Below are 144,179 nucleotides of genomic sequence, written 5' to 3'. Positions count from 1 at the left end.
CTGCACATCTTGTAGGCAGGGCAAATTTTGGGTCAAAGTTTTTGTAGGTGAGTTGGTGTTCCCCTCCCTCCACTGGAAGTCCTGTTCAGTCTCCATGACCCCTACTACTAAAAGTCTTAGCTAGAGTAACCCCCATAACTTCCCAGGAGCCTACCTTGTCATAGATCTACAGTTTGTTCAGAGATGCCCCTGCCCATGGTTTGTCTTCTTTCTCTAAGCTCTCTGGCCTGCTCCCCACATCTGATCCCCACATTCATTTTCTTCTCCACGCCCCTCTCTTACTCTGTTTCCTCTCTTCATCCACTTCAGCTGTCTATTCTATTTCCCCTTCAGAGTGAGATTCAAACATCTTCCCTAGGGACCTCCTTGTTACTTAGCCTCTTTGGGTCTGTGAATTATAGTATGGTTATCCTAGACTATATGGCTAATATCCACTTATAAGTGAGTACATACCATGTGTGTCTTTCTGGGTCTGAGTTACCTCACTCAGGATGATCTTTTCTAGTTCCATCCATTTACCTGCAGATTTCATGATTTCCTCGTTTTTAATAGCTGAGTAGTATCCCATTGTATAAATGTAGCACAGTTTCTTTATCCATTCTTCAGTTGAGGGACATCAAGTTGTTTCCATATTCTGGCTATTAAAAATAAAGCTGCTACGGACATAGTTGAGCAAATGTTTTTGTTGTATGGTGGACCATTTTTTGAGTATATTCTCAAGAGTGGTATAGTTGAGTCTTGACGTAGATCTATTCCCAGTTTTCTGAGAAAGCACCAGATTGATTTCCAAAGTGGTTGTACAAGTTTGCACTCCCACCAGCAATAAAGGAGTGTTCCCTTTCTCCACATCCTCACCAACACGTGCTGTCACTTGAGTTTTTGATCTTTGCCATTCTGATGGGTGTAAATGGAATCTCAAGGTCATTTTGATTTGCATTTCCCTGATTACTAAGGACGTTGAACATTTCTTTCAGTGCTTCTTCGCCATCAGAGAGTCCTATGTTGAGAATTCTGTTTAGCTCTGAATCCCATTTATAATTGGATTATTTGGTTTGTTGTTTAATTTTTAAAAATTAATTAATATATTTATTCATTTTACATCCTGATCTTAGCCCCCTCCACCCTCTCCTCCTGATCCCACTGTCTCTCCCTCTTCCCCCATCCCCACCCCTACTCCTCAGAAAAGGTGACCCCTTCCCACCAACTCACCCCAGCACATCAAGTATCATCAGGAGTGAACAATTTCTTCCCCTTTGGCCTGGTGAGGCAGCTCCGCTAGAGGGAAGTGATCAAAAAGCAGACAACAGAGTGCATGTCAGAGACAGCCCCTGTTTTCCTTACTAGGGGTCTCACATGAAGTGCATTGATGTTGAGAGATACTAATGACCAATGATTGTTAATTTCTCTTATATTGTTGTTGGTGGTGATAGTACATGTGTGTGCTTCCCTTATCTTGATTTTGGTGATGTGGGGTTGTTAATTTCCTGTGTTTTTCTGGGTGTAGTTAGCCCCCTTGGGTTGGAATTTTCCATCTAATATATTCTGTAGGGCTGGATTTATGAATCGATATTGTTTGAATTTGTTTTTGTTGTGGAATATCTTGTTTTCTCCATCTATGGTGATTAAAATTTCTGTGGGATATAGTAGTCTGGGCTGACATCTGTGGTCTTTTAGTGCCTGCATGACATCTGCCCAGGACCTTCTGACTTTCATAGTCTCTGTTCAGAAGTCATGTATAATTCTGATAGATCTGCATTCATATATTACTTGGCCTTTTTATCTTGCAGCCTTTAATATTTTTCTTTTTCAGTACTATGATTTTTTAAAAAGTATTTTCTGGCCTTTGGAGCCAGGAATCTTCTCTTTCTTCTATTTATATTATTCATAGTTTTCATCATGTCCTTGATTTCTTGGAAATCTCATGTCGGGAATTTTTAGATTTAATATTTTCTTTGACAAATCTATTGATTTCTTCAATTGTATCATATATGCTTGAAATTTTCTCCTCCATCTCTTGTATTATGTTGATGATACTTACCTCTGTAGTTCCTGTTCTCTTCCCTAAATTTTCAGTCTTCAAGATTTCCTCAATTTGTATTTTATTTATTATTTCTATTTCCATTTTCAGATTTTGAACTGTCTTACTTGTTTCCTTCATCTGTCTGATCGTATTTCTTCTATTTCTTTAAGTGATTTATTCCCTTCCTCTTTAAAGGTCTCTATCTTTTTAATTCTGTTTTCTTGTATTTCTTTAAGGGTTCCCCCCCCCCATTTCTTCCTTAAAGGCCCCTATTATCTTCATAAGCATGGTTTTTAGGTCATTTTCTTGTGTTTCATCTGTGTTAGGATATCCAGGGCTTGCTGTAGTAGGGTAGCCAGGTTCTGGTGGTGCCATATTGCCTTGGATTTTGTTGGTTGTGTTCTTTTGCTGGCCTTCAGCCATCTGGCTGGAGGCTGGATCTCAGAGCATAGCCCACAGCTCCCCTCTGCTGTGTCCCAGTTGACTATACAGGCAGGGGTTTGGGTTGGGGTGTCTAACCTATATGATCCTGAGGTCCAGCAGGGCTTTCCAAGAAGGCTAGTAGGGCAGTGTGCCCTACACTGGATCAATGCATCCCTGGAATCAGGAGCCATCCTCTGGAAGGTGGGAATAGCTGGGAGGCCAGAGGCTGGAACCGTGCATACCTGGCAGCTGGGACTCCTCCTCTCACCAGGGAAACACAGATGCTGGCAATGCTGAGTCAGCAGCGTGGCCACTCACTAGCTCTGTAGTCACTGAGCTCTTTCTACCCAGACACCGTGCACGCTGGGTGCCTCTATCTTGGAGCTAGACCTAGTATGATCTTGTTGTTGAGCAAGGACATCCGTCAGGGAGATGGGTAGTACTGTGGATCGGAGGCTGAGACCATGTTTCTGGGGCCCAGGAGCTGCCCTTGGGGAGGTGAGAAGTGTTGGGGGGCTAAAGGCTCTGTGTGTTCTTAACACCCAGGATCCTCATCTATCCTACTACTCCATTCTTAATGAATAGGTGATACTATCTCCAAGCAATGACTCTATAAAAAACACAAGTATCAGAATCCATATACCTGTCCAGCCGTTTGTATGAACATGGATTGTTGGGCTTCCTAATGTCTGATTTCTTTGCTGGCATGAAAAATGCATATTTTAGATCACAGGGACTCTATTTTCTTTCCAAAGAGTTCATTCATTCTAAGCAACTGTTTAGAACTGATTTCCTTGGATGGAGGTGTTGTATCCAAGTTCCTTTTTTCTAAGACATGTGTTTTTAGTAAATATTTAAACATGTCAAAAATTTCCAAGTTATTTCATACTCAAAACAGGGTATTTGTTTTATGTGGGCCACACAATTATCATATATACACATATCTATGCACACACATACATATATGCATACACATATCTGTGTGTGCATGTAAATGGCAAAAGTTAGTGATCAATCCACATTATTGAATAGACATGGTACAAATCCTCATAGACACAAGAGCAAACATTGTTTACGGGCATGCAAAGAAATAAACAAAGCAATGTATCTGTATAAATGGAATTTGATTGTTTCTCCTACTTTGAGTCAGATATGATATACATGTCAAGGAACTTTGTCATTATTATTTTTAAAAATACACAGACCAGTAAAGCAAAAAAAAAAAGGCAATACTTGCCTATTTATGGTCTTCTGTGGCAGGGGGTGGGGGGTGGGGTGAGCAGCAGGGAAGTAGGCATGTGGGAAATAGTCCCTAGGTAGTGTGGTCGCTGTGATAATGGTTATTGCAGACATTAAGAGTGGGTCTGCCATGCTGGCAAAGTGTGTTAAATGCTTCAGGCGTGTTCTCTAATTAATTCTCAGAGTCACACGACCATTCTAGTCTTATAATTGTGAAACAGTAACTTAAACACAGACCTCTCTTTTCCTGGTTGGAGGCTTGCAGCACAGCCCAAGTTCTTCCTGTCAGTGGTTTAGAGGGAAGTGATGAGAAGCCCTGCTGGTCTGGCTGCTGAGATGTGTGACAGAAATCGACAGCTTAGTGAAGCCAACACTGGAGGAGCATCCTAACGCGGAGTCAAAGAAGCACCACCTGTACATGATGCAGCCGCTACCCCGATCCACACTGGGTCACCTCGACCACCTGGCTGCAGGCATGTGGCATGTGCAGACAAGCACACCAGTGCTCACCAGTCTCTTGTCTTACACACATAGATCATAAGAGCACACATTCTTCTTCCTTCTATTGGTCACATCACTCTGTTCTTTCCCAGTGTATAAGCTCTCACTTTTCCTGCCTTGCTTAGAACACTGCCGGTCCAGACCTCTGTGAACCCAGACCCCCTGACTTGAAAGTCTTAAGGCTCTCGATTCTTTTTTCACTTTAGTAATCAGTGGGTTTGACTGACAGATATAAAACTTATTTGAAGCTTTAGAAGTCCTTTTTCTCAAACACTTTGGTTTTCAAGACTATTCTCATTCTGTGGGATCCAAAATTCCTACTCTAGAAACCAAAAACCTTCTTTCCCTTGGCTTTTCTACAGCAATTCTAATCTCCCCAAGGCCAACCTGGTTGCTAGGCGAGGTGCTCCACGCAGGAAAGAGAGGAAGGTAGGGAAAGGATCGAGAGCATTTTCCACCCTATCACCTTTCTTTGACAGAATAAGTTGGGCGCACAGACATTTAAGTACTCACTGCCTTCCGGGAATCAAAGCACGCACTCACCCAAAGGCACCATGCTTTAACTTTTGATGACCTCACTTGGTGTTGTGTCATTTCAAGGGTTTCCAGCATTTGTTCCTGTTCATCTAGGAAGGAAGAAAACCCACCAATGATGGTTGAGTGTAGTGAACACTTCCAAAGAACATGAAACAATGTTTCCCTATTGATCCTTTACACCCTCTCTCTAAGCTTAGGCGAGGAAAGCATCCAAGACTTCACTGGCTCCCATGGCAAGCACCACTTCAGGTCATGGACTTACTTAGATACCAAATAAAGATTACTTCTGATTGGGGAGTTTTAGACTTTTAAGGAAGTTTTTCTCCCCTCTCTCTTCTAAGTTTTCTCCTTTCAGAGACCATTAATCTAGCAATGTCTTATATATAAAATCTTCCTTTCAGTTAATTAGTTGGTTGTCCATATTGATCACAGTTCCCACAAGAGATCCCTTGCTGTCTACATTTCTGCATTCATGAAATCTACAGCGTATGTATATATGCACATTGTCTTTTGAATCAGTAGCTACACTGATGACAGTGATCTAGAATGCCTATGAGGGATGTCTATGGTTACATTTACGATAGGAATATGGTGGGTGAAATAATGTTTTTTATAAACATGAGAGTGGTCATCCCATACTGGGAATTGTGCTTACTAAATTTAATGACACTTTGAATGGCGAAAAACAAAACAAAACAAAACAAAAAGATGTGTGTAGGATTAATTTGTATATGCTGTTGCCTAGATGGAACAGAAATTCACCACTAGAGGGGAAAACGCTTCTTCATTACCTTAATTGTGTTATACCCTCGTCACTTACTCAGGGTCTTAAGTAAACAGCATCGTACTAATTTTAAAAAATGAATTTAGCTTTTGAAATTCATTGTGAATGCAAGTTTAACCCTAGAGCCTGCTACTTAGCAAGAGGGCTTACTGGTGTGACACTTTGAACTGGATGTCCTCCCTCACCTTCCACAATGACCTTTAGTGGCACTTGCTTTGCTGGCAGTTGACATCTCTCCCCCTCCTCATTTGGGCAGAGTTTATTAGGAGGAAGAAGACAAAAATTCATTCTTTCACGTCCTTTTTAAAGCACTTGTTGAGATCTCTTCATCTTTGGGGGACCCACCCCCAATTCTTGAAGAAGACTAAATTTCAGAACCATTTAAAATGACAAGATGTAGAGTCCTTGGCAGGTGCCTGTTTCTGGGCAAAGTGACTTCGGATGTCAGAGACCGTGGCTAAGTATTACCTTCTCTATGAAATCCAGAGTGTTTACTTGTATGAACATATTTCTCTCTGCTTCTCTGCCTCCCGTCTTGTTGCATGATGTTTTATTCTTCCTGCTTATTCTTTCTGTCTTTCTATTCTTAACACTCAATAACTCCAATGTTCCCATTATAGGAGGATAGAGATGTGTGTTTGCACTCAGTGTAGAAGGGGAAACAGCAGATATGCTGCAGAGTGGAAGAGGAGAGTCACAGCACACATTGCTTTGCACTGTGTCCATTTCTTACCTTTGTTATTATTATAATAAGAGAAACCAGAGGATATGAATAGCTCATTCTCCATGGCTGTGTGTGTGGGGAGAACAGGGACTGCCTCTGACAGGAACTCTGGTGCCCCCAATTTGATCACTTCCCCTAGGTGGGGAGGCCCAGCAGGCACACAGAAGAAGGGGAAGCAGGCTATTCAGATGAGACCTGATAGGCTGCGGTCATATGGTGGGAGAGAAGGTCCCCTTCTGTCAGAGAGCTAGGGGAGGGGTGTAGGCCAGAAGAGGGAGGGAGGGTGACAATGGGACAATACAAGTGAGGGGGTAATAATGGGGATGTAACTGAATACATTATAATAAATTTTAAAAAATTTAAAATATACCCTAACAACACTCACTGCTTCATGATTGACCCAGTGGCTGAGTTTCTGTTGGATTGGCAGGAAATATTTGTCCCAAAATATCATTCACTTAACAACACTACTTAAAGATTTTATTCACTTGTCTGGGGAAAGGATCAAAACCCCAAATCCATCGATTTGCCTTCTGCATGCTCCTCATTTCCCTCTCTTTTCCTTGGGGATGGTGGTGCTGCTGTGCACAATGAGATCTGCCTAACTCTGAGGGTGTGTCTAAATCTTCTAGGTAGTCACTGAGACCCTGGAAACCCAGAAATCTGTGGTCTTTATATTAATCATACTAGGAAAAGAGGGGAGATGGGAGAGATAAAGATTATCTATTGTCTATATTCTCTCTCTCTCTCTCTCTCTCTCTCTCTCTCTCTCTATATATATATATATATATATAATTTTATCATCTATCCATCTATCATCTATCTCTACCTATCGCCTACCTGTCATCTATCTGTCAATGTGCTATATAATCTATTATTTATGTACTTACCTATATCTATCTGTGATCTACCCATCTTTTATCTATGTATCTATGCATCTATCTATGTATCTATGTATCTATCTATCTATCTATCTATTTATCTATCTTTTATCTATCTATCTACTATTATCTATCTATCTATAGATCATCTACCTGTCATCTAGCTGTCTGCTTATGTGTCTATATAATCTATTACTTATTTACTTACCTATATCTATCTGTGACTTATCCATCTATTATCTATCTATCTATCTATCTATCTATCTATCTATCTATCTATCATCTTTGGTCTATCAGTCTATCATCTACCTAACTATAAAGCCTCTACCTGTTATCTAATATATGTATGTATCAACAGCTATTGAGCCAAAAGCAGTGTGGGAAGCTGGGAAGGGAAGCAACAAAGGGATTGAAATCACCACTGTCTGGAATCAGACGGTTCAGTTTTCACCGTCCTCAATATAATTTCATTTCGGCCAGGTAATCACCATCAGGACACAGGGCTACAATTTCTTTTCTAAAGCATAAAAAAAAAAAAGCGAAGCTTTAGCAATACCTCAAGGCTGCGAGTTAGATAATAGGAAGTGAGACAGTTCTGCTGCCGTTGGAGCCTGAGTTATTCCTGAAATGTAATTGGGGCGTCCCTGGAGAACATGCTGTGCTGCAGAAAAGCCTGGTCTGGGTGCCTGTATTTCAGCTGGCAAAGCTCCCATCTCTGCCTCAGACTCTTTGTTCTGCCAGCCAGGCTCCAGACAGTGGCAACAAAACATTGCTGTGCATCGTCATTTTTTCTGAAAAGCAACTTCAGAATGGTACCAGCTCTATGGTTCAAGCAACTGAACATTTAAGCCAAATTCTAACTTAACTTTTAAAAATTATTTATTTTTATTTTTACTTTTACATATACATCTATATTCTTACACATATATACAATGAACTACATACAGCAAGGAGTACCACGAGACAATTAGGAATTATATAAATGTTACATTCATAGTGTTTTGCCTGTTTGCATTTGTCAACCTTGGAGAAAACATTTTTTCTATCTTGTTGAGTCTACAATTCTGAATGCAAATCAATATCTATCATCTCTCTCTTTTTTTATTAACCCAAGCACATTTATCTAGACTTAAAAAACATCTTAACCCCTAAACAACTAAGCTTACTTGTAAAACTAAACTATCTGGTCTGGGTAAGCAAGTCCTCAATGGTTCCTGCCTCACAAAGATGTCTGTCAGATATATTGGGCCAGAGGCTGAAGAAGATGCTCCAATGTTATAGAGTTTTGGGTGACTATTTAGGCAGTGAACTGTTTCTACCATTTTCTCATTTTGGAAGCTTCTAACTTGTACTTCCTGTTTACTCAGATAATTAGTTTTATTCCTTCTCAAACTTAAATTTTGAGGAATCTGCTAGTGGGGAAAAAAAATCCAACTTTACTAAAATAAAAAAAAATTCAAACTAGCCTCACTCACCACATGGAAAACAATACATTCGGCAACAGCTCAGGCAAAACTGCTGCTACATATTTTATTCTCTCATTCATTAGAAGCTTAAGTTTCCTCTTATTTGGTTAAATATGAAGTGAAGGGATCAGTCTTGGTTTCTTAGAGGCTTGTTCCTTGTGCTAAGTTGTTATACATAGTGATAAGTTCCTAGATTCAGTGCTCTCCAGAGCTGGACTCAGAAATCACTGTTTCTTTACACACCAGAGGGAAATTGGCTTCTAGTGGGGCAGAGGAAGGAACCATTGTTTACTGAGGGCAGGAGAGGAAGAAATGATGAGAAAGGTGTGGCCTGGATTCCAGCTATTCAGATTGGCTAACTCCCAAGGCAGGGCAAGAAAGGCAGAAGGGGCCAGGTTGAGATCTCTCAGTGACTTTCCCCAGCAATTTTATTTTGCCCCAAGAAGGTGCAAACTCCTCAGAAAAAATATTTATTGAGTACTTCTTATGTGTAACACAGAAAAGGGGTACAAAAGGAAAGAAATAAAGAAAGAAGAAAGATAGAAAGACAGATTGACGGGCAGATGGATGGACGGACAGACAGACAGAAAGAAATGTTTATAAATGGCAATGATTACTTCCATGTCAAAGTTGCAGGAACAGTACCAACTACAGAACTTCTAATACTCTTGAGCATGAGTCACTATTTATTATCTTATTGAGCCTATAGGGATGAGCTTTATTAAACTGATAACAATGGCAATTGCTTTTAATTAAGAAAGTTAAGCTACTTAAATAAATACACATACGCATTTGAGAGGTCATTAATTAGAGCATGGTTCTCACATGACATAGTTTTATATATCACCAAGTACAATTAATATGAAGAATGGCTCTTGAGTTAGAGCCCAATTATAACTTGCTAAAGCGATAGCCTGGTTCTACAAATAAAACCATGTCTGCGTTGGCTCTGCTTGTACCCACAATTCCTTTAGTCTAGCAGTATCATGATAGTTGCTGATAGGATCCACATCTGTAATAGTTAATTTTTTTTTTACAGAGGAGATATATGCTTATATACTGCCATTGTGAACTCAAGAAACCCTTTCATTTTTTAAAAAAGATTCATTTATTTACTTTATATATACAGGTGCTCTATCTGCATGTACACTTGCAGGCTAGAAAAGGGCATCAGATCACATTATAGATGGTTGCATGTGGTTTCTGGGAATTGAACCCAGTACCTCTGGAAGAGCAGACAGTGCTCTTAACCACTGAGCCATCTCTCCAGACCAAGAAACCCTTTCTTAATCATAATATATATTTGAAATTAGTAAAATAAAAAGGTGGGTATGAATAGCAGCTATAGTTAGACATAGAGCATCCACCAGTTAGTCATGTGTTAAAGACTTAGTCTATGATTTATGGTGATAAAGACAGGAGGTCATTGACCTGTAAGAGGTAGGACCTAGTATAAGAAAGTCAGGTTATTGGGAGCATGCCCATGAATAGGGAAACTATGACCCCTTAACTCTCCCTTATCTTTGCATGCTGGTGGCTATGAGGTGACCAACCCTTTCTCCTCATGCTTCTGTTATGATGTTCTGCCTCACCACAGTCTCCAAAGCAATGGAGCCTCTACTAGTCAAGGAATGAAACCTCCGAAACCAGGAGCCAAAATATACCTTTGCTTCTTATCAGTTGATGCTTTTCTTTTTTAGCAATAGAAAGCTAATACAGTATCATTTGGTCCAATAAGATTGATTGCAGACTATAGAGATTTGAATACCACCTTGTCGTATTTTGGGCCTTAGAGAACAAATGGTCCTGCAGCGTTTAGGGGAAGGATTTAATTGTGGCTCTTGGGGGAAGACTTAATTGGTGACACTGCACTGTACTTTGTGCTTGTCTGAAACTCTGTACCTTAAGAATGTATGGAAGATGCCAGGTGCGGTGGTGCATGCCTTTAAGCCTAGCACTTGGGAGGCAGAGGCAGGCAGATCTCTCTGAGTTCAAGGCCAGCTTCATCTACAAAGTGAGTTCAGCTAGGGCTGTTACACAGAGAAACACCCATCTCAAAAAAAAAATTACTGGAAGAAATCTCAGTGCTAGACTGGTGCACAGTCACCAGGCACTGTCTGTGATCTGAATATTGTGGCTGCTCGGAAGCAGATGACTACTTCACTGCTCAGCCATGACTCAAGATGGAATTTAAATGGGAAAAAACTGCCCCACCCCAGAGCTCTGAAGTGCTTAAGCTCTTCCTTACCAGCGTGTGTACCAGAAACAGGCTTTCTGTTCTTTAAAACAGGACCGCCCCCCTCCATCCCAACCCACCATATTTATATTTACTGCAGAAAACAGTTTAGTAAAAAGAGATCTCTATAAAATGTGTAGCTCAAGGTGCAGCTGTTTCCTAAGGCTGGATAGTAGATGATGCCTTGGGGGAAGGTGAATCACTGCCTAGCTTTCACCCAGGAGCATCTGGCATCCAGGGCTGATCCATGTAAAATGGCCCTTGTCCAAATTGGTTAGTATAATACACATGACCTAACTTAAGTGTCTCAGTTTTTCATTGTGGAGTTTGACCTACGGACATGAAAGACACAGCATATGGCAGTCTGTGAGGCTGAGTTATTTTCATCGTTTGAATAGGTATGGCCCCTATAGACTGATGTGTTTGAGTGCTTGGCCCATATGGAATGGTGTTATTAGGAGGTGTGGCCTTGTTGGAGGAAGTGTGTCACCTGCAAGCAGGCTTTGAGGAATCAGATACTCAAGTTAGGCCTAGTGTGGCATTCTCTCCTGTGGACTGAGGAACAAGATGTAGAACGCCGTGTCTGCCTGCATGTCGCCATGCTTCCACTGTAGTGACAATGGACGGAACCTCTGAATTGTCAGCCAGCCCCAATGAAATGTTTTCCTTTGTAAGTGTTGCTGTGGTCATGATGTCCCTTACAGCAATAGGAACTCTAACTGAGACAGTGCTATGAGTGGAACTTTCTAAAGAGGGGACATGAACTGTAGTTACTCATTCTTGAGCTGCATAGCTTACATCAATACAGTTTCTGAACTCTTCCTTCTCTTCACCGTCTCCCCAACAACTAGCCATCAGGGAGGTCTTTTATTTGCAGCCCCACTACTACCACCACCGCCAAAACCAACAACCCGTTAGTTATGCAAGCCTTTGAAGTGATGGAGTACTGCTTTGGACTCAAATGAGTAGTCACTGAAACTGTTGAAAAGTTCTTGGAACTGAGAATTGCAGTTCATACCTACCCTTAAGAAGACACAAGACCTGGGGTACCTCAGACGGAATCTGAAGAAATATTCCGACAGCCTGTGGCCAGCCTTGTGCTCTCTTCGAGGTAGATGTACTTTCTTTTGAGTCGGCCCAGCTTCCATAAGGCTTTCTTATGTGCAGAAAATCTCTTTTCTGTCTCCACAGAAAGCCTCTGTAATGGCTTGGCATCAATAAACTGGACCGAGATTTCCAGACCAAATGCTGCTTTTTAAAGGGAAACAGTGCCTCTTGGTTCCTTACCCGACAGGGGTGACTTACGAAGGAATCGGGGGAGAGTGCTCGCTATTCAAGTCTGTGCTGGCAAATGTAAAATGGGACTATTTTCCTTCAAGACAAGGTCTCTCTGTGTAGCCCTGGCTGTCCTGGAACTCACTCTGTAGACCAGGCTGGCCTCGAATTCACTCTGTAGACCAGGCTGGCATCAAACTCAGAGATCTGCCTGCCTCTGTCTCCTGAGTGCTGGGATTAAAGGCCTGCACCACTGCCTGGGGGAAACGTGATTTTTAAGAAAAAAATAAACAGTGCATGGTTGTACACCTATTGTAAGGTGACCTATACAATAAAACTAAAAACAGGTAGTTGTATAATAATATTTAAAAGGGAGTGGATATCAATACCGATAGTGGTTGTGGAAGTGTAGTAGCACTGCAAGAATTTCCTCCTCAGCATTTCTCCTCGCTTTCATACTTTCTAACCCGTGGTTATGTATGTGAATGCCTGGTCTGCTTTGAGATTTGGAAAAGAAAGAAGAAAGAAAAAGGAGAAGGGAAAGAGAGAGAAAGATGGAGAAATAAGACAGGGAAAGATAGAGAAGGGGAGAGGAGGCGGTGGGAGAGGAAGTGAGAGCGAGGAAGAGAAGGAGTGAGAAAGAAAACAAAGATCAGCAAGACGAAAGGAGAAATAGGTAGTCTCAAGTAACGTGAGAAAAAAATGCAACGTGATAGAAATGTTTTGAAAATTGTTAAAATTTGATATATATCAAATATACATTTATAATATAATTATATATCAAATATACATTTATAATATAAATATATATCAAATATACATTTATAATATAATTATATATCAAATATACATTTATAATATAAATATATATCAAATATACATTTATAATATAATTATATATCAAATATACATTTATAATATAAATATATATTATATAACATGTAAATATATAGCACAAATAAAAGAACATATGCAAACACGTGTGTATGCGTGTGTGCTCGAGAGTATGTATGTGTGCGTGTGTGTTCGTCTTGCCATGCCTAGAGGCTCTTGTGCTTCCTGTCAGTTTACAGCTGACTGATTTGTCAACATTTAAAGAAAATGGACTAGGAACTAATGGAGTCAGGTTTTCTTCACTAGAATGTTTGAGACGCTGGACACCCTCAGGGAGGAAGCAGCTGCTTCTTGGAGAGCTGTCACAGGTTTTCTATTGCAAGGTCATTTGGAGTTGTTGACTTCATCGCTTCTTTCAAATCAACAAGGCTGGGTGCGATGGTACTTGCCCAGTGTGCAAAATGCTCCAGATTCAATCCCTGGTCACCTCTCACCGCCCACATAGGCTGTGTGGGAGAAACCTTCAAAGTTCCCAAGGAAGTGAGAAAAAATGGTATAAATGATGATTTTGTTTTGTTTTGTTTTTGCTCTTCGAGAAAAGGTTTCCCTGTGTAGCCTTGGCTGTCATGGACTTGCTCTGTAGACCAGGCTGACCTTGAACTCACAGAGATCCACCTGCCTCTGCCTCCTTAGTGCTGGGATTAAAGACAGGCGCCATCACAGCTGGCCAAATGATGAATCTGTTTAAACTCGTGCTAAAGCCCCACCCTTTTCAGAATTTTAATGTAAATGCAATGTCTTGGGAAGTGTTTTAATTAGAAATGTATAAATGCAACATGTGTAATGTATATTTTGTTGACTAAACCAATACTTCCGTATATCCAGGGACTAGAGGACTTAACACAGGTAGGAAACAATGAGTGACACTGAACCTTAGTGCTGACTGAGGCGAGGAATGATCCTGCCCAGCACTCTCTTACAGCCAGTGCCTTCCGTCACCATCAGCCTCCACTCAAAGGAAGGTGGAACGAGTGAGAACTGTGCTTTGTATTGACTTTCCTTTCAGTTAAATAGTGCAAAGAGTTGATGTTGTGTGTCCAGTTCAGCGTTAGCCTGCCATGCTTGTTTAATATATAAAGAAATTAAGAAAAGCGCTGTGAAGTACAAGACTGCAGCCAAGCATAGCACCAAGGTCTTCATTTAGAAGAGATCAGGGAGAAGAAGGAAGGTGGTCAAGTTGGGTATGCTGGCAACTCTAACATGGCTTCCTGATTCAGTGTTTCGTCTAACCCTGCACTATCTAAAAGCCACCAACTCAACAGGCATGAGGTGTAGCCCACCCCAATAGGGCACACCCCTCTCACACCCACTGATTCTTACACTAATACATTTAACAGGGCTTTCGTAGTTTTCATAACTTGTTCACATGTGCAGGATGCCTTCGGTGGTTTTTCCTCCTCTGTTCCACAACCGTGTCAGATTGAAAGAGAAAAATTTATCCTCACTTTGTACCTGCAGTTCCCAAAGGGGGCGTGGGCAGCAGGATTATACGGCAAGTTGAAACTGCTGGCAAAGAAGGTTTTGACTCTTGGTCCAACCTCTTTTTGTTAACCCTAGATGCCTTTTATTGATGCCCCCCAGGCAGGTGAAGGCCTGAGAACTCACCTTCATATTCAGGGCAACTAGAACGGCTTCTAGCAGAAGCATCCCTCTGGGAGGAGATGCAAGATGGATAACGGTTGTCAAACTTGGTGGAGGTGTGTCTTGTGCAGTTATTCATCCTATCTAAGCATCATTTTCCTCATTAGAAAAATTAGTATGATTATGATGGTACCTAATAGATACCTCTAATATATTAAATGGAATAACTCATTTGAAGCATTAGTAACTAACTGTCCAGAGCATGGCAGCTAAAAATTCGAATATCAGTAGACAGAAGTTAATCTTGTTTTGATTACATCAAGGACCCACAGATTCAGAAATAGGAGATAGTGGCCTTGGCTTTGACCTGCATTATAATGCTATTGAATATGTTAGCATTTCTCCAAGTATTTCTTTTCTTGCATAATAATAGAACTGGGATGGGCAACAAGGTCGCTGACTGAGAGCAAAGATTTACATTTATATGTGTGTGTGTGTGTGTGTGTGTGTGTGTGTGTGTGTGTGTAGGTGTGTTTGTGCTATAATGCAAAATTATATAGCTTGTATAATTGTATACAATGGCAGATACAATTGTATAGCGCAGAAGTATACAGATTAATACTCTATTCTCTTTCCTACGGCCCAGTAGAGAGAAAGAATTGAGTTTCTGCCCCTGATGTCTCTGCCTTGTTCTATAAGGTTTGCAGCATTCAAGGCTTGTGAGATCTTTGAAGCAATGCCTAGCCTTTGGATACCTTCCAGCATCCCAGGAGCAGCACTGTATACTGCATGCCCAGCTCAAAGGAACACATTCTGACAGTGCTTTCTGAGACCAGAGACTCTCTCCATGGTAACGAGCAGCACCGCTCCTCCTATCCTTACCAGTATAAAAACTGCGTTATTAACGAAACATTCGGGAAGAACCAGCCTATGTATGGAGCCAGAGGTGGATTCCAGTCACTGATCTTCCTTCTGCCTCACTAGGTGTCACATGACCTGCAGCTGCAAGCTTTGGAATGATCAAGGTGAATCTGAGGGATCCTATTTTCAAGGGTATTACTTGACTCCATCCGTCTCTTCTTCCCTCATGGTCATCTTTAGTAGAAGAGATGACAAAGGCAAATCATATATGCTCTACAGGAGAAAAACAAACATCAGTAGTATAAGCCAAAATAGCATACAGGGTTTCGAGAGATGGCTCAGTCTGTAAAGTGCCTGCCATGGAAGAGTGGAGACCAGAGTGTGGGTCCCCACTACCCACGGCAGTACAGGTCTGTGACCCCAGCACTGGATAGAAGACAGAGAGGCACAGACAGGCTGATCCTAAACACTAGCCCAATGAATGAGCTCCAGGTTCAATGAGAAAGTCTGCCTAAAAAAATCTACGTAAAGGAAAATATTAATTGACCTCTCACCTCCTCCATCCACATGTGTGCACATGTGGGAGCATATGAACAAACACACCTACACACACACACACATCTATACACACCTACATACACACAACCACACACACACAACGACACTCACCTACACACACTACACACACACCTCACACACACACACACACACACACACACACACACACACACACACACAAATCTTTGTTCTCAGTCAGTGACATTGGTGCCCACTCCAATTCCATTTAGTACCATCCTCTTAAGAACACTTCAAGTCAATGGGTCTTGCCCTTGTAGATTATCCAAATGGATATAAAGGCTGTAAAATACTTCTTTGGTTGATATGGATGCTGACAAAAGGAGAGTATAATTTAGGGCCCCTGTCACAAGAGTATACAACCAATGTTGAGCTATTGCTGTTATAACTGAGATACCAGCCTTCTCAATCTGCTCAGAACTTAGAGTTTTGTTTTTCCTCAAATATTTGTAAAGTACTTGGCTAGCAGGTATAAGGCCCTAGGCTCTTCTCCAAGTTCCGCCTACCCATTCCACCCACAGACACAAACGAAACTTTTCATCAAAGCCGGAACACAGATAAACACTTAGAAAGCTATTTTACCAATCTGGACAGAAAATTCTGGTGGAGCATGGTACTAATGCCCCCCAAGATCACAGCTTTGATCTCCACATACGCCAATTAAATAGAAAGTCTAGTTCACATTTGTAGAGTGAACCACCAACCAGGACTGGCCTCTTAAAAAATGTGCGTCACAGACTCTGAGATGCTCAGGGTATGCTTACAGCTCATCACGGTTCTCGGAAACAATAGCACAAAGACCTTGGCATTATATTTGAAGGAAGGCATGCTGTTAACACAGTGAGAACACTCCAAAACCAGGTTCACGCTTTTGCCACCCATCAGCTAGCTGTATGACCTTGGGCCTTTCAACCTTCCTTATACCATGCAGAAGATAAATAATTATGGCTTTTCTTTTCCTGCCCCAAGCCAGAGTGGAGAATAAATGAAAAAAAAAAAAACCACCTCTTTGTAACGGTAAAGCATTTTTTACAAGTGGGGCGTGTTGTTAATATTTATAAACACCATTTTCAAATAGTTGATCTTGTGTGTTTGCTTGTTATTCCTCTGAGGTAGCTAAAAACAAATATTGTGGCTGCATTTCTAGAATGAGGTTGCTTAGCCCTATACTCCATCAAGGCCAGGAGTACACTGTCTGCATCTCTTTTCCATACTGAACCGGAAGTCCCAGATGGTTCCCTCCGGTGGCCCATTATCATCAGCCCGTAGTCCGTTATGATGAGTGGCTGTGAAGCAGAGCTGGGGCCTCTGCATAATGACCCCTTCCACATACATTACGTTGACAGCAACACTGTGGAACGCCTGGTAGGCAAGGCTGCCTTTTAAAGAAGTTATTTTCTGCTGAGAGGATAGGAAGGATGGCTACAGCACATGCCTCTTGGGGAACTGCAAAGCACACTTGGTTTTCGTTTGTTTGTTTGTTTGTTTGTTTGTTTAAGATTTATAGATTTTTACGTGCATCAGGGTTCTGCCTGCATGTCTGTGACAGGCTGCCAAATCCTCCAGAACTGGAGTTACAGACAGTTGCGAGCTGCCATGTGGGTCCTGGGAATTGAACTTGGCTCCTCCAGAAGAGCAGCCAGTGCTCTTCTTAACCACCAGGCAATCTCCACAGCCATCTAAGACCAAAGCACACTTATCTTATAACCAACCCTATTACTTGTGAGACTAAGACAAAAGAATTACAAATTCGAGGCTAGCCTGGCCTACACGGGGATCTTGAGGTAAGCCCTGACTATGTGGTAAGACTCTGTCTCAAATCCATAACTCAAGAACAAATACGTTGAGCATTTCTTTGATTTTTTTTTGTTTTATGATTGTTCTGTTTACTCCTGACTGTCAACTTGAGAAGATTACAATCATCCTGGGTGTGTCTATGAGGGCATTTGAAGACCTGTACCCTGAACGTTATTAACATTATTTCAAGGGCTAGATTTTCACACTGAATAAAAAGAAGAGCATGAGCTGAGCACCAGAATTCATGCCTTTTGGCTTCTTGGTTAGGGATGCAATGTGAGGAATGGCCTCCTGCTAACACTGCCACCGCAGGAGCCCCTCTTTGGTCATACTTTCCCTTTCATGGTGGGCTATGTCCTTTCAAACTGCCATCAAAATAGGTGCTTCCTTCCTTAAGCTGTTTCTGTCAGGTGTTCTGTTATGTGACCAGATCCAATACATTGATGATTCCTTTTTTGCTGTGCAGTTGAGTTGTAAACTAAAAAAAAAAAAAAAAAAATTGTTTGGATGTGGTGCAGGAGAGACTGTAAAACAGCTCCAGAACTCACGAGATGAGGCTCACCACTTAGCATACCCACGACTGGTGTCTCAGAGAGGCAGAACCCCGAGGACTATGTGTCGTGAGGACTTCGTGCTGCTTTGGAGCACCACTCTGCTTGTTGCCCTTGTGGTCACCACATCCCTCATAAGGTATGAGCTGTGTGAGATCTCTAAGGGAGCTTCCGGTCCCTCACTGGGCAGTATCCCTGGCACTCACAGTAGCGATGCTTGATCTCTTTCAGGCATTGCTGCTGGAGCAGCTTAATGATTCAACCGTCACCCTTGAAAAGAACCGACAGATGTAGATTGTTAGCAGTGATCACCACCCTTAGAAAGAATTTGGAAAAAAAGCTTGTGTAGCAAGGTTGGGTAAAGGTGTTTTTGCTATTGGCTCTGATGCAGTCTTAGGGAACCATTTGAAGTTAAGAAAAGTACACGTTCCAGACTCCACAGGCCCTTCTGGGCCCTGGCATCCGAAGCACCAACCAAGGACCACGGATGGACTGGACCTAGGTCTTCTACATAGTTGTAGCAGATGGGCATCTCAGGCTTCATGTGGGTCCACTAGTAAGGGTAGCAGGGGCCATGTCTGACCCGGACCCTCTGCCTGCTTTTTCATCACTTCTTCCTGGCGGGATGCCTTGCCAGGTCAGAGGGGGAAGAGGACAAACTCGGCCCTGAAGTGCCTTGACGAGCTGGTGTGGGTGGGTAGGGGCCTCCCCTTTTCTGAAAAATAAAAGAGGGGGAGGGGGAACGGAGGGTGGGTGACGTGGAAGTTTCCGGTTTCTCTGAAGAAGTGTTTTGCTGGAGCTCTCTTGTGAGAGTGCATGTGATGTTTTTCTGGAAGATGGCTTGTGATCACTTGCTGGTTTTGGATTGTACCGCCTGGACGGATTCATGTTGCTGTTTGGTGTTGGCTATTGGCCTGGACTCCTGGTATCCTGACAAGGCAGAGTGGGACTGGGCCAGGGAACTATGTCTAAACAGGTCCCCACCCCCTTTTCCCTATTAACGTTCTTTCTCCCCTTGCTTTGGTTGGTAGGTTAGAAGTGAGGTTGAACCCTAAATAAAGTAGGTATAGAAAATCTAAGACTACAGGTGGGACTGGGAGGAGAGGAGGGAGGATGTTATGACCAGAATGTAAAGTGAATAAACAAATTAATAGAAAAAGAAAGGTACATGCTTGGTAGTAAAGCTGGAGACTTTTTTGAGATTGGTGAGCTAAAACAATAGCCCAGAACGGCGCTGCTTGATGTGACTTTTTCAAGCTGGGCTGGGGACTGAGACGATGATTGGTTTCCTTCTATCTATCTTTTGCCCCCAGCTTCCTGATATTACTTAATAAAAATTATTAGTGAGTAGATGTGCGCCTTAAAGAGTTAAAGTAGACACGGCTGACTGTCTCGAAAAAAATTTACATTTTGATTCTTTTAAGATTTTTATAAGATTACCTTTTAAGAGAATAGATTCTCTCTTTGTAACTTCAAGCTGTAGCCTGCCAGTAAAGAGAAACTGGCCGCCGAGACATTACCTTGCTTGCTAATTCTTTGTTAATATATAACAAATTACTTAGTTCTTGAGAATAACTTGTTTTTCATGTTTGCCTCTCACTCATAACATGTAAAATATTTGATCATGTGAAGGTATTAAACAACATGGTTTTTTTTTTTAACGTATCCTCATTGTAGTCATTCACTTAAAGAAAAGTAGAATGTAGCCACATTGTGATTTTTATACTGCTTGAAAGATATCATTGGAATATATAAGCTGTGGGAAAAAGAACAAAGTCATTGGAACTCGCTCCTTAGAGTTTGTTCCATCCATCACATGTATATATGTATGTGTGTGTGTGTATATGTGCAATAGCTGGTTGGGTTGGAATCTTTTCCCATCCATAAAGATGTGTGTATGTGTATGTATATATTTGTGTAAGGTTGAGTTGGAACTCAGCCTTTGGAGTTTTCTTCATCTTCCACCCAATAAGTGTGTGTGTGTGTGTGTGTGTGTGTGTGTGTATGAATGTGTAAGGTAAGAGAAGCTTGAAAGAAGGAGCTTGTTGGAACCTACCCTGTATTACTTTATCAAGTAAGTGTGTGTGTGTGTGTGTGTGTGTGTGTGTATGTGTGTGTATGAATGTGTGTGTATGAATGTGTAAGGTAAGAGAAGCTTGAAAGAAGAAGCTTGTTGGAACCTACCTGCTGGAGTCTGTCTTATTTTATCAAGTAAGTGTGTGTGTGTGTGTGTGTGTGTGTGTGTGTGTGTGTGGTCTTTTTCTTCTCAATCTTTCCCTTTTTTTAGCCACTTTGCCACCACCAGTGGAAAGCCCATGCTGGAGTCAATAACTCTAGCCCAGGCTTTACCATATAAGTGTAAGTCCACGCCAGAAAGGTATCAGTACTGGCTAATGACAGTGATTTAATCCTGGCCCATCAATGGAAGCTGCTGCCAGTAACACTCAATTCTGGCCTGGAGAGTTGCCCTCAGAGAAAGTCTGTTGGGTTGCCAACCCTATGCCTGCCTCAGTTTACCCTGTGATGTCAAAGCTGATTTTCGATCAATCACAAATATGGAAAAGACTTAGTCTCTCTCCTTCTTCCCTCTGTTGAATTAGGCTTTAATTTGAAAGTTACACAAGATCTCAGTCATTGGCTCTGAGAAATTTACGTGGATATGTCGAGAACTACTTCAAAGAGAAGGCTTCATGAAAAGGGCGATCTTCTTGAATTAACCCCGTAGAACTTGGACACAGCTGAGTGAGTTCCTGAGTCTGATATTGTGCTTGAGAGCAATACAGGATATACTACCAAACATTTAAATTAGTAACTGGTAAGGGAGAAACCTCAGACCCACTGCAAAAGTTCATTCAAATTTAGTCTAGGTTGATATGTCCAGCCTTGTAAAGCCTTTAAATCTTTATTCTGAACCTTTGGTGTCAAGTCGGAGCATCAGCCTCCAGCCATAAAGAGATCCCTGCTTGTGCACAGGCCAGGTAGATAAGCTGGCCCGAGCAGAAAGGCAGTGTCCTGTAACTCTAGAATTCATGCCAGACTTATTTTGCTCAGAACTTCTAACAGAAAACCTTTGGTCCCTTCTGCTACAGGCCATGACGGAGCGAGGAAACAACAATCATCAGGAAGCACCCTCTCACCAAGGGAGGCCATCGGGCATCTGGGGCAACTTTATTTTTTTTATTTTTTTATTTTTTTTAATCAAAGATTTTATTTTATTTTTGGAATATACATTTTTACTAGCAATTTTTAAAATTATTATTAATTTATTCTTGTTACATCTCAATGGTTATCCCATCCATTGTATCCTCCCATTCTTCCCTCCCTCCCATTTTCCCCTTATTCCCCTCCCCTATGACTTTAATTCTAATTTGTTTCTCATGGACTGAAGAGTCTTCCCTCCCTTTCCCCCTTTCACAGATAACTATGCTTATTAAATCAATGGTAGCGTTGATTCCAACCTAGCCTTAGCTCTTAAGTCTTGGTTAATATAGTGAGAAGTAAATACAATTTATCTTAAATGAGATTATTTTACTTAGAGTAGCTACAGAAAATGTTGGGGGTAAAAAAAGGTGTGTGTGTTTATATGTAAATGTTAGAATCCTTGTAAGGGTTGCACGGCAATGCCCTCCTCATAACCTTCAATTATAAAAATCTTACCGTGGCCTTCCGGCAGCTCATTTCTTGGTCCGGTATATTAAGTGTGTTAATGAGTGAATGGTTGATGTGTTTACAAGGGGTTTAATGGATCTAAAGATGACAGCTATGCTTTTTTAAAAATCGCTTTTGCAACGTGAATAAGCTCTTAGGGCTTTTAAAATGCATGAAATGATCATAAAGTGATTTTCCAAATGGTTCCACTATAGGCACAGTTTAGGGATTCCTTCGTTTTCTTTTTAAAGAAGATTTATTGTTTGTTTTAATTATTTGTGTGTGTCTGTTTATCTGCCTGAAAGATTATGCACCAGCAACTGGTGTCAAATGCCCTGGACTAGAAGTTAATTACAGGTGGTTGTGAGCTTCTTGACACGGGTCCTGGGACTCTAGCGTCCTCTGCAAGAGCAGTAGGAATTCTTAACTGCTCAGTTCTCTCTCTAGCCCCCTTCTTTTACTTCCTGGTGGCTGTTCCCTTCAGTGTATGTTAATGAAAACATTGCAATATTATATGAAAGTAATATCTTTATCATAAAATGAAACTAGGAACTAAGTATTATTAGATAGCTTTTAGATAATTTTAGGTAATATTAAAAGAAGATGCGTCTTCCAATGAGGTTCTCGAGGTAGCTATTTATACAAAGGAAAACATTCAATAAAGTACTAAATCAATCACCGTTTGACAGGTTCTTTCTCACATGTGCATAATGAAGGTTATTTGTTTTTGCTCCCTTTTACCCTCTCTCTCACCCATTGAGACCCTTCTGCCCAACAAACTCTCCCTTCTCCTTTCATGCTGTTCTTGTGTGTGGGAGTCACTGGGTTTAATTAACATTTGTTGCCTTGAGCAGGAATGGGAGGTTATTTAAAAGAGCATGGGCTACTGATCAGAGCTACACCCCTGAAGAAAGTTACACTTCTTCCCCTGCCCCCTCCCCTGTCAACTTTAACATGCAGCCCCTCGCGGGGGCGGGGCTCACCAGCCCCCTCACCTTCCAAGATGAAACGTTGAATGGCCTAATCCCAGGCAGGTCTTGTGCAAGTGTTGTGAGCCTCGCCATGGCCAGCAGACATTGCAGCGTTATCTCTCCCATTCCTTTTTTTTTTTTTTTTTTTTTTTTCCTGCTCCATCTTCTGCTGTCTTCCCTAAGCCAGCCTTTTTGACTCTGGTCTAAGCATGGTACCTGTGCCCTTCTGCCTCCCACCATGGACAGTATCACTCTATGAAAACAGTTTTAATAGTACAGGATGAAAGATTAAGATCACTTTGGAGTTTGTAACCTAAAAATTGAGCTCATTACTGGAAGCTCCCAAGGCCACGAGCTTAAGGCATGGGAAATACTGAAACAATCCTCAAGAGACAGTTAGCTGTTTGACCAGCGTGCTTCTTGGCTTCCTCTTATGGTGTGTAAATGTACAAAAATAGAACAAATATATCATGCACTAACACAGCTATGATAGATATATAAAAAAAAAAATCTGGCCTCCAGCTAGGGAGATGGCTCACCAAGGACTGTACATGAGAACCTAAGTTCAAGTACTCAGAATGCACACCAGGGAATGGAGACACCAGTTTAGCTTTTGGTTCAGCAAGAGACCCTGTATCAAGAGAGTTAAAGTAGAGCGATAGCACAGATCACCAGGCAACCTCTCCAAGCCTCTGGACCTACACATATACATGTGTACACACAACAGAAACAGAGTAAAAAAAAAAAAAAAAATTTACATAATAAAAACTTGGGCCTTAGAATCATATTCTTTCTTTAAAAATTTATTTATTTATTTTACATTCTGATTGCAGCATCCCTCCTCTCCCACAGTGCCCCCCTTCTCACACACCTCTCCCCTCCATTCTTCGCTTTCCTTCTCCTCAGAGAAGGAGGAGGTCTCCCATGGCTACCAACCCACCCTGGCACGTTATGTCGCAACAGGACTAGGTGCATCGTTTCCCACTGAGGCCAGATAAGGCAGCCTAGATAGGGGACTGGGATCAGAGTCACAGAGGGCCCTGTTCTAGCTAGAAGATCTACATAAAGACCAAGCTGCACATCTGCTGTGTACATACAGAGCAAATGTCCTTCTGGAGCGGTGGGGGCACCTTTCGGGTATATACACAGGAGTATAGGTGGGTCTTGAGGTAGAACAATTCCCAATTTTCTGAGAAACCTACAGATTAATTTCCAAAGTGGTTGTACAAGTTTGCACTCCCATCAGCAATGGAGGAGTGTTTCCCTCTCTCCACGTTCTCGCCTGCATGTGCTGTTGCTTGAGTTTTTGATCATAACCATCCTGATGGGTGTAAATGAAATCTCAAGGTCATTTTGATTTGCATTTCCCTGATGACTAAGGACACTGAGCATGTCGTTAAGTGCTTCTTAGTTGAGAATTCTATGTTTAGCTCTGTACTGCATTTTGTTTTTTGATTTTGTTTTGTTTTTGAGACAGAGTTTCTCTGTGTAGCCCTGGCTGTCCTGGAAATCTCTGTGTAGACCAGGCTGGACTCAAATGCACAGAGATCCTCCTGCCTCTGCCTCCCAAGTGCTGGGATTAAAGATGTGCACTACCACACCCAGCTTGTACTCCATTTTTAATTGGGTTATTTGGTTTGTTGGTGTCTAATTTCTTGAGTCCCTTGTATAGTTTGGATATTAGCCCTCTGTCAGATGTAGGGTTGGTGAAGATCTTTTATTATTCTAGTGGCTGCCATTTTGTGCTACTGACAGTGTCTTTTGACTCATAGAAGCTTTTCAGTTTCATGAAGTCCCGTTTATTAACTGTTGATCTCAGTGCCTGAGCTTTTGGTGTTCTGTTCAGGAAGTTGCCACCTGTGCCAATGAGTTCACGACTCTTCCCCACTCTTTCTCTTCTGTTTCCAGTGTATCTGGTGTAATGTTTAATGTTGAGCCACTTGGACTTGAGTTTTGCGCTATGTTAATCCCACTGATCCATGAGCATGGCAGATCTTTCCATCTTCTCATACCTTCTTCACTTTTTTTTCTTTAGAGACTTGAAGTTCTTGTTATAGAGGTCTTTACCTTGCTTGGATAGAGTTACACCAAGATATTTTATATTATTTGTGGCTATTGTCAAGGGTGTTGTTTCTCTAATTTCTTTCTCAGCCCATTTGTTGCTTGTATACAAGAGGGCTACTTTGCTGAATGTGTCTATCAGCTGTAGGAATTCTCTGGTAAAATTTTTGGGGTCATGTATATATACTATCATATCATCTGAGAATAGGAATACTTTGACTTTTTCCTTTCCAGTGTGGATCCCCTTGATCTCCTTTAATTGTCTTATTGCTCTAGTTATTACTTCAAGTACTATACTGAAGAGATACTGAGAGAGTGGGCAGCCTTGTCTTGTCTCTGATTTTAGTGGAATTGCTTTAAATTTCTTTCCATTTTATTTGATTTTGGGTATAGGCTTGTTGTATATTGCCTTTATTGTTTTTGTGCATGTGCCTTGTATCTCTGGTCTCTCCAAGACTTTTAACACGAAGGAGTGTTGGATTTTGTTAAAGGCTTTTTCAGCATCTGATGAGATGATCTTCGTGTTTTTTTCATTTTAGTTTGTTTATGTGGTAGATTAAATTGATGGATTTTTGTATATTGAACCACTCCTGCATAGTGCTATATTATTTACACACTATTACAGCCTGTCTTTGATACAGGGTGGAGTTGATGTTATTTAAGACAGAGTGTGGGACTTTGACTTTGTCGTTGCCTTTGAGAATTGAAATCCTATGGTCTTTATCCCAGATAGCTATATGGTAAAGCAACTTGAGAAACAATGATCAGCCAGCTTACATAGTCCTGCAGGAGAAAGAAAATGACCCTTGTTTCAAAGACTGACAGAAATAATCTCAGTCTGCTGCTATACTTGTCAGCCTCTTTTAAAAGGATATCCCATGTTTACTTACTGCTGTATCTACAGGGCCCAATACACGACAGTGTTAGCTTTGTTTAATAGTTTCTCAGTTAACAGCAATGGGAAGAGGAGTGGGTTGGCTTTCTTTTTCTCTTATAGTTCTGGCTGGCCTGGACTCACTTTGTAGACCTGGCTGGCCTCGAACTCACAGAGATCCACCTGCTTCTGCCTCCCAAGTGCTGGGATTACAGGTGTGGGCCACCACACCTGGCTTGGGTTGGCTTTTTTCAATAAACTTTTAGTTGGTTCTTTGTGAGTTTCCTATCATGTACCCCAGTCCCACGCATCTCCACATCCCCTCATAGCTGCCCTTTGCCCTTCCAAACTCCTCCCTCCAATAAAAACACACACAAAGCAAAAAATAAAATGAAACAAAGCATAGAAAATATCTCCTCATAGTAGCTGTAGTGTGTCAGTGTGCCCCACAGTGTACCCCTGTGTCCACCCATCTTCAGTTGCAAAGGTCGGTTGCAGTGAGGCATTGGTCTGGTTCGGGGTCTCTGGCTTCTGTCCCAGCATCAATATTGGATCTTCATTGGGGCTCCACCTTATTATCCTGTTGTTGTCGTGTGTTATGGAGATGCTGCAGCTTTGGATCAACAGGATGAGCCCTTTTACGTGGCCCTCAGCAGTTCACAGATGATGTAGAGTTTGGGGTAGGCCAACTCAGAGGCCTGGATCTGGGTCTGGGTGGCGGCTGAGCTGGTCAGTCTTCTGGCTTTCCTGCATCTACACCTCCAGGAGGAACTCACCAGCTCTGCTCTGGCTAGGCCACCCAATGCCACCATCAGCAGTGTCGGCTCTCCCACTCTCAGTTTGGTTTTTGTTGTAGTTCCTTTTGTTTTGTTTTGTTTTCTGAAGTGATACTTTAAAATAATAATAATAGTGATAGTAATAATAATAATATTGTTATTATTATTAGCCCAGACTGACTTTGTTTATTTGTTTATTCTCCTGCCTCAGCCTCCAAAAATAATAGGACTATAGTGTGCCATGAATTAGTATTGTTTAACTTCCTCAACGTAAGTACAGCACATTAGATGCCCTGCAATAGGATTAATTAACTAGTTGTCTCTGGTTTGGAGACGTGTGCGTGGATAGAGATGTGTACGTGGGTGAGCAATTGCTTTAGACAAAGCAGCTAATCTAGAAGTCTCGGGGCTTCTGTGTGTATCATAAGGTGTGTGTTAGGTGCTGTTACGACAGTTTAATAAGTCACTGAGTTCTCAGAATGTTTTGCCTGGCGGGAGCAATTAGTCACACCTGCGAGTTAACAAGAGGCGAGATGCCTGGCCATAAATAAATGCAGTACAAATTTAGTGAAGGAGATGACCAGCATGCAATGCTGTCAAGCTCTGAGGTAACATCCATGGAAGAGCTATGGTCATCTGGGACACATGGAATCAGAGACTCTGCAGAGGCCGAGGACAGCCTCCTGTGCAGAACGGGCAGGGACCGAGGAAGAGAAATGAGACGAGTGTTTGTTTTGAATAGATTTTTTTTTGCGCTTAGGCAGCCAGTAAGTGACTGGATTAGATTCTGCCCATGTCGTACACATTTAGAATTCTCCAATGGTTAGAGGCCCAAAGCGTTCAGAAAGGAACAGCAGAAATAAGTGGGACCGAAGGCGACCTGTGCTGCTATTCCTTTCTGTTTAAGGATCTGATAATTTTTTAGGAGGGAGGGGAAATGGGTCCCACTTATGGACGATAAACCTTTATAATTAATTTCTTAAAATGGCATCTAAAACTGCTATGTAACACTTTTGTGCACTTTCTTCTTGTTAATTTTGTTTTCGCCACAGAAATGCTACAATGAACTAGTAGAAGTTAAAAAGAGTTTATTTCCCCTAAGTCCAGTCACTGCCTTTTGAACCGCACTGTGTGCAGGTAGAAGATGCGGGCCTGGTGCTTTCACTCACCTGGCGGTTACTGCTCCTACTCTATTGTCCTTTGTCCTCTTCCTGCTTCCCTTCCTGAGACCATCATGGAAATTATGAAGCAAAGAGAGAAACCAAGGGGAGAGGCTAATTTAGTCTTTTTGTACCATCATCCCTCAGTATCTGGGGAGAACCCTTCAGTACCTGGGGAGCATCCCTTAGTACCCGGGGAGCACCTGTCAGTATCTGGGAAGCATCCCTCAGTGCCTGGGGAGTATCCCTCAGTACCTGGGAGACATTCCTCTGTGTCCAGAGAGCATCCCTCAGTACCTGGGAGACATTCCTCTGTGTCCAGAGAGCATCCCTCAGTACCTGGGGAACATCTCTCTGTATCCGTTGAGCATCCCCAGGAACTAAAATCCTCAGAGGCACAAACGCTTTAAGTGATATGTCTCCCATGGGCTCATGTACTTGAACAGTTGGTCCCCAGTTGGCAGGACTATTTAGTGAAGTTATAGAACTTTTAAGGTGAGGAATTTTCTCGGGGGAGGTGGGAGGTGGGGGAGGAGTACCTGGCCAGGAGTGAGATTTGAGGGTTTATAGCCTCATTTCACCTTTCACTTGCTATTTCTGCTCCCTATGTGTGGTTGGGATATGGTTTCTCATCTTCCTCTTCTGGCCACCTGCTGCCACACCTTCCCTGCTACTTATTATGGAGGGTCTCTCTGTCTGGAACCATAAGCTCAAATGAACTCTTTTTTTGAAAACATCTATCTATCTATCTATCTATCTATTTTATTACACATGAATAAAACAAACTACATACAGCAGGGAGAACCATGAGACAATTGTGAGTTATATAAATGTTACATTCATAGTGTATTTGTCAAACTTGAAATAAACATCTTTCCTGTCTGTTGGCTCTAAATTTCTGAATGAAATTCAATATCCATCATATCTCATCTCTATTAACCTAAATCTTTTATCCTGATCTTAAAAGATCTTATCCCCTAACCAACTAAACTTGATTGTAAAACAAAACTATCCAATCTTCAAGCCCCCTCAGAGACTTGAGAAGGAATAAAACTTAAATGCCTGAGTGAACCAGTAATGTAGGTTAGCAGCTCCCAAAATGAAAAAAATGACTGAGACAGTTTGCTGCCTGAACAGTCACCCAACACTCTCTATCACAGCAACCAAAAAGCAACTAATATAATTTTCCATATGATGTTGTTTTAATGCAGCAATTCAGAACCTGAAGATACTAAAAGGCAACTACCCTAATATTTTACTATTTAAGAATTTTCAAGTTAATTTGTTTAAGGCAATGGTTCTCAACCCAGGGCTTCCCAACCCCTTCTGAGGTCAGACGGTGCTTTCACAAGAGTCACTTATCAGATACCCTGCATGTCAGATGTTTACACCACGCCTCATAACAGTGGCAAAATTACAATTATGTAGTAGCAACAAAATAATTTTATGGTGGGGGCGGGGGTCACCACAACATGAGGGACTGACTGTATTAAGGGGCTGCAGTGTTAAGATAGTTGAGAGCCACGGGACTCTAAGGACACTTCTGCTTCAAATACTTGCAGATAAACATCCTTTAAGTTATTCAAGATGAAGTGAAGTCTTCCAGGGAAAGTGGGACAATTGCCCTCATGTGGAGACACAGGTCAGCTGTTCCTTCTTGCTGAGTATTGTCTTTGATCTTTCTGCTTGGCTTGATGAGGAATAAATTGGCCAAGAGAGCTCTGAACTTAGAATTGCAAACAAGAAGCTTTTCTCTTTGCCCAATAAGCGGACAGGACGGGCAACTTGACCTTCACTTTGCACCCAGAGCCAAAACAAATCCCAGCCAATTCAAGCACTAAGTGAAAAAGAAAACTTGTAAACAACAAGGCAAGAACCCTAGAAAAACAGTCCATAGATGGTTAGCAAGTATCTGCATGGACGAAGACCACGAAGTAGTAGAAGTCACGATCAAAGTCATGGGCAGATCTGAGTGAATGAGATTAATCTTTAAACGAATTAGCTGTATTCTAATTAGATGTAGTGGGGGGTGTGCACGGATGGGTCTTAGGTAGATTGGCTTTTAAGTGAGTTTGTTTGGGAGGAATTGGCCAGCTCCTTCTCAGGGGAATTGTGATGGGAACAAAGCCAAGAAAGGGAACGAGAGAAGACAAGATAGCACTGCTGGAGGCAAAGAAAGAATTGGCCTCTGGTCAGGTCCAGAAGACAGGTAGGAGGGCAGAGTTCCCAGTGAGTGGGAGGTGGTGGTAGTGGGGGAGAATAACAGAACTAATTAGAGGGGGAAAAACTAAGGAGAGAGGGAACTAAGCAGAGAGGAAAGAGAGCAGTTGACAGTTGGAGTTCCTGTCACTCACTGTAGGGAATTGTTTCTCACATTTCAGCAGGCAGAAGAAGGGGCTGTAAGAGGAAAATGGGAGGGAGGAATGGGAGGATACAAGGGATGGAATAATAATTGAGTTGTAATATGAATAAGTTAAAAAAAAATATATATATGGCTGTAGGTTTCATTAAGATGCACATTGCTGAGCCTGGGACCCAGAGCTGCTGGGTCAGTAGGTCTGGGTTTGGGCTGGAAAGTTATATTTCTAGAGGGTTCTGGAATGTTGCTGATGCTGTGAAAATGATGGGCTTCCTTTGAGAACCATGTAGTTTGGGGATGGAGGTGATGAGAAGTGTTAGGCAGAATAGTGAGGCCAGGAACCCTGGGAAAGGATTAGAAGGGATTCGAGCCAGATAAAGAGATGATTGAGATCTCTCTCTGTCTCTGTCTCTCTGTGTCTCTGTCTGTCTCTGTCTCTGTCTCTCTTTGTGTGTGTGTGTGTGTGTGTGTGTGTGTGTGTGTGTAAAGCTTCCCAAAGGCATACTTTTAAGGGATAGTACACTTGAAAATTGAATATTGATTGCCCCCTTGGGTGGTGACTTGGCAGAACCCGGAGCGGCCAGAGCACTCAGCACAACTGTTCCTTGGCCCAAGTGACTTGTTTCAGAGGGTGCGCATACATTATTATCACATTTCATATGTATGTAGTTTCTCGAAAAGCAAAAACGCTGAAGCCAAGTGCTTATTTTGTGGCAGGTGCAAGTGACACCTCTATGAAAAAAGATGATATTTTTGTTATCCAGATTTATAAGGGGTGGAACTGGAGGCTTTTAGAGGTCAATCCACTTTCTCAGTGTCCACGTGGCTGGAAACTGACAGATCCAGGATTAAAACCCTTGTCTGGCCTGTGTCCAGTCCTTGAACTTATAATCACAATGTCTGGCTTTTAAAGGATTTTCCCCATTATCTATATAGAGGTGAGCTTTAAAACCCTGACCCTGAAAGAGATTGCTTAGGAAGAGCGTGTGGAGACAAATACTGAAGGAACCGATATACCCAGCGCTTGCCGCAGAAATGGAAGAAGCAAGAAAGGAATTCACTGGTGTCATGTGCCTTGGAGATGTCAAGAAAGAAAAATACAAAGGGAAAACCCGAAGAGGTTATGGTATTTTTAGAGAAAGTCAGTAAGGAAATATCTCCTGTGTTAAAAGACAAAATTGAAACCAGCTTAGTATGAAGGCCTTTGCTGGCTTTTCTTTGTGGCTGTAGAATTTGCCAACACCTCACTATCAGAATCACCGTGTGCTTCAGGAGTTGAACAGACGAGGCTGGAGTTAAAGATCAATAGGAGCTAAAGAGAACAGATGCAGAAAGGAGATGGGTCATTTTAAAGTTATTTTTCTTTCACAGGTTAAAGAAGGGGGGGGGCGGTCCTAACGATGCCAGCTAAGACACATTTATTTGGGGACTTGGCTGTTATCGCTTATCCTTCTAATTTCCCATAGGTCAGATGAACAACTTAGCTTTGATCAACGTAAAACCTTCTTCTAGCATGACTAACTCCATTTTGGTTTGGTTTGCTGAACGGATAGCAGAAACCCAGTCAAAACCAATTGCCTCCTATAAATTCTATTCAGTATAAATGAAGTAAAGATGAAAATTCTTGTTGAGTGTTCTAGACATCAGTTTCTGCTTAACAAATAACCCTAGACTTAGTATCTTATAGCAATAGCATCTTTCACCAGGGAGATAGCTCAGTGGGTAAAGTATTTGCTATGTACAGGAGGACCTAAGTTCTTGCCCCAAGAACCCATGTGAAAGAGTTGGGCATGGTCATGCATGCTTTCATTTAAATACTGGGGAGGCTGAGACAGGAAGATCCCTGGCATTTGCTGCCTACCCAGCCTACTCAGTGAGCCTCAGGCTAGGGAGAGACCCTGTCTAGAAAACAAACTGAGAGCTCCTGAGAAATGACACTCCAGGTTGACCTCTGACCTCTACATACCCAAACACTCACACACATCTGCACACACATGAGCATATTTGTGAACACCCATATACATGAAATTATAGCATCGTTTGCTTTTTCCTCACACTTGTGGATGTTTGGTGATTCTTCAGTTCCCAAGCCTGTGTATCTTAACCATACATATATAATCAAAGGCACCTTGTCACCTTTGTTTTCTCCTAATTAATAAAAGGGACTCACAGGTCCTGCTTACATTCAAGAGAAAGGAACAAAGAAAATTATAAGTACTAGGAAATAGTTTGTCGGGTTCATCTTTGAAGTAATCTGCTTCAAGACTTAAATTTGATCATAAACTATAAAATAGTGGCCTCACCAGCAAGAAAATCCATCTTAAGAGACAGGTTAGTGACATTTGGTGGAGGAGAGTCAAGGTCATGTGTAAGTGGACTAGATTTGGAAAAGAGGAGGTTTTTTCTTTGTTTTGTTTTGTTTTTTTACTTTTAATATGTAGAAAAACAGAATGGATAAGAGAGTTCCTAAGTGTGTAGGAGGGGTGTCAGTTTCTACCTCCCTGCGAGAGTAGGAGACAAAGTTCTCTGAGTTTACGAGTGGAAGCGGGATTTGTGGCTTGCAGAAAGTGGAAGATGACAGCTAAGACACAGACTATGGGGTGTCTTATGTGGAAAATTGTTAATTGGAAGTGAAAAAAGGGAAACAGCTATGAAGGTGACAGGGAACTGCAGACACAGTCATCTTAGATTGTCAAACATGAATTTCTTTTGAACTGTGGGCCAGTGATCTGGCTACAAGGCAGAAATGCATGACCAAGGTGCTGAAGCCATGTAAAGAGATAATATGAGGGCAGGAGTGCAGTTTTAAGTCCTAAGAGTAGAGGTTCTTCAAGGATAGAGTGCTGTGGGGTGGATAATAGTTCCAGTAATATCAAGGGAATGATAAAGAGAATTATTTTTTTACATTTTATTTGACTTTTTAAAAGATTATTTACTAATTATTATGTATACTGTGTCTTGTTTACATGAACACTTGCAGGACAGAAGATGGCACCAGATGTCATTATAGATAGCTGTAAGCCACCATGTGGTTGCTGGGAATTGAACTCAGGACCTTTGGAAGAGCAGCCAGTGCTCTTAACATCTGAGCCATCTCTCTAGCCCTATTTGCCTTTTTAGCCAATGTTGAAAATTAGATTTCCTTTATCCTTGACTTTCACAACATAGACTCTGGTTTTCTCTTCTTGTCTAAAGCCTTCTTCTTTTCTATTCTCTGCCCATCAGAGTTCCTTCTACAGGAACTTCATGGATTGAATTACTGTCAAAATGCCATGGTTTCTAGTCCTGGTTTTCTCATTAATTTTAACATATGCCCAGCTGCATGTGTGATCCACAGGCTTTAACACACACACTTAAAAGAAGGAGGAGAAGGAGGAGGAAGAGGAAGAGGAGAAGAGGAAGAAGAGGAAGGATGAGGAGAGGAAGAAGAAGAAGAAGAAGAAGAAGAAGAAGAAGAAGAAGAAGAAGAAGAAGAAGAAGAAGAAGAAGAAATCATTTCTTTCTTTCTGGGATCTGTTTCCTGTTTCCTTTCGGCCAGTGTTCTCTATCCCACAATGCACCGCCACTTACTTATTGGCTCAAGTAGTAAGCTCGGTTTCATCCTTTATTCCACTCTTTCTTCCCCTTTACCCTGCACCCACTGCATCTCCCTTTCCCTTGTCTCTGCTGTTACCCTGTTCTAACCACCATTGTTGTTTTACCTGATCACTCCTTTAGGCCACACACTGCCTCTCTGCTTCTAAAACTGGGCCTTGCACTGTTTCCTTCCCCCTTGTAGCCAAAGGAAGTCTGTAAACCGCAGCTCTTGTGAGGTCAAAACCAACCACCTCAGCGCCACCCCGCCCCCAACATCCCTCCCCAGTCCTGCCTTATACAAACCAATGAATTCATGTTACTCACAGAATAAATAATACTTAATGGTAACTTATTTTATCCATGGAGCTAGTCATGCTGCAGTGTTAAGTCACCAATTCTTTAGCAAGTATCCTGTTTCAGGATATTGGTTAACTGGTCCTAGAGCACTCTATAGCCTCAAATTGTGTATCCCGGCATGTTTCAACACACTTTTCCAGATCATGTTTACAGATACAAGGGTTGGGAAGCCTTCTTTCTGCTAGGTTCCCCTTTGTTTAAGAAACGTAGACCTAAAGTTTACAGAATTCTGTTTGCATTGTGCCTCTAGTATTTCTTGATTTTATGACCTTTTGTGCCTGAAGTGTTTTTCACACTATGATACTATATGACAGTTATTCAGTAAGTGTTTCTTGAAAGAATTAATGAATATTGAATGCAAAATTCCCGAAATTAACAGATTTCAAGGAGAGTCAGGTGTGATTACATTATAGTCTGAAGGGCCATGGTTTTTAATGTGGCCTGTTACTTCCTGAAACAATCATGTGGCATGTGATTTTTTTTTCTTTCTCTACTCATTTTTCATCTATCTCTTTGTTTTCTATTCTAGATTTTAATGTACCTTGGCATGGTTGATCTTCACTACCTGAGATCATATCCCATTAAACTGGTATGGTGGTGGTTGGTTCTGAGAAAGGACTTAGATCTTGGTGGAACACAAAGCTAAGTGAGAGGCTGTAGGCCTCGGTGTGAGGTCCTGAGAGAATCAGAGTCTGCAACACCTGAGAAATGTGAATTCTCACATCCAGACTGAGATTAGAGGGCACCATGGTCTGTGTCACAGTCCTTCCAGATGGCCATGACTCAGATGAGAGGTAGAGAACCATATTGGCTTGTGTTGTTGCCCACCAATTTCATAATCACAGTGGACGAATACTTAATCTGTTTTTCTATTCTCTTCTCTAAAAAGGTTTTCTATAAAGATGGCATTAAGAAGGTGGAATTTTAAAATAGTGATAAAAAAGAAACCATGTCTTGAGAGCATTGATTGCTAGTCTGAGAACCTAGTGTTTGCCAACCAGGACTTGTGTTGAAATCAATGTGATGATGAAACTTCAAAGGGTGCTTGAGACAAAGCAGAGTGTGATGGATGGACTGAGGGCCCTTCCTCTCTCCAGGACTACCATCTTGAGTATTCTGTTCTTGAATGGAGGCCATTATTTCTTTAGTGAAAGCTACAAAAATCATCCCACATCGTCTTCTTGCATTTACTAACATCATTTGCATAAATCCTACTTGATAGTTATCAAGGCATTCATAGGATATGTGTGATAACAATCCAGTCATAGGAAATTCCAGTCTCAGAGAATGTGGTTTAGGCTTTGGATGAATTCCACATAGACTTTAATCTCATCCTCTTCACATAGTTGGCTGGTTTGTGTGGCCTCTTAAAAATGTTGTTTTCAAAATCAGACATAAAAGCTGCACTATCATTGTTTTGCATGTGATTGCTGAGTCAGAGATCCACTTCAAATCCAGGAAAAAAAAATGCAGCTAGAATGGAGCCTAGAGAAAATACAGGTCCCCAAACAAAGAGCTTAAACTTTGCCACTTGCATAGTGACACAGTCAGATCCTGGCTCGTGACTTATGGTGCCCTATATAAACAATAAGAGACCACTTCTCATTAACCCCTGGCATCTCACTCCAAATGGAAGGACAAATGATGTTATAAAGCTTACTACCTAACAAAAGATGAGCTACCCATATCTATACTGTATTCAAAGTGTGGGTTCCTTTCTCTGGGAGGCTGGGCTGAGAATCTGGTCACACACAGAGTTTGCTTCAGCCTTCTGGAGGCTAGCTGAAGAAGGCTCAGTCCTGAGAACCTGTCACCGAAGAAAGCCTTCTGTGCAGGGAGCGAGCACAGGGCAGCCACACTCAGCTGGGGTTGAGACAATAAAAATCTGTGTCCCTTCCAGAGGGAGAAGGGAGCCTCTGGCTTGTGAAAGGCCAGACCACACTTGATTAAAATAAAGACAGTCAAAAGCCAAAGAACTAGATTTTAATTCACTAAGCTTACTGATAAAAGAAAGACAAGACAGAGAGCTATGGGGAGAAGTGGGGAATGCTCACCAAACCTTCCAGCCTCTGGGTTTTTAAACTAAGCTTACTTGAATAGCAGGAGACAATCCCAGGACACTTCCTGGGGCTTGTCTCCAGGGCACCTTTGATATGTTTTTCTTCAAAGAGCCAGATTTTGACACCTTTTGTGTGGGTTAGAGGCTGCAAGGGACTAGCTTTTTAACCTGTTTGGGTCTGGTGGGTTGTTATCAGCAGAACGGTCTGCTCACCTATGCAGGAGCACTAAGCTTACTGGGAGGAAGCCTCTCCTCAGCCTGCAGAGGAGGATGGCCCACATACAAACAACTCAGAAGATAAGACCAAGCAACTTTCCTCAGGTGTATAATATTCTCTCTCTCTCTCCCTCCTCTCCTCCCTCTCTCTCTTCCACCCATACCTCTTCCTCTCAGTTAATCTGAAGTGTTCCTATCCACAGTGTATCTTTTTTTTTTTTAGACTTTCAATTTTCTCATCTTTATAAGAATTACAGGTATCATTCTGTCACTAGGCAGTTTGCCGGAGATCATTTTATTTTATTTATTTTAAAATATATTTTATTAATTTATTCTTATTACATCTCAATGGTTATCCCATCCCTTGTAGCCTCCCATTCTTCCTTCCCTCCCATTTCCCCCTTACTCCCCTCCCCTATGACTGTGACTGAGGAGGACTTCCTCCCCCTGTATATGCTCATAGGTATCAAGTCTCTTCTTGGTAGCCTGCTATCCTTCCTCTGAGGGCCATCAGGCCTCCTCATCCAGGGGACGTGGTCAAATATGGGGCACCAGAGTTCATGTGAAAGTCAGACCTGACTCTCCACTCAACTGTGGAGAACGTCCTGTCCATTAGCTAGATCTGGGTAGGGGTTTGAAGTTTACTGCACATATTGTCCTTGGCTGGTGCCATAGTTTGAGCAGGACCCCTGGGCCCAAATCTCCCTATCATAATGTTCTTCTTGTAGGTTTCTAGGACCCTCTGGATCCTTCTAATTTGCCACTTTCCCATGCCTCTCTCACCACAGTGTATATTTATTAAAACCTGTAGTAAAGATTCTGGTCTAGTAAAATCTTTTTTTGTCCATGCAGGGTGTTATTATTCCAAGGAAGACATGGAGCTTCTGCTTGGCATTTAGCAGGGCTGGCTCCCACCATTCCTCAGCATGCACACAGCAGAGCAAATGAACAGAATTCTCTCAAGGATTTATCACCAAGAGTTCTGAGCAGAGACAAGAATCCGTCGGCTAACACAGTGGAGAAGACTTGGTGGGAAACGTATACACATATGTTTCTTCCCATGTGAACATACAGAAGAAATCTATGTATAGTGAGCAAAAGCTGGCAAGGAAAACAAAAGCTCTCCTTTCTTGGCTTACTCCAACTGCATAAAAATAGTGCTTGACAATCACAGGAAAGGTTTGCAAGCTATTGCGAGTTAACAGGCATGTGCACAACCCCTGAAAGGATCTATTCAGCATCTATGGCCTGCCTGCTGTCTTCAGAGGTCAGAGGTCAGCTCTTTGTCTTCTTCCATGATGGTTTAACAAGAATGGTTTCAAGGAACTCTTATGCTCAGGTGCTAGGTAAGTGTCAGGAAGGAAAGCTTTCTTTGAGGTGGTTGAAATTGAGATGGCCTGGCAGGATGATGTGCAGGTCTTGGTGAGGATAGGCGCGAGTATCAGCAGAGGGCTGCAATGGACTGTGTGGACCCTCACAGATACACAACGTCATCTATTACTTCTAGTGTTGAACACTCTTAGAATTTGAGTCGCTGGACAAAAAGTTTCTGGTGATTGGTCTACAGAGATGGCTCAGTGGTTAAGAGGACCCAAGCTCAGTTCCAAGTGCCCGGGACCAGTGGCTCACCATCACCTGTAACTCTAGCTAACACATAGACTGGATGTTGGTTCTAAGCTGCATATAGAAACTGCTATATAATGTATCTGTCAATGATGGCCCACATCTGTGACAGGGTCCCTTAAGAATGTAATGAGGGTCAAAGTTTCCCATTGTTTAGTGATGTCACAGCTTCTGTATCTTACTGCAATATTGCACATTGTTTGAAGCAATGCAAGCCAACCTGCTGTTCCATTAGTCATGTAAAAGCATAGTGATATGGTTATAGCATGTTAAGTTAATATACATAGTATGTTGATAATTAGTGACAGTGTTACTTGGTTAGGATCTTGCACTGTCTGGTTAACACTATTTGTAATACTGGGGATTGAACCTTGAGCCTCACACTTTTAACCAGTATTTTAGAGTATCTTCTTTCCACTCAGACTTTTAAAGTAAACTGTAAAACAGCCTCAGGCAGGTCCTCCAAGAGCTGTTCAGAAGAGGAGGTGTCATAGGGGTTGACAGCTGAAAGAGTGTTACAACCCCCTAAAGCTCTTCTCTTGAGACATGAAGTGGACATGCATAAGCATGACAGGGGTAGGCTGAGGATAATATATGTGTTAGTGTCTTAGTTTTTAACAAAACATTTAAAAAGCCAAACACAAAGCTTTTTAATGGAAAAAAGACCTTAAAGAGTGTTGGCATATAGAAATAAAATATTTTGTACAATTAGACCAACATGGTTGTGTTGTAAGTTAAGTATTACTATAAAATTGTGAAAAAAAGTTTTTAAAGATTTACTGGTGTGTGTGTGTGTGTGTGTGTGTGTGTGTGTGTGTGTGTGTGTGTGCGTGCCCACAATGGCCAGCAGAGGGATGTTGGATCGTGAAATTCACTGGAGCTGAAATCATCTGTAGCTGTGAGCCTGAGCTTAGGAGCTGAACTTGGGTCCTCTGGAAGACATCTTTTCAGTCCCCTGAAGAAGTTCTAGAAAACCATGAAAGTTGAGGAAATGTAAAAGTTTCCGTAAGCTAAGTCCGATGTTTACGACTGACCAAGGTTGTCAGCTTGAGCAGACTGAACGGTACCCAGAAGGCTGGTGAAGCACATTCTGCATGTGTCTGTGACGGTGTCCCCACAGTGCCTAGACCTTGAAAGCTCTGACCTGATGAGTGGGCTAATATCTTTATGGATTTGTAATTTTGGCAATTAAAAACCTCCTCCCATACAGGAAGTTATGCCCACTTGGAGGAAAATAGACCACCGAGGGCATGCCCTAGGTGGTGACAGCTTGTCTTAGCTCTTTATTTGGAGGTGAGAATCTCCAACCCTTCACTTTGACTGCCATGATGCTCTCTAATCAATCTCGTGGGGCAAAGTGACCATAGACTAAACCCTTTGAAAGTGTGAGTCAAAGTCCCGTTCATTCTTTAAATTGTGTTCATTAGGTACTTGGTTACAGCTATGAAAAACTAACTAATATACTGCATTTATTTTTTAAAAGAAATGAGTAACTTTTGTAATTTTAATGTAGCCTATGTGTATATATGTATTGCCAAATCTTCCATTAGTATTCAATACAGTAACACATTAAGTGCAATAGGTTATAGCATAGATATATACTCCATGATGTTTGTGCAATGATGAAATGGCCTAATGATGAATATTTCAGAACATGTTATCATCAAAGCATTATTATCTACTTGAGAAAGCATTGTGAACTAGGCATGTGTGATGTTAGGCTTTGAAGTGAAGGTACCACTCTTTTTTGGGCATATATAATAATCCTTGTCCATCACTAAGTACATGACAATTTCAACTTACTCACCACAGCCCTACAAGGTAGCTGCCTCTCCTCCTCCTCCTCTTCCTTCTCCTCCTCCTCCTCCTTCTTCATTTAGTAGTATAGTATTAGAAACAATCACATTCTATCAGCCTTGATTTTTCTTATCAGTCAAAGATTAATAAATCGAGTCCCAGAGAGATTGAGTAGCTTCTCCAAAGCCACACAGCTGGTTGGTGGCAGATATAGGATTCAACCAGTTGCCGCCGAGCTTCAGTCTGGGCATCACACCAATATAAGCTACTGAAATAATCCGAACAGTGTAGAGATTGAAGTTGAAGGTAACACTAGGAGCTTCAGTTTGTTTTGTGTGCCAAACAAGAGGTACTTAGTACATCATAAATGTCAGTGAGTGTGGTATAAATGGTGTTCACATAGCTGTTGGCTGGGTGAGATGTGAGAACTCATCACTAGGTTTTTAGCATTTTCCACTAACTCTCTTTGCCTATAGAGAGAATTTCTGCTTTTGTCTTCTTTTTGGCTCTGCATCACTTCTGAATCCCTTCTCCTTCATTTCTCTCCCCTTCTCTTTCTTTGTGCCCGTGTACATGTTTGTATATGTGAATATACATGTTTGTATATGTGCACCCATGGAAGTCGTGATTGATGTTGGGTATCTTGCTTAAGTTCTCTCTCGGTTTTGGGAGAAGGATTTCTCACTAAACCTGGTTCTTGCAGTTCAGCCTGACTGGCTGGCTGGCAATTCCCACGGTCTTCCTGTCTCTGCTTCCCTAGTTCTGGGGTCACAGGGGTAGACCTGTACCAAGCTTTTCAGATGGGTGCTAGGGATCCAACCTTAGGTCTTGTGCTTGCTAATCAAGCAGCATCCCAGCTGAACCATATCTTTAGGTCCTTGAATCTCTCATTTAGTAAGAGCTGGAGGTCTGGCTTCTTGAAGAAGCAAACAATGGAGGTACTTCATGTGGTGACGTTTAGGTTTGACCTGCAGAATACTCTGACTGTCCTAAAGCTAGATTTTTAACCCATTCAAAAGCTATGGTGCACACTTCTGCACTGTGACTCTCAAAGATCAAACCCAATATGTCACTGGAGTTTAATTTCTCTATTGTCAGTTCAGGCTGTTTTTTTTTTAAATTGGCATCAACTGTAGCTGGCCTAATGTTTTACTGCATGCTGTGGTGTCATTTAAACATGCACAATTATGGCAAGAAATCAAGAGGCAACTGTAGTAAAAGAAATAGATCTCAATGAAAACAAGACTAAACCATCAAGATGTCACATGGCTATATCAGCAAACCAAAACTTGAGTATACAGAAGCTGAGGGAAAGACTGTTTCCTTTGTAGTAAATTCTGGTCTCAGATCTTTCACTCTCTGTATATTTACTTGTTGTAGAATCTAATATACATTATGGTTAGAATCAGTTGGGGGCCACTGCCATGTCCTGCAAGCCTGGTCCTTGAAACCTGACTAGGTCTATTGGGGAATGAGGAAACGACAGAGACCAAAGACATGACAGATAAACTGGCATTGGGTTGTATGTGCTTTCTTTGGTGGAGTGAACCCTCTATGTAATTCAGAAACTCAGTTAGTTTATTATATAGACTACAAGACGATGGGGCTAGCTGGTGTTAGTGGGAGGTCTTCCTAGGAGAATACTTTCATCTTGTAAACGCTGCAGTGGATGCTTTCTGCACACACTGTCAGCATTTGTGTATGGATGAGGGAAAGGCTTTGTTTACCATTTCCTTGAGGCTGACCTAGAGAAGGCTTTGCCATTTCCATGAAAATGAAGTGTTGGGTCCTTGACATTGATGTGCTCATATCAACAACATAGATTCACTCAGGACTTTATCTTTTCCTTACACATGAACTCAGGGCTTCCTCCACTCCCAGGGGCATAATATAATGACTATGTCAGAAAAATGGAAGGAACAGTTGGCAGCTTAATTTCATCTATTTAGGGTGCATGAACTTTGTGCTAACCATTATTTAACACACACGACTTTCCATTTATACTAAGATACATTAGAAAGTGATGGAAATAATAGAAACAGTGAAAACCATAGAATCAAATATTTGTCTCTCAACTGTCTACTGGATATACTTGATACACTTGTGTGGACTGGAGTGAACTAATTCACTTCTGAAATTAGAGGTGGTTTCAAAGAGCCAGGCAATGCTTCCAGAACTATATAAATAACATTCAAACACATGACACAGAAGTGTGATAATGCTTGGGCTGGATCAAGATCATATGCCCTTAACCTTACAGAATATCTCTAGTGAGTTGAATTGTGTATGCAAGTTTTATAAATATATAAACATATAACACACATATATACAGTATAGTCAAATGCTAGAAGCAGTAGATTGTGACATATAGTACAGGTGTGCCATAGACTATGGCATCTAGATCCATGTAAATCTAATCTGTGGGTTGAAAGATGAAATAAATCAAGTGATCAATTAATCAGAATATATTTCTGTCACCAAGGAAGGAAATCTCTCTCTCTCTCTCTCTCTCTCTCTCTCTCTCTCTCTCTCTCTCAAGTGTGTGTGTGTGTGTGTGTGTGTGTGTGTGTGTGTGTGTGTGTGTGTGCGCTTGCATGCATAAAATTTCTAAAAAGCCTGGACTGGCAAGATAGATCAATGAGGTGAATAAAGGATCTTATGGACCAAACCAATGACCTGAATTTGATTCCTGAGACCTGATGGTAGAAGGAATGAGTGAACTATTGTTTCCTCGCCTCCATATGCACTAATAATAATGATAAATAGAACATAAAAACTATGCTTTTTATATGTACATCCATTTGAATGCATGTATGTACTCCACACACTTCTTGTTCTCTGGAGAGATGAGCTGCTCGCCCCCTTTGACTGCCTATACTCCCTCCGAGCAGGGATGGAAAGTGAGGATGGTCAGCACTGCTTTGTGAATAAACCAGTGGCCAGCACCAGGCTCTCCTTTTCTTCCTTGAGCCCAGTGTGCTTCTGCACATATGTTTGCAGTATAAAATAAGAGAGCCAAGAATCCCCATTTGTATGCCACCAGCATTCTCTCCAGACTGTAGCAACTCTGCAAGAGATATTCTCACACACACTGCACTCCTTTTCTGGCTAAAGTAATGAGGCTGTTCACTGATTTTTAAGCTGTCATCTCAAAGACACAATGGTGGGAAAATTGATCTATAAGTATTAAAGCATTCTTGGTTCTGTGACATTAAGGCGATATGAAAGGCGATTCCCTTCTAGACTAGAATTTATTAAGCATTTATTGGAGCCTATTATCAACACTCATTTCCCTCCAGAAAATCTTTCTGACTGGCAAAGCTAGAGTATCACCATCAGTGGAAAGTGAAAACTCCCTACCCACTGGGCTAGAAGAGTACGTAATGGAATCTTGAGACCTTCCTTTTGATTTGTAAGTTATGTGGATAACTAAAGGGTTCAGAAGGGTGTGTCCCGTGGTCTGGAATTTCAAATCATCATTGCTTTGTGGTGTTTCCCTTCTATGTATAACTGCCTGGCTTTTATTAATCCTGGGTTGCTGGTGTGGTCCTTCCATGTTAAGACCATACATGGAATGTTGAAAAGATGCCTAATAAACCAAGCTTTGGGAAAGACTTTGTTTTCCTTGCAGAGTGGGTTGCCTATAAGGGGAAAAAGAGGCTATTTTGGGATTCTTTTTTATATTCTGCTAATGTCAGCTCTGTTGAAACTCTTTGATTCTTCTACCCTGTTGCTTAGAAACATTTTATTAAATGTTGTCAGTGCTTCAATCTGATCTGATTTAAAATGTTATTTCTGTCACTGTAAAGTGAGCTCTTTGATTTGCCATTTTCCATTTTCCAGTAACTGTGTTCTTAGTTATTTATAGCTATTAAAATGGTCTATTGACAGGACATGATGGATTGAGGAGCCAATGTCTCATGCTTATCTATTTTAGGGGCATTGCATTTGTCGTTGGCGTGGCAGAATTTGGAATAGGCAAAACAGGAACAAGGGAATATTTTTAAGTCTCTGACCTTTGGTATGTAGAACCTAAGCATAGGCAGAATTCAGAATGCTAAGGGTTAAAACGTTTTCCTGAAATTTCCTTCAACATCTCTCAGGGCTCAACTACCTGTCATTATCTACCTGAACTTCCATCTCCAATGGTGCTACTTTGAACTTACTTAATAACTCATCGCAATCCAGCTTTCGTGAAGATTGGTTCCGTTGACTAGCTGGATGAGGGAGGCTCAGGAGAAGTGGGACACAAGACAGGAAGTTGGGGTAAACAATGGGATCAGGATTGATGGAGAAATCACAGAGAAGTCGGGGGAAAAAGCAAAACCAAAAATAGTGTATTTGACATTTTCTCCTCTCTCCCAGTGCCTACAGGCCCGGTCCTTAGGCTGTGGAGACATGCCTCAAGGAGAGAGAGAGAAAAATCAAGATAACATTCTGCTTGAAAAAACAGATTCTCAGCAACAAGGTCAGAAAGTAGAAACAAAGAAAACTGGATTTCTTGTTTTCTTCCCAAACAATAGGTCCTTAATAATACTTGTGACATATTGGAGATTTGACTTAATTGTATCAATTACACACACACACACACACACACACACACAGAGAGAGAGAGAGAGAGAGAGAGAGAGAGAGAGAGAGAGAGAGAGACACACACACACACACACACACACACACACAGAGAGAGAGAGAGAGAGAGAGAGAGAGAGAGACAGACAGACAGACAGACAGACAGACAGACACACACACACACACACACACACACACACACACACACAGAGAGAGAGACAGAGAGAGAGAGAGAGAGAGAGAGAGAGAGAGAGAGAGAGAGAGACAGACAGACACACACACACACACACACACAGAGAGAGAGAGAGAGAGAGAGAGAGAGAGAGAGAGAGAGAGAGGAGCAAACACTCACATACATGCAAACACAGAGTTCAGTGATTCCTAAAGCTCACACTTCCTCTTGGATAGAAGACATCTTCCTGCTACTTCTGTGGACCTCAGTGTTCTTTTTCTAGTACTTCTCAGAGCATGCAATTCTTACTATTTCACAGTCCCTCATCCCGATGGGTAAGACATAAAGTGGTTCAGTGATTATGGTCAACACAATCTTTTATCATAGAAAGTATGTTGCCATAATAGTACATCAGATTACTTAATGCATAAATTGACAGGGATCTGAATTAAATTTCATTTCTGAGAGGATTTCCAGTGAGAAAACCACACAAACTGGAAGGGAATATTTAAATTAAACATAATTTCATTGTGTCAATATCATTTCTAAAAACAAACAGGTTTTACATGATATGCTGATAATACAATGGTGTGGAAAGACTGGTTTTGCCCATATGCATCTGAACCCCTGAAGCAGTCAGATTGTGTGATTAGGCCCAAGTCCAATCTATGACAAACACTATGGCCTGAACAGTTACATGGGAACACACTAGAAATGTGTTTCAGGTTCTAAGCTAACTCAACTGGTGAATCAGTACATTTCAATGTAGCAAATGTTTGTGTTTCATGCACTTCCCTCCAAATTTTTGTTTTTGTTTTAACTTGAGACAGACTTTTTGCTATGCATTCTAGTCTGTTCTCTGATTCCTTATCCTCAGAATGCTGGGATTGCAGGTGTGTAACATCATACCTCATGTGTGGAATCCTAAGAAAGTGGTCCCTAGCTGGAGGATGTGGGTCCCTGGGAATCAAGCTTTATGGGTTATAACCTGGTCCCAGATGGACCCAGAAGTCTCTAGCTGCCTCCTGCTTAGTGCTATGTAATGATTAGTTCAGCCACATCCCTTGTCATGGAGCTACCCACCCCTATGCCTTCCCACAATGCACCGTATCACTTCAAACCACAAGTCAAAATATCTTTCTTCCAAGGATATCGTCGCATGAGTGGTAAGTAATATAGGAACCAAACCCAGTGATGCTCAATAGAAAACAAACACACAGAGAAAGAAAACCTGAGGTCTGTTTCCAAGCAGTTCACTTTAATGGCTACGCTCGTGATTGAAATGTTTTGCACCTCTGAGATTCTGGGGGAACTTAGGATGCTTTAATAGTTGTATTTGCTCACTGATCCTTAAGCTAGCAATTCTTAAAAGGTTCAGTGTAATGGTAAGATGCAATTGCTAGTCAAAGCACAGGCCGCTTAAGTGGAGAACGTGTCATAAATAATAAATCTGTGGATAGGTAAGTTTGAAAGACTTGAGCTTTCCTGTGAAATGTTTCATTTTAGATGGATAACCCTCAAGTTGCAAACTTCATGAATAGTTAAGATGTGTAATAGCTCCGACTCTGGCTGTCATCGTCTTCTTTTGTTATTTCAGTCACTGTTGGTTTCTGCATCCCTTGACCTACTAGTCTGAAAAAACAGTTGTCCTCTGAGAGCGACATTAGTGAAGTGTCCTGCTTATGTAACCTGACCTACTGAAGAGAGATGGAGGTTTCAGATCTGGCTGATACTCTAAGAAATTCTTCCCTCTCTACAGTGGAAGCAGAGAAAATGCTGGCTGAGAGGAGAGGAAAAATATACTTATAGTTTTAATAGACACAAAGATCTAGGACTGCAGGACCAAGAGCTGATTTCAGGGATGAGAATAGAAATATTTTGGGTTAAAAGAATCTCTCTCTCCCCCCCCCTCCTTCTCTCTCCTTTCCTCTCCTCTCTTCTCCCTCTTCCCTTCCTCCTTCCCTTTTCCTGCTCCTCTCCCTCCCTCTTCCTCTCCCTTCCTCTCCTCTTCCTCTCCTTCTCTCTGTGCACATGTTTGTCTTTGGAGGTGGACGTAAATACCATATGCCGTTCTCCATGTTTTCACATAACTGTTATTGCTATTTATTTGAGACAGGATTGAAGATGGAGCTCACCGGCTGGCGAGGCAGGCTGGCCAGTGAGCTTTAGGGGTTGGCCTGTCTCCATCCTTTCCCAGTGCTGCTGTTATAGACACTGCCATGGTACTCAGCTTTAACACAGAGCCAGGGATCTAAGCTTGGGTCTTCAAAGCAAGTACTTTATCAACTGAGCCATCTGTATGTCCCTACAAATTGTTCCAAAAATATAGTGGAGGTCGTTGAGATGTCCTGAATGCTCCATCCATGCCACAGAGGTGTTCGTATGTAAGGAAGGTACCATTATTTACTAAACTAGTCTTTTGCATTATTTATTCAGCTCTATCTCTCCCTAGTTAAAAAGAGCTAAATCCATTGGACTTTGGCGATTTCACATGTTCAGTCTGTCCATTTAGTCGTCTAGGAGTCTGAGATAGCCTGCACAAATTCAATCAGACACGAGATATACTGCCTGCTTATTTCATTTACTGTGCGTTGATAGGAACCCTGACCTGATGATGCACCACCACACATCTGTCTATCTCATGGTCCCAGATCCCTAATGCTGAAGGCATATAAGTTATGAATGGTTACTGTATGCTAGCTGTCGTCTCAAGGGTACATGCAGTGAGAAGGCGACCAGGTCAGACAAGAGGAGGAGGGAAGGATTCTAGAGATGAACCAGAGTAATAGGGGATGCTGGAAAGTAAAGGGAGAATAAAAAAATTCCTTTCTTAAGCCAAGACACAGAGGAGAACGTTTGAGCTAGGTGTTGTTTTTGAGTCAGTAAGCTAGAGATAAAGAATCTCTGAAGGGAGAGGTAGAGCATCCCCAGTGAAGGTGAGATAGGGAGAAGGAGGGAGACTGCAGGTCTCTGACATCACAGGAACAGAGCAGTCTGCTTTGGTTAGTGAAAGCCGTCCATCTTTCTGTGAGCAAGGTGGAGAAGAAATATGAGAGGGACAAACCAGGAGGCAGTAAAGTAAAGGGGTACGCCCGGGGAATACCTCTTTAGGAGAGGCTGGGGTTCGTGCCAGCCAGAAGAGGTAGAACCTAGGAACATAGTCTGGGTGATCCGAGCCTGCGGAGATGCTCCTAGAGGTACTGGCTGTCCTGCAGCATGTGCTTGAATAAAGGTACCCGCATTTTATAGCTTGACTGCCGACTATTTGATGTAATGTACCTCTCTTCGAAAGGTGGAGTCGGTGTCCTCACCTCTGGAATATGTTGAGCTTGTGACCCCTCTGAATAACAGAATATGGGAGAGCTGATGCTCTATGGCTTCCTAGCTGAGGTCTCATGCCCTAGGAGACCAGAATCGCCATGACTTCGGCCCACAGGTGTACCGAGGCATCTAACGAAGAGAGCTGTGACTACAGACTAAAGAGGTTCTGCTATCGCCAAGTTCACAGTTCCAGATGTGAAAGAAGCCCCCACCGGACTATTCTAATGCCCATATCACCCTCACCTGACAGTCTAGAATCCCACCCAAGAGGAAAGATACTATGGAACAATCAAAGCCTGCTATCGTTGTGTCTTGCCTGAATTCCTGACTTGTAGAAACTGTGAGTATGTTAATAGAACTGTGCAGAGAAAGAAAATTGGGGTGCTGCAAATGTTGTTCAGTTGGTAGAATGCTTGATAACATGCATTAAGTCCTGAGCTTGATCTGCAGTACCACATAACCCAGGCATGGAGTTTCATGCCTGTAAGCTCTTCATATGGGGGTGGGGTGGAAGCAGCAGGATCAGAAGTTCAAGGTCATCCTCTACTACACAGCAAGTTCAAGGCTAATCTGGGATACATGAAACATTGTCTTAAAGGAGAGAGAGAGAGAGAGAGAGAGAGAGAGAGAGAGAGAGAGAGAGAGAGAGAGAGAGAGAGAGAGAGCGCCTGGGTATAAGTCCCAGGACACATAAAATGGCTCAGATTAGGGCACGGTCTTTGCCAGCTGCAGACAGTTTAATTCTAGGACCCAGAGAGAGGAAGTACATGCTTCAACAAGATGTTTGGAAAACACTCTGAAAAAGGATGCTCGGGGGCGGGGGGGGGGGAGAGGGAGAGAGAAGTGGGGGGAAGGAACACATTTTTAGGAGGAGACAGTTGAAGGAAGAAGAAAGCTGAACAAAGAAGAAGACTGCTTGTCCATTTGCTGGTCAACTGGACTGCTGTATATTCAGACTGAGATTGTTATTGCCCCAAAGAACCCAAAGACCCTAACTAGCCAGAAATAGCTAAAAAGAACTCTGCTCCCTATCCCCAATAACAATTCTCTCCTTACTATTGTTGGGGGGGGGCGGGTTAGAAAGTATTAGAAGGGATAATGGGAGAGGAAGGAAGAAAGGAAGAGGCATAAGAAAGCAAAACAGGTTAACAATTAATAAACGGGACCTCATAAGGCTGAGAAGTTTCTGTAAGGCAGAAGACACTGTCAACAGAACAATGCGACAGCCTACGGATTGGGAAAAGATCTTCACCAACCCTACATCTGACAAAGGTCTAATATCCAAAATATATAAAGAGCTCAAGAAATTAACACCACCAAACCAAATAACCCAATTGAGAAATGGGGCTCAGAACTAATCAGAAAATTCTCAACAGGGGAATATTGAATGGCTGAGAAACACTTAAAGAAATGCTCTTCATCCTTAGTCATCAGAGAAATGCAAATCAAAATGACTCTGCGATTCTATCTTACACCCATCAGAATGGCTAAGATAAAAAACTCAAGTGACACCACATGCTGGTGAGGATGTGGAGAAAGGGGAACACGCCTTCATTGCTGGTGGAAATGCAAACTTGTACAACCACTTTGTAAATCAATCTGGCGCTTTTTCAGAAAACTGGGAATAGGGCTTCCTTAAGACCCAGCTATTCAACTCCTTGGAATATACCCAAAAGATGCTCCACTACACAGCAAGGACATATGCTCAACCATGTTCATAGCAGCCTTATTCGTATTAGCTAGAATGTGGAAACAACCTAGATGCCCCTCAGTTGAAGAATCTATAAAGAAACTGTGGTACATTTACACTATGGAATACAACTCAGTTATTAAAAACAAGGAAGTCCTGAAAATTTCAGGCAAATGGATGGAACTAGTAACAATCATCCTGAGTGAGTTAACCCAGACCCAGAAAGATACACATGGTATAAACTCACTTATAATTGGACACTAGTCCGACAGAGATGTCCCCTGAAAGTCTTCACTTAGCAGGAGATTGGGATAGATACTGGGACTTCCTATTGGGACTATAGGTGAGAGAAGCAAGGAAGAATGGGGAAATAGAAAGATCCACAGGGTCCTATAAACCTTCAAGAAGCCCATTAAGGCTGGCAGATCTGGACCCAGGCAGGTTAGCTCAAGCTACTGTACCAACCAAGGACAATGCATGCAGTAAACCTAGATCCCCTATCCAGATCTAGCCAATGGACAGCACATTCTCCCCAATTGTGTCAAGAGCAGGGACTGACTTGGACATGAACTCTGGTGCCCCCTATTTGACCACTTTCCCTTGGTGGGGAGGCCTGGTGACACTCAGAGGAAGAGTAAGCAGGCTAACAGGAAGAGACCGGATAGGCTGTGATCTTATAGTGGGAGATGAGGCTCCCTTCTGTCCCAGACCTAGGGGAGGGGAATAGCATGAAAGAGGGAGGGAGGGGGTAACTGGAAGATACAAGTGAGGGGATAACAATTGAGATGTAATCTGAATAAACTACTTAAATAAAAATTAAAAAAGAAACCAAAATAAAATAGATTTTAAAAGGCGCTCACAGTTCCCCACTTTACAGATCTCCTAGATCATGAGTCACAGATGACCAATGCCCTCCAATGGTCTCCCATCTCACATCAGTGTAATAGTTTTTTTTTATCAAGGCCCTATAATATCTGCCTCACCCCCTAGCCCTCCTGCCCTATCACCAGATGTTCTTTCAGCTGGCTCACACTGGATTCTTGGTGTTCCTAGAAAACTCCTTTTATCTTCTCTTCCAGTGTGTTTGTGTATTTCTATTATTGAGGCCCAAAATGAAACAGAAATTGGCCTCTCACCTCCCTTCTTTTTCTCTTTATCCCAGCATCCGCGGCTGCCTTAGCACTTACCACAGCCAATGTAAACATCTATCTTCTTGTCTGTTGTCTGTCAGTCCCTGTAGAACGATATCTGCTTGAGCAAAGGACACTTTATCTTTAGTGCCTGGAATCAAGCTCTTTTGGGACACAGCAGGTGTTCAGTAAACACTTGTTGAGTGCACTGAGGACTTGTTAAATTGGTTCCTTTGTTTTGATGCAACTTGTTATCATTATAAAACAAAGTCCCTGATGTGTTACAGCTCTGAGGGGAAAGGTATCCTAAGAAGTCCAGAGCCAAGGAATACCACAAAGTCACACCATTAAGAACAAACAAACCACCACCACCACCACCACCATTACCACCTCCACCACCACCACCACCACCACCTCACACAAGAGATTTATTAGGAGGTAAGAACCCAGGAAGGTGCTGCCTCTGCTTCAGAGAGAACCAGCAGAGTACTGGGCAGAAGACAGGGTTTATATAGTGTTTTTTGGAGGGGCGGGGGGAGTCGGGCAGAGCTTTCCAGGATGGGGATTGGTGGGCGTTCAAGTTTAGAGCTTCAGGCAAACTCAGGGATTGGTGGGATTTCAAGTCCTGAGCTCAAGCTTTTTTTTTTTTTTTAAATACTTTATTTAATTTTGAATTTATGTGCTTTGGTGTAGGGATGTCAGATCTCGGAGTTACAGACAGTTGTGAGCTGCCACATGGGTGCTGGGAATTGAACCCAGGTCCTTTGGAAGAGCAGGCAGTGCTTTTAACCACTGAGCCACCTCTCCAGCCCTGAGCTCGAGCTTTTTACTCCGTAGGGCAGGGACTGTTTCCAGGCACTAGGGCAGTTACAGTGTTTTGTGCGTAGAAGTTGGCCATTGGAGGTCTTCAGGGGTGGGGCCTGGCCACATGTGTGCCTCGAGGGGCTTACACCTGATCCAGAGAGGGTTTGCTGTGGATGCGTTCTCATTTATACCTTTCCTGAATTCCCCATTGGCCCATCCGGGTCCCACCCTAGAAGAAAACAAAATCCCACCAATCCTTGAGTTTGCCCCAAATATCAGGCCACATAATCCCTCCAATCCCAGGGCATCCTGGAAATCCCCATTCCCCCCGACCCCAATAAACCTTATATAAACAATACGTTCTGCCCAGTTTCTTTGCTGCTTCTTTCCCGAGCAAAGTTAGCCACTCTCCTCAGTTTTTCCCCTCCCAATAGATCTCTTGTGTGAGGTTTGTTGTGCAGTGTGACCTCTCAGAGCAGAGCTGTAACACGTTTGCTGGGGAAATCTGCCCGCCCCCCCCCCCCACTCCACCCGAGAAGAGCTGCTAACATTTGCAGTGGGGAGCGGAGGAGGGGAGTTCAAGGCAGCTGAAGCCGAACTTCTCCTCAGAGCTGCAACACTTACCACACGCCTTAACTTGACGATACCAGGATTTCAGCTGTGTGTGTATCTATTACAGACCGTAGATATGTTATCATAGAGCTTAGCCTGGAAAGATACGTCCTGGAGGCAAGACAAAAGTGAAAACCGGATCCATGAGCCTGTGCGAGTGGCACAGTAAAGAAATGAGTGAAACGCCTGTTCCATGCTTAGTTGGGAGGTTTTTATTATAGATAAGAGGAAAAAAACAACATTCAGAGGAATATCTGGAAGCATCCAGAACAAAGAGAAGAAGACCACACTAGACATGGCCAGGGCTATCTGTGAGAGAAAGGAGAGTAGTGGAGATGGAGGGGAGGAGTAGGCAGGAAAAACCTTGAGGGAGAATCTACAACAGCTGGGGGTTAGCATAGTGCAGGGGGTGGGCGAAAGGAGAAAGGCTAGGAGGGTACTTGTGGGGGCTTTGAAATATATTATAGGTACTTGTGATTAGGCTCTGAGGGATCCTGGGGGACAACGTGAGCTTTGATGTGTAATCATAGGTGCATGTCAGTGGAGAGCCATATGTCTCTTCTGCCAGAAGGGACAGGAACAATGCCTCTTTTTGGTGCATGGGAGCTGGTTCATAAGTTCTTGGGGGATGCTGACTTTTATCTTACTGGAGAGATTCTTCCATAGCGCAGCTTGAGTCAAGGCAAGTCTGTCACTTCTGGGCATATGCACTGCCGGAGACCTGTCAATGGATAAATACTTCATGCTTCTGAGATGGAAAGTTTTGAGCAAGTTGGAGACAGTCACCCTAATGATTATTGGGAGGCAATGACTCATCTTGGGTTGGGCTTTTCGTTTAGCCTAGACATGAGTTATGACAGAAGTCTGCTAGATGTACTTATGAGAAAGATTCCCTTTCCTTAAAACAAGACACATAACAAGAGTAAGAAGAAATGATTCTTTTGTGATTCCAAGTGGCAGTGTGAAGAGATGACATAGACAGTTGTTTCCGCCATCTGGAGGTCGTGAGGAACCTGTTGAACCAGGGTCCTAATGGAACCACTGACTTCTCTGTAGAAAAACTTGGCACTTAGTTACACTGGCAATTTAACCAGTCTGGAAACTTTTACATCTCCCAAACTCTTACACTTGCTTAGGAACATTTAAGTTATATTGAGTCAGATTTTCTCCTATTGACCCCAAAGCTTCTTAATAAGCCATTTCTTTCCTACTCATTTGCTTGATATGACTCCATAATTTACCTCTTTATTGGCTAGGGACGTCTGAACAATTAGACTTTCTGGTAATTATTACATCATGATAAAAGACAGTAAGTGTTTCCAACAGAAGGCCAATTGTTAATTCTGTTTTTGTATTTTAATTTTAATATACAAAATGTTATTGAATCTTTTCATCTCTCAGTGGGCTTTTAATGAAGGCATTTAAAGACGGCATCCTGAGGAAAAGTACTTCATAGTTTCGAATGTATCATGAGGGAAAATGCATTTCTGTCAAAGTACATGCTCATATGCACAAAAATAGCAGTTGCACAGAGCGAGATGGATTTCTCGGGATCACACTAAGAACTTAAATCGACTCCAAATGTCTTCGTTCTAATTTTGCTGACAGAGCTAATATTCTGTTAGCCATGGAGGCTTTAAAAAATCTCCAATTGTATTTTGATTCTTCCCCAGTTTACTCTAGATGCTGTTGGTTGTTGGGCCCCTGATGACGACACCTTCTGAGAAGTATTTCCTACATCCCTCCCTTACGCTCCACTCTCAGGGCCACAGATCTAGGTCAGGACCCTGTCAATAAACTGTCACTCTCATAGGCCTTCCAGCCACCAGAGAAAAACTTTCCCTGGATTGTTCTCTGGGCCTCGACTTTTCATTTACCTTTCTCTAGCAGGTACCTGCCATGTTTGCCCTCCTGTAAGGGAGGCTATGTTGCATGAAGATAAAGGAAAAGTTCCTCACTGATTTCCAGGTCTCCTGAGCTGGTTCCAAAGGCCACTGGGCTTCTGGCCTGGCCAATGACCGTGTGTTACATTTTAGCCTTCCAGAGACCTTTGTCTGGTCTCCTTATCTCTCTTTGTTGAGATCTTTTCAATCCTCTACCTTTATCTTATCCTTTTCTTCCCAAAGTTTTTCAATTTTGTCCCAATTAAAGTTCAGTTTCCCCCTGGAATTTCATGAAGGTTTTTTAACTCTTAATCATGGAGACATTTATTATTACTTATTGATGTCTCTGTTGCCATCATTGCCTACCTTCTTACAAATTCTACCAGAAGGTAGAGTCTCTAAGAACAGCAGCCATTTTTTTGGTTGGTTTTTCTGTTCTCTTTGGTGTCTGCTAGGTCCGTGGCTGTTGCAGACACCCAGTAAATAAAGCTCAGTTACTGAAGAGAAACAGGCTTCCTGCCAAAATTTCCACATATCCAAACCTTATCGTCATCTGATTGCAACTAAATGTACTCAAATATTTCTTTTCTTCCCCTTTCTTTCTTTCTTTCTGTCTGTCTTTCTTTCTGTCTTTCTTTCTTTCTTTCTTTCTTTCTTTCTTTCTTTCTTTCTTTCTTTCTTTCTTTCTAAATTCAAGACCAGGCTTCTCTGTGTAGCCCTGGCTGTCCTGGAACATATTCTCTAAACCAGGCTGGCCTTGAATTCAGACACATGCCTGCCTATGCTTCCTGAGTGCTGGAATTAAAGGCATGTTCCACTGTGCCTGGCTCAAATATTTCTTAAAAGGAAAATACTTTATTTATTGAGGAGGTGATGAACTCAGAGTCACATCAATTTTAACTGTGTATCCATATCTTAGTTTTCTGTTTTAGGGACATTCTGTATGAAAAAGAGCTTGAAAACCAGACAAATGCTTCGGGAATATACTATAAATTGATAGATATTTTCAGACTCTCCATATAAACATTATTACTTGAGCTTTACAAAATAAATGCAGACAGACCACTACTTCCTGATGAGCCAAAGCACATCAGCATACAGGTGATGGATATTTATAAGAATGAATGCTTGTTTCCCACCGGGCAGACATTACTTATCAAGGTTAGTACATGGCTCTTCGTTGTAGGCCTTCTGGTGTGGATACCTAATTACGTCATTACCAGCCAGATCCAGGAGAATCCTATTTAATCTCATGACCCCCAAATCAACCAAAAGCCAGTTGAACAAATACCCATGTGTGAGAGATTCCAAGAAATGCCTACAAATATGCCTCACATTTTATCTTTATGCTTTAGAGCTATTTGTATTACATTTAATTCAGAGTGCAAAACAGAAGCAGACCTACAGGCTATTAGATCAGAAAAGCTAAACAGTAAATACACTCTATTCATTTTCAGGAACATTTTTTTCCTTACTGAATAAGAAGATAAACTCTGTAGCAAAGGAGGATTTGTTCTGATTCAATTAGTCTAAGGGCAGATTACAAGATAAGCGCCTTTATAATTGGCAAAATTAAGTTCCTAAGTGTCTAGCAAGAACAAGTCATATTTTATTTGTATAATATTCACAACAGGGCCCACCTTCTGCCCACAACTTTATTTAACAGTTCCTTTGTCAAGTGGAGATCACAGAGGTCCACAGGTGCTCTGACACATGGCCAGGAGGAATGCATTGACAAAGAGTTTCTGTCATGTAGTTAAATAATACCAAGAATCCAGTTCCTTGTGATTCTGCAGATGCTGGAAAAGAGGTTTTCAGGGAAGTTTGGCAGGCAAGAAGGCAGTTGCTGAGACCCACTCTCAAGTGCCAGGTCACGGAGAACTCTGAGGCTTAAGGCCCTTCTCAGGGTAAGAACACAGTGCCTATAGAGTTCAGCCTTTCAGATCAGTATGACAGAGGCCATAAACTTAAGCAGAAAGTTTAGAGTCTGGCTCAACATCCCATCCTCACCCCTATCTGCAGAATTACTTGTACCTTTAAGATTGTAGCATTAGAGTCAAACTGTGCTGATTTGGGTGCAATAGTGTTTGTGCAATGTCCTGAACAACAGTGAGAGAGAGAGTGGATTTCACTCTTGGCATTCCAAGATCTCTACGTGCCATATGATGGAGTGATTCTGCCAGTATAAACTCATCACTCTTGATTTTTCCACAGCGCCTATTTTTTGAGAGTTATCAGAATGGGTTGCAACCTTAGTGGGATGTGTTTTTTTTTTCTCTCTCTCCAGTTGTCAGTAGTGTGCTGGGATGTGTTTAATATATTTATGTAAGAAGCATAGGATATGTGCTGTGTAGATGTGCACAAAGTTTGCCATATGGGGAGACAGTTCAGGGTCAAATAGCTTGAGGCTTCCTGGATGAGTTCTTTCCACGTTTTGATGGTGTTGATAGGGCAGGGTGCATGCCCGTAGAGGGGAACCTCAGAAAGTGGGGAATAAGATGTACTCTTGAGATCTTTGGAACAGGACAGTAAGGGGTGAGTAGAGATAAATCAGGCCCCACCCTTTTTGAGTTTGTGGAGGAGTTAAAAGGTATCCAGCTTAAAAAATTTTTTCCTGTGTATATATGTTTGGCATTTGGATATATGCATGTTCTTATGTGTGTGGATGTGATAGTGTGTGAGCATGCATATGGAGGCCTGAAGTTGATGGCAGATGTGCTTACCAATTCTTCTGCACTTTGTTTATTAAGTCAGGGTCTCTCTTTGAACCTGGAGCTTGCCAATTCTAGCTAGTCTACCTGGCCAACTTGCTCTTGGGAGGCCAGCCTCTGTAGTGCTGGGAACACTGATAGCCATCAAGCCTGTGGGGTCTGAAGACCCAAAGTCCTTCTGTTTGCATTGCAGACACTTTATCCACTGAGCCATCTTTCCAGCCCATGGAAGATCCAACGTTGTCTTGCAAAGGCTTTTGTAAAATAAGCTGGAGAGAGATAGGTTTTAAACTAACATTTGGACATTTTATGCATGTTAGTGGGTGCGCATGATGACTAAGGAAAGGTATTTACTACGAGGGTCATGGCCAATTTGAGATGTCAACTTGACTTGATTGAGAGACACCTAAAATAAATGTGTAAAGCACAGTTGTAGGCATGTCTGTGGGTGTGTTTCTAGAGACCACACACTCTGAATATAGCCAATCCACTACCAATAGATTTGAACAGACAAAGAGCAACAGCAGTGGCAAACAAAGCTTCTGGCCGTGTGGGCTCCATTTCCTCAAGTGGATGTACTTTTCTTTTTTTTTTTTCTTCTGCTGTCAGCAGGCACAGACATCACACTTCAGATTCTACAGCCTTTGAACTCAGACTTGCACCAGAGTTTGCAGGGGGCTTCGGGGCTTTAGTCTCACACTGTGCTTATATCACTGGTGTCTGTTCTGAGGCATCCAGACCCCTGGGCTGAGCAGCTAGTGGATTACTGCCTTAGCTTGCAGTCAGTTGCCACAGTGAGACTCTCCAGCTTCTGACCACGTAAGTCAGCATTAGAAATCCCATCTTATAACTATATTCATATCTATTAGATCCCTTTCATTAGCTGCGCTGGAGAAACCTGTCTCATAAATGGCAAAAGATGAGGATCAGCCAAGATAACATAGAGAAACCCTGTCTTGAAAATCTACCACTACCACCACCACCACCACCAACAACAAAAAACCTTAACAAAACAATGTGTGCTTTTGGGGCTTAGGGGTACACCTCAGTTGTGGAGGACTAATGTATGAGGCTCTGGGATTGACCCATAGTACTATCTTTCATTGGGGTTACTGATTTAATATGATTTCAATAAATCCTAATTAGTCAGAAGAGATACTATTTTCATTTAATCCACATTTAGTAAATCCAGTAGTCTCTAGGATTTCTTGGGGGGAGGGGGAGGAGGATATATGCAGATGTGGGTATTATTCTGGTCTTTGCAGAGTCCATACACCAGTTGCTATGGTTTTATTTCTTGCGTGTGTGTGTGTGTGTGTGTGTGTGTGTGTGTGTGTGTGTGTGTGCACATTCAATCATGTGCACACATATGCATGTTTGTGTGTGAGAGTATACATGTAACTATGAAGGCCAGAGGTCAAGCTCAGTTATTATTTCTCAGAATGGCTGTTCACCTTGCTTTTATTTTGGATAAAGCTCACTGGGTCCTGAGGTTCTCTGTTTAGGCTAACTGGCCAGAGAGCCTCATGGATCTTTCTGCTCTGCCTCCCATGTCCACCATGGTTGGCCCTTTACATAGTGTTAGAGCTCAAAATTAGGTCCTCTGCAGGCACTTTATGGGTCGAGCTAACTCCCAAGCTCCGCAGTTATTTCTTTCTTACTAGACAGGGCAAAATGAGGATGCATATTGTCATGGACACAAACTAAAGAGAAGACTTACAGGATTGCCTACCTGTAGCGAAATATTGTAATACCAAGAAAGTGATAGGAAATGTCAAATCTTGCTATTGAGAAGTTGAGTATAAACAAAAATTTAAAACTGTGAAATATATCATGTGAAGAAGAGAAAACAGAGTACAACTTCGAATAATTTTGAACCTCATAGTTGGAATGTATATACAGATTTATATTCTTAACTTCTCAGTTGAGCAGAATCCACTGAATAGTGGTGTTACTGACGAGGCAATTAGAAGGCACGTTTTTGAGGCCGATGAACCAAAGCATTCCAATGAATTCATCACACTCTGAATAAATGAACATTTGAAAGATGCCTTAATGTTGCTACTTTAATGAAAGTCTGCCTTCCACTATTGGTGGAGATAATTTCTTGAAAAAGAGCTGACAATTTGATTTTTAAAAACAGTACATCAATTAACTTATTACCAAATGCTTTATGCATGGAGATTATGCCTGTTGAAAAAATAACAATTGAAAAGATTTCTCGACTGAAAATTGGGTAGTGAATGTAATTTTTTATGATTTTACTGACCAATTTACATATGCAAATACAGGTATGATAGGCCTTGTGTTACAGATTGATTGGTATCTAGGTATGACTATCCATGGTTGACTGTATGAAGGAGCTGCTGTTTAACATTCTCAGTCTTCTTAGGCAACTCTGGTCTTCATTTTCCAAGAGGCTGGATTTAGGATGCTCTCCTTTGCCGACCAGCATTATCTCCACCAACCCTCTTGGCGTCTCCCTGGAAGGTCAAAGTTGCTCTTATCTCCTTTAACATGCTTGTCATTTCAGTGGGCCAGGTAGACGAATACCGTCTCCAAACCCCCATCTTCCCCCCCCCTCCCCCGCTCTGCCACCATGAGTACTTGTGAAATGAGAAGGCTGAGGAAGACTGGTGTCATGGTTTCAATGTGAAATATTTGTCACCACCACATGTGTGATGCTGCTTTAGGAGTTTTGAGATCTTTCAGGGCTAGTGGGCAGCCACAAAAGCAGGGCCAAAGGCTTTTAAAGGCCAACCGTGGTTCCACCCCAACCTTTTGCTTTTTAACTGCCAAAATGACATACAATCTTTTTCTCTGCTCCCACTGCCACGGCCATGGGCCACTCCTATTGCTATGCCTTGCCTGCCACGGTGAACTGTGCTTCCAAACCATGAGTCAAGTCAATCCTTCCCGGCTTAGGTTGGCTCATGTAGCACTTTAGTCATAGCAATGAGAAAAGTAACTTAGAGCTGGGTAACTGTACTCAGGCCAATGGATGGGCAGTGGTGCCATCTAACAAGGTATCGCCATGAGAGAAATCAGCAACGGAGGCACTGGACACCACTTTCTTGAGTCAATTTGAGTCTACAGTTATACCAAAATAAAAACATCTTGATGTAATACGTGTTCTGTGTGTCCCAGATTGGGAGTATTCAGAAAGATAGTATTCACCCACACAGCATACAAGCAAACACCCATGCAAACAACTGTAGTCAAAAAAAAATTTTTTTTTTTTGCTACTAAATTCACACTTAGGTAACAGACTGACTCTAAAGTAAGTATCATAAAGCATAGCTATTATGCTCGTGGTTTCTCTTAATGTGGAAAAACTACTGAAATATTGCCATAAGAGTCGTTCAGTCAACAGGAAATGATAGAAATGTTTATCCTGTGATCAAGTCTGAGTTCTTGAGAAACTGAACTCTATAAGGCAGTTGGTCTTCACAGTCCCTCCTAGGACTAGAGTTGCAAGAGATTGTTCAATCATTCCTCTTTACTGCAAGGTTGAAAGATAAGTACAGGCGTAAGGAACTTCTTTGTCGAGCTTCCTAGTGCTCTCAAGTAACAACATCTATGGGGACCTTTTACAGTCTTTATTTTGCTTCGGTGTCCACAGACCCTTGGTGTCTTTGTCAGTGGTCCATCCCAATGTTAAAGTGGCTTGTACTTCCTGTCACCAGTGTTCTTGTCACCCGTGCAGCATACCCCCTGGTCACTGTGCAGAGCTCGAGTCCCTTTTTTTAGCCTTGTAGATATATACCATAGTGTCTTGCTAAAGAACATAATGTCATTACCATCCCATTCCTCACTCCTAGACCCTCTAAAAGCAATCTCTTCTTACTTCATGAGTGGTACTGTTGTCTATCAACCAACTCAGGCTAAAACCAAGAATAGTATTCCTCCCAAGTGCTGGGATTGCAGGTGTGAACCACCAACATCTGGCCTGTATAAGGATGTGAAATGCAGCTCTGTTGGACAGTTCAATAAAACAGAATTAAGTACTCCAGTGTAGACATAGGTTTGCATGCATTCAGCTCTTGTAAAACTACTAACTAGCTGTTTTTGTAGTTTAGTGCCGTCTTCTGCAGTTAGAAAGGAGTGAGAAATTATTTTGTTTTTCTGAACGGGGCTTTGAGGAGCAGCAACATAAATCACAGGATTCCCAAAGCAAAGCAGTTAGAATCACAGAGCCAACTATAACTGGAGAAAAGTGGCAAGTGTGTCATGTTCAATAACAAACAAGAGTCACCAAGTGACGTCATCTGTCCCTTCCCATTAGTCTCTTCCCCAACTCTCCGGCTGCTGCTAAATCTGAATGGTCACACTTAGCTTGGTCGAAAACTGACCTTAGGAAGGAAACATGGGTCAAAGATGCTGGTTATAATTCCAAAAGAGGGACAAAAATTCAGAACATTTTAAATTAAAAGACAGACTAACAAACAAAAGAAGCAAAAACCTAATTTTTGAAAAACTCCAAATAATCACATAACTTCCCTAATGGGAGCCTGATCCTCCCATTCAAACAGATCTCTTCTTTGCAGAAAGATGTTTAAGAGACTATCAGTGGCTCCCCAGTCTGTGATTATAGGTGATGGCCACTTGGGGATTCAGATGAGATTTGTGTCACTTATCTCAGGACTTGCCATTAAAGCAGGTGAGTGATTGAGACATGTGAATGACTCTCACTCCTTTGCCTTTCTTGGGGAAAGGGGGGAGGGTAGTTTGGTTTGTTTTCTTACAGGGATAAGACCACGACACAAAGCAACTTGGGGAGGAAAGGGTTTATTTGGCTTCCATGTCCCAAACACAGGCTATTGCCAAGGGAAGCCAAGGTAGGAACTCAAGGAAAGCAAGAGCCTGGAGACAGGAACTTCAGCAGAGACCATGGAGGAACACTGATTACAGTTGCTCTTCACAGTTTGCTCAGTTGCTTCCCGAGGACCACTTGCCCGGGGATGGCAGCTCTCACATCAGTCATTAACAAGGATGCCCACAGGCAATGTACTGGATGTAACCTCTCTTCTCAGATGACTTTAGCTTCTGCCAGCATAGTGGGGAAGACCTTCTGGACAACGGATTCCGCCTCCGGCTCCTCTAGTACCAGAGAGATCAATTCCCAGAGTGGGAAGGAACCCTGAAGATGGCATCCTAGCTTGTCTGGCACAGCTCAAATATTTATGCTTGGGTGTAGGATGGTCCCTTTCTCCCCAGAGTTGGTTTGGGTTATGGGGGGTTGGGGAAGTAGAGAATACAGACAAGGAAAAGAAAGCCCATTCTGACACTGGAGCTCCCCGCCACCCCCATAGAAGATTTTAAAGTCCAAGAGGGAGGGGCATAAGTCTTTCTCTTGGAGAGGGAGAAGCAACAGGAAGTTGATTATGTTAAATGATAATCTACCTAGAGCCTCTTCCCCTGCCCCCATGTATCTGCCTGACTCCTAGTCTTTTGAGGATTCTATAAAGTCTTTTTAAAATGCAGAAGGCAAAACCTACATCCATCCATAGAGGCTTGGAGGACATGTGGGATATTTCATGGTCTGTGTTTTCCATAGTATCTCCTTTGTGAGGATGTGTTCTTCATGTGCTATCTCAGGGCGCCTTCCCCTATTAGCTGCAGCTGCTCTGTTTTTATAGTTGTACTGTAAATCCCTCATTGATTCAGCGTGTCTGGGTGTGGGATGTTTGATTAACGTGGTTTGGCTATTGAGAGCCTGTGTGCTTGTGTGAAACACAGCAATTAGCAATTTCAAAAGACTCGTAGAAGTAAAACCTACTTAATCCCTTCAAATTCGGTAGGGAACGAGAGAAGGTATCATAAAATACTCAACAGATTACAGAAATACACGTAATTTTCCATTTGCATTCTTTTCAGGAGCTGGCAGCATTCAGAGACATCACTAATGCATCGCAGTCACCGAGAAGACATAAATTGGGATGAGCTGATGACATGGAAAGCTGCACTTTGCACATTATAAAAATCCAACAATCACAAAACCTCCTTTCTTTTTTCCTACAATATAATATAGAACATGAAATTATATTATCTGAGGCCTCAAAACTTTCAAATTTTTGCCTTAGATGACAACATCTTTACCAATACAAGTCCATCTAATGAGGGCAGTGTGTAGAGCATTGACCCACTTCTTCAGACAGACTTTCTCTGGTTCATGTAAGAAGCTCGGTGGTTGGGATTCTGAAGCCTCTTGAGGCTCCAGGACTCTGTTTGTTCACTTGTCTACCTTAGAAGTCAGCAGTAGCACTAGGCAGTCCAGCCAGACTTAAATAGAAAGAGACTGACCACTTTAAATGTCCCCAGGGTGGAAGAGCTTTGGGTGGGTGACAATCCCAAGAGCATGCTTGTTTAGGGGAAGCTGACTCCATTTTTAAATTTTCCTAGTTAAACATAATGTTAACATTTGATTTCTCTCTATATTGGTCCTTAAGGTTTATTTTTTTCCCTCTCTAATCCTGTCTTGGGAAATTATCTCAATTTTGGTGGTTTCACCTAACATTATAAAAGGCAATCAGTGCTGGCCACATACAAAGCATCTTGCTAGAACACATACTGCAAACGTTCTCAAGTAGATTCTAGTAAGTCCTAGAAAACAGTGCTCTAAGTCTGTAGATCTGCCTCCCCCAAGCTGTTAAACAGATTTAAGAATAGCTTGAGACAGAGGTCTGAAGGCAATTTTATTAGAGAAAACCAACCAACCAAACGAACACAACCAACCAACAAACCAACCACCTAAGCCAGCAAGGTGACCAGGCATATGGCAGATAAGCAGCCACGTGGCAGTGTTGGTGAGGGCTTTCATGGAAGATAAGAAAGCCAAAGTACCTGAAAAAAATATTTAAGTTCTGGTCAACATCCAGAAGAAGTGGAAAAAGGAAAAGAAAGAAAAAAAAGGGCGGGAGGAGAGTTGTACTATTCTGACTCAGCCCCCAGAAAGGCAGGTAGACCCAGCTGAACCTCCACCAGGGGTGGAGAGGGAGGTGGGGGGAACTGGGAAGGAACAGTATCTCCTTAAAGGAAAATTACTTTGCCTATCTCTAAAATGGTTTATGGGGAGTCCCCTTTCTTAGTGCTGGTCCCACAGCCAGGTGATTGACTGGACATAACTGGAATCTTAGGTCTCCACCCTGGTCCAAGATCTATACTCTTGACCAGCTGTTTTGATGGGGTTTTTATTGCTACTGACTCTATGGTTTGAATGTAGCTGTCTCCCCCAACATTAAAGGCTTCATCCTCAGTGCAGGGGCAGTAGGACTATAAAGAGATGGGGCACAGTGGGGGGTCCTTGGGTCACCGGGAAGTGTCTTCTCAGAAGAGAAGTGCCTCCTTGTTTTCCTGTCCCGAGATATGATCTTTCTTTCTACAGTCCCTGCCGTTGCTATCCACTGAGGGGGGAACAGCCCAGGTGGGTTCTGCATAAACTGCTGTGCTCTCTCAGCAGCCAAGTTTGTGAGCTGCTAAACCTCTTCTTCATAGTCAGCCTCTATTTTCATAGTAGGAGAAATATTAATAATGTCCCTTTTGGCAAAATTTCTAACCATCCCTTCGGTCATATTCTGCTCATGGTACAGCCAATGTAATAGTATCAGAAGTCCCCAGTCTTGTTTATACTCTTGGGTCATGTGCATTAAATTTGGTTTGTGTTGACAGTTCAGAAGACAGTTTTATCATGGAAGAACCAAGCCATGTTTCCCATTCAAAGGAGCACTGAAGACAAGCATTTAAAATTCTTTACTCAGCACCTAAAACAACAAAATATCTTACTTCCTTGGGTAAAGAGTTCTCCCCTGTAATTCCAAGCAGAGATGAACTACTCCCCTGTAATTCCAAGCAGAGATGAACTACTTGTCAGCGACATCCTTCACACTTGCTTTCTGACCTATCTACCTAAGAATAGCACTCAGAACTGGAAAAAAATAGTTTTGGTAGTGTTTTGGGTCTTTAGGATACAAATCAGTTCAAATGTACCAGGGCAAACTTTTTTATTTCTTTCCTATCATGATGCAGCTGACAATACACACATTAATGCCAGTATCAATCTCTTAAACGTTTTTTGTTGTTCAAGCAAAAGCACATATGGATGCTATATCAGTGATGTCTTGGGTAACACGTTCAGCTCTTTTGTCCTGTCTACCTATAGTAGTATTGGCCTACCTATAGCAGAAGGTATAGTTCTTTCCTACTTTTTTTTTCTTCCCTCCCTTCCACTTCCCCCCTTCTCCCCTCCCCTATGTCTGTGATTGAGGGAGACCTCCTCCCCCTATATATGCTCTTAGAATATCCAGTCTCTTCTTGGTAACTTGCTATTCCTCCTCTGAGTGCTGTCAGGCCTCCCCATCCAGGGAATGTGGTCAGAAAAGGGGCACCAGAGTTCATGTGAGAGTCAGATCTCACTCTCCACTCAACGGTGGAGAATATCATGTTCGTTGGCTAGGTCTGGGTAGGGGTTCGAAGTTTACTGCCTATATTCTCCTTGGCTGGTGCCTTAGTTTGAGGAGGACCCCAGGAGCCAGATCTGCCTGTCATAAAGTTCTTCTTGTAGGTTTCCAGGACCCTGTGGGCCCTACTATTTCCCCATTCTTCCACTTATTTTTTAAGTCTTCTTTCTTGCTCACCCCTCACATGCCATCTGAAAGGACTAGAGCTTTACAGTTTACATGATCATGAAGACCCTGTTCTGTGAGTTTTTGGATTCAGCCTGGGTCTGGTGTTATCCAGGTGACTCAAACAATTTCTGATACAGATGCATTCTTCTTGTGTGATGTTTGAGATATGTGTTTCCTCATCCAAAGTTAACTCCAAGAGGATTTTCTGCTTGGCGTTATGGCTAAAAATCTATATGATGGTGATAAACGTCTCTATAAAGTTTGTCAGGATGCAGCTAAGGGTTATGAACTAGAATAAAAATTAATTTTCTACTTTTTTTTCAAGAAATGCTGCAGATTCAAAAACAAAGGAAAAAAAACCAAAACAAACCTGGTGAAGTGAGTTGGGCGCAGAATTCATTTCACCTGTAAGGAGTGAACGAGGCCATAATTCGGGTGGGGTTTGACACACACTCCACACACCTGTGTAAACCCTTTATTAAAGCAACAATCAGACTACAGGATGAATCACACATCATGTTTTCTCTTTACTACAGTGATATCAACTTACATCTTAGTCATTTGCTTATATCCTTAAATTATTTCTTATTTCTTCTTGATACATTTTCCATCTCATTTTCAGTTCAACAGAGAATGTTCAGAACTAGAAGCACAGTAAAGCAAATGTAGATGTGAACATATTCTCTGAAACTAACTCACTGTTCATGGTTTTTGTAATTGGTTAAATAATAAAATTATTCTTTCCATAATGTTCTTAGAATGATTCACTTTCTAGCTTTATTCTAGCTATCATTAATGATTGTATTCTCAGTGTTAGCCCCTTTACATTTCCATTTCTAAGGAAAAAAATTAACTTAAAGAGCATCCTTCTTACATGAGATTTTTTTTGTGTGTGTAATAGTCAAACACTTAGTCTTCTGGAAAATACAATAAATGATCCTGCTATATTTGATTATTTTGTACCCACAAATGATTTGTTTCATCCAAACCTATTAATCTCTGAAGAAATCATAAAAAGTCATTAAAAATTGAACTTTGTTATTGGTTTGAAGAATTATCAGTGAAATGTAAAATCAATATCTTATAGTTAACAGATGTTCAAAACTATGTGTGTGAATATATAATGGCGTTTCGGTGATATTTAAAGACTACCAGTAAGAGTTTAAGAAGCAACAAAAGAAACAGAGATTAGCTAGGCAGGGTGGCACATGCCTGTGCTCCCAGCACTTGGGGAAACAGAGGCAGGCGGATCTCTGCAAGTTCGAGGCCAGCCTGGTCTACAAAGTGAGTCCAGGGCAGCCAAGGCTACACAGAGAAACCTTGTCTTGGAAAGAACAAACAAACGAATGAATCAAAAAGAAAAAGAAATAGAGATTACTAGGGGGCTGCCAGGAGGATGTGTGAAGACGTGTGGAGGATAGCAGTTGAATGTGCTGAGAAGACAGTGTTTGAAATAGACTCTGATGGGCCATCTCTTATCAAATGAAAACACTGAACGAAATCCTCAGATAAGGTAACCATCAGGACTGCCATTTAAAAGTTCTAACACAGGAATAAACACACTCCTTCAAACCATGTAAGAAAAGGTAATTGATTATTTTTCTAAAACACTTCTTCCAGTGCCTGATGGGTTTCGCCATAGTCACCCATAGCGGCTGCACTAAATGTCCACTGTGCCTGTTCAAAACATGCAAGCATTCATTCTTCATGCCCTACACGTTGTGTGCAATAGAGCTGAGCAGATGCCACATCGCCAGTGAATGACAACCCAAGCATGGGATGTAAAGCGTGTCCTCAGTTCTGTTAATGTGATACATAGCCACAACGAGACTCATTCCTGTTGCTGTCCCATCACCTCCCATTTGCCCTTCAGAAGGACATGTCCAGTTAAACAGGAAACAAACAAGATAAAGAAAGGAAAAAGATTCTGAGATCCATTGTGTGGGATATCGGGCCCTTCGGTCTTCCTTGTGAAAAAATAATGTTCATGAGCACCCCAGACATTCTGGCTGTAATGACACGACACAACAATACTTGGCATGGATGAGAACATTTAGGTATTTCTCGAGCAGTTTATATATATTATGTATCACACGTATCACATTTGGTTCCTAGAGATTTTAGTCAAGTATTAGTATTTCTTTTTGCCAACTGTGATGTACAAAAAGATGAAAACAACAGATGTGCCCTAAAGATATGAAAATATAAATATATAAAACAAACCATTATAAATTACATAGATTTTTTTCCCCATATAAAATTTTGGGTATTTTTCCCATTTAGAATAAATACCATCCAAGTTTATAGATCATCTAAGAAAATTAAATATGCATATGTATGTGATTCATTTTCAGAATTTCAAGGAAGAAATTGCTAGAGGTATGACCAGGATGACTCAGAAACTGGAAATTGTTGATTTTTAAAAAAGAATGACTACAGAAGATCCATAGGTTGGGACTGAGTGTTGAACATTGGGATTGAGTGTTGAGTATTGGGATTGAGTGTTGAACACTGGGATTGAGTGTTAAGTGCTAGGATTGAGCAAGTATTGGGACTGAGTGTTGAACTTTTAAAACTGCCCAAATGAGTCCATCATGCACATGCGTGTGTGCATGTATGTTCAACGGGACTCCATGAATGACTCTAAGAACCTGAATGGGTTGCTGCTTAGGGAAACTATCAGCTGAGTGTTATGAGGTCTTCCACATTTTGCATTCTAGTAAGAGGCTGTTCTCATTCTGGAAGGCTCTGTGAAGGGGCAGCAAGAGCACAGTATTGCTGGATGGAGAAATTCCACAGGAAGCCAAGCTCCCTTTAAGGTGGGAGAGTCTTATACTAAGAACATCTGATGCCTTCAAGGGGGCAGTTTGAAAATCATCCACCCTCTACTGCAGTCAAAAGAAGCAAAGTCAATCTGGAAACATTCTTTGGTCATATATCTCAGCTCTTGTTTCATAGAAAACCTGCCTACTTTAGCTTATTATCCTAAATCAGCATCTACATGGAATGGATGCCTTGCTCTGCAGTTTCTATGAGGAATTCTGCACATGGGTTTGGATGGAACAAGAACTGAATAGAATCCCATCCAGAGAGCCCCCCAAAGCTATCATGGCTTCGTATGGGTGCAGGATGCAGAGTTCTTTAGGTGACCTGTAAGACATTTCAATTAGGTACCAATAGGAAATTCCTCTTAAAGGGAAATATGATCAAACTCCACTTCGTCAGATTGTTTTCCACTTGGACTGTCAGTAAGCATGTCACAGTCAATTCTCACAGACAATTCCACTACCCTCACTTACAGATACCCCCTGCTGTAAAGTGCATATCATACAAGCACCTCTCCTCATGTCCCCGCTTTTGCTCCCATTGACTTACAAGGGTTATTACAGTTTGAAGACTTTCATGCAATTCTAAGAGAGCTCCAAGGGGTCATCTAGATCACTGCATACATATTCCATTCCCACTCCAATGATAAAAGATAAAAAACCCCAGTAAGAAAGAGGTTATCCAAGGTCACTTCCTCTGATGGTGATCGAGTACCTATTAAACACTCTTGTTCTGATAAGTCATGCCACCTCTGACATCACAGCCCCATCACAGTCACCACCCGATGTGGCCCCAACTCTGACACCTTTTTAAAAGTTTTAGTCTCCCTTGTTTGCTGAGTATGAAATAACGACACTTGTCATTCTTACCGAGGTTCAATCTAAACTGTGGTAGAAGCGAGACTTATAATTTTGGAGGGGAAAAATTCTAGATTTTGTTGAAAATGCCCTGATAGTTTTCATTCGAGTGGCACAGCATTAAAGTGAATCTAAATTGTAGTAGAAGTGGGCCTCATAATTTTGGAGGGGAAAAATTCTAGATTTTGTTGAAAATGCTGTGATAGTTTTCATTTGAGTGACACAGCATAAAGTTTCTTGCGAACCCAGATATGAAAGCAAAAATCCTCAAAAAAATCATGAAAAATTAAAAAATTTAAAATGTTGGGTTATTTCTCTGAATGTGATTTCATTGGGGAAAAAAAAAACGGTGCTCAGAGTTCAGTCCCTCTCTTACAGATTGGCCAAAAGCCTGGCAGCTCGGTATTGGCACAGTCAGGCATTAAACCTCTGGGTGACTGGTTTGACTTTCTTCTCTAAAATCAAGCTGCCTTACACATACTATGTGTTAGTGGGACAAATAATTCAATCGTTTCAGGATAAAATCATTGATGTCATTGTCCTCATCTTTTATGCTCCTTTTCAATGACCAATGAGTGAAATATGCAGTCTCAGGGGGAACTGCTTATGCTCACCACAGAGACACTAGTTGCTGCCCTAAATCTACTGCTGAGCTGACCACACCCTATGGGCCCTGCAAGGCCTTCTGGGAAGCTGACATGCGATACCTATAGGAATTCTCCAAACACCTCTGTTTTTTTGGAAGCAATAAATCTCCCAGATAAAGAATCCATCTTCATTTGGAGGGTGATGCCACTTGCATGTAAACCAGTTTCGTGAGTGCTGTAGGGACATCTAAGCATTTACAACCTTGCCCCACACCTCAGCAGAGCTCTCCTGAATGCTCTCAGAACTGGGCAGGTAAACGTTTATATTTGACTCTTAAAGTGCTATTTGGGGGCAAAGTTTTTTTTTTTCTCAGTTTCACAATAGCAGCTTCATTGGAAACAAAGGCATATGAAATAGATGTGAAGTTATTATATTTTTAAAGAGAAAATTAGGAAAAAGAAAAAGTGTAGTAACTACTTTGGAGTGTCACAAATGACAGCTATCAGCCATGTCAGTGACTGATACTCAAGACTCTGAGGTAAACACACTAAGGAAAAAAATAAGGACAAAGGGGACACAGAAGACTCTGGCAGAAAGAGCAATTAATATTAATATAATAACATCTACTCCATTATAAAAGAAGTGTGAAGATAATGAAAATTGAGAAGAAAAGTGCAACGAACCCGTGTATGAGCGTTTGCTACTGTAGCAGACCTGTAATTTTCAAAAGGAAAAGCAATGCAGTATGCATTCGACAGGGCTCCTGAACTCAGAACATCTTACAATAGTAGTGTCCTCCTGGCCAAAAGGGCATCACCAATTACGGGATTTGGCGGAGAATGGCCTCTGCAACTCAAGATCACACGGACAGACCTGGGCCCCATCTTATCCGTTCCGTCCCCCAGCACTTCTCACATCCTTTCCTACTGGGGTGATTCCAGTCACATGAACTCCACGCAGATGTCTTCCCTCTCACGGGGCATCACTCCTACCTAAAGGGATGAGCGTCTCCTGGTAAGGCTTAGCGGCAAGTGCATACTACATTTGTATTATAAGGAGCAGCCCCTGATTTTCTTGATATGCATAGCTTTTCGGAGTTAAGATTAGACATGGCTTTCGTAAATGATGCAGGTGTTTTTGTCACATGTCACTGCTGGCTCTGTTGTTTCTAGGTGTGCTGGTGGCAGTCCTCGCTCTGGAGCCTCTACAGGCGACGCCTCTTCCGACGACGTCAGCTCCGTGGTCGTTATGTCTGTAGAAGGCTCCGCAGTCTCTGGGGAATGTTCCTCTGACGGCTCCGTCTCCTCTTCGTCTTTGACCTCAAACTGTCCGCCGCCCTCTTGGTCATCCACGTGATCCTTTTTGGACTGGGGGTGAACGGAGACCTTGATGGCAATCTGCTGAGGCGGCTGTTCATGCAACGACGAAGCGTCGGAGTCGCCAGTCGGGGAGTCGCTTCGCTTCAGAGAGTTGGGGATTGTGTATACCTCGTCCCTATCTGCGGCTTCTTGCCCTTCTGGGGTATGCCTCACAAAATTCTGCCCCTGCTCCTCCAGCCCGACCACTTCCATGATCTCCTCCATGATCGTCCTGCAGTTCATGATAAGCGGAGGCAGGGGCACGCTCCTGGCAAGCTCTTCTATGTACCGGGCAAACTCCATGGTTTTGAACTGAGTCACTTTGGCGAGCTCTAGAGTTTTGGCTGAGGTAATGATGGGGATGCGCTTAGCAATCTCAAACGCCTTTTGCAGCTTCTCGGCACCCTCTGTCCTAAAGAACTCATTGATGGCTTTCTCAGTCTTCTTCAGGTGGCTGCTCATCATACACAGGCGGGTAATGTTGAGGATCATGACAATGGTGAAGGCCACGAGGCACACGACCATATAGTACACACCCATGTCTCCAGAGGTAAAGATGACTCTCAGGGTCACCGTGTTGTTTACCGTGCCGTAGATATTAGACGCCACGCACGTGTATTTGCCTCGGTCTGAGAAAGACACCTTGGTGATGTTCAGGAGGCCACCGTCCAACATTTGCCACTTTCCTGTCGGGAAGGAAGGGAAGAGAATTCAACCAAGCAAATGTGACTTCCATTGCCACACAATCTTATGTCCCTGTCTAAAACCATCCACAGCAACTGATGATAGCATCGAACGTGTGACAGCTGCGCTTGCTGTGTACTTGTGACAGTCTCTCGCTCATCTCCTTTGGGGCATTGTAAAGAAGCACTAATGTGGGCCCTATGTTATGGGCAAGGAAACTGAGGTGCAGCTGAGCAGTTTCCCCAAGATTACATATCTAGATGTAGTATGTATAACGAGAGTGTGGATTTGGACTTGGGAAGGCTGTGTTCTTCCCCACCCGCCAGCTTCTTTTTGTGGCGATAGGGTTCCAACCCAGGGCCTCACACATGCTAGACAAATGCTCTATCACTGAGTTGCACCTCCAAGTCTCTAGCACCCCGCTTTCCCCATATTCCTCCCTCTGAACTTCATGCCCTCTTTTTTTTTTGTTGTTGCTGTAATTAATTACCCCCTCCCCTCAGTCCAACTAGTGCTATTTGTATACTTGTGGGTATTTGGACATTCCTGGAGTTTGGGCAGCCCACCAGAGGCAATGTTTCCAAAGCAGTGGGACTTCCTTAGTAGACAAGGTTGCATTGTTATAGTGTAGAATTCCAAATCCTTGTAGAAAATGAGATAATCTGGAAAAAGGCAGCATTTTAAAGAAAGAGTTCTTTAAAGCACCACATGCTTTTCTGGCTTGCCTGTGAGCAGACTTCCACTGAGCACCCTTCGCTGGGGAGTCTGAGGCCTCTTGGGATGGAAAGCATTTTAGGTTCAGCATAAAACATGGGGAGAATCAATTAAATTGTAATTGTTTGCTTGGGAGACTCATATTTGGGATTGCTGTTATCCTTCTATGACTCCAGTTAATTAAACCTAATCCATGTCATTAATTTTGAGAATTCACAGTAAACTGTTTACACTGTCTGGAGTTGTAAGCTGACAGTGATGGCTCAGAGGTCACATATGAACTAATATCAATTAGTTTTAACCTTGAACATCGGTAAAGTCCCATCAGGATGATAATAAGCCTGGCAAAGGGGGAAGAAGGCACTCTGATAAATATGACCTTATGCTAGTGTGGGAATGTGTGTGTGTGTGTGTGTGTGTGAGTCTAAATCCCGTGGGATGAGATGAATTAGGAGCCTGTGCTCCTGCACCTCTCAAGATTTCTGTGAAGTTACCTCTTAGGTTTGGTTTCCAGGTACTGGGTCACAGTCAGAAATTTAATACTGATACCCACCTCATATTGTCTCCTACAGAGCAAGGAAGCGTCAAGCTAAGACCCTTGGGAGTTTTGAGGAATGGGCAGCTAGTTCTTCATACAAGGCCTCTTGTCCTCTGAAGCAGCCAGAGGAGGTGGGATAGTTTAACATGGTTTTCAGTGTCTGTTACTGCCATGTGTCTGAATTGCTTCCTGCCATCACAGCAGTGATTTTTTTTACTTGCCACTAAAAGTCTAATGAGACTGGGACTAGCTCAGCTACTTCTAATGGCAGGGCCCTTGTCTCACATTCACAAGTCCAAGGCCCAACCCTGCTAACTTCCAGAATTTGGTGTCTTCTAAGCCAAAGGACATGTTTAAAGAGGCTAGATTCAGCAATGTGATAGTTCCCCTGGGGTCACAGTATTTCCCTGTTGCCCGCTGGGTGACTCTGGCAGGAGACCACCACTTGGATGCTGTCAACCTTCTTTGCCTTTTGAAAGAACCTGTATAAAGAGTGGTTCCTGGGGTCCCAGAGGAACCCTCTCTAACAATCCAGCCGGTGTGCTTCCCCTAAGAGCAGAAAGCACTGGCTTCAGTTTCTCGTGACTGTGTAGGACCAGACAAACCCAGCATGGGGCTCATCTCACGTCTGTTCCTGTGCAGCTCAGGCAAGCTCTCCTTCCCCGGCTATGAATTTTAATCCTCCTGCTGAAGATGTAGCCACACACCCAATGGCTGGAGGCCAGGGAAACCGTTCTATCAACTTATTTTCTTATAACACGCATGTTTTATGTAGACTACAGCCGGCAGGTGGGGGAGGGGAGGGGAATGCCCTGACTGATGGACAGTTTATTGTACTTGCAGGGTGTGGGCTTCAGAGCCTAACCTAGAAGTGTTCATATAGTATTTACCTTCCTTCTGTTGGAAACTGTATAAGAGAGGAGAGTGAGAATTGAACAGGGTCAGTTTGGTTATTTATCCTTCACTGTCTTTCTCTACTCATTACCTAGAGAACTTGTTACAAATATAAAGCTAGGATTTGGGATAGGAGAGAGCTGGTGACTGATTATTTAAAAAGGGACAGAAGTCCCTGGTGGAAGATAACAGCCCTCTCTCCTCCTCCTCCTCCTCCTCCTCCTTCTTCTCCCTCTCTCTCTCTCTCTCTCTCTCTCTCTCTCTCTCTCTCTCTCTCTCTCCATCCTTGAATAGGTTTAGTGAAATTCTGTCCCTTTCACAGGAAAGGAAAATGCAAAAATGCACAGCAGCTACAAGGAGGAGATGTTTTTCCTACTGAGTATTTATAAATGTTCTGAATTTGACCTTTATTCCAGATATGCTTTACATTTTCTATTGACTCCCAGTTATCGAATCTGGGGGCAAGCAGTTGGGTTCAGACATGCAGACGCTTTGAAAGTGTCTTATTGAGTTGTTAAAAGCAGCATAGTTCGGTATCAAACACACCCTAATCTGTCCATATCTGTAGTTCATTCTGGGGAAACTGGACTTTTAGCAGATAAGTGATTACTTACAACTATATTATGGTTCATAGCTCAGAACTATGATTCCTTTAACATCTCCTAAATGCTTTATCCAAACCTTAAACATCTCACTTACTCTTTTTTTTTAAAGCTTTTTATCTATGTGCAGGTGTTTGAACCTGCATGAGTTTACATGCAACGTGTGCATCCAAGAGCCCAGGAAAAACAGAAAAATGGAGTCGGGCCCATGGAACCGGAGTTACACAGTTGTGAGCCATCATGTGGATGCTAAGAACGAAACCTGGCTTTTCTGCAAAAGCAGTAAGTGCCCTCAACTGCTAGGCCATCTCTCCAGAACCTGTTTGCTTTTAAAATTTGAAGCCGAAACACATATGTGTGAAGTGAGTATTATGACTTAGCTGTAAGGCATAATAAATATAAATACATATATTATGATGCCCAAACAGTTTAAAAAAAAACCATTACTTTAATTAAATAACAGTGATTTCCCTTCCAACCTAGGGGGACACTGACACATCATTATATTTCTTGAAACCAACAGTATGTTTGTTTGTTTTTTTTTTTAATGGATTCAGGTAATATCAGTGCCACTTAGGCCCCTGCCAATGTGTCATATGGGAAAATGAAGATGTGATCTAGATTAACATTCTGTCACCAGACCACATAATAAGTCGAAATACTGGAAGCCTACAGACAGACAGGCAGACAACAGACAGACAAACAGACACACATACACATGCACTCATGCACACACAGCTTCCAAAGCTTACGTCAGATGAACTAAAGTTCTGGTCCTCCGCTCTCAAAAGCTAGGTACGTCTCTATCTGTTTCTGGTAAGTTTACTCTTTTTTTTTTTTTTTTTTTTTTTTGACTCTAAGGCTCCACATTCTCCTTAACCTCAGCTTCCCCTCTGCCTTGTGAAAAACAGATTTGCACATGGTCCTCTAACACAAAGGGGCTGGAAAACCATAAAGATGCCATGAATGATGCTTTGTGGTTTTCCTCCCTCAGGTTGGACCAGGCTCAAGAAGCAGCTCCATAGGGTAGCTCCCCTGCCGGAAGGCTGGGGTACACTGTCTCTGGGTCGTAGTGTTCTATCCATCTCTGTCTGTGAGAATACCTTCCATGAGACCTGTACCGGAAGGGCCCTGACTTCGGTTGTGAAAGACATAACAACGCCCACATCGACTGTCACAGGAACGCTTCAGTGCCGTGACTAGGAAGCAGGCGCACACCAGGCTGCTGCCCGGTGGTTTGAACTGTAGCTGCTGGGACTGTCAGGGACATGCACTGAATTTTCATGAGGCTCAGCCACTTCAGTGCAAATCAAAACCTGAAGTGTTAGCAGCTGAAGCCAAGGCAGCCCCGGGAGCAATGCTTTGGGAGGTAATAAAAGGGCAGGCTATTGAAGATTGTAAGTCTAAAAAAAACCCAGAAGACTGGAGGTCAAGGATCCTTCCCAGCGTTCACTTGAGCCACTTGTCTTGTGCTCTTTCTGCGTCTGGCTCAGGTTGCTGCTGCCCCTACCTCACATTGCAAGCTCCTCCTCTGCATCCTCTTTCTTCCCAGTGCTGCCTTGCAAAGTGACAAAACCTCTGAGGCTTCAGGATAAAACACAGGCACATTCCCTAGTGTAGATTTGTGTGGTCACTTAGCAATCTGTCACTGTCTTCCTCTAGGGACTCCGGGCACAGGAACACCTCTCACACGTGAATGAACGCGTTGTGACAACCTCTTCCTAGAAGAGGAGAACTAAGAGATGTGGAACTGAGAGACATGTGGGGTTTGAGCTGTGCTGCCAGGGATGTGCTCGGCTTCACGACAAAGCTGACATTTTCAGGAGGGCAGAGATCTTTTTTTTTTTTTTTTTTAAATCTTGCTCACTCATTCAGCCAACAGACATCACTGAATAAACTGTCTGTGTACCAGGCTCTGCACTGGATGAGACGACAGAGACAAGTAAGACAGGACTCCTGACTACAGAAAGCGTCCCGTCCCTCAAGGGACTCTAACAGACAGCTCTAGTACTGTGTGCCAAGTGCAAGAAGAGCATGCAGAAGAGGGAGGCCAGCTGGGGGTGAAAGTGGGCAGGGGACTGAGAGAACAGAGAAGAGGCTTTTAGGGCCGTGGGGGGGGGGATGGTAGAAGAAACAAGAGAGTGCAGTGTGGGGCATTGAGCTGACAAACCAGGCATAAAGAATACCAGCCCCCCCCCCCCAAAAAAAGCAGGGCTTGGGGGAAGAAAGGTTTGAAAGAAATACAGGGCCAGAGGACAGGGGGTTCATGACACCAAGTGGAGCAGGAACACTGGGCCCCTTCAACCTTTGCATTTTATCTTATTTATTTATTTATTTATTGGCACTTTTAAAATTAATGCATTCATATTCATATTACATCTCAATGGTTATCCCATCCCTTCTATCCTCCCATTCCTCCCTCCCTCTCATTTTCCCCTACTCCCCTCCCCTATGACTGTGACTGAGGGGGACCTCCTCCCCCTGTATATGCTCATAGGGTATCAAACATTTTATCTTAACTGACTTTTCCAGACACGACGCACACATTTCATACATTAGGAAGGATCCCGGGATCTTCCTACCACTTCCTCTCTGCGTAGATGACTCTCCTCCTCACTTCTGAGTCCCCTGGCTCACTTCCCCCTTCCATCCTATCTCATGCCTTGGGCAGCCATCTCTGACACCCTTATTAAGTCAAAGAAGAAAGTCCCAGATTAAAAGTAACTAGCAGCGGTTTTAAGAATGCGGAAGAAGGCGTTCCAAATAAGTGGGGGAAGACCTTTGGGATAACCAGCCAGACACTGAAAAGACACGTAAACCTGTTTTATGTAATAAATAAAAGTCCAACCAAGCACTCTTAACATATAAAATTAAAACTATGAAATGAATAGAGGACATGAAACTTTGGTTACCCTGGGGAATGGAGGCCTTTTCTAGGCATTTTAATGAATTTCAGAAGCCATAAAGGAAAATTTTGTCACAAAAAAAACTTGAAGGAAGTTATAGATTAGGAGAAAATTCTAGAATATCTGACAAATGCTTAATGGCTATGAAACATAAAACAAAAGCAACCCAACAAAAACTCCAAACTAACAACAACAACAACAACAACAACAACAACAACAACAACAACAACAAATCCTTATGAATTAAGACAAAAATCCGAAAGAAGAACAGGGAAAACATATGAACAGGCAAGTCATAAGAAACAAGGACCGAAAACTGTCAATGTTTTCTGTCCAGGATTTATTAGATAAACCATAATTATATTTAAAGGGATCAAAGTCCTGTTTTAAAACATCCACCTTTCGTGTTGCCAAAATAAAGAGGAAGGCAACGACTGCAAATTGCATTGCTCATAACGAGGGGAAGGACACTGCCCACACTAGGGGCATGTTAAACTGGGGCATCTAGAACCTTCTTCTAGACCTCTTTTAATTTATCAAATCAAGCAAACTTCTTGACTGATGGGCAAACAGTAATGAATCAATGTAATGAAAAAAAATTAAAAACTTTTTTTTTCATTTTCAAAATAATGTGTCTTGCTTAGATTACACCTCCTCCTGGAATTCCCCTCCTATGGGGATGAGGCATAGCCCCAGAACTTTCCTTTCCTGCCAGCGGTCTCTAGGAGATGGTGCAGTTTGGTTCCAAGGCAGGCAGGTGATGAGCCTGGCAGCATCATGATCCTGGCATGTTGGCTTGGGCATGAGTTACATCACAATGACACACCACCAGGACAGCAGACTTTCTGGCAAGGAGATCAACAGGACTATGTGGTTGGAGTTAAACTTGTAGGGCATAAGGAATCCTCCAACACAGGTGCCAACATGGCTCAGCGTGAAAGCCAACCCACAGCACTGCCACAACTATCCAGCGCCTTTGTAAACGGCTTCTCATCAAATTACTGCTGCGTGAATGAAGAGCCCCAAGGAAAGCAAGGACAGAACCTGCAACGATCCAGTGTGTGGTCACAGCCTGTCTCTTCAAAACCCAGCCGTGCATCTTCCCTGCTTTTCCCGAGGCCAACTGTTAAAGAGAAATCTGATGCTCTCAAAATGTCTAGATTGTCTTTTTGAAGGAGAGGGTTATCCCTTAGCAGCATTACCCTGAATACATGCATAAACCAGGGGATGTGTGCCTCCACTATCTCCAGAGAGTAGGGTGAACAGATTAAAACTGTTCCCAATCTGTTTAGGGTACTTGGGCTCTTGAGCTTCACAGCCTTTCGAGAAGAGTGCACAATGTGACAAAATCAGTAGGCTATTTATTTTAAAACCAATATCCATAAAAACGATTAGGTGGTGAGTATTCCAATGCGCGTTTATGTAAATATAAATCGACAGTCTCTCGAGTATCGTATTACATCGATGCTCTTCAAGTAAGCACAGGCTGCATGTGTTTGTGCCTATAGATGTGATGCATATTGTCATCTGTGTGGAATGCAGGCTGCTGAGGAGAAAGGATCCCATACCTCTCCACAAAATATAATTGAAAATAAATTCAGTACCGCATGGCTGCACCTGTTCCAAGGCTGCTGCTGCTGCGGCAGATGACAGCCCCTTGAAGCCACTGCAAGACTCAGGTTACAAACACCGCAAGCCTCAAGCCTTCTGGTACGCTAATCCCTACCCTCAATCCTCCTAAGAGTCCTCTTCAGAGAGAGAGAGCTGGGGCAGCGCTAACAAGCCATTTCCTATGTCACATGGAGCAAAGGTGCTTGGGATAATAGCTCAGCTTTTAGTGCAGGAAGATATCCGGATGGAAGGATTGGCTGTTTAAATCGGAACCTCTGTTCTGCTTAGAAGAATTAATATCTGAAAAGAACCTGTTGCCTTTACATCCTGGCAAAGGAAAAAAAAACTAATTCTCTTGCTAATTTGATATGATAATCTTAATTTAAAAAAAATGCCAAGCATGCCATTCTATGCATGCTAGCTATAGACTTTTCTGAGAGTGAGGAGCTATACCTGGCCTTCCAAAACAGGACACAGTGCACCTGCTTAATAAGCGACTCCCATCTGGGAAATCTGAGTTGTCATTCTTACACGGGATGGACCTCAAAGGGTCTTTTCATGGCTAAGACTGTATATGTCTGGGTTTACATCCCAAATTAAGCACAAGTCCCTGGAGAAACACTCAAATGGTGGTTATCAGGCTAGGCTTTAATATGAGCTGATCTTGAAAACAAACCCAAATGTCATTAACTGACACCCTTTATGGGAAAATACATTAAGGGTTTAAAGACCCTGACTCAGAGCTGGGTGATGGTGGCGCACACCTTTAATCCCAGCACTCTGGAGGCAGAGGCAGGCGGATCTCTGAGTCCGAGGCCAGCCTGGTCTATAGAGTGAGTTCCAGGACAGCCAAGGCCACACAGAAAAACCCTGTCTCAAAAAACAAAACAAAACAAAAAGACCTGACTCAGAGATTTACTTCTGAAGGTTTCCTTAGCGTAGGCCAGGGCTTCTCATTGGAAAGTGTGGTGCTGGTGCATATGGTACCAGGTGACTAATTCTGTGCTGTAGGACCTATTCTGTTCGTGGTACACTTGTTAGCAGCTGACTGTGGGGTGTCCCTGTAGACCCCCCCAGTTATGAGGGTCGAACTTGTCTCAGAATTGGCTGCATGGACGCAGTGGTGGTAGGAACAGGTTCCAGCTGAGTATCTATAAGCACAGAGTCAAAATGGAATGTTTACCCTGCACTGTACATACTGTGCAATTTCCATATATTTTTGCCTTCAGGAGAAGAAGGGTCTCAGCTATCAAAAAGTACTTTGTGCACAAAACCAGAAGGTTATTTTGAAATTTCAAATAGCATTTAAGGAGATAATCTTTTTGCACTTACTGGAAAAAAAATTTGTATGATTATTATCAGTGTGTATCACAGTGAGCATGTGGAGGTTAGAAAGGACATCTGGGAGGTGTTTTTCTCCCTCCACTGTAGGTGCTCAAGGTTCAAACTCAGCTTGCCAGGCTTGTAGGGCAAGTCCTTTAGCCTACTGAGCTGTGTTACCAGCCCAAAAATAAAATTTAAGAAAGTTCATTTATTTTGATTTATGGGTATGAGTGTTTTGCCTGCATGTATGTATGTATGTATGTATGTATGTATGTATGTATGTACATTGTACATGTACGTACTTTGTGAATGCTTGGTACATGTATTGGCCAGCAGAGGGCATTGGGTTCTCTGAAAATAAGAGTTGTGAGCTACTATGTGGGTGCTGGGAATGGAGTCTAGTCTCTTGTAAGAGGCAGCCAGCACTGACTCATCTCTCCAGCCCTAGAAAAGTAGGTTTTTTGAGGTTGAAAAACAGACAAAAATGAGAAATTATCCAAAAAAAAATTCTTTGTATTACAAGAGACTCTGTATTAGGAAATGGGGATTTTAGCACTTGAAACACATTACGGTGAGGACAGAGCAGAATATTAACAATAATATCAGCAGCTGTCATTTACCTGGGAAGTTCCAGGCACCATAGCAGGCATTTAACAGACAAGTGTTTAGTCAAGACTTGCAAGTCAGCTTGGTAGTTAAGAAAGGTTTCTCTCTGGTTTACAGCAGAGAAAACCAGGGCTCAGCATAGCTCGCCACTGCATAAACTGGTTTAATGCCTTTGGGTGAGTATTTTTTAAATTCTCAAGTATTGGATGTACTAAGGGAGAAATTTATGCAGATTTTTATTGGCTGATTTCCTACTTTATACTTCAGGTAAAGGGTGGTTTATATTTAATGCTGTGAGAACTGATTCTCCTACATGGTGTGTGTGTGTGAGTGAGTGTGTGTGTGTGTGAGTGAGTGTGTGTGTGTGAGTGAGTGAGTGTGTGTGTATGTGTGTGTGTTTGATAAAGCAGAGAGTAAAGAAATGACCCCCTTGAATCCAGTGTGACTTGTACCTTACAGAGCTGGTGAAAAGGCACTTACTAGACTATTAAAAGATTCTGTAAAACAGTGGAGCAATGTAAAGGCAGCTCAGGTCAGTTTTCTCCTGTGCTGTCTTGAAGAAAATTCTTGGTTGTATTTGGCAACAAAGTAGTATGCAAAACAAATACACACAAAAAGTAGACTTTTAAAAAAGGGGGGTTTAAAGGAAGAATTTGCCATTTCTAACAGCCAGGCATATTTCCAGGATCTTGGACTCGTCAACTTTTTTGAAATACTTATTACTTCTATTATATACAGCTCTGGTGGTGATGCTAATGTGAATTTAAATGCTTTGATATCACAGTGAGAAAGCACAGTGAAATACACTAGAGAATTAGTGTGTTTTGGAATAATTGGGGGCTTTCCTTAACACTTCCTAGACAAGTAGACATTTCTACTCATTTCTAGCAAAAGGAAAAACTTAAAACAGAACATTTCTGGCATTTTGAGCTCATGCATATTTTAATTCTGATTGAGCTCTACCACGCGGCTGGTGGGCCATCTGAAACGCTCTCTTAGTGGGCTTCCAAACTGTGACTCTTCCACATGGAGCATACATATTATGCTTTCCTGATACCCTGGAAATGAATTGAGGAGAGCCAGGAAAGCCAAACAAACCAGCTGCTGCTGCTACTATCAGGACAGGAAACGGACCCATTCTTTCTAGCACAGCATAGGAGCTATTAACTTTCTCGGCATATGAAATTGTTTCTTTCCCAACTAGTCACAAAGTCAGTGATAATTGGGAAACTGATCAATGATTATGAACACATTTGTGTGTGCATCATACACACACACACACACACACACACACACACACACACACACACACACACACACCACACACACACACCCACCCTACAGCAAAGATTCTAACTCTAACTAGGTTGATAGTGGTTATGAGGTCTCTTCTCTGCAGGAATGTTCCCCACACTTTTGCTGTTAGATGCTCCACAATGTTTCTCACTGGTTTAAGGCTAAACATACTTGTCTGACAGATGGAAAAGGAACTGGAAGTTTTACATATAACCGAGTACACAGGCTTATGTGCAATAGTTGTTAATGAAGATTATCTGTATTTGATTCATCTGGCTCAAATGGTGCCCCCCCTGCCCCCGCCGTATCTACATAAACTCCTAATAATGGGGTTTTAGCATCCTGTAGTCATTCACCCTGTTGCTTAGTTGCAAATGAAATACTGCCCAATTTAAACTTCTAGTGTACTGGCTTGAGAACAGAACTCTGCATCTGTGTTATAAAACGGACATTTACTCTATGAGCAAGGAGAAGTAAAAGACTACGGGGCTCTCCCAGGCTGTCCCAGCACCACAGCAGTGCTAATGCCCTCCTGAGGAGCTCTCTCCTTTCTGCCACTTCCCACGTGCTGCCCGCTTGCTAGGTGTGACGCTGGCTAGGTGTGACCTGGCTAGGTGTGACCTGGCTAGGTGTGACCTGGCTAGGTGTGACGCTGGCTAGGTGTGACGCTTGCTGCATTTCCCCATGTGGCTCATGCTCTGAAACGACGATTATTTCGTGTTGTAATTACAAAAGCTGGGCTGGGACATCAAGTACTGGTATCATGAGCCCTTTCCTAAGCACTGAACATACATCTTCTTTTATGAGGTTTAGAGCAGCTAACCGCGTTATCAGCAAGTCTACAGAGAAGGTGTGAGCGCGGGATTCCGGTGCTGCGATTCTCTAGATGCTGTGTGGCCACTCGAGCTTCCACAAGCAAAACGAAACGAAAATAACTAGAACCTGCTGTCTAGCGCAGCTCGGTCAGCTGTACAGACAGACGAAGAAGGCAAGCCAGGGGGGGTCTACCTGCTGAGACTGACTCCATGGTTCCAAGGGCCTTTTCAATGAAGACCCTGTGTATTTCTTTAAGCAGTATGGTACAACCGTGGAACAACGTTCACAATGATGTGACTGAAATGTAGGCGCCAGCATTACAATCTTACTTTGGTGTTTCTCCTCTCTAGGACTTGACAGTTGAGTAGACAAACTCCTCTTTCAATACCCAGGAGTAACCTTTGCTTCGGGCATCACGTGGTCTAGAGCTCCTGAGCCTCTAGGTTTTACCTTGATGTCCCTAGGAGTGCCTGAGCTTAAAAAAAATGAGCTGCTAAGGTTACTGAGGTCTGCATGTGCGTTACCATGGCTACTGTCCTCCCTTCTCTCATGTGATGTCATCCTTTTGACTTGTGGTTGTGGAAGGAGGGGTGGTGTTTTCTTGTCTCTCCACTGTCCGTAGTGAAGGTTCCAGCTACGACCATTTGATTGACAGCAGGACCTCGGGCAGATTTCATAGATGTCTACGATGTATAAAGTCTCCTACACCTTCAAATTCCTATGATGGCACCATTAGAGTTGGTGGAGAATGGCTGTCCTTTGCCTAGGTTAAACCTACATATGATTTATAATATATAATATCTTGATGGAAGGGAAGCAGCTATATCACGCGGGATAGTCGTGAATGGCTAAGCTGAACAATGTCAGCGGTTAGTGTGGCAGCCAGGGGCACATCCCAGGCAGTTAAGACTTCTAGCAGCCTTCTCCACTGGGAACGTTACTGTGAAACAGAAGTGTGCAATTGCCAGAACCTCCTAAGGAGATGCAAAGCATTTGGCTTTCTTCATTTGCAGAGCAATTAAGATAATACAAGGGGGAAGAGATTAAATATGTAGGCTTTTTTTCTTTCTGGAGCAGAGACTCTTTGGGGGATTGTTCATTGGTTAGAGGGTTAAGGAGTGGGGAGGGCAAAGCAGAGGGAGGAGGGGGAGAGGGGCTGCTTCTGAACAATAGTCTTTGTATTCCCCCACCCCCAGTGCCCTACTTCATCACAGTCAAAAGCTGAACCAGGCAGATTAACTCCTTCACGTCAATCACCGCGTGCTCGGGATTTTCACACAATCGCTCCTCACATCTTAAACAAGAAGGGTGATTCTGGATGCCTCAAAACCTGTCTCTGGTTGCCACAGAGCCTGTCTTTGGAAGCAGTATCTGGTGAAGGAAGCTCAGGGCTTTGGGAGAGGATTCACAATTTTTGGTCAGAAACTCATTCATTAAACGTCAAGAGTCTTCTCTGCTGCCTCAGGTTCCCAGGCTCCTCTACACCACGGACCTCAGCCAGTGTCTCCAGAGCCTGGAAAGCACTCTGCCTGCAGCTGGGCTGAGAGCGTGCACAGACAAGTCTTTAAGAAGTTGGTCCTTACATCCATCACGGATAAGCTAAACAGACATACAATTATAACCAACTGCTCCGTTGCTCATTTGAATCATTCCCAGGACAGGAAAGTAAGTCTTATAAAGGGGCATCAACTCAAGGAACATCCTCCTCTAAGCATCTCTAATGTCTTAAGTGCATCACAACATACCATTCTAAGAGGTCTTTCTAAAGACATCATTGTTTGCTCTTTGTCTTCCAAGTCAATGTGTGGAAAGAGTGAGTTAATTACACCTTTGATTCCCTAAGAGTATAGAGTCTCCCTTATGCCTTTGCAGAAGGAGACAAAAAAAAAAAAAAAAAAAAAAAAAAAAAAAAAAAAAAAGAATCTTTAGGTGACTTGCACGAGGACAAACAAGTAACATTAAGGGTATGGGATTTTAAGTCCCCATTTATAATTCATGATAGACGGAATTTGGAAGCCTACCTCCTCCTCTCTTCTCGTCGTCGTCGCTTTCTTTCAGCAGCTTGCCAACAGAGTTATACCACTTAAAGTCTAGGTCAGGAATGCCATAAACACTGCAATTAATCAAGGCACTGCTCCCCTCCTTGACTATGATATGGTCAGTTCTGGCAATGATGACGGGCACAGAGCCCAAGACCACGTCAGTGCCATTTAAAGTGCTGTTGCTCACACTCTTAGCAGTCGCTAGAGTGGATACTAGGATTAAAAAGGGCACAGAAGGTGGTAAGCACAGAGTCAGATGGCTCTTCAGCAGACCCATCTTCTTCGCTTGTTCCGTAAGGCCAAGGGATGGTTTGCCGATGGGATCTTCTATCAGACTGTATACTCTTCAGAGCAGGCCATGGGACAAACCAGTCCTAGATCCATGGGCTTGGTACTTGGTCAAGAATCTGTTTAAAAAAAAGAGAGAGAGAGAGAAAAACCATATACATGCCAATATTAACATTGATACCTTAAATAAAACTTGTAAAGTAATAGCAATTCAGCTAAGGTATAAACTTCTATCAGTTTTAAGTAAATCACATACTCTGGTGCGCCAATATTAATGTCTATGACAGGGATCTTAATGGGATACATTTATATTTCTGTATTAAAACAATAAGAACAAATGTATTTCTTATGCTAAATGGATGTCATCTTACTTTTTGTGGTTTTGCTTTTGTCTTTTTGGTTGTCGTTGTAGAGATGGGATATCCTACAGTGCAGTTTGGCTGCAAATTCTCTATGTAGCCAAAGATAGCCATGACCTCCCAGCTCTCCTGCCTCTAATCTCCTAAGTGCTGGGAGTATAGACATGCGCCCCCATGATGGAATATTCCATTACTTCTTAATTTACTTCTTAATTCTACATTACTTGTTGATGTACACTTTTTTCATTTAGTATTACAAGGTTCCTTCTACCCCACCCCCGTCTTCATGAAAACCCAAGGATCCCTTTGTCCTTTTCAGTGCATTTCACCGGCCCCAGCTCTGACAGCTTTAGGAAGAACTCTCCTAGAATCTGCCTGGTGTTCTTAAAGTCCTCATTAGAGTATCAAGTCTCTTCTTGGTAGCCACTATCCTTTCTCTGAGTGCCACCAGGCTTCCCCATCAAGGGGACATGGTAAAAAAATGGGGCACCAGAGTTCGTGTGAAAGTCAGTCCCCACTCTCCACTCAATGGTGGAGAATGTCCTGTCCATCAGCTAGGTCTGGGTAGGGGTTTGAAGTTTACTGCCCCCTCAGTCACAGACATAGGTAGGGCAGGAGAGTAGGAAGAAAGCGGGAGGGAAGGAGGAATGGGAGGATACAAGGGATGGGCTAACAATTGTGATGTAATATGAATAAATTAATAAAATATTTTTTAAACGTCCTCATTAGAGCCTCCATACCTCAGTTGGTTCCCATCCCTAGAGCCGTGTGTCCTCTCCCTCTCATTAGTGTTCCAGTTACCTACAGACTGACAGCCACTCACCGAATGCCCTGGTTTTGACCTTCATCTGCCTCCCTGAGGCTGGGTACATCTTCAGGGTGTATAGAGTAACATGATGGGCTCTTCTAAGGTCTAACTTTCACCTTTTCCTTTAGCCCCCATTTCATCCACTACTCCTCCAGCCACACCCATGTGCCCAAATTCTAAATTCTGAAGTTCCAAGTCATTCCTGGGTTCTAAATAGACCACCTTTAGCAGCACTCTGCCATCTTTGTAGATCTCTTTCTCTTCTCTCTGAGCTTTTTTCTTCTTCAGTCTCTCTCCCTGTATTTGACTTCCATGTTTTATTTATGTTTCATTCAGACCCAACCTCCTAGACCACAGTCTACAATATCTTCCCTCCTTGTCTTGACACATTTACTCAGCTGGTAGATGACCTTGACCAAGCCAACTGTTTCTCATCCTCTCTTCTAGGCCCAGGAGACAGAGCACTGCTGGGAAGAACTGCTCACGCATGTAATTACTATGATAATGAAAGAATGATCTCTGACTCCCTGCCAGGCATTGCTGGCATCTGTCGCTCTACCTGCACTCACTTGGTTCAGTATTGTCTTCCCATTATGCTTATGACATCATCAGCTTGAGAATCATGTGCCTTAACCCAGTGGTATTCTGATCTTAAAGTGGCAGAGACCATCTTTCTCCTACCAGTGTTTGGGTCATAAATCCCCACTACCTACCATTCCATGTTTTGGAAAGCATCTTGTCCCTTATGCTCAGCTCCTTAGATGCTATTTCCTCCCCCAAACTATCATGTTCTATATTTTACTTTCTCTTTACGCTCTTGTTAAGACCACTGATTGCTCCTTATTGCCAAGCGGTTATCTTTTTTCTACCCAAGCCATCAAGGCAATTGGTATTATTAATCATTCTTTTTCAAAATTCTCCTTCCGTGATTTACACGCTTAGTTAAAAAATTTTGAGATGGAGCCTTGTTTTGTATCCTAGACTGGCTCTGAACTCCCAGCCCTCCTACTCTTGAACTACAGACAGGAGTCACCATGCCCAACACCTGCTCTCATGCTCCTCTTAATGTCTTAAATTTAGATAATTCCCAGGGTCCATCATCGGCTCCCTCTTCTTTTTCTTTAGTGCATCGCCATTTCTAAGGTTTCCTCTAATCCTTCTGTTCTCACCCAAACCTTGTTGTTTTCAACGCCATTTCTTTAATCCCTTTTCCCAAGTCTCTGGCCAGTGTGGTTAACATCCCACTCAAAGTCTTTGGCTGGATATTTTTTGTAGTCACTTCAAATTTAACGATCAGAGGCAAACACATTTGTATACTCAAAATATGCTACATTTCTTGGCTCAATTCTCTTTGTTCAAGGCCCCATCACCTGTGAAGGGCTGAATGTGTATCTACTCTCATTTCCTAGAGCATCAGTATACTGTTGGTTTCACTTCAAGAACCACAATAACTAGCCCAGCAAGATATCCCCAATGGTGCCACAGTGGCATGTGCATCTTAAGAAGCAGTTTCTATAGAGATCCACTAACTGGTCAAAAGGCAAAGAATAAGCAACTGTGGGGTACCCATCCCCAATTCGTATATCTACACCACAAATCCTACACCAAAGGCTCAGGGAACATAGCAGAAGAAGGGGTGGGAAGATTAAAGATCCAGAGGATCTTTAAGGATGCCTGATGTGAGACAGTGTCTTCTAGACTTGCCTGGGTAGCGGTACCCATGAAATCCCAACACTGTGGTCTCCTAAACAAGGCCTTCAAAGAGTAGGCATGACAACAAAGATAAAGGAGATTTCATGAGGCCCAGCCCTGGATGAAGAAATACGACAATAAACAGCTGCAGAGGGAGACAGAACTGGCTTTCTCCATGGACTAATCCCCTGATAGGTTATCTAGTCTCTAGTGGTTGGTCCTACACACATGGACATACGAGCAACCCTCAGTTGACTCAGTAGATTATTTACAAATATGTAACTAATTTTAGAAGAAGAGGCAATGAATCCGAGAGCAGCTCACCGTAAGAAACTGGATGGGGAGAAGCATCTAAATGATAAAAACACAGTATACTCAAATATACAATTCTTAAGAATAAATTATTAAAAATCAACGAGCCGATGTGATCCCTGGTAGGTTGACTATGCTCAATTGGATAGGTTGCATATCCAGCAATATACAACAGCACAAATTGGACTTGATAGTTTTGAGAAGAGGGAGAGGGAGAGGGAGAGGGAGAGGGAGAGGGAGAGGGAGAGAGAGAGAGAGTATGCAGTTGGGTGGGTAGGAAAGGCAGGTGCATGTGAAAGGAAGTGTGGGAGGGGGACGAACATGATCAAAAACAAATTCTTTGAAAATTTCAAGGAACTTAGAATAACTGAATTAATTAAAGAACAAAAGCGTAATTAGAAAGTATTAATTGTATCATTTTTCATCCTTGCCACTGCCTTTTCTGAGAAGTTGTGTGACTATCAATTCTGATTTCATAACCATCTCATCACAAGTTGTGTAGCAGTCTTTTGCGTGATCTGTTTATCCTTTCTGTAGCTCCCCGTCCGGTTTCTATAGCCTCCCATAGCCCAAATCAGTCAGTGCTGTTCCTCCTCTTCTCAGTTTCTAACCCTTTCACACATTCAACAATATTTATTGAACATGTGCTATATAGGCAGACTCCACTCTCAGTCTCGGAGATACAAAGGTAGACAACAAAGATTGCTACTGCTAAGCGGGGCTGACAGTCTCAAAGAAGCAGAAAATAGGTAAGCCCGTGTGAAAATGGGTGGCGCAGGTTTAGAAAAACACACGGTGATAGGGCTGGTGCTGCGTTAGGCAGTTAGGGAAGAGAAAGTGACACCTGAGCCAGGCCTTTCAGCGCTAAGAACTGGGGAAGAGAGCTCTGGGTAAAAGGCATCAGAAAAGACAGGGTCCTGGGTAAGGAAGCACCACTGGAGTAGGTGTTGCGCAATGAAGAGTGAGATGGGCCCTGACCAACGACTTCGTAGGTCAGAACAAGGAGTGTTCACTTTAGCTAATGCTCACACACTGAGAACATTATGCAAGGGAATTGAAAACATTCCAAACTCACTGTAGCATCACGTACACAGGGTAACCCTGACCCACTTTAAGTATGTACATCATGTGCCTCTGCATCTGTCACGGTAAATAAGATGAAAGCAGTTCCTTATTGTCCCCTTCCTCGTTTTAGCAGCCTATGATCCAGTCTAGTGATATTTGAGCATAGGTCTACTGGGTTAAGGCTCATATGGGGAGATAGATGCCCAGCAATTTTAGCATCATTGTAGACAAGACTGTCCTCTCTCCAATGGATTACTTTGCCTTCCTGGCAAAGACTATCATATGTGGGTGGGTGTATCTCTTAAGCTTCTTATTCTGTTCCACTGATGTTGAGGTCTTCTCCTTATGCCAATACGGTACAGACCATACCTCCTCCCTCCATCATCTGCAGTGTCTGATGTGCCTCTGGCACAAAGGATGCTCAGCATGTTTGTCTGCTGAACGAGCAGATGTCTCTCCAAGGGAAGAGACTCTAGTTTCAAATCCGATTTACCCAAAGAGGTACCTACTAACGACAGCATCATCAGGCCACTATTTCTTTTTCCAGAAGAAAGAAAAGTGTTTTCTCCACCATCTCCTGGGGATTCAAGTTTCTTCCTGTCTCAGTGTTAGCCAGCCTTATGGCCAAGGACCCTGATGGGACCCTGGAGATGGAGATGAGTGAACTTGTGGTTTCCTTGCATCTGGGTGGTTGCAAGTTGACATGTTCAACACAGAAGAGGGGCTAGGAGTGGGACTCCAGGCTTCACATTGGTTAGACCAGGAACCTGCCTCTGCTTCTATTGCTTGCATATTTTTTTGGGCAGCAGGGGTTGGGGGTGGGGAGGCAAGTACTTACTCAGCACAAGAAAGCTCTAGGTAAAGCAAGCACTGGCATCTTGCCTGGTTTGATTGACAGGAATGCCTGGCTCCATATACAAAGCTGTCTTTCCTAGAGCTGGGCTTCTTAAGTCTCCTTTTTAAGTTACGCTATTTAGAAAATGTAGCTTGCGGGCCTAATGCCATATTGATTGTCACCCTGTCACCAGAAGCCATTGCAGTGGCTTCTAGTCTTGGATCCTCTGTAGGCACTCCAGGCTAAGAACGTGAAGCCTATCTCTGTGGCTTTCACGCTGAAGTGAACACGCTGAGGACAAAGGCTGGATTCTATTAGCTTGTTACGCCTGATGCCTAGGCCAGAGGAAATGCCCTTAGACTATAAAGGCAAGATAAAGGTGGGAGAAGGAATTAAAGAAATACTACGAGTAAGCAAACTGTAGCCCCCTTCACAATTAGGGAAAAGATAACAGTGATTTGTTAAAAAATGAATGTGCAAGTCAAGAGCTGTTTTCAACCAGTGGCCAGCCTGGCTGGCCCTGCACTTTCAAATGCATTGTTTATGCTAGCAAGAAAGAAGCGCACTACCGTGCTGTTTCAGTCATCTCAGTGGGCACTTGGGCTAGATACATAGCGCCTTCTGCACCTGTCTTCTCAGTCTCTGAGACGGGCAGGCATAGTGACTTGCATTTTAAATCGGGAGTTTTAGTTAACAAGCTGCCATGCCTCCCTTCTTACTCCTAATCTATCTCTTTGTGAACTTACTAGTACAGTAATTTCAGGGCAGGTGATACAATTCAAAGACCAGGGGCTGCAGTGATGGCTCAGTGGTTAAGAGCACTGGTTGCTCTTCCAGATGGACCTAGGTTCAATTCCCAGCAACCACATGGTGGCTCACAGCTCTCTGTAACTCCAGTTCCAGGGGATCTGACACCCCCCACACAGACATACATATAGGCAGAAACACCAAGACACATTAAAATAAATAAATAAATAAATAAATTCAAAGGCCATACAAAAGAATTGTGCGTGTGTTTAGTTTGGAAAAGAAAAAGCACTACCTTGATGGACAGTAGCTAATTAGTAGTTATTCTAGAATCCCAATCTATTGCATGTCACCTCCTTCACTTCCAGTTTTTACACAGCATTTTAACAGATGCTGAATGGTGAATATACTGCCAGGCACATAAGGGAGGACCAGTGTTGTAAACTAAATAAATCATAGGCCGTATCTGCTCATAGTCTAGCTGCAGAGAGCGACATGGCTGCTCCTGGGCGACACGGGCTTATGAAGGTGAGGGTTAAGGTGGGCACTGGCCAGATGGAGAGATACACTTGGTCATGTTTGTGGAAAGCGTCCACCTTGCACTTGTTGGGAGGGTCCAGAGCTTCCAGGATCCCCTTGGCACCCGCTGCGCATGTGGAACTTCTGACACTCTCTCTCCACCATCATCTTGCTCTTTTTTCTTTTCTGTTGAGGACTTCCTTAACAAAAGGCTCCAGGAATCCCATTTGCCCACTTGACTTATGAAGACCCACTTGTGTGGGATCCAGTGGTAATCGTCAATGAGGAAAGTAGCATGCACTGGCCAAGGCACAAATGATATCACATGACACAATGTTGGGGAAATAATCTCCAAACGGATTATTAAAAATAAGAGCCTACCCTATGAGCATATACAGGGGGAGGAGGTCCCCCTCAGTCACAGACATAGGGGAAGGGAGTAGGGGGGAAGTGGGAGGGAGGGAGGAATGGGAGGATAAAAGGGATGGGCTAACAATTGAGATGTAATATGAATAAATTAATAAAAAAAGAAATATGAAAAAAAGAATATATAGAGAAAAAAAATAAGAGCCTATCACACTGGGATCTGACAGCAACATGAAAAGTTTAGTTAGTAACACCCTAACTCCATGAAAGACAAAACGTTAAGTGTAAGTACAATAACCCAGCAGCTTAAAACACAGTTCTTTGAAATACAAGAAGAGCATAGGTTTCAAAGGCAGGCTTCAACAAACACTACAGTGTACAAATTGTTAGGCTTCCTGTGTTTGCTCATAGCCTTTGGGAAATTTTTCATCGGATACTTTATTTTCTATAAGTAGGGAGAAAAAAAAAAAGAAGAGAAAATGTGTGGCAAACATCAAATGTTCTTTCTTTAGTTTGGCCCTTCCCTATTTCTCAACACTTGTATTTTATTTTCAAGAATTTAACAGGAAGCTCTGTTGAGTCCTGCTTCTTTCTTCTCCGCCTACAGCCTGCAGGACTGTAGCTAATGTATTTATGGAGTTGGAAGAAGAAAGGCCCCTTGTTAGGAGTGTTTTCAACCACATGAATATACATCCTTGTTCTTTTTCTTAGCAGTATTGGTGCTGGCACCTTCCCATGATGGGGACAAGCACTTTGTTTAGTTACACTGTTTTCACCGGTGCACAGGTGATGCCATGAGCCCAGGAGGTGCCTTCGGGTTGAGGATAAATTCCTGACAAGCTTCCACACCTGCACAGAGGAGGCGGCAGTGGCGGCTGGAAAGGCAAGCTTGTCCAGATGGTGAGGGCGGTGGTATGGAATGCTGAAGACTCTTTCTGTTTACACAAAGGTCACCGTGATTAGAACTCAGTGGCTGGGATGCAGAGGAGACTGCTACACTATCCAAAGAGAGAAGGGACATTCAGAGTCTGAACAACAACAACAACAACAACAACAACAACAACAACAACAACAACAAGCCAAAGGGAGGGAAAGGAGTGGGCAAAGCAGAAAAAGGCACAAGGACTAGAATGTTTAAGACTGACTGATAGTAAGTTTGGGTAATATCAGACCTCCTGATCTAAGAGATACCTCGCCGAGAACTAGTGTAGTGCTGTTGGAAGAACACACATGCACATACGATGTATGGACTTCCACTAATACTCCTTTGGGCAGTGCAATCCTCTGTCTGCTAGAAATGGACCGAATGGTAGTTCTGGCCTGCTTCCCTCATTTCTTCTAGCTCCACTGGTCTCTTGTCTCTGATGAATGTCTCAAGGACAAGCAACAGTGACATTATCTAAAGTGTCATAAACCAGGAGACATGGCAATCAGAAGGGTAGAGGCTATGATTGACCTTACAGAGACAGAGACTAGGGGAGACCTCATGGCACTGAGTCCACCTTTGATTTACTGCAGGGTCAGGACTATTTCTAGCTACTTATGAGACAGAATAAAATGCATATCCTGACTTGCTGGACTGCTGCAGGCAACCGCTATAAACAATTGAGCGGATACACTCCATAAATTGCCATTACTACTCTATCCACCACGGCAGTGTAAAATCTCCCAAAGAATCTTTTGCTTTGTTAATTTTTGACATTAAAGGCATACATTTTTTTTAATGATCTTTTTTAAGTCATAGTTTTTCCAACTTAAAAATTAACTATAGGGTCCCATATACCACATGTATACTGTAATTTTTGATGATATACAATGCTAAGAAGCCATTCATGAATTTTTATCACAGCTTCCCTCCACAGTCTGTTGTTCTGGTTACAGATACATGTTACACGTATGTAGTGTGGCTCAGTTGGTAGAGCCTTTGCATGGCAGCATGACTTTCTGGGTTTGATCCCGAGCGGCAGATAACCTGAGCTCCGTGGTGCAGGCCTATGGTACTAGAACTCAGAAGATGTAGGCAGGAGGATCAGAAGTTCAAAGGTCATCCTTAGCCTCACAGTGAGTTTGAAACCAGCCTGGGCCATATGAGTCTTTGTCTCAAGAGAGGGGCTAGGGCTTAAAAACATATTGAAATGGTCATGAAATAACTTAAAAAGTCCATTTGATGCACAGGGAAGAGACTGTTGATAAAGTATTAAATCTAAGCTCCTAGAGATTGATCACTGGGAAGGATGGTCTTCTAGGCATTTGTTACTGCAGTGTTTTAAAGAGAGAGAGAAAAAAAAAAAACAACCCAAAAAGCCATCTAGAGGAAGAAAAACCATTATGAAAGGCCTTCCTCTGTAGATATAACTATTATACAAGTTGAAAATGAGTCAATCAATGTGTATTTACAGCATTAGACTACAACATTAGTCCCGGAAAACCTTCGACGTTGTTCATAAAGGTCTTTTCTTTATGCAAGATAAGAAAGAACACAGGAGAAGGCAAACCACTGCCAAAGATTAGTGGCTTAGGCCTGATATGAAGAGCTCATGGCTGCCCCTGCCTGGATGGGGCCTGTTAGAATGTCTTGTCACTAGAAAGGCAGTGCTGAGGTTGTTCCAGTACTTGGGACACGTGGTGAAGACGGTCATCATAGTGCATCCTTCCGAGGAGCTGATCCTTTTTGTAGCGCACATCTTTCTTCCTCTAGATCTCATGGGTGAAAACAGTTTGAGTCTCCATAAATGTAAGCCTTTAGCTGAACACACGGAAACTTCCTTAAATGTGTGGTGGCAGGGGAGAACCGTGAGAACGCAATACACACGGGAAAGGCGAACCGTTACAGTGCGTCCGTCTGTGCTGCCAGGTCAACGTCCCAAGTGGCGGCTATAGCTGCAGACTTTTTAAGGGTTTTCCTGGAGCTGGCCAGGTGCGGTAGCACACCCTTGTGATGCCAGCACTCTGGAGGCTGAGCAGGAGGGTTGCTGTTACTTCAGAGCTAACCTGGCTACGCCGGTGAGACACTCTGTCTAAAAAGAGTAAAACCAAATAAAAAGGAGGAGAATTGTGGTAGGTAGGATGCTTACGTTGACATTTACCATTCATCACATGACATCCTAAGGCCCGGTCAGAAGCACTTCTAGCTGCTTTCTGCCTTCTATGCTTCTAGCTTTGGAGTATATTTTCCCCAGCATTTTATTCTCTCAATAAAAACAAACACAAAAACCGGAATGTCTTCCCTGTTCATTAGGAGTACGCATACTGGAAGATTCAAATTTTCTAGGCCCAGTATTTTTCTATGTGCGTAGTGTCTGTCTATGCGTACATATACCTGTGTGGATGTGCACACACATCTTGATCCTGTGGAGGCCAGAGCCTGACACTGGGTATCTCTGCTTTAACTTTCTCAGTGAACCCGAATCTCACCAGTTAACTAGAGTGGCTGACTCTCTGTCTCTCTGTCTCTGTTTCCCACGGCTGCGGTTACAGGCTCACACCAGCACACTCAGCTTTCTGCGTGGGTTCTGTGGCTCGAAAGTCCGGTCTTCATGAATGTACATTCAGCACTTCATGCCTGAACTCTCTTCCTAGCTCCTTCCAGTCATTTTTTTTTCAATGTGAACTTGTTCATCTGCACTATGATTTGTGTGGATTTTGAACTCTTGTTTGTAACCTCTCTCAAGCCTGTTTCCCAACAATTTTTTGGTGTACACTATTTTGAAGTGCCTCAAATCAGAGTAACGCCATCAGGAGCAGTCAGGATCTGTATATAATCATGGCTACATCAGTGGGTCAGAACTCCTCCTGGGGCCTAGGAAGAGTGCTCAGAGGATCCCACAGGACACGGAGATTTATTGGGAGTGTTAGCTCCCAGCTGTCAACAAGTGGCGTGACTGGCACTGTGGCCAGTGTCCCTGTGCAGCATCTGAGGCCTATAAACCAGGGAGTGACAATGATATTCTTTTACAACAGGGTTTTTATGTTATGCATATGTCCAAGTGTGTTCGTGCATGTAAATATACCATGTATGTGCTGGTGTCTACGGAGCCAGAAGGGGGCCTCAGTTCCTGGGCCAGAAGTTACAGACAGTTGTGGACCAAGTGATGCGGCTGCTCGGAAACAAATCTGGCTACTCTGGTCCATCTGCAAGAGTAGCAAGTACTCTTAACTGTTGAGCCATCTCTCCAGTGACATTTAAAAAATTATTTGTGTGTGTGTGTGTGTGTGTGTGTGTGTGTGTGTGTGTGTGTGTGTGTGTGCGTGCGCGCGCGCGCATGCATGTGCATGTGGATGGAGGTAAGAGGTGCAGAGGTCTGAACACAATGTTTCGGTGCTGGTTCTCTCTGTTGTAGGGCTACAGAGATCAAATTCAGGTTAGGGACTGAGCTCAGGTCGTCTGGTATGCTCAGCAAGTGTTCTGACCTGTGTGGCATCTTGCCGGCCCAGGGAGTAATATTCTCAGCACAACATTTTCTTAACAATAAAACAGGCCGGAACCAATTTTGAGTTCACATTTTCTTGCTGGTTCCGGATACTCCGTAAAGTCTCATGGCTGGCTCGGTGAATGAGTCTTTGTGCATCCGCGGCTTCCCAACTGGCCAAATGCAATTAACTCGCTGCTCTGGAGGCGAGAGAGCAGTTTTCCCATGCACTCTTACAAAGGGCGGCTGGTTATTTTGCAAGGGCGCAGCCTGTAATAAAACTATCAAACTCATTACGAGCCTCAGGATATTAGTAGCCCTCAATAAAGAAAAAGAATAGCCTCCGAGAAGGGCATGCACTGTATTCCAGGCTACAGCCAGGATTAAGGGCAGGCTGAGGATCTTCCTGCAGCCCAGGAGCTGGGATCATAGGAGGACAGAGGGCAGGCATGGCTCCTGGGGCAGTGGGGGAGGGGGGAGACATGGGATGGGTTCTGAAGTTAAGGTCAAGAAAAGAAACCCTAGGGAGAGATGTGAAGAGAAAATGTCTTTGGAATTTTAGGATGAAGGTCCACAAACTAGGATGAAGATAGCGGCTCACTTCCTTGCTTATACAATTCTCTAAGTGCCACAACCAGCTCTGGAGCTGGCCAGGGGAAGACGTGGTGAGGAGTTGGGAGACGAGAGAATTGTTAGTACCCAGATTTAAAAAAAAAAAAATCCTACCCCAGGGTTAATCTTCCTTGTCAGCTTGATTTGCTTAGGGATCATCATAGAAATACATATCCAGTAGCCGGGTGGAGTGGTGCATGCCTGTAACGCCAGCACTCCAGAGGCAGAGGCAGGAGGATTTCTGTGAGTTGGAGGCCAGCCTGGTCTACAAAGAGAGTCCAGATAGCCAAGGCTACACAGAGAGACTCTGTCTCAAAAAACAAAAACAAAAACAACAAAACAAAACAAAACAAAACAAAAAAACAAAAAACAAAACAAAAAAGAAACACATATCCAGATGTTAAATGGTGATTCTAGAAAAGTTTAATAAAGAAAGGAAGATCTGTTTTGAATGTGGGTTGTGCCATCCCACTGTCTAGGACTTCAGGCTGACTGCAAACGCTTCCTCCCACTCCCACCACTATAGGCTGCCCCCTCAACCTGAGAGCCCAAAGAAACCTCCCTTCATCACAGTCCTGACAGGTCAAATTGTGACCATAAGCCATCTGAGGCTTGAAGGGATGGCTCATGGGAACTACTGGTGTACCACAAGGCATGTGATAACATGAGGTACCATGTGATAACTTTCCTCCACGGGGGACACAACGTCACAGAGAACAAGAACTCACATTCTCAAGGCATGAGGATCAGCCACCCATAACCTCTTTGGGAATCAAGACGGATCCTACCGGGGACAGACCACAAGGGTGGCAGGGACCATCCTCCTGGGTACAGCATACACCTTCAGTCTGTCTTCTGAAACAGTTAAGAGTAAGGACTGAGGCTCACTGACTATCAGAGTTTTTTTCAAGGCCTGAAATACATATTCTTCATCCGTGCCCCCAAATATCCAAGCACTCTTCCATGTGCCTCTGAGGATTTGATTAAAGCTGTTCAAATCCACAGCCAAGGACATCAGCCAACTAAGGTTTTGTTTTCTCATTGGTTTATGATTCTATCCACTTGAAAAAAAAATGCACGTAATCACCGGAGATGGTAGTTGAATAGCTTTTCCTCTTTCCTGGTTTACCGGGTCATTATCACAAAGTGGGGTTGCATAACCGACATTCCTCATGTGAAGTGGTTCAGCCACTCATGTGAGCAACTAGACCTCTGCAGATCAGAAGGCTTTCTGTCATTCAAACTCCACGAGACATAATTCTTACTAAGAGTGTGACAATGACTTCCTTTATAATCGACAACATTCACACTTAGATGTTATGCCCTCGAAAGCTCCATATACTCTGGGGTGGGTGCAGACCTGTGTGAATCCGCCCGTGTGATCCTGGACGATGCAATGCCAAGGTGCAAGCTTTAGCCCAGGAAGTCTCTTACTCCATCAGATTCCCAGTCCAGGGCTCCTGCAACCTGTACACAGTGATCAGTGAGGTCACATCTCAGCTTAGGTATGCTGTCCAAATGCCCAACACATTTAAACTTAACTTTAATACATTTGCATACACTTCTAAGTAATGATTATTTCAAAGATCTGAGGCAAAAGACTAACACTATTCAGAAGTTGGGGTAGATCTGAAATGTCTGCTAGCTGGCTTTATTATGTAGATTAAGACCCTTTCCCTCCAGCAAGCCAACATGCCTTTCAATGTGACGATGCAATGAAGCAAGTTGTTAGAAACAAACTAAATCAATTCCCAGTTGAGATAGCTTACTGGCTGCTCTTCTAAAAGACCTGAGTTTGATTCCCAGCACCCAAATGGCAGCTCATAGGATCTGATGCCCTATTTTGGTCTCTTTGGGCACCAGGCACACAAGTAGACACATAGACAAACATGTAGGCAAAACAAACACCAATATGCATAAAATAAAGTCAATGATTTAAAAAAAACCCATACAGTTAAAAGTAGGAACTCTGGTTTCCATAATGTCTCCATACTGTGAGGGGAAAGGCTCTGCTAGGTCCAGAACCAGCTCCAGCCGCTCTCAGTCATGTCTTTCCTGGGCAGGTAGGTCTAGTTAAACAATAAACCAAGAGCTGATCTACCCACTAATCAGAGAAAGTATTATAAGGTTATTAGTATCAGTTTAATACCAACTGCTCTCGGGAGTTGAAAATATTCAAGATTAGGTTTTTACCTTTCAGGTACTTAGCATATAGAGCACTACAAGGCACAGAAACTCACAGGAGACAAACTGAAAAGGTCATAGAATAGTCAGTCCCTGGGCTTGGCCAAGACCTGCAGGGTGAAGAAGATAGATAGCATAGTTTTCTCAGCAGGAATAATGGCTTCACTGTGGAAAACAAGGATAGAAGTAAATTGTCATGGTAATAAATATAAGTCTGTGTTGTGGTGTGTTTTCACAAAGCTCTTCTACTGCATCTGCCATAGTGCCATCTTGAGAAATCTGGGATGTTGGGGTACACTCCAAAAAATTCAGTTTAGTAAAAGGGATACTAGAGTTTCTGGACTATAGAATCTAGAGAAAGATGAAAAAGAGGACTTTGGGATAGATGGTCCACTAGTTAGGAAGCCAACTCTTACACATCTGTGAGAGAAAGGGAGATGACTATCACAGCCTCGGAGCAGGAACGAGATGCCCATCAAAGGCAAGAGGGAACGAGACGTCTAAAGCAGCACAGTGTACAAACATCCACGGAGAAATGCTGGGCCCCCTTGAAGGCAAAGGATGGGCATAAGGCCAATGCTTTCTGGAAATGAATCCCGAAGCTTCTAGAAAGTATACTGGAACAGAGAAAATCGGTTACTATTGAGAAATCTAATGAATTCAACTCAGAGATGAGATCATCTAGGGTTGTCCAAAGCTTGAAGTTTTAACTAACAAAAAAAGGGAAGAAAAATTAAGGCACGCACACACGTATGCACGCACGCACGCACGCGCGCGCACGCGCACACACACACACACACACACACACACACACACACACACAGAGAGAGAGAGAGAGAGAGAGAGAGAGAGAGAGAGAGAGAGAGAGACAGAGAGAGAGAGAGACAGAGAGAGAGACAGAGAGAGAGAGACAGAGACAGAGTCAGGGACACAGAGAGAAAGAGAACACAAAAGCAACAAAGCCTTCTTTCCAAATTGGGCTCCTAGCAGAAGTAGCAGGAAGAAGACAGGCAGAATGAGGGCAAGACCCACCCTGGCCTCTGGCAGGATGGGCCATTCCACTGCCTGCACTTATAACAACACAGCATTATACAGCATGAGATGAGTCACAACAAGCAGGAAACGGAATGGTTTCTGGATGTTTAAGTTGTGCACAGCCATCTCATATGCATGCTACAGCGAAGCCAGGAGCTAGTCAAGTACCTTCCTCTGCTAAGGATAGAGAAGGGTTTCGTATCTGTCCCCATGGTGGCTGTGTGTGCATCTGTCCCCATGATACCCGGTGACTGTGTATGCATGTCCCTCCTGCCTCGTGTGGCTGTGTATGCATCCATCCCCATGGTGGCTGTGTGTCTACCTTTTTCCTTGCAGAGGAACTGGACCTTTGGGGAAGAGGCATGAGCCAGACTCAGTGAAGTACTCACAGCTACAAGTAATGTCCATGCTAGGTCAAGCCAGTGCAGGTGTGTGTGTGTGTGTGTGTGTGTGTGTGTGTGTGTGTGTGTGTATGTATCTGTATGTATGTATGTATGTATGTATGTATGTATGTATGTATGTATGTATTCTTGCATGTCTAGGAGAGACACCCCTTTAGTGAGCCCGGGAGGAGTATCTGAAGTAGTTCAGTCTCCACACTCTGACCCTGTGTGAACTGGGAAAGCCATACCAGTGAGTGGATAATTCAGGAGCCTGTTGCTCTGGCCGATTTATTTCTTCAAGAAACCATTCCCTTTGGCTTTCCCTCTCAATCCCAACAACCTCCAGTCCTCAGTGGAGGGAAAGGGAGAGGATTACACTTCAGTATCTGTTCAGGGAGTATCCTTCTCTTGGCTGATCACAGAGCCCACCGTGGCAGCCCCTCCTCTAAAGATGCCCTCCTTAGTGCGGAACTAGAGAAACCCCCACGCCGAGGTTCACTCAGCCTCATCAACGGGGCCTCCCATCCTCCCATCCAGAGGTGGTGAAGCACCAGGGAATGAATTCCTTCCACTTATATCTCTCTTACAGAGCCTATGCCCTGCGATGGTAAATAAAGTCCATATACGTGGTATTGCGTTGGGGCGTTACCTCCCCTTCCTGCTTTAAGTACATACAATAGAAATTAGTCTCTTTGGGCCCTCCAAGAACTTGCCTGGGATAAAGCCTGGGAGAGTTGCACAAGCAGGTGTGCCTCCATATACATGCAATAGCTGACAATCTAATTAATTGCATGGGAGTTGTTTTAAATGTCTCCCTTCGTTTCCTGCCCAGATGTACAAACCGATCACTGAGTCCTAGCAAGTCTTGCTCCTAGGCATCTGGCCCCTACCCTGCTTCTGCCCTCATGATCATCGCCTTTGTCAGGCACCGCCCTAAGAGACTCCTTCCTTCTTGATTTCGCTTCCAGTCCCATGTGACTTCAGGCCCTGTGCCTTCTTGCTGTAATCAGTTGACTCTACAAAAATCCTATTGAAAACATAGTCCAGAGGCTGAGGATACAGTTTGGCTCATCGAGTGTTTGCCTAGTATGCCACTGGGCCTGGGTTCAAATCCCCAAGACTGCAACCAAGACAAAACAAACACAGGAAGCAGCATCACTTTGGACAGAGTGAATCTGAACACATGAGCGCAACACACGTGGCTTTTCATGTTGATCTCATTCTTAGCCTCAACTTTACGGTCACCCCAGAGTTTCCCCTCCCCCTCTGTCCTCTCACTGACTTCTCGCAGTTCTCATAGACACCACTGTGACCTCTTCCCATGTTTCCTTCCTTCCCCTGCCCATATGGAAAGACCCTATTTCTCTGGGAAGTCTTGGGCTAAGAAGTAGCAGACACTCTCACCAACTTCACCCCCAAACCCCATAATTGCATGCGGCTTGTCTTTTGTGCATGCCCCTCCCTCCGCGGATGATGAAATCTCAGGCTGTCAACTTTTGTGGAAACGAATCCATGAACTAATGCAGAGAGAGAAGATATACGCGAGAGATGTTGGTTTGAAGCCCAGACATGAACCCACTGGGGTATGGTGACTGACTGATATAGTCACAGGGAAACCTGAGTACCCAGAAAGAAGACAGTAGCTTACAAAGCAGAAGAGTGAGGCTGGACTCCTAAGAAAGTGCTGGACAATCCTGAGAAAGAGCAAAAATAAAAGGAAGGTATCGGGAGCGGAGAGATGACTGAGAGGTTAAGAGCACTTGCTATGGAGAAGAGGGGTTGGGTTCCCAGCACCCACAGGGTGGCTAATAACCACGTCTACCTCCAGGTTCAGAGGACCTGAAGCTCTCTTCTGGTCTCCTTAGGCAGAGTCACGCATGTGATACGGACGTGCAGGAAAGCAAAAACACTCACAAGCATGAAATAAAAATAATCTTAGAAGAAGAAAGGCCTAACTAAGGGCATAATATTCCAAAGACTAACTGATGCGGAAAAGCTTCTGGAAAGAGGGCAGGGCCTGGCAAAGAAACGGAAAGTTCCTCAGAATCAAAAAATGCAGTTGCTTGGTCAACCCTAATAAAATGAACACAGCCAGGAAGTCATAAAGTTCAGGTTCTAAACACATGATTATCTGAGAACTACCATCACACAATCTTCTAAAATTGTACACGAAGTTCTTCTACAAGGACATTTACGCAGCAACTCCATGGAACCTCAGACCGAAGCCCCTCATGTCAGTAATAACGTGATCACAGACTATGGTTTCTGAATACCCACTGCAATCCTTCTCACTGGGGGTTTTAACCATCCTCTTGCCTCATCGGTGCCTCATCGGTGACTCTGCTACACATAGTCCCAACGAAACTCTCTGTCGGTCCCAAATAAATATCACTTCTTTTTTTTTTTCTTGTAGAATCTCTCCCTGAAATATTTTTCTTTTGATTGACAAGTTTACTCTGAGCTGGTAATACCACAGTGGAAAAGAAGAAGTACTGCACCATTGTGAAAGGACACTTGGGTAAAAAAAACAACAAAACGATGGCATGGAGCTAACTAAACGGAACCTGTACAATATACATGCATGCATACAATTCTTTTTTTTTTTATTAAGGTACATTTAATAAAGTCTCACTGTTGTTGTTTTTAATAACAGACATGGAAAGCGTAGGGAATCCTTTGCTACACTGTCTGGGAAAAAAAAAGAGTTTTTCCTCTTACTAATGTTTCCTGAAATACGGTTTCTTTTCAGTTCTGAGTCATCCTTTAAGAGTAAGGCAGCTTTTTCCAGTTTAGACTTTTCTAGGCACAGGTACCAACTCAAACGAGACTGTAGGTTTTGAAGGGCAAGAATTGAGGCCTTGCCCAAAAAAGAGACTAGCTGCGTTTGGAAAGCAGAGCTGACTTCCTTACAGCTAAGTGTGAGGTTTCCTGATCTTCTATTAGGAAGCCCACAGCCAACATGGATGACCGAAGACGGAAGTCTCCCGCATGAGTCAGCCGGAGCCCATGCTGCCCTAAGCAGCCACCAACTGGGCAGGGCTAGGCTCATGCAAAAATTTCATCGTTCTCAGCCTAATGATCCCAAATCTGTGTTTTCACGTCTCACTGCTCAAATGTGCGTGCTGCGGAGAGAGCGGAATAGTGGCTGTGGCTACGAGGGCACCAAGCAGGAATAAAGTACAGATGGTTCTGCTTTGACAATGAGGCTGCGTCCCAATGAGTCACTATAAAATCAGAACGCATTAAGGTGAGCCATCCTGAACCAGGGGTTGTGGTTTGAATGTGAAATGGTCCCCAGCCTCCCCACAGGTTTATGTGTTTGAATACTTGCTTCCCAGCTGCTGATGCTATTCTGGGCAGTTGTGGAACTTTTAAGAAGTCTAGCTGGAGGAAGTGGGTCACTTGTGGGGAGGGAAGACAGGTACTGGAGGCTAAAGCCAGGCCCTCCCTTCGAGCCAACCTACTCTGCTTGCTACTTTTCTGAACTCTGAGCATCATCATGACCCTGTTGCCATGCCTTAAGGGCTATAGCTTCTCACACCACGAGCCAGAAGAAATACTTTTTTCACTAGGCTGGTTTTCTCAGATGTTTGGTTTCAAAGCAGTGAGAAGTGTAATCAACACTGGAGCCATCTCTAAGCTATACTTAACGTGTGACTGGGACTGTCGGCTTTCATTGTTATGACCGTCTATGATGAATGGTGAATAAAAGTTTTCTTAAGCTTTTATTGCACAAATACAGATGCATGGTGTTATTTCAGAGATCTCTACTGGCCACTGACCACCTCTGGGTAGAGTCCCTTATCAAACTGACCTGTGAAGTTGGGGGTTTAGCTATTGTGGAGGTTTGAGCCATAGGCTTGGGTACCTGCACACTTGGTCTCCAGCTGGTGGTGCTGTTTGGGAAGGTTGAAGAACCTTTAGGAGGCAGAGGCTTGCTGGAGGATGTACATCACTGGAGGGTGGCTTTGGGAATTTGTAGCCCTGCTCCATTCACTCTGTGATTCCTGTGTGTGGATAAAGATGTGAACGGCGACCTCCATGCTCCAGCTGCCTGCTGCCACCCACCTCTGCCATTACGGATTCTTACTCCGGAAGCATAACCCGATATAAACTCTTCTATAAGTCACTTTTGGTCATGGTGTGTTTTCTCCCAGCAAGGAAAGTTGGCTACCACAGTTACTCCCTTGCTTTTTAAGGAAAATAAGCCGGGCAGAAGTATTTCTGCTTTAGTTTCATTTCTGTTGCTGTGACAGATAACCTAGACAAAAACAAACAAACAAACAAAAAACCAAAAAACAAACAAACAAAAAAACCCTTATTCGGTTTACAACCTCAAGGTCCAAGCTGTTGTTTCAGGGAAGTCAAGGCAGGGTCTCAAGCAGCTCATCTCATCAGGCCCAGCGTCAAAGCAAAGACATTAATGCTTGCTCCCTTCTTACACTGTTCAGAATGCACCACCTGGGGAATGGTGCCACCCACAGTGGGTTGCATCTTCCTACATCGATGAATAAGCTAGACGATTCCCCGCAGGCATGCGCGGAGACGCCCATGATCTAGATGATTTCCTGAAGACTCTTCCCTGGGTTAGACCAGGATGTGCCACACTGGCACTTAAAACCAGCCAACAAGCTGCTCCTTCCGCATTGTTATTTTAAAGCCCTAGGCTCATTTCCCATTGTTTACCCATAATGGGATAGAATCCAGACTCCTTTGTGTGTAGTTTAATTCATCACCGTGAAGGGAATACTTCATGCCCCTTATGTTGCCTCTGCCTGTTATCTCACTACACCAAAGCTTCCTTTGTATATAGCTTCATGAGCTCTCTATGGCTTCTACAACAGACCACCACGGTTTCAGCGACTTTATACCACACTCCTTCCCTTATTGCTCTGTGGTTTGGAAATGTCACCGCGTGTTCTAGGCTGCTTTCTGTTGCAAAAATAGTCTGACCAGAAGCAACGGGGAGGAAGGGGTTTATTTGGCTTTGACTTGTAGGTTATGGTCTGTCATCTCAGGGCAGGGACTCAATCAGAAGCTTGAAGCAGAAACCTTAGGGCACTATGTTTACCAGTTGGATTGCTGGCTTATTCTCTGTCTCACAGCTACCTTTTTATACAGCTTAGGCCCTCGTGGTTGGGGAATAGCACCTCCCACAGTGGACTGGACACTCCCATACCAATTAGTAATCAAGAAAGTCTATATAGTCAGAACTGGCATTTGGAACAGAGACTATGAAGCCTTCCGTTAAACTTTACACTTTGGGTATAGAATATATTTCAAGCACTGATGGTTAATTTGGGTGTGTGATGTTTTTATCTATTTGCAGGGTTTTCTTAATAACAAAGTACATAATTTTTTTTAAAGGACAGTTCCCCATAGACATGTCCACAAGGCCAGTCTGGTCTGGAGAATTCTTCAATCACGGTTCCTTCTTAGGATATGTAGGCTGACAATAAATACTAAGCAGCACACATGTGTCTTAGTGGGCTAAATTCAGACACTGGTAAAGGCAAAGTCTGCTTCTTTGCTTTTGCAGCTGCCTACATTGTCCTGTGAGACCCTTTCATCTTTAAAGCCAGCCAACAGCCAGAGGAGTGTTTCTTGAGACACCACCAATTTCTTCCTTAGCCTCCAAGAGCCCTATGATGACACAGGGCCCACGTGGATGATTCGGAAATGCCTTCCCATCTCAAGGTTCTTTCTTCTTCACATCCAGAAAGTCTCACATGATCATGCAAGGACACATTTTCCTGCCCACCATAGTAGGTTCCTTCTGTATGGAGGACCCACTTTTCTGCTTAAAGACTTTGAAGCTATTCTCACTATTCCCTGAGAGATTGTAAGAAGTCACTACTTCATGAGGCCCCTTTCCTCCTCTAAACCCAAGGAGGCCATTTTTCTCTGCCTCCTCGGAGCCCACACGCATGCGCACTGGCGGCGACACGTATTCTGTGCTCTAGTAAGTTTGTCTTCAGGCACGTCACTCCAACTAGACGGTGAGTCATGGTGTCTTACTCATCTTTGCAGCTTCAGAAGCCTCACCATAAAAATTTGTGGGGAAGAAAATTTAATGTGGTGTTTGAATGCATGAAGAGACCTCAGGTGGAGCCCTGAGGCAAGCCCAATAAATGTACAGAAACAGCCTCTGTTTGGATCCTAACTGTTAAATGAGTCTGACAGCCTTTCATTAGTTATGACCACATAACCAACCAACCCCTATTCTCCAACCATTCCAGGGTGGTATCACAGCAGAGTTATAACCAACCATTTACACCCTAACACTGTTGAGTGTCTGTGGAAACGATCAAAACTGTAAGTGTTCCCCTGCGTTTGGCTAGAAATGACAAGCTATACCCCCAGTGCGAGGGTGGACCCTAAGTTAGGCAAGCGCTACTTACTATCTACAGGTTTTCTGAATTCACACTAACTCACTCACTTGCCTAACAAAGCTAACTGAATTGGTCAGAGACTGAAAGCAATTTAGTTACTACAGTAGTCACTTGGTATTTAAGCATCTGGAGGTTCTTGGGGGGGAAAAGTTGGAAGTTCAAAATTAAACAATAGCTGTATTGCTTAAACAGTCCGAAAATTTTCAATTACAATTCAAAGGGGGGGGGTTGGTTGAATAAATTAAGGTCACATGAGTGTGGGGTGATCTATTTTTAAAGTAAATGGTCTGGCTGTGTATATATCTAGTGTCCCTAGCAAAACCACTGGGCACAGAAACACAAACGCGCGCGGGAAACACTCCTAAAAACCTATGAGCTCTGAAGTTGAGCTTCAAGGACCCCATTGAAGCAGGAAGAGAGATGATCACCTGCTTTGTCACTTGAGTACTTTGTTGTTTGTTTCCACTAGTAATAGTAAAACCCTCTCCGCCCTAACTGATTCTGTTAATGTAAGGCCGTGAGAACACAGGGTTTGTGAAGTCACGGGCACGAGGTGGGGGTGTTGGGCGGTGGGGCAAAGGGGCCTTTGGCTACATTTCATTTCATTTCCTAGGACTGAGAATACTTGGTCATTTTAGAAGCAGGTGGAGGCCCCCATTAGCCTATAGGAGACCCCACAGTCACAGAAGGTAAACAGAGGATCAGCTCCCTGCTACGGATCAGAAAGACAAGGCTAGGGGAGAGAGTCCACTTATTCCTATCCAAACAGCACGAGGGAGATGCAGCTACATGGAGTAATCGTGGCAGATTTTAAACGTGATGCATCATACGGCCACCAGGAAGCGGCACCATTCATGTGCTGGGTCTTCCTCAAACTTGTAAATATTTTAATAGATGTATATGGGTAACTGTAGGGGAAACCGGCGAAGCTGCAGTGGAAGGTACAGATCGCGTGTTTTGTGCGTTAGCTCAGTGTCTGCAAAGTATCTTGCTCTAATTTAGTCTCTCTGGGAAAGTAATTCTTTTTCCATCTTGCATATTTCACCCTGAACATTTTACTATGTCGAGTATAGTAGCAACTAAAAAAAGTGTTTCGTCTAGAAAAAAAAAAGTGAGAAAACTTGAAAAACCACTGCGTTTCTACAGTGCTGTTTCCAAGTTCTTAATATAAAGCTAGAGCAAAATAAAGATTGCTGCAGTAACCAAACTTTGAACAAGTGTCTTTCAAAACAATGACAACTGAGCCACATTACTACAGTGTGAGCAGCGAATGTACCTGCAAACATTTTTCTTTTTCTTTTCCAGTTTGCTTTATAAACCTTGGAATCTGCTATCCTAGGCCATTTTTAACGAGGGAGACAAGCAACGCCCAGGTTTGAAAAGGATTTACTCTTTTAGCCAAAGAAGCCCTTTTCCCCATACCAGACCATGAGGCAATTTCATGTCAACTTGCTATGGTGTCAAATGCGACAAACTCCAAGAGCTCCAGTGACAAGGAAGCAGCTCTCAGCACCCTCTGCTTCCCACACTTGCAGCATCAGGACGCGGCGCCCTAGAGGCTCCCCACGCCGCCTTCCGGGCAAAGGCCAGTACACCCCTTTTTCTGTCTCGGGAAACTGAGGTACCGAGACGAAAAACGATCTACAGCCCAAAAAGAGCCCCGTCTCTGCGTGGCGTCCTCCTTCTCCCGGGAGATTCGGGAGGCAAAGGGCCAGCGCGCTGTAGACAGCGCGCTCTTAGCCCTCAGAAGGTTGTGGCATGAGCCTGGGACACAGCTGTCCCCAGACCGCCAGTCCCCGCCCTGCATTTATTTCCAGCATCCTGAGACCAGCCATGAGCTGGGACTGCAAGGCACCTCCAGGCGCATAGCCTCCACCAGCCCAGGCGTCCGAAAGTTCCGCAGCTCTGGCGGCCGCTGACCACAAGCCCGGCACGGAGCTCCCTCCTGCCGTACCCTCCTGCCTAGGCTCGCCCGCCGGGTGCTCGCACTGACCTGACACCGCTGCGCCACTCCGGTGGTCGCCTTGCGCCGCTCGCCATGGCCACCCGGAGAGCTCTGCAGCACCCAGCGCGTAGCAACCTCCTCCGCCCGCGCCTCTTCGCCGCCTCTTCTCGATGCGGGCTGCTAGCCCTGCCGCCGGGAGCCGGAGCTTCCCACCTACGGGCGACCGTGCCGGCGAGAGCCGAGCATGCCCAGTGCGGCTCCCGGCGGCGCCGAGGCAGGGTGCGCTCTGTAGAACCGGGTTTTTGCGGCAGCAGCGGGTGGAGGCGGGTCGCTGCGGGCGGTGGGCCCCTCCCAGCCGGGGCGGGTCGCACAGCCGGCGGGCCAGTACTACGCTCAGCGAGCGCCGCCTCTGGGCGGGACCGGGTGGCCACCGGGAGGTGCTCCGGAACGCCACGGTGACTTGCTCTTCCACCAGCACCTTGAGCTGCCGGGGTGGCTTGACTGGTTACTGTCGGGGGCAGGGCGCTGCAGGCGCTGTCGCCGCAACTTTCCTGAGCGTCGCGTCGCAGCGGCGTTCAAGGACAGGCAGGAAAAGGCGTCTACGAGTGTCATCCTGGGTGCCACGGGCAACCAGCCCACCCACACATTAACCGACCTGGTCTCTAAGGCTGTCTGTCACACCACCTCGCTAGCAGAAGCATCTGGGGCCTTCCAGGCGGCCGCGCTGTCACAGCTAAAGCCCAGCGGGCGCCTGGAAGAGAAAGGGATAAGAAAGAGCTGGGTGTTTGCGGGTGGCCTCTGAGTAGTGGGGTTCCGAGGGGATTTATAAAACTGCCCCTTAAAATTATTTGCAGTTTCGACGTTCTCTCTAACGAGCAGTTAAGTTGTTTTTGGTGGGGAAAAATAAGTAATCGAAAAATATTTTTAACACCTACATAAGTTTTCTGTACACAATCCCGCTATGTTGTGGTGGATTCCTCTTCCCTGCCCCCTCTTTTTTCTTTTGGAGAGAGCCTGTCAGTTTCTGGGACAGTGACTAGGCTCCTCCTCCCGGGATCATCCTTGCTGCTCCCCCTCAGGCCACGCCTCACACTCGGCCTTTTTTTTTAAACTCCCGCAGCAACCTCCCTCCCCGCCCCCCCCCCACTCCTTACTCCCCTCCCCCCGCCCCCGGCCTCCCCCTCCCCCCCCCCCCCCCGCCACCAATGTTGGCCATTGGCTGCTAGGAAAACACGGAGAAGTGGATTTTTGCAAATTAAAGCTACTAAAGTGGCTCCAGCTGTCAGACCCTGTGCATTCTACTCTGAGTTAGGGACAGCTGTCAAGAAACCAGGAGGCTGTTTAAGCGATCTCAGTCCACCTCCTTCTCTGTGACTGGCAAACCCGGAGGCAGAGTATTGCCTGTGACCTCAAGCCCCGAGTCCGGACCCGCAGAAGTGGCTCAGGACTCAACTGAGCATGCTCCAGACAGTGCCAGCCTGCCGCACGTGGCTGCCTTTGGCATCTGGGTGCCCGAGGTTGAGGAGCATCAAGACATCAGGGCTCAAGAAACCTGAGGGAGCTGGGCTTACAGCGAGGAATAGCATGGACACGTGGGAAGAACGCTGGTGCGGGGAGGGTCTTGTGTGCCGATGGATGCGTGGGCTCTGGTTTCTAAGCATATCAAAACCCAGTCGCTCCCTAAAAGCCCGAAAATAGAAATAATACTTTAACATTAGTTTCCATAGCGCCTTAGCTCAAAAGAACCTCTCCTGCCTCTTTCAAAAAGCCTAATCTTTTCAAGTTATTCAATAAGCATTCTTTACAATTGCAGTCGAGCACTATACGGAATCTGTCTCCCTTTGTTCAAGTAAGTCATAGTATGTTCTTGTAAAGTATTTTTGTATTCACTTCTGCTCTACTTGTTTTTCTCCCCACTCCTTTTAATGTCACAGAACTTGCAGAATTACTCCCGTTCTGTCTTAGAGACACTCGCTGCGGTGTGTTTGTGTGTGAGAGAGCATTTGCTTTAAACCCTTAGTGACGGAAGACTGAAGTGGGAAAAGGCTACAGGGAAAACCATACCGATTTAAGATGAATAAACTCGAGGAGAAGGAGGAAGAGAAATAAAGGGAGGAGGAGGAAGGGAGATAGGGTGACGGCCTCCTACTGAGTTAAAAAAATTTGACCTGCCCGCTAGGTTTGTTAAGATTCTAGGAAATAGCCCAAGTGAGAGTGACCCTTCATGTCAGCCTCTTGGCCTGAACCAATGCCAGTTCAGAGTCAGTGTGGTGGGGGGTCACCATGTCTAGTGGGCGTTTATTTCCGGGAAGAATGCTAATGTGCTTCCCTTTTGGATCCTAACTTACTAGGGCCATTTTAATTCGCCCCTCCCTCCTGCGTTTCTAGAATCTGATGCTGCTGAGGTCCAGAACGCTGCTCTGGATCTTGCCCACATCTCCACAGACGTGAGTACCACAAATAGTGAAGCCTGGGAAAGAAAGGGTGGGCATCCGGGATGTCTCTTGGGCAGCTACCTTGGAACTTGGGTCTGAAGCTATCTCCTCCCCAGTCCGCCTTGTGGGACTTGAGCTTAGCTCTCAAACCACTGTGACCTTTCCTCCGCATCTGCTTCTTTGTGTCCTCTTCTTTGCCTCAACCTATTTTAGGTGTTCTCTCTCCTGCTGTCCTGTGATCTTTCATCCTTCCAAAAATGGCCAATACCAAGCCGGGTTAGTCGGCCACACCCAACCTTTCACGTGGCTCAAACACCTGTTCCGATTGGTCAATGTCTGGTGTTTGTCCGTGTATGTCAGTCTTTTCTACCATCTTTGTCTCTAATTCTATTCTTTCTCTGTATCTCCCTAAGTTCAGACCTTTATATGGAATCTAGCAGCTCCCCTGCCATGCCTTCAGCATTATGTGCTGAACACAGTCCATGGGCTGTGATTGCTTTTTTGCCAGTATTTTCTAGCAGGGTCACTGGTACCTCCACTCAGCCAGAGATCACAAATCTGGAAATGTCTTGATCTAGTCACGTGACTTTTTTCCATCGTCCTGCTGGTCACAGACACTGCCCACCTGCCTGTAGGTATCTGAAGAGCTCTTATCCTTTGTGTTCCCACCATCACTGCCCTCTTCAGTCCTCATCATCGCTAATGGGTCGTCGTTAACCATGGCGACATGATGGTTTCATATAGCTAAACAAGCCCCTTTGTGCTCTTCAACACACCCTCCTCTGTGCCTCCTTAGATTTTCCTTTTTCACCAAGTTATATTACAGTGTGTGCCTCACCCCTGAGGAGAGTTTCCAGCCAGTGTTCCCTAATACCCAGTGTCCTAGCCAATCCAAGTGACCTGCTATGCAAACAGACACCTCCACACACTCATCACTTCTTTGTTCCTCTGTCATCTTAATTTACCTGTCAGATATTAAGCACTCAAGGGTGAGTTCAGACTGGGCACAATCTGGCTTTCCTGGAGTAACTTCCGCTTGGATACTTCCTTATGTGCCTTGTGTCTTGTCTCCGTTTTGACATCTGGCCTTGAAGAAAAAATTTTTTTTCTTTAGTTGTCTTCTCTACACTGTAGGGAACTTGATAGTAATGGAGGCATCTCAGCCATCTTTGTTTTCAGCATCAACACAAGGTTATCTGATGGATTGATCCATATGTATTGATACAATACTGAAAGTTTGTTCCTTAAAAAAAAATTCTTCTTGAAGCGTTTACGTAGGTTGCAAAGAAATTGATGCCAGAACAAAGTCACGTCCAGTGCAACATGAGGGACATAAGAGAGATTTCAAGTTTGGCCTCCTTACACCCAGTGAGTTTTCTTCACCTTCAGAAGTCAGGAATGCTTTGGGAGCCATCTGGTGTACTTGCTTCATTGGCATGAAGTAACACAGCATTACTAATTAATCCCTTTTCTCTGTTGCCCTGCTTTCTTCTGGCAGCATCCAGACAAGCCTCCAATTGTCTGAAGGTCATTATTTTACTCCATAGAATAGATTTTTCCCCCTCTTTAAAGTGTGGTACCTCAGAAAGGCAAACTAACCATTTGGGAATTAATGTGATTTTAATACTACTCTCAGTTTTTACTGTCCACTGACAGCCAGAACTAAACCCCAGGTGTGTGGGGAGGTGGGGCAAGTCATCTGCTGAGTCATCACCTGAGGATGATAACTATGCTGGTGGCTAGTTTTTGTCAATTTGACAGAGGTGAGGATCACCTGGGAAGAGGGAACTGTCTGCATCTTCAGATGAACAACGGCCTCTTCCATCAGACTGGCCTGTAGATGCATCTTTGAGGGCATTTTCTTGATGCGTGATTGATGTGCGATGGCCTGGCCCCATTGTAGCCAGTGCTACCCCTATGATGGTGGCCCTGGGTTGCACAAGAAAGCAAGCTGATTAAACCATGGAAAAGCAAGTCAGGGACACATTCCTCTGTGGTCTCTGCTTCAGTAACTGCCTTCATATTTCTGCCTTGAGCTCTCCTGCTTTGGGTTCTCTCAATGATACATGGTAGACTATAAGCCAACCAACCTTTCCCTCCACACTGGACCCCAAATTAGGCACAGACCACCCCAAAACACCAATTTCCAAGTGCAAACCAAATTAAAAAAGATTCTTTATTGAGCAAGGCAACTAGACAAGGTCCCTGAATTTGAATTGGGCAGAAACAACAACAGCGAGCTTTGCAAATGTTAATTTTAAGAGGGAAAAGGGTTAGGAATACTATTCAGCTATTAAAAACAAGGAATTCCTGAAATTTGTGGATAAATGGATTGAGCTAGAAATGATCATAATGAGTGAGTTAACCCAGAAGCAGAAAGACTCAAATGGTATATACTCACTTATATCTGCATATTAGCCCAAGGGGCATGTCACATGAAAGCCTTCAATTACCAGGAAACTGGGACAGTGGGAAGGACATCCTATTGGGACTCTAGATGAGACAAGCATGGGAGAATGGCAAAGTAGAAGGATCCAGAGGGTCCTAGAAACCTACAGGTAGAACATCATGATAGGCAGATTTGGGCCCAGGGGTCCTGCTCAAACTAAGACACCAGCCAAGGACAATACAGACTGTAAACTTTAAACCCCTACCCAGATCTAGCCAATGGTCAGAACATTCTCCACAGTAGAGTGGAGAGTTGGATATGACTTTCTCATGTACAGTGGTGCCTCATATTTGACCATTTTCCCTGGAGGGGGGAGACCTGGTGGCACTCAGAGGAAGGACAGCAGGTTACCAAGAAGAGACTTGATACCCTATGAGCATATACAGGGGGAGGAAATCCCCCTCAGGAACTGTCATAGGGGAGGGGAATAAGGGGAAAATGGGAGGGAGGGAAGAATGGGAGGATACAAGGGATGGGATAACCATTGAGATGTAACAAGAACAAATTAATAAAATAATATATATCTTGAAAAAAAAGAGGGAAAAGGGGAGGCTGGGGGTGGTGGCACAAACCTTTAATCTCAGTACTCAGGAGGCAGAGGCAGATGGATCTCTGTGAGTTCGAGGCCAGCTTGGTCTACAAAGTGAGTCCAGGACAGCCAAAAGAACACAGAGAAACTCTGTCCTGAAATAAAAATTAAAAAAAAAAAAAGAGGGCAAGGAGTAAGTCTGTATTGGAACGAGCTAGGACGTGTTGGTAAGCTCTGATAGAGTATTTTGAGTAGGGTAGTCAAAATAATGAATTTTGATTGCTGGAGTTTGAGGTATTGATAAATAAGACCTTGGTGATCAGTCTCAGGAATGAGGCTGTGGCCAAATAAGGGAATAGACCTTCAGGGCTACCTTTAGGAATGTAATCTAAGGATTGAGCAAGCGAAAGAAGGGTAAAGGGCAAAACCGGCCAGTGCCATTCTTTTCATGCTCAGGCCTGCTAGAGCCCTTCGCTCCTAAGTTAATTTTGCAACAGTGACCCTCCAGGAAAGAGCACTCACAAAGGAAGCAGCTGAACCATTCCTCTAGGAGATTCTGCACAGTTGTCACCCACGTGGATAAAATGAGACAGTAACAGGCATGTGGTAAATAAACTTTTTTTTTGTAACATAAAAAGGTAAAAAGAAAAGACGGGCAAAAGACAACAAAACAAAATAAAAAGCCATTATTACAACAGGTTAAGCAGCTCCTACTTGGGTTTTCCTTGTAGTTTCATATGGATAATAAGACACAAAGCTAATGTTAAGAACTGCGATGCATGTTTGTATTCGTTCAATAGCCTAAGCTCTATCGGAGATTCTGGAGAATGAAGAAGAGCAGCCTAGGTGGGAAGCTAACTTGGTTTTTGTCCTGGTTGACCCATACGGGATTTTGCGTGGTGACAAATGAAGGACAGATGTTATTCCTCAACATGTCCTTCCTAAGCTCTGCCTCCTTGGAGAGTGGCTAGGCCAGTGGACGGTTTGACTTCATATGCTTCCTGGAAGGGAGCAGAAAGAGGCTACACTTCTACATCAGGCTTTTCTTTGTTCCTAGGAGTTTGAAACAGCCTCCTTGGGACAGTGGGATGTGTGGAGGGAGCGAAAGGAAGCAAGGGCTTCTCTCTGAAGTCTCAGTAGCTGAGGCTGGCAAAGCTACTTCAAAAGTCTGAGAGTCGGTATTAGGAAAAATATTCTCTTCCTCTTACGTGTTGAGCTTGCGTGCTGAGGTTGTGCCTGAGGAGGTGTTTGAGCATGGAATGTGAGCATTCCAGTTACCCAGCTGGAAAAATCCAGCTATCAGATGGCATGCTTGAAACTCACAGGAGGCAGAGGGCCCAGCTGAAGCCACACCCTCTGGACCTCCTTCCACACTACACCAGAGCCTCTCCTTCCAGGAAGACTTGCCAGCCTATGATATAACAGCCTTTACAGCTGATCGTTCCTTATTTAGCTCTTCCAAGGCTTTGTTTACTTAGGGCCAAATTATTTGCAGAAAGAAAGAATGCAGTTGGGATTCTGCCTCCTATATAGGACCCTGTGGATGTTTGCATGCAGCGGTTACAAGTCACTAGGAAGATGGCTGAGCATTCCATGGTACTCCCTGGTAAAGATTTTGACTTCGTAGGTGTTTTTTGCTTGAATTCTTGTTTACAGTTGGGAGTTCAGTACTTCTGGTGTGTGATTTCTTCTGGAAGGAGGGAAAGGCAGGCAACCCTACACAGGGAAATGGAAACTGAAGTTGTGTTACCCACATAGTCAAACCAAAAGGCACAAAGCAGACAATATATCAACCTCCAGGAGTGTGGCCCAGTAGGTGAGTCGTTTGTCCTTGGACCTGACAGGGAGGCCACATTGTTTACTTCAGAATACTGCTCAGAACAGAGAGGGGGGCTCTCATCCCCAGAGGTCTGGCCTCCTTATGGGAGCCTCTGCAGGAGCAGCTATGACTTTGTGCCTCCCTGAGAAGCAACCCAAGAGGAAACTTGGTAATTCACACCAATTATTTTTCATGGGGCGGGGTGGATTTTCACCCCTTTACTCATTGTTGAGTCATTTACTAAACCTAAGAGGAAAGAAAAGAGATTTTTCTATTTTACCTTTTGAGTAGACATGACACCAAATTCTCGGTGCGGGCACAGAGCTCCCACGGGGAGAAAGATGAGGAGCCCTGAGCTGTGGCAGGGACAGAAGAAGCAGTGGGTGGGTGGATGGGTGGGGTGTGAGGTCCTTTGGGAGATCCCGGGGACTTGCAGAGGGAAGGGCAGGGAGATGTGCAAAGAGCTACAGAGATCTAGGTCTCGTTTGGTGGCACGTGAAGAACACAGGGTGGTTAAGTGGATATGTGGCTTCTTTTCTGGGGACTGACTCTCTGGCTAGGTGAGGTATGGACAGATCTGGAAGACAGCTGGCCAAAGCCTATATCCTACCTTAGGACCTCTGTATGGGGGACTTCTAAGGCCCAGAGCATCCACTAGTTGTCAGAATGGGAAAGAGGATTTGACACTTAACTTTACTTGGGACAATGTCACTATTCTAATTTTTATCCATCCCTCAAAATGACATTTCAAAACAAATGGAAATCTCGGTTCTTTCTCATACCAAAAGGCATTGTCCAAGTGTGGTAAAGTTCAGGTTGGGACCCAATTTCTCTCTTACTTGTAGTAACAGGATTGGTTGGCTTGATTGGTTTTTCTGCTTAAGATGTTTTCCTATAAATAGAAGCCTTTTTTATAATATAAATCTAGGGATCATGTAGAGATTGTATAATAACTGCAATTATTAGGCTGCAAACCACAGGTGATTTTTCAGAAAGTTTCTCTTTAGGTCTCTTTGTGGTCTAACCTCATACAGTTTCTGACTCAACGTAGATTTCAGGGAGCTCTGTTGAACTGGAAATCTGTTGAGGCTTGTTGATTGAAGTTCTCAGGAAAAAGCTGAGCCTGTGTTACCTATTCTGCGAGTCTGGTTGGCGGATTAGAATGCCAATGATTTTATGGATTGGAAAATATTGCAGATTTAGGGGCAAATTATCTTGAGTTATCTTAGCCCCTTAGCCAGTCATTTATTACCTACTTCAGTGTATGATATGACATCCTTGTGACTGCTAGGTACATCCTTTTGAAATGCATGAACAGGCACCAACCCTAAAGACAGTAATGCGCCATCAGATAGCATCTGAGGCCGTAACAAAGGTTTCCTTCCTTCGTTATAACATGCCTTCATATTATGTTTCCACTACTGCATTTGAAAAGTGTCTTGGTTTATGACTTCTTTTGTTTTGCTACCATAAAAGCTTAATTGTTTCAATGTGGGCACATAGTACTTGGGGTAAAGGTAAAGCTGAGTGCTTGGGCCATGGTCGATCTTATTTGGTTCCAGGACCAAATTCAAAACGATTCCTTTTAAATGAGAACTGTGATTTTGTGTGGTTACCCACATGTTGAGGGTATCTGAGAGGAAGGGGACCCCTGCTCACCTGGGGGGTCTGAATGCCGTTCAGACTTTAGTCTCACCACCTCTGAGATACCGATTCTAACTTTCTATTTGCTGAGAATGTTTCAGGCCTGTGATGCCTACATTTCTCCTTGGCCTGGGTCAGTAGCTAATAATCTAGACTACTCACAAGCTGAGGATGAGTGTGCAAGCAGATACATAAATAATAGCTAACCCGGCCAAGGACTACTTAGTGCATTGTCTTTAAGTATCATAATTCATAGGCTTCTTCTTGTAATAAGTTAGCATTTCTGTTGTGATTGCAGTGCCAGGACTTGAACTCAGGATGTTATGTGTGTTAAGCAAGTGCCGTACCTCTGAGCTATGTCACCAGCCTCGGTTATTAATTTTAATGAGCCTTCCTAATTGCTTTCATTTTAAAGACATTTTAAAATTAACCACTTCCAAAACTCGAGGAACGTTGTGATTGTATTTAATGAAGGAAATGAGGCAATCTTCTTAAACGGCATAGAAATTACACCTTACCTCTCACACGTGTAGAATGTAGGGTAAAAGATGCCACTAAGATTTACCAATAGGCAAGATGGCATGGGTCGGCACTGTCAGGCAGAAAGAGAGACTCTGTAGGTCTTCTCAACACGACTGAGTGCAGTGATTTATAATGCCATGCGTATGCATTGGCCTGTAATTCTAATTACTAAAAGTGGACCAGCCGTCTTCAAGAATCTTTGACTGTTAAATGAATATCACATTCAATCACACTAAAAGTCCACTACTGCTCATTGATCGTGGAAGCCACAGTCAGGGGGTCAGAGTTCACTTTGAGTCAAACTGCCACTCATCTCCGAGCCATCTGCTTACTCCTAGTTCATCAGAAGTTGAACCCCTATCCAGAGAACACCAGAATATCCAGAGAACCAAAGATAGCTCTGAAGATGTCATCGTTATAGAACATCAAAAAAGCCATGCCTAAAATAAATAAAAATAAGATAAAATAAAATAAAATAAAATAAAATAAAATAACTCTCCCCTAAACCTGCTACACAGCTTGGCATGATTTTATCTGTGCTCTCGGCATTATGGGTTCTAACAGTCTCAGGCTGTTTTTTTTTTGTGTGTGTGTGTGTTGGTCCCTTGATTCATTACCTCATTTCCTTGGCTGTGTCATTTGCTTTTCTTTCATAATGTTATGGGAAAAATAAGGAGAATAGGGTGGGGGGGGAGAAGTGAGGAATTGCAACTGGGCCTGACAATGGTGGAGAAGATTTAAAAGAGCGTGAAGATTGTTCCTGGAGAAGTTGTCTGTGAAGAAAGTGAAAGCAAGGGAGATTTAACCATAGGCCCTAGGACAGTGATCCACCCAAAAGCACAGAATATTGCAGAGGCTGGGCTGATAATTATTGGTGAAGGTAACCTTCTAGAAGAGCAGGTCCTCATCATAAATGCTCATCCGGATAATATCAGCCCAGACACTGACTACCCAGAACTCAAACCTATGATCGTTGGCACCAATAACGTGTTTGAAGTTGGCTGTCATTCCCAAGCCATGAAAATGGGAGATAACAACGCCATTGAGTCCAAAGCATTATGTAGGCAGAAATGTAATCTTGACCAGTGTGGTAGCAGCATCGGGGCTTGCTGTAAACCTAAACACCTTTGAAGTCATCCTTGAGGACACAGTGATCTATGGGCGCAGGACAGACTACGACGGGAGCAGATGGAGCGACCAGAGCCCCAGACACTATACCTAGATTTCTTGATGAAAATCTTGCCCAATTACCACCACCTAAAGAAGACAAAGAAAGGAGGGTTGACTTTAGTTAAGAATTAAACCATTGGGTGGGGTGGGAGGCGTCTCTGCTTTTGTGAGGGCCCAGTGTGTTAGCATGATATTGACTGTACATTGGAAACTGCAGTTACAGAGAGAGCTGGGTCCTACCGTAACTAGTTTTTTTTGTTTTTGTTTTTTAACTTTATCTAGAGTGTATCGCTTCTCTGTCCTTGTTCTAGTACCTTATAGACTCAGTTTTTCTTTTGTTATATAAAATGTTAGCCATGCATTTATTGTGTAAAAGACTACCCGTGATGACACATCATATTATATATATATTTTAACATAACCATTTACCATAATAATTGAATAAAAGTTTGACTACTCACTTTTTAAAAAAAAAAAAATAAAGTGAGGAATTGAACTCCTTCTGAGAAGAGCAGGAGAGACATCTCAGATCCAAACCAGGGGTCAGCTCTGCCTGAGTTTGCTCTCCTATGGCCTGATCCCCGGGATGGTGTTTATAATCCCTGTGCTGAAGTGGCCAGCTATGCTTTCCTATGGTACCTGTTCAAGTGAAGGATTCGGTTGTTGTCTAACTTAAGATTAAGACCATGATGAGCAAGGCTAGAACACAGAAATTATAGAGTTTAGGGGTCTCTGGACCCTTTTTTCCGGCCTTCCTCTCTTCTTCTCTATCCCTTCCCTTCCCTTCCCTTCCCTTCCCTTCCCTTCCCTTCCCTTCCCTTCCCTTCCCTTCCCTTCCCTTCCCTTCCCTTCCCTTCCCTTCCTTTCCCTCCTCTCTCCTCCTCTCCCCTTCCCTTCTCTTCCCCTCTCCTTCTTGCCTTCCTGCCTTCCTTCCCTTGTCTCTGTATGCCATATATCTGTCTGTCTGTCTGTCTGTCTCTGTCTCTGTCTCTGTCTCTGTCTCTGTCTCTGTCTCCCTCCCTCCCTTCCTCCCTCCATCCCCCCCTCTCCCCCCTCTCTCTTTTTAAGACTGGCTGTCCATGGAGCTCCCGCCCCAGCACTGACATTACAGGCCCAAGCCCAGCCTTTTACATTGTCTCTGTGGATCGAAATTCAGGCACTTATGTCTTCCAGGCAAGCACTTGCTGATGGAGCTGTCTCCCCAGGTGTGACGCAACCCTTCCATCCCTTTGTGTGAACCCTGTTTACAGGATGCACTGAACAAGAGCAGCTTATTTTAAGGAGGCACCGTTGCCAGCTTCAATGACACCACTGTCTTATTATCTCCTTGTGCTGCTTCCTGGATTTTCCTTCAGTGTTCTGTCCAAACTTCTACAGAGACTCATTTCCTGTAGGAAAAGGCCATATCTAATTGTCTCTGTTTGAAGGTCATGCCTGATGGAGTGGAAGGGGACTGGAAACTTAAAGCAGAGGCTCGTGGAAACTTCTAGATGCCTAAGACTGCCTCTGGCTATGAGTTTCCTGTCCTAAACACTCCAGCTGTTTCTTGGACCCTATCCTCTGCCATCAGGGTTGAAGGGGATGGAAGAATGAAGTGGTCATTCGCCACTGCCTTTAGCTATCTGCAACCTCCCAAATCCTCCTGATGGCTTCAGAGGCCGGAAGCTGCTGCTAGGACTCAAGAGACTCTCCTACTGCCCTCTTGACCTCCCACTTCCCTGAGCCTGTTCTGACAGCCTGCTACTTCTCTGTGCTGAACTGCTGTTATACCTGGCCCCATCTCTGAGGATTTCCCAAGAGTCCTTCGTAATCCACCCATCTCTTTCTGGCATTGCGCATTCTGTTAAGCAATAAAAGTGGCCTAGGGGCGGGGCTATGGAGACAGGAAAAACATGACTTTGGGAAGGAAATGTCTGTCTTCACTTCATGCTCCCGTGAAAGCAGTGCAACTCTTGAAATGACGCCATCTTGAAATGGTAGTGTCTTTATCGTATAGAAACATGTAACAATTGTGGAGAGAATAGTTTTCTCATGTTACACTTATTGTGAGAGTGGTGTTAGGATGGCCATGGGTCACTGCCAAATTAGCCATGATAGGTGAGCTTCTGTATGGCTTTCTCTTAAAGTCATCTTATGAAAGTAGTCTTATAATTCATGAGGCTTTAGAATGGACCAGATGCAATATTTTGGTTGGGAATAAGTAGGAGAATTAAGTCCGATGCATGCATTTTAATTTATTATAAAATACATATGTCATGTTTGTCTAATGATTTAGGTACACTGCATAATTTATAATGACAGATCATCTACAAAAGAACCAGAATATCTTTTTGAAAGCCATAAAGCTAATTAGAGAATGATGCTCATCCCATGATTTAATTATGGCAGGAGAGCTAGAAGATTAGTAAAAATATTAAGCATGATAAATGTAATTTCAATGACTAGATTATAACAAGAAAAAACCTATTAGCAGTCATAAAAATGAAATGAATTTTACATTTTTAATCAGCTTGCAGAATTTTGTTAAACATCAAATTAAACAATTTTATTCTTTGATACAACATTGAAATGTTTTATTATATAAACCACATTTACTGTGTATTGTCCTTCTTTACCAGTTAGGGTTGAAAAAAAAACTTGAAACAGAGGTAACATCTGTTTTTACAGCCTTGGCAACCAGGTTGGATCCTGTATCTAGGGGAGTTTGCTAAGTATCTGTTGATGAGAACATTAATTTGTTATTGATTTATGTATCTTTCTAATAAAATGGTTTACACTGGGAAATTTAAAATTTGAAAGAAAACCAATGACTTCATTTTGAATAGTTATTCATTTGGGGAAAAAAGAACAACATTATTTGGTTATTATCAATCAAGTGTTTGGGGAGTGGTTTCTCAGGTAGGAATAGTAGGTTAAAAAAAAGTCAGTAGATAGTAAAAGCCTGTGTGGAAGATCTCCTTAAGTTTGAGCATAAAATTTAACACAGTACTTAGGCATATGTTCCAAACAGCAACTTGTTTTGTTTGTTTTATTTTGAAATAATGTCTTGTCAGCAAAGCCTATTCAAAAACTCTTCGTTCTTTTTCCTCAGCTGCCCAGTGAGTTAGAGGTGTGTACCACCACACCCTGCTTCATATACTAATTCTTATGCATGAAACGTTCCAAAGGGCAGAAATGAAAGCAGCCTCTGTAGATTTCTGGGTGGCACTCATATCCATCTGTCATAATTTTTCTTTAAAATTTTGAGACAGGGATAAAGCTCAAGTTGGCCTCCAACTCACTATGTAGCCAAAGGTGACCTCCTGCCTCTGCATCCTGAGTGCTGGGATTGTAGTACGCAGGTGCTACCCTGCCTGGTTTTCTTTGTGGTGAGGCTGGGGATTGAACTCGGCCTTTGGGCCAGCTGTCTATTTACTGAACCGCATCCCCAGGCCCAACCCACCTGTCTCAAAGGTGTCTATCACGTTCCCAGGAGAACGGTAGGCGGGAAGGGACACCAGAGTGTTCCTAATGCCTCAGAATGTACTCCTCTGTGTCGCAATAACAAGTCTTTATTGTCTTACTGTCTCTCTCTCTCTCAGGGGAGTTAACAAGGCAAGGCATATCTTGTGTAGAGAAGGGCTGGGCACTGAAGTACAGGAGTCTCCTAGCCCTTAGATGGTCCCCTGTGATCTGAAAGGAAGCCGGTAGATTGCTCCTAATTGAGTCTACCTGTTTCAGAGTTGGGCTAGCTCTATGTTCTTGCCAACTCGAAGTGAGCTAGCTTGCACAGTGAGATTCTGGTGGGCTGAGACTGTAGCTCAGTAGTAGAGTGTTTGCCTGTCATGCACAAAGCCCCGAGATCTTTCCAGCATGGAAGACGACAAACCCAAAGCATTGCTTCTGGAAGTCTTGCTCTGTTGGTTGTTGTCCTTGGATCATAACGTGCTACAGTGTGAAAATAACACCGATGCATCATTAATGTCTAAATCCCGTTTTGGGAGGGTAGGACCTGGGGGGGGGGAGGAGAGAGGGGGCTATGATTGGGGTATAAAGTGAATAAATAAACAAGTAAATAAATAAATAAATAAATAATTTTTAATCCAGCTTCACTTTACTACAGGTCTTATGAAGACTCTGCTCAACTATCCTAAGGCTGTCAAAAGAGCAATTACATAAGGTATATCACACTAGTACACTCACTGTATCACCATTTTAAGCAAAAACATGTAGAACCTGATGGGCAGTCTAAAGCTGATTATGTGCCTCGAGGCTTATCATTAACAGTGTTTTGGGGAGCTGGGGAGATGACATCGTTTATACAGTGTCTGACCTGAAAGTTTGAGCCTCTGAGTCCGGAGCTCCCACACTCGTGTAAAAGCTGGCCCCAGCAGCACATGTCTAGAAGTCTAGCACTGGACGGGAGCAGGGGAGGGCACAGGCAGGAGGGTACATCTACAAGCCTGACTGGGGTGTATGTGGAGACAGGTGGATCTCTGAGCTCACAGGTCAGTTAGCTTTGCTGAATCCGTGAAAATTAATCCAGGAAGACAGTTGCCTTCACCTCTGGCTGCCATATGCGCGCGCGCGCATACACACACACACACACACACACACACACACACACACACACACGCACGCACATGCCCCTTGTGCACCTGCACAGATGGGTGCACTCACACAGAGTTTTCTATTCTTTATTTTCTATTCTATGAAGAGTAAGTGTTACTTTTCCTAGCCTTCCTTTTAATAACGCCTTTACCACTTTAAGTGCCAGGGCCTCATTGGTAATGCTGGTAAGGAACTCAGATGCCAAAGCTTGTGCAAAATTCATTGTGAAAAAGCTTGATTCTTTAGCTGTCTAGGACATAGAACTGATTTTAGCATCCAGTCATGACTGAGAAGTCTTAACTTGGTAACAGGAGGCATTTGTGGCCATTGTACCAAGGTTTCAATGTCAAATTGGTTTTTGGAGGTCACACAGACTGAAGAGCAGGCATCTTGGGTTCTGTGAATGACATACATGGTCATCACACACTTTTCATGCAGTTAAGGTTAGAGAGCTGGCCAATTTCTATTTGATTATTTGCTCTATGGGAGCAAATATGGCAGACCAGACCATATTTTGGTTTTGAATGCCCATCCTGACAACACCATAAAGCAATCATTGCCATTTGTTATCTGAGTAGTCTTTATGATGCTATAAAAGATGAGCTGATAGTTTCAGAGCACACATTTCATGATGAACACGCTGGGCGAGGGTTTGTATGCCTGGTACCCTATCATTTGATGGGAGTAGAGATGTTAATGAAGAGAAACCAATGAGCGTGGAGATGAGGACACTGGTTTTTTTTTGTTTTTTGTTTTTTTGGTTTTTGGTTTCCTTTCTTTCCTGGAATCAGCACAGTCTCACACTGAAGGAAGTTCTGAGTTTTGGGACCATGACCAGGACCATTCAGGAACATCTTTTCGGGTTGTCCCTCAGAACTGAAAGATCAGCTCTGTCACACGAAGGGTACATGTGCCAAGCAACGCACTCTTTGACCAAGAAGAATAAAAGGGGTAAAGAAAAGCAAGTATGGCAGCCTAAAGTGGGGCAAAGCGCCCAACAAGCCAGTGATTTATAGAGGCGCTGTTGCCCCTGTGACCCTCCACTGAGGCAGGGACATCAGATGGGAGCCTCCTCGGCCGTGTTTTCATTGCTCTCGATCACCAGCCGCACTTGATTTTAAATTGGCAAAAGATGATTTGCCCCAAATCTATGAATTTATGCAACCTCCTCATGATAGATTTTTCCTTCAAGATGTTTTTCTAATCTGGGCCCAAATGCTTACGTCAGATTGCACTGCATTTATGAGTGCCTGTAAGACGGAAAGGCAGTGAACCTAACTGACGCATCTTGAACTGCACATCTGAGTATGATGTCATCCTGACCCTTGCTGCAATCTCCATTTCCAAGCAATATTGGATTCTGAGATATTGACACTTAAGAATTTGTTATAGGAACAGTCCACCTCTGAAAGTGTGGTTTCCTGGGAGAAAAATGACTTAGTTTCCTGCAAGAATGCCAGTTAATATATTGAGAGTAAATACTCATTTACCGTAACTGCCAAGTAGAATTTGACATTTTAACTTTGAATAATATGCCGAATGCACTTTGATTATAAAAAGTATGAGCATATGTCAAACTTCCTAGGAAAATGATTTTTAATTTTTTTAGTTATTTATTTAGTTATCCATCTATCTATTTATTTATTTTAGTATTTCTCTGGAATAAAAAAAAGAAGTCTTAAATAACAAAAACAAGACTTCAAGAATATCTACTATTCTGCCAGTCTCACATAGGAAGACAGATTATATTAAGTGTCTTAATTGTAAAATAAATATTTAAACTGATTCTGTTTCCCATCTTTCCTTAGAATTGTTTCAACATTGTATCTTTATCTAGTATGTGGCAATACATCCTGTTGATGGGGTCACTTAGTGCCTGCACACAGTAGCTTCTATTTTTGTATTTAATTGAATGAACTGATTTAGTTGGCAATGTTCATAAAATTCAGACTATAGTACGATTGAATCATATTGAATGCACAATTCTTTCTAAAACTGAGTTGTTCTTGAATTTTTGTAATAGCAGAGTCCCAAATTCCCAGTGATCTTTTCTGCAAGGCTGCCATCTGCTGGTAAAGGTTTGTCCCTTCATTTTACATTGAGAAAGCGTCTTCTACTCCAAAGCACACAGGATGCCTTACAACATGAAGCAATTACGCACATAGGCTTTGAGGTTTCCTAGGTTGTCATAAATGACTGAAGCTTAGAAGTCCCAACCGCTACCACCTCTACAAGGCTCCATGTGTGTTCTTTCCTGTTGGCTCTTAATAGCCAACCATGACTACCTCCTTCTGAATCTTAGGGAGACAGGCTCATTGCCACTCAGGTTCATTTCTTTTGAATGGTCATGAGACAAATATATGGCTGTAGGTGAGAGGCCTGTAGGCATTGCTGAGCCTTCTGCATCTCTGAAGTTATTTTCTAACCACAGTTTTAATAGTGTACCGCAAATGTAGCTTTGTGCTCTGCCAGGACTGCCACCAGAGGCTGTGCCACCAGAGGCTGTGCCACCAGAGGCTGCAGCTAATTCTCTTAGCTGGCTTGGCAGCGCTGGGACCTTCCCTCATGGAGGATTTCCTCAGCTCAGTAGTGGGACCAATAGGACATGTTTGAAAACAGTTCACTTCTTTATTGCTGTCTGAGGGCCATATATGGTCCCTCTACACAACTCTATCACCAGTAATTAGAAGACTGACCAAGATCTGACAATGACCCTCCCTCTTACCTATAGTGACACATTTGTGTTTTATATATGATTTCTCCCTTGCCTTACTTGAACATTGGCAGATAGAACTTGCAGTGATCCTATACGTCACTAGGATTGTGACAGGTGCCTGGAGAGATGTTCAGCCCCCAACCCCAAGGTCCGCCATACATTTAAAGCTCTTTAAGTTTGCTAGTGTGTTCCCTAGTCTTTATTCATTAAGTTTAAATGTGTATTTGTCAGAAAGAGAGACTAATGATGAAGACAGTTGCAGTGAACAGGAGCAAGTGAGGCCATTAGTTCAACTATGATTTAAGTGCTAACTCAGCCTACTAAGCGTCTGTGAGTGTGCTGGAAAACATGCTCAGGAAAAGAGCCCCCACCTGGAAAGACAAAAATCTTCTTTTCCAGTTCCTCCAAATGAGGTAACTTTTAAGGTACCATGTCACATCTGCATTTTCTAGATTTTTGTATTGTTTTGCTTCCCACTGTTGATCTTCTAGGCATTAAGGGCCTGATGTTTCTCTCATTTGTCTGTATCCCTAAGAGATTTGGACAAACACAGCTGCCAGATGGGTCTCCTGGCTACACAGAACAAACAGTGCCCGTGGGGTGAATTGAATTAAGCGTTCGGGCTGAGCGTTCATCTTTTTAAATGCAGTGCCGATCAGATCCTCGCGTCTTGGAAAGCATCCCATAAACACTTGTTTCAGTCATTGGCAAAGGTTTCCAAGTCGGCAGGGTGACATTTAACTTCAGCACACTTGGTGTTTAGATTTGGAGGCATCAGACAGGGTGTGCACAAGGTGGCACTCCTGGGAGTGCAGAGAAGGAAGAGTGATGTCCTGGTACTGAAGCTGGCACCCCAGAGCTTCTATCTGCTCTGTCTGTTTCCTAGACCTACACCCTTGGAACTCCAGCATCAACCTCAGGGCAGGGCAGGGCAGGCAGGGCATGAAGTATTTAGGAAGGAATATTTATGACTGTGAGTTGTGCTTGTCATCAAAGGGCTGTGTGTTCATTTCAGTTAATTGGTAAAAAGATACAGAGCATAAAAGCTGATGGTATCCGTGACTCAGAGATGCTGCTTGTCCACATGCCCGTGGGCATCATCATGGTTTTTTGCTTTGAATACAACTGTGAACTGTTCTTTTCATTCTATTCCATGCTAACCCCACTGCAGTTGGCTTTTTCCTTCTTTTTTAAAAGTGATTTTCTCTTTTTAAAAATGTGTTCGTTTATTTAATGTGTAAGTATTCTGTCTGCATGTACACCTGCATGCCCGAAGAGGGCATCCGATCCCTTTAGAGATGGTTGTGAGCCACCATGCTGTTGCTGAGAATTGAACTCAGGACCTCCGGAAGAATAGCCAGTGCTCTTAACTGCTGAGCCATCTTACTCGCCACTGTAGTCAGCGTTTCAGTTTTCTTCTACCTACAAGCTGGCTTTATGCAGGCACCATAAACTCCTTACTGTATGATCCAAAGGGTCAAGTCTCAGTTTTAAGCCCCTGATTTAAACTCTCCTACCATTTTCTGCCACAGTTCTCCCAGCTGTTCCTGTTGGCCTAGATCTTAAGCTAGAAAGAATGTGGCTATAGCAAGTGTGTTGGTCTATTTTTTAATCCCTGTGATCAAATAATTGAGTTGACAACCTAAGGAAGGAAGGAATTTTTTTTTTTGTGTGTGGGGGGGGCGGTTCACAGTTCGTTGGTTTCAGCCCACAGTCCTGGTGATTCAGAGCCTGAGGGAGAGCTAAAAAGCCATGATGGTGGGACCACCTGGAAAAGGATACTCATCTTGTGGCAGAGGGAAGCACAGGAGCAGGCAGAGAGGAGTGGACTGGGGACTAGGTGCAACTTTAGCAGCATCACCCCCTGAAACACTTCCTTCAGGTGTGTGCCACCATCACAATGTCCCTCCATCTCCAAATGTACCACCACCAGCTGAGGGCTGACTGATCAGCATCAGAGCCTATGGGAGACACTTCATACTCAATCTATCAGTTAAACAGAGGTCTGAGGTGCATGGTGCATCCTGAATGCATGTCACTGGTGTCCTTGGAGAAAAGTGTGGATACAGACCTGTTCTTGGGTGGGATTCCCTGCAAAGTCTGATGTTATATGCCAAAAGACAGAGGATCATCAGAAGTCCTAAGAGAGGCCTGAAACACCCTTTTCAGAGACCGGATGACAACTTTGACTTTGCCCTTGTAATTTCTGTACCCCTGAGGCGATAACATTTATTGAGCTTGAAGCACTAAGTTTGTGGTACTTTGTTACAGAACCACAAAAGATGAATATGTCTTTGTTTATCCTTTAGTTATACTGGACTCTTCATGGTGCCCCAAGCAGGCCAAGTGTGGTGCTCCTCAAGGCTTCACACTGAGAGTTCGCTCTTCTCACAGCTCTCTGCACAAGTGCCTTCCTGTCCTGCTTCTGTGCCACATCCTCATCTCCTCCCAAATGCCACTTGTCCTAGAACCTTCTCTGAGCCCTGTAATGAAGAATGGCATGTGGCTCTACCATCCTCTTCCTCTTCCTTTGCATTACTTTGTTTATGATGTAAACTGTTTCTTGTCTTCCTTCGAGATACCCTGCTCTAAATGGAACTCCATGAACTCCAGAACATCTATGTGATGAGTGATGACAATAGTGAACACACAGCAAGCCCTTGTGGGAGGAATGAATAAAAATGACTCAGTGAAAATTTGAACCCCAACGCTTGGACTTAGGGTAAGTTCGTAAGGATGCCTGGTCACTGTTTCAGAGTAAGAGCTATTATTCTTGGTCATGAAGAACTAACACCATAGTTAAAAATCAAGTGTTTAGTCGGTATTTAACTTCTGTTAGGACTTTAGTTCCTCTCAAAAGTTCAAATCAAGCCTTTAAAAACAACTAGGAGAATTATTTACTACCCACAAAGACCTAATTAGGGCTGGAAGGTAAACCACACTGTACAAGCATTAAATGACTTTCTCTCACTAGAGAAGGAAGTTCCTCAAGTGGGAAAAAAAATAAATGCTCAAACCCACAGTATGGGAACACATCTTTACCAGCTATTCATCACACCAGGGGCTATCATCCTGAATTGCAAAGAGCTGTAGAAACTAAATAACAAGGAAATAAAACTGCCAATCAACAAATGGTCTAATGAGTTGAACAGAAGCTTTTCAATCGAAGAAACACAAATGGTCAGCAGCTATTTTTAAAAAGACCTCAGCCTCTGTAGTCATCACAGAAATCTTTATTCACTGGTGGTAGGAGTTCAAACCAATGGCAGCCATTGTGGAACTCAGGTTGGGGGATCCTGGAAGAATTAAAAACAGACCTAGCAGGTTGTTCCACTCCCAAGCACATACCCAAGGGACGCCACATCCTGACATTGAGGTCCTTACTCATCCATGTTTACTGCGGTTCTCTTCACGTTAGTGGGGAAGTAGAACCAGCTTAGAAGTTTGCCAACAGATTAATAGACGATAAACAACTTGTTCACACATACAAAATGGAATATTATTCAACTCTAGAAACGAATTTTGCAGGAAAGTGAATCGATTTAGAGTGTTAACCACTTTCAGGGAAAAAAAACCCATATGTCCTTCTTCACATGCAAATTATAGCCCACATGCATATACATGTATATATGTAAGCAGCTGTAAGTGTGGGTACAGTATAACTTTTAAAAGGGAGACAGAGAAAGAGTAATATTAATTATGAGGAAGAAGAGAACTCAGGTCAAAGGACACATGAGTTGAGGAAGAGGATATTAATATATTTTTTATCTGTTTTAATTTTGTTATGTCTCCCACCCCCCACCTTGTGGTGGATAAGTACATAAAAATGTGAATTGTGAAACTAATCTTGAGACTCCATGATTTCAGCCTGGCTAAACTTAAAAAATAAAACAACAACTTTGTAGGGCACACCTTTAATCCTAACACCCCCGAGGCAGAGGCAGGCAGATCTCTGTGAGTTTGAGGTCAGCATAGTCTACAGAGTAAGTTTCAGGTTATCTATGGCTACACAAAGAAGGCCTGTCTCAAAAGAGTAGCCAAGCCACTAACCAACCAACCAACCAAACAAACAAACAAAACCACTCATTGAAGTATGTAGAGTTCAGAGCTGAGTAAGTGTCTGAGTGGCTATGTTAATGTAGCTTCTAGATGTCTTGTGAGCTCATCACAATAAAGTGACTTTTATTTGAAACCATTGAAGGAAATTAATTAGCAGAACTAATGACTCCCTTTTACACCAACATAAAATTTCCACACTGAATAACACAATTCATTAAGTTGATATTAGCCGCCTCATAAGCCACCTCCAGATACCCAAGTTCATTGTAAACTCTGACTGAAGAGGCCACAGCATCCACGTGGAAGCCACACAGGCCAGCTCAGGAAGTCAACCTGAGAGCTTTAAGTTTTGTTCCGCTCCATGCCGACTGTGGTATGACTTTCAGTTTCATGATGTTTTCCCCATTGCTACACATAGTTTTTACTTCATTATTAACTTCTGTTTCTACCCTTGCCTTTAGGAGCCTCTGTTTACCTCACATCAATAAAGCAACAACAACAAAACCCAAACCCCTCTGCCACTAGTTTGCTTCTGTTGTTAAAAATAAATTTATTATAACATTGTAGGGCCAAAGAGCTATGCAACAGAATGTTTACAAGACTGAAGGCTGGGTGCTTTGGAAGCCAGGATCTGCTTTCTCCCTAACTGTCTGACCTTTCCTCCTTGAGTTCTCTTTGAGTTACTCTGTCCATTTCTGTCACCAGCTGTAACTCCAAGTACAGTTCTGAGTACTCTGAGTCCTGTGGGTCTTTTCAGTGAGTTATCAAGCCTGAGGACAGTCTTGGAAATGACCGGCACACTTGATTGTACTGGTTGGCCTTCGGCTGTAGGTAGTGTAGCCCACTTTTGCTGGCTTAAGGTGCAAATATTTATTACCATGTCTCTAAAATTGTTGCAATAACTGAGAAAGTAGATAGGGTGTCTAACAACCATTTATAGCCAAGAACTGGACTGCTTTTGTCAGAATCAGATGGCTACCAAACCAAGGAATTGCTTGCTATAAAATCATAGTCTTAATTAGGATTCACATGGGAAAATGGCTGCCTTTCTCCTCTCTTAACTCAGCCATATGAAAAACAGGATCTAAACAGTGTCTGGACCTGATTCTGGAGGCGAACTTTGCTTTTAGTGAGTCCAAAGAAGGGGAAGGTGAGTTCACAACAGTGAAACAGTACATAGTAGCAACATATTATGTCAAAAGGTGTTATTAAGGTCAACTTGGGCTTAGTGACTTCTTTAGCAAAATGTAACCTAGTTGAGTATGTGAATAAACTTGCACTTGTGAGGAGACTGAGGCAGGGGGATTCCCAGCTGATTCAATGCCAGCCTAAGCAACATAGTGAGACCTCACTTCTCAAACCTCCTAGCTTAAGCGATGTTCTTGTAGGATATAGAGAGATAGCTAAACTAGTAGCTTGCTTGCTGCATACCCAAGTTCTCTTAGAATGGGGAGGAGGAGGAGGAGGAGGAGGAGGAGGAAGAGGAGAAGAAGAAGAAGAAGAAGAAGAAGAAGAAGAAGAAGAAGAAGAAGAAGAAGAAGAAGAAGCAGCTTGGTCAGGCAGCAAACACTAGCAATTCCTGCACTTTGAAAGTGAACATAGGCAGGTCTGTCAACAAACTGCATTCATGACGTTTACGCCAGCGAAAAGTCATGGCCTCTGCAAACAAGGCCGACGGCTCCTTGAGAATGGCATCTGAGGTTGACCTCTGGCCTCTCCACAAACGCACATGTGCAAATGCATCCATGTCCACACACTTCATCCACGTGATGCCTACCCATCTACAAAGAGTATGTTCTCATAAGCAAACGTGAACCTTGGTCATGCAGAACAGCTAAGCTTTTGACCAATCACAGGCTGCAAAACTACCCAAACACGTTTAAATAAGAAAAGAGCAGACTGACCATAGAAGTGGCCATTTCTGTAGGACACTTCTACCTTCAGGGTGAGGATTCCTTGGCCGTGGTGGAGAGCAGAGCTCTTTTCATCTTTGCTCCCCACCCCCACCACACACAATTAAACTCGTTAAGTTTGATTTGTCTGATGATTTTCTTTTATAAGCTCGGTATACAAAGTAGAACTTCCATGATACCCAGAAGCAGAGTGCTCCAAGGCCCCTGCCAAGGCCCGCTGTGCCTATCCATCCTTAAGGTGAATGAAAAGTTCTATAGAATTTGAATTATAGGAGTTTCTATTTGAATTCTTAGGTTTATAGAAGTAGTCCTTAAATTGGACTGAATTCAGGGTTAGAGTGAGTCCACTAACTGACCAGGCCCAATCAGAATCAAGAGGTAACTTTCTGGCTTGTCCAAACCCAGGAAGTCTGGGATTGCACTCTCTTGGCCTCCAGTAAGAACTAAGGTGTTGGAATGTTTGTATTTCCAGCTCAATGAGCTATCTTTACTAGGGGTTAAGATTAAAGGTCTAGCATGGGAAAGTGGTAAACTTACATGAAATTATGGACTTACAGAGTGAACAATAGATAGACAGACAGACAGACAGATAGAGATTTCTTTTTTTTTTCCCGTACTTCAGAGTATTTATTATATTTTTTGTGTGTGCAGGTTTTACATATATGTTTATATAGTCATAGATAGAGATTTCAAGGACAAAAATAATGAAATGAATTTATAATTGGTGCAAGATTGATGGGTTAAATTAGCTTACCTAAGGAAAAGCCGAGGACCCACATGACGCAAGGAGCCCTGCCTTTTCCGTTTGAACTTGCACGTCCTCTCATGCTGTTGCTACGAAGCTGGGACTCAGAAAAAAAAATGCTGTTTTACATAAGTACAATTGGGCAGGTGTACCTGCTGCCTCTAAATTCTCTTCACTGTCTGAAAAGCTCAGAGTCATTGTTTACAGAGTCCAAACAACAACTACAACACAAAGCAACGGCCTCTTCTAAACCAGAGAAAAACCCTCAGAAGTTTATCAAAGACTCTGCACTCCCCATAAGGGCTCACAGAGCAGGACTATACAGTGTTTGTGTACTTACTGGTGGGATACTGGGACCTGGGCAGCAGCAGTGGAAGGGGGACAACCCTAGGAAGATCTGTCACAGTCCTCATCTTGCCACCAAGTCCCCTTGTTAAACCAGTCAAAAGGATTGCTGGAAAGTCCAGATTCAGTCCTCAAGGTGTTTCTACAAAAATACACATTAAAAACAATTTGCTAGTTATATACTTTGACAGACCAAACAAACCACCACCACCACCACCACCACCACCACCAAAACCTCCAGATCAACTCCTTTCAGATTAGAGATTTTGTTTTAACCTATAGCACAATTTTATTGGTTAAAAGGAAAACAAAATAAAACAACAACACCAAACCCAGAAAAACCAAAACCCAAAAATCAGAGCAAGCATGCTGTACCTTTGCATAACTCACGGCTGCTAGGTTTGCAGGAGCTTCCAGATTACAGAGCTTGAGAAAAAATATTAGTTTTGTTGTTGATTAAAAAAATATATGTACCTGTGTGTGTATGTGTGCTTTATCTGTATGTATGTCTGTGCATGCCTGGACAGAAGAGGATGCCAGATACTATGGTCTGCAGTTATGGGTGGCTGTGAGGCACAATTTGGGTGGGAATCCAACTGTCTGTTTGTAGAGCATACACAGTGTTTTATTACCCCTGAGCCGTCTCTCTCCAGCTCTGGGAACAAAAATTGTAAAACCAGTCTGGATTTCGTATATAAGGGGTATTTCCAATAGGAGTTGAACAGCAGCATTTCCTGTGTATTTGAAAATGGACTGATTTAACAGCCTGGTTAGAAAACAGAAGCTGGACGGGGTCTGCAGACAGGATTTTTCAGCCTCCACTGAGAGTTTTAAGAAGATTCTAGAGAGAGAAAACCCAAAGGCTAATACACCTTTATGCCTCCAATAGCAAGCCACAGGACCAAGAACAAAGAGATCATCTCATCTTTCCTTAAGCCGTAACTGAGAAGGCTTCAAACAAGAAATGCATTGCCCCAGAGCGACTACTATCTTCCTGGCAAACAGCCAGGGCACCCAGTGGCCAGCCCACCAGTAAGCCTCTCCCAGCGGCCCTATGTGTGCCCACTAGAGGGAGCCTGTGAGACAGTAACTGCCAGATTCTTGGCATTCCATTAAATGAACAAGGAGGCACAAATGTTAAAGATCAACAGGGATCAACAGGGACGGGGGTGGGGTGGGGGTGGGGAGGGGGTGGGGCCCTACACAAACTGTTGCACCAACTGAGGACAATGCATTTAGTGAACCTAGACCCCTGGTTCAGATCTAGCCAATGGACAGCACATTCTCCATGGTTGTGGGGGCAGCGAGAACTGCCTCTGACGTGAACTCTGGTTCCCCGCACCCCAATTTGATCACTTCCCCTTGGTGGGGAGGCCCGGTGGGCACACAGAGGAAGGGGAAGCAGGCTATCTGGAAGAGATCTGATAGGCTGTGGTCATATGGTCGTCGGGGAGGAGGACCCCTCTGTCAGAGATCTAGGGGAGGGGAATGGGGAAGGGGGAGGGAGGGAGGGAGGGAGGGAGGGTGGAAACGGGAAGATACAAGGGAGGGGATAACAATCGGGATGTAATCTGAATAAATTATATATATGATCAACAAGGAACTTCAAACAGTTCCAATGCATATCTTGGCAGGATTGCCTTCTGTAAGCGCAGGAGGGATTTGGTCCTGAAAAAAATCCCATTATTCCACCCTGTTCAGCTGTCTTGGTACCGTTTTCAGCAGACAAAACTTTTCACTAAATGGCTTCAATACCTTGCTAGTGTGAATTGTCCTATGTAAGCTAAAACAATATATTTGAAATTCTCTTTAGGTTTGGAAGTACTCTTGGGATTTCTTGATACACCCAAGTCACCACTGTTATGCTCTCTAAATGAGAAATTGGTAAGATCAAAACCAGGGCCTATATGCTCCTCATCGTTGTGAAATATGATTGCTTGTGCATCTCGTCCTTATATGGGAAGTGTTAGAAGTGTGAGGCTTATGAGAACGTTCAAATATGTTGCTCTGAAAGTTTGTTTAAGTGACCCCAATAGTCACCGAAGCTTGAAGCCTTCAGCGAGTTTTCTCAATGTGAAGGATACAAATTAAAGAGATTATCACGATGTATGCCAGCACTCTCATATCCTCTTCATGCCAGCTCAGGATCCAGATGAATCTGCAGATTTGTTCAAGAGTTAGAGCAATTGGTAAGATTGTTAAGGCTGTGTCCCGTAGCTCCAGATGTTGTCTGAGGGGCACATGGATTCAAAGCTGAACATACAAACGGAACTACAATGCCTCTGAAAGAAACAGATCATGCAGAAAGATTAGACAGTCACCTCGTGACACCCCTAGCCTGTGCAGTGGCCACAAACACGGCCAGGAAAGGACAAAAGCTTTCCAGGAGAAAGAGACACAAAGATGCGGATGCCTGCTCTTCAGGCAACCACAAACAGAATGGGCTTGATTCAGTTAACTCTTGTTGAGTCCTTCATCCCTGGAGATAAACAAAAGGGCTAACCGAACAGAGATTAGATTTAACAGAACAAAGATTTCTTTTCTTTTCTTTTTTTTTTTTAAGGAAGTTGGAAACTGAGTCCATGACTACAACCAGAGCAGCTGTTTCCCAGGGCTCAGGAAATCGGCTCACCTCATAATCCAGCACCTTATCTGCCCTCTTCCATTTTGTCTTTCTCTATACTCTCAGGAACTGGGGATATCAACTACTTCAGGGAAGACTTCATAGACAGAAATGCAACATATCATGGACTCTACAGATTTCTAATGTGTTTCTATTTAGTTACAGTTTGGTGTGGGTTTGTTTTTGTGTGTGTGTGTGTTTTTGTGTTTCTTTGTGGGTTCTGTTATGTTGGGTTTTTGTTTGTGTTTTGAGAAAGAACTTAATGTTGAAGGAAGGGGAAAAGGATCTGAAAGGATTGGAGGAGAGGAAAAATATGATCAAATATATTTAAACTTAAAATTTGTTTTAAATTAAAAAAAATTTTTTAAACTTAAAAAAAATCAGTCAAAATAAATAAAGGCTTGTATGTCTGTTTGTGAGCCTAACTTTTATTGGCCACGTCATCTCTCCAGCCCATTCAACAAGAGGAATATCATGCCTGGTACTGGAAGCCTAGCTAGCTAATAAGTAATAATGAAGCCATGGCTATTAGAAGCTTCTACAATCTTTAATTTAATAAACCAGCATAGTCCCTAACAGCAATCTATGAGCATGTGTCCTTGTACCCTCAGATAAGAGTGGTCTTCAACCCTCATCAAAGAAACTTCTCTTTGCAACAGACGGAGACCACTACAGAAAACCACAACCAGTATCAGTGGATATGTCTACAAAATACTCCTACTGAAGAGGCCTGGTTAAGCAGGTCTAGCCAACTCCATGACAGGCTTCAGTTTCTTGTTAGCTTGAAGCTTGCCTAAGCCTCCATTACTCGGAACAGAGATCAGTGGTTACTAGAAATACCACAGAAAACGGTCAGCCAATCAGTGATGGCCAGGCACCTATCCTGAGGAAGATAAAGTTGCTTAGCTTCTAGTTTGAAGAGCCTCTAACTCCTGACTAGAGTCAGGTAGCCTCAAGAGGACCTACCAGTTTGGGCTGGTTTGAACAAGTTCAGAGAGCCCCTAGTCCTAGACCAGAGCCATAACCAATCCCAGATGTACTCTTACCATTGCTCTTGAGGTGTACCAACAGAAGAAAAGATCACCTAGCCTACCCTGGAACTTCCCTTGATGACCTATAAAAAAAAGCCTGCATGCTCAAATCAGGGTCTTTGATCATCTTGCTTTGCATAAGTGAGGACCCCAGTGCACTAGATCTCTGTAGAATAAGGGCTCTTTGCTTTTGCATATGAATTTGGACTCTTGGTGGTTTTGGGGGGGTCCTCAAGATCTGGGCATAACACTACCTCTAAAGCCCAGGGAACATTGTAGAAGAAGAGGAGAAAGGATTTTAAGAGCCAAATGATGGAGGATTTTTTTTCTGTGAGATTGTATCTCCTAGTACATCAAATGTTACACAAAATCTCACCAATAGAATTGTCCAAACAGGAAAGTTGATGAAGATTGAGCCAAAGTTTATAATGTTGATGGGGCTTTTGCTCTTACATTAAGGATTTTGATTCATTTTGAATTGACGTTTGTGCAGAGGGAGAGATATGGATCTAGTTTCACTCTATAATACATGTGTGTGTGTTCAGTCCTTCTGGCACTGTGTGTTGAAGAGGTTGTCCTTCAATGTATTTCTTGATATCTTGTCAAATATCAGGAAGCTACTAGGTTTGGGCTTATTTATGGGTACTCAATTCTGTGACATCAATTTATGTGTCTGTTTTTGTGCCAGTGTCACACTGTATTTGCAATATAGGTCTATAGTGTAGGCCCAGGTTGGGTATTGTGCTATGCCAGGATTGTTTTTTCCTTAGGATGCTTTGGCCACTTGCATTTTTTCCTACTTTATATCAATTATCATTTTAAAAAGTTCTGTAAGAATGTCATCGAAATTTTTATGGGGATTGTGTTAAATGTGTGCAGTACTTTCTTTAGTATAGTCATTTTTACATAATAACTCTATTAATTCACAAGCAGGGGAAATCTATCCATTTATTGGTGTCTTTAATTTTTTCTTCAGTCTTTTAAAGTTTTTGCTTTCTTGAAACTCTGGGTTAACTTATTCCATTGGGACAGCAGATGAGTACAGAGGACCTATGCTGCAGTCACAAGGCATGAGACACTGTGTGGGCATCTGGAAATCTTGTAAATTTAAGAAGATAACATATGACCTTACTTGATGGGAAAAATATTTTAAAAGTGAGAAAAATCACTTAAAAGTTATGTAATGTCAGCACACCATCCAAGAAGGGAATTGTGTGAGGAGAATTCATGATGGCGCACGCCTATAATCCCAGCACTCCGGGAGGCAGAGGCAGGTGGATCGCTGTGAGTTCGAGGCCAGCCTGGTCTACAAAGCGGGTCCAGGACATCTACAGCTACACAGAGAAACCCTGTCTCAGAACCCCCCCCCCCCCGCCAAAAAAAAAGAGAAAACTCCAAGAAAACAAGACAAGAGTCTTCTGAGCTGTTTATTCAAAAACAAGGAATTGTTCTCGGATTAAGCCTCTGTGCCCCTCCCAGGTGTGGCTGATAGGAATATATTCACTTCAGACTATTCATTACAACTGGCTATTGTTTGTTTAAATTTCTTTATGGAAAGCACTTATTTTTTTCTTTTTTGGACATGTGCATCTTGTCCTTGTGACTGTGCACTTTACTCATGTGACTTAACACTCAGCATGAAAACTGTCTGACTTTCTGAATAAAGTTGGTTATTGCACGAGACTTTAATTGACCTCGTGTATCAGCTCCGCTCTCCCAGGTCCCACTAACCAACTACAGCAGTGAACAAGTGGTGCCCAAATAGGGACCTGAAGTCAACTATGAGGCAAGAGAGTAAAGACCCTTAAAGAAGGGGGTGAGTGAGGAAAATGGGGCGGAAGTTAGGAAAGGCTTTTACCTTATGTCGAGTTCATACATAATTTTATTTTCAAAAAGGAGGAACCACAAGTATTAAAATATCAGCTACTAAATTGGTTGCAAGGTGTTTATGACTGCAATTCCTGGTTTCCAGAAGAAAAGACTTTAGATTAAGAAATATGGGACAGAGCCTGAAAGACTACTGAAAAGGCGTGTGAACAAGGGGAAAACATTTCCTTTTAATTTTGGGTCACTCGGATATTAATTCAGATTGTTATCAAAGTAGCTGAGGAAGATAAAGAAGGATCGTAATCATCAGGAAGAAGATGGATAATTCCTTGAATGAATATAAAATGGATGATCAAACCTTAAAAGTGGCAAAAGAGACAGAAAAAGAGGTTTTCCCCTTCCAGGCAAAATTAAACTCAGCACCATGAATAACTAACACCTGTGATAACTCTTTTTTTTTTCCTGTGATGACTCTTTCATGTGGGATAGATTAAGCTTTGTCGCAGGTGGAAGCAGTCTTGGCGGGCTTTACCCTTAGGGCACACCATGAATACCTTGTGAGAGACTGTTTGGAGCCTTCCTGGGCTTGGAATTCAGGAAGCCTACCTAGGAACCCCACCGTGGCTATTGTTTTCCTAATTGACCCTCGAAGGGAGAAGGGACCGCCCTTTACATATGACTGGGAAGAGGTAGAAGGAGAGAGGAAGAAGGCTCGGGAGAGAGGAAAGGACCGGACCAGCTCGTGGGACTGAGACACCCAAGGACCCGTCCTGCCGAACGGATTCCAGGAGGTTTTAATCTTCTGTCCCTTTAACCTTTTTTTCCTTCTTGTATATGCTAGTTGGGTTGTATAATAAAGTTTAATTGTTAATAAACTGAGCCAACATCTGGCGCCCGATGTGGGGCCCGATGGGTTCCACAATCCCTAATGATATGAGGGAAGATTCAGTATTCCACGGGATAGAAATGTTGTTTCAGGGTATTGGCAAAATTGCAACTGCTGTTGCAAAACTCTTTCCTGCATTATACTTAGAGGGAATTCTTTGTTTTCTCATTGTCCTTTTATTACAATATTTCATGCTTAGAAGGATTAGAAGACAGGCTAATGGCATAGAAAAGCCGGAAGGGTCAGTAAGTTCTATCCTTTTGGAAAAGATTGCAGATTTGACTGGACAGATAGAAAGGCTGAGGTATGAAAATGAAGGGATGGGAAAACGGATAGAATTTTTGGCATTTGGTAGTGATGAAGGACAGAAAATAGAGAGACCGGAAAGCCAGAAAAATCAGGAAGAGTCAATAAGCTCTATCCTTTTGGAAAGAATTACTGACTTGACTGAACAAATAGGCAAAATACAGAGAAAAGTGGAAGGGCTGGAAAAGCAGAAGGCACCTTTGGTTAAAAAGGGTGGAGAAGGTCAGAAACCAGAGGCAAAGGAAGCCAGACCGACCAAAAGGTCTTTGGAAGTAAATGTACCAGTGGAGGATACTTCCACAGTCACCCAGGCACCTTCAGCTTTTCCAGTCACTGTAAGACATGTACTTGAGCCAAATGGTGCTGAGGGTCATGACGAAATAGCCTGGTGTCCTGTAGATATGATGGATTTAAAACATTTTAAGGAATCCGTCGTCAGATATGGTATGCATTCTAACTTCGTTAAACAAATGTTAAACAGCTGGGCCTATCAGAATAGACTTGTTCCCCAAGATTGGAAAAATTTAGTTTCAGCGGTATTGGAAGCAGCACAACAGTTACAGTGGTTATCATGGTGGCGAACAGAGGCTATAAAAATAGAACAAGAAAATATCGCACAGGGAATAAATATTAATAGAGATCAGTTACTTGGTGATGGACCATATACTAACTTGAGAGAGCAAATTCAAGCTGACGATAGAGTGATTGAACAATGTCGTAAGGCAGCCTTGAGAGCTTGGGAGCTGGTAGAGGAACCTGGGAAAACAACTATTTCTTTTACTAAGGTGTTCCAAGGACCTCTGGAGCCCTTTACAGAATTTTTGCAGAGATTAGGATCTGCTATGGATAAGGCGATGCCAGATTCTGATAACAAAAAGGCATTAAAATTTATCATGGCTTATGAAAATGCAAATGCTGAATGTAAGAAGGTGCTTAGACCGTTAAAGGAAAGAGGCGCTCCATTAGATGACTGGGTAAAGGAGACAGTTAATATCAACTCTCAGGAATATCAGAATAATATTGTGGGACAAGCTTTAGTCAGAGAGCCCAGATATCATAATACTCGGTGCTTTAATTGCGGTCAAATCGGTCATGTGCAAAGAAACTGTAGAAATAGAAGGCGCACTAACCCAGGAGAAAACGTAACTCATAGAAGAGAACAGGGGGGTTCTGGTTATGATGGTAATGAGGTACCAAGACTCCCAGGGTACTGTAGTCGCTGTGGAAAAGGGAAACACTGGGCTCGGGATTGTCAATCTAAGCGAGATGTGCAAGGCAATATCTTGCCGACGGGAAACGGCAGGAGGGGGCCATCGGCTCGGGCCCCCGTAAACAATGCCAGCCGAATTCCTTTGGCCAGTCAGGAAGTGACAAACCCACAGGAAAACGGGAACTGAGTGTTAGCGATCTAATGCATGCTACTGAAGGCAGTGCAGCCTTGGATCTGGCTTCAAATATGTCTCTTACCCTAACTCCTCAGGTTGAATGTTACAAATTAAATACTGGTGTTTTTGGACCTTTGCCTTCAGGCACAGTAGGATTGGTTCTGGGAAGAAGCGGGCTGACTTCTCAAGGTTTTATTGTGCATCCTGGTATTATAGATGGAGATTCTAAAGGGGAAATAAAAATCTTGGTATGTGTGAAAAAGGAGATGAAAATTGATGCCGGGGATAGGATTGCTCAACTCCTACTGTTTCCTTACATTAAGGGCAAAGCCGCTCCAGTGGAAAGGACTGGTGCGTTCAGGAGCACAGGGACCCGTGTGTTCTGGCAAACAGTAATTAATGATCAGAGACCTAAGTTAATTATACAATTAAATGGTATTAAAATAGAAGGCTTGGTAGACAGTGGAGCTGACGTCTCCATTATTTGCCAGAAGTCTTGGAACCAAACTTGGCCACTTAAGAAGGTTTATACAGAAATTGTAGGAATTGGCAAGTTATCTCAAATAAAACAAAGTGTACAGTGGCTTGAGTGTGTGGGACCAGATGGGCAGATAGGGAGGCTGAAACCCTATGTGGCTGACATCCCTATAAATCTATGGGGAAGAGACCTTTTACAGCAATGGGGTACTCAGATTACTATTCCTGCAAATACTGAGATAAAGAAGGTTGAAACAATGGGTGAATTGGTATGCGCTTCTAGGGAAGAGATTAATGTAAGTGATCAGAGGCGACCACCAGCTATGCCCATTGTCCAACCTCAGAATTCTTCAGATTTAGAGTGTCAAAATTTATAAGAGGGGCCACTGCTGAGATACCAACCGCCTTGCCCCTAAAATGGATTTCAAACAGACCTGTATGGCAGGAGCAGTGGCCCTTAACAAAAGAAAAGTTACAGGCGCTTCACGGTTTAGTGCAAGAGCAGCTGGAGGCTCAACACATCGAAGAATCTTCCAGCCCCTGGAATTCCCCTGTGTTTGTGGTAAGAAAGAAATCAGGTGGTTGGAGAATGATAACAGATTTGAGGGCCATAAACAAGGTGATTCAACCCATGGGTTCGCTTCAACCTGGAATTCCTTTGCCTTCCTTATTACCTCGGTCTTGGCATATAATTACAATTGATTTAAAAGATTGTTTTTTTACCATACCTCTACACGAGAAGGACAGGGAAAGGTTTGCTTTCTCAGTACCTACTCTGAACAGTAATTCTCCAATGAAGAGATATCATTGGAAGGTACTTCCACAGGGAATGTTAAATAGCCCAACTTTATGCCAGTATTTTGTACAACAACCTTTAGAAATACTTCGTAAGCTGTTTCCTCAATCTATCATATACCATTACATGGATGATATTCTGCTAGCTGATTCTGATCCTAGTATTGTAGAAAAAATGTTTCAGGAAGCACAAAGAATTCTGCCATGCTGGGGATTACAGATTGCGGTGGAAAAAATACAAAGAGGAGATTCAATTACCTATTTAGGCTATAAAATAACTGAACAAAAAATTCGACCACAAAAGGTACAGATCCGTAGAGATCAATTACAAACTCTTAATGACTTTCAGAGATTATTGGGCGATATTACCTGGTTAAGGCCTACAATCGGGTTAGCTACCTATGAGTTAAGTAACTTGTTTCAGATTTTACAAGGGGATTTGGATTTAAACAGTCCTAGGTGTTTAACTGCTGAAGCAGAAAAGGAGTTAATTCTGGTGGAACAAAAACTTCAAAAGGCATATGTGGATAGAATTGATCCTGAACTTGGTTGCATTTTGGTTATTTTGCCTTCAAAACATTCTCCTACTGGGCTTCTCATGCAAAGGGAAGACCGGATTATAGAATGGATATTCCTGCCAAATAAACAAAGCAAAAAATTGAAAACATATATAGAGAAAATTTCTGAATTGATTACAAAGGGAAGAATAAGGTTGCGTCAACTGTCAGGGATGGACCCGGCGGAAATTGTAGTGCCTCTTACTGATTCTGAGATTATGTCACTATGGGTAATTAATGAAGATTGGCAAAAAGCTTGTAGTAATTATTTGGGAGACATTAACAATAGATACCCAAAAAGCAAACGTATACAGTTTATAAAAAGAACTAATTGGATCCTTCCAAGTATTGTAAAGAGGTCACCAATCTCAGGGGCACCCACCTTTTTCACTGATGCAAATAAAT

At 43.1% G+C, this 144,179-nt stretch overlaps 1 protein-coding gene, 2 long non-coding RNA genes and 1 pseudogene across 5 annotated transcripts; 2 read left to right on the top strand and 2 right to left on the bottom strand.

Moving 5' to 3' along the window:
• The first annotated feature begins 29,803 nt into the window (after positions 1 to 29,803).
• Positions 29,804 to 38,724, top strand: LOC311584087. The gene is made up of 3 exons (XR_014774781.1): positions 29,804 to 30,045; positions 33,533 to 33,780; positions 37,256 to 38,724. It is a non-coding gene; the product is annotated as an uncharacterized lncRNA (long non-coding RNA).
• Positions 38,725 to 65,800: 27,076 nt separating this feature from the next.
• On the bottom strand, positions 65,801 to 109,220 carry MFAP3L (microfibril associated protein 3 like). 2 transcript variants are annotated; one of them, XM_084758153.1, is made up of 3 exons: positions 109,000 to 109,220; positions 84,980 to 85,407; positions 65,801 to 71,654 (listed from the first exon to the last, which is right to left on the bottom strand). In XM_084758153.1, exons 2-3 carry the CDS (start codon positions 85,275 to 85,277, stop codon positions 70,714 to 70,716), a joined length of 1,239 nt encoding a protein of 412 aa, XP_084614279.1. In that variant the 5' UTR covers positions 85,278 to 85,407; positions 109,000 to 109,220; the 3' UTR covers positions 65,801 to 70,713. The 2 variants fall into 2 exon arrangements, with proteins under 2 accessions (XP_084614279.1, XP_084614280.1); XM_084758154.1 differs by lacking the exon at positions 109,000 to 109,220 and adding an exon at positions 86,471 to 87,016.
• LOC311584086 lies at positions 75,222 to 84,855 on the bottom strand. Its single transcript, XR_014774780.1, has 2 exons — positions 82,794 to 84,855; positions 75,222 to 82,763 (listed from the first exon to the last, which is right to left on the bottom strand). It is a non-coding gene; the product is annotated as an uncharacterized lncRNA (long non-coding RNA).
• A 9,852-nt stretch (positions 109,221 to 119,072) lies between the features above and the next one.
• On the top strand, positions 119,073 to 119,651 carry LOC311584916 (dynactin subunit 6-like; annotated as a pseudogene). Its single transcript has one exon. The product of its transcript is annotated as a dynactin subunit 6-like (transcript).
• Positions 119,652 to 144,179: the final 24,528 nt, after the last annotated feature.

The sequence above is a fragment of the Acomys minous genome (assembly GCF_964271855.1).
Source record: "Acomys minous genome assembly, chromosome: 15".
NCBI classification, from domain to species: Eukaryota; Metazoa; Chordata; class Mammalia; order Rodentia; family Muridae; genus Acomys; species Acomys minous.
Note: the sequence above shows the minus strand (reverse complement) of the source record. Positions and strands in the feature narration are given on the sequence as shown.

Bases quoted from the DNA above. Each gene is read 5' to 3' on its own strand.
- MFAP3L (XM_084758153.1), bottom strand. From the start codon at position 85,277: ATGGGTCTGCTGAAGAGCCATCTGACTCTGTGCTTACCACCTTCTGTG. The intron at 71,655-84,979 runs GTAGGCTTCCAA...CCTTCCCGACAG, and splicing joins CGACGAGAAGAGAGGAGGAG to GAAAGTGGCAAATGTTGGAC.